Raw genomic sequence first — 123,739 nt, forward strand, 5'->3', positions numbered from 1 at the left:
CTAGTCAACCTTTGGTAGGCGGAAAGCTAGCTCAAAACTGGGAAGGGCCGTACATCATCAGCGCTATCATATGGCCGGGTACATACCGACTGGAGACGACAACCGGTCGGATAATCGAGGGGACTTGGAATTCTGAGCACCTCGTTATGTTTAGGCACTAGCCTATTTTTTGTAATCTTTGGGCGAAGTGGGGGCTCGACCTGCGAGTTGGTCCCGGTCGTCATTTGTAATTAAATTTATTATTGTAAATATTTATTAACCGCCTGCGAGCGGGAAGGTTTAATGTATATACGATCGGTGATTGCTCGACCGTTTGCATGCGGCGACCCGGTCGGTTATTTTCTATACCTTTAGTGCATGCAGATCAAGTTACATCGACCGAGCGAGTTTATCGACCGGTCAAATACGCTCCTTTTCGGCGGACATTCGGGTCACGCCATTTGATCGGGGAAGCCAGGAGCGCTCAGCATAATTCCCCGATCCACTCAACTTCTTTCCACTATCGCACTCACTCGTGCCTCGAGAGCACAATAGTGTGGGGGCTGGGATAAGGAAGTGTCTGTAGGCCTATCGCTCGGGAAAACCCGACCGTGGGGGCTTACCCATTTTTAAAATTTCATCAAGGCCAGGAGATCGGGTAAACCTGATCAGTTTGGCCAGTATGACGTCGACATAGGTCCGTCGTTCGGAGATATCCTGAACGTGGAGGCCTACCTATTCTCAAAATTTCGACAAGGTCTGAGGATCGGGTAAACTCGGTCGGGTAGGCCAATGTGACGTCGAAATCTTGGAAGCACGACTAGGCCATAAGGCCACAAGGTTGGATATTGAGTGAGCGAAGTAGTGCAAGACCGGGCTAAACGGCCGTGAGGTCGAGCATTTACGATCGGTATACGCGCGTTGAAAACAAAAATGTAAAGCAAAAAACGAAAGGCACAAGTTCAACACAAAAGAGATTGTCATTAATCAAAACGTGCCCGGTACAACTCGGGACCGGGCTCCCGACTAAGTGTTTACAAAAAAGGAGAAATTAAAACCGGCAGGCTTCATTTCTTCGCAGCTTCGGTATCGGCAAGGTCGGCCGGCTTCTCAACAGCAGCTCCGCTCGGGCCGACGATCTCAATCTCGGGATCGTAGGGGTCTAGCCAGGGGTCGGGGACCTCAATCGGGAGGGTGGTCAAGACCAGCTAGAGGTCTTCGCCCTCGAGTGCCTCCCTCATGTTGGCCTCCGTCCTTTCCCTCATATCCCTTTGGCCGCTGTTGTACGCCCAATGACCGAAGGACCAAAAGAGCTCGTCCGCAACGGCGTTCTTTCGCATCTGCCGAATGAAAGCCATTCCGGGCTCGACCTCCCGAAAGAAGTGCTCGATCGCAGCGGTCGGGTCTGTGCTTTTCTTGGCCGCTTCTTCCCGAGCCTCCTTCTCCTTTTGCAACGCCTTCGACAAGGCGCTCCGGTCGGTCCGAGCCTTCTTCAGCGCCTCCTCGGCCTTCTTCAGCTCCCCGGACATCTCCTCCAGCTCCTTAAATCGCCGGTCGGCGACCTTCTTAAGCCTTATGGCCTCAGTGGCCAGTAGCGCTTGGCCGTGGAGGGCCGCCCCGATCCGAGATGCCTGCAAAGTATAGCATGTTAGCTCGATTGAGGGTCCTTCGTACAAAAGTGAAAGAAGGAAGAATTCTTACCTCGGCCAGCTCACGACCGAGCCGTTCTGCCAGTTGGGTCGGGCTCAACTTGCTCAAATCTATCTCGATCGACGTCAGATTGCCGATCCGAGATAGTATGGAAGCATCAGCCATGGCAGACCCGACCGTCGGGGTCGGGCTCTTCTCCGTCCTCTGTCTCTTGCTCCCGGCCGCTTCCTCGACCGCTTTCTCCGCTGTTTGCCCTTTCGACCTGCTGGTCACTCGGGTGATCAAGGTCTCCGAGGCATCTAGGACCCCGCCCTCATCGGTTATGATCGGGATGGGGCCTAAGGGTCGGGCAACCGGGATGGAGTCCCCTCCCGAAGACCCAGCAGTTGTCTTCTTCTTCCCCAAAGTTATCTTCGTTCGGGGAGGAGACTTTGGAGCTCCGCTGTTGAAGCGTTTTGGCGCCATATCTGCAAAAGAAACAACTACGTTAGCTCGGGAGTAGTTTCGTTGTTCGGGGAGTTACGAGCGAGAAAGCTAGTTAAGGTTAAACCTGTTTTCTTCCTTTTACCCCGAGCAGGAGGACCTGCTACCACCACGCCCATCGGTATGGGCTTGTACTTCTCTTCCAGATCGTATACCGGGGCCGGTAACTGGGCGGCCTCGAGGCTCTCTGCCGACCGAAAGATCTTATATTCGTGGATCTCGCTTGAGATCCGAGTGACAGCCTCCCGAAGAGCCGGGGCCTCGACCGGCATGACTTGTTTCCTAAAATGGGTGCTCCAGACTCTGCTGGTCGGGAGGATCCATGGGTCGTATTTGACCGAGAATATCCTCTTCTTCCACCCTTTGTTATTCCCGGGCAGGCCTGCGATCGAGCATCTTCCCTCTCGGGATTGCACCATCAGGAATCCACCTCCGTAGTTACCCGAGAGGATCTTTACCTGATAGATGTAATTGAAGAGCTCCATCGTACAGGTCACTTGGTGCCGAGCACAAATTTGGGGAAAGCACGCTATGATGCGGTGCGAGTTCGGGCAGATTTGGGCTGGCATGACCTGGTAGTAGCCCAGGAAAGCGGTCAGGATGGCGGGGAACGGGAAGACGACCGGGGCTAGTAGGGAGTCATAATGCATCCCGATCCATTTGCCCCGGTGACGCTCGATAACATTCCCGAACCGCCGACTTGTGTTGAATTCCACTCGACCGCTTAGTCTTTCCGCGATCCGCGCAGCTTCCCCATGCGTCAATTCGCTCATTTGTTGGGCAACGCTCTCGCTGTTCAAATATTCGAACCCGTCGTTTTTATCGGCCGTTGGTTCAGTAAGCTCTTCCTCGACCGGCTCGGTTTCACCCTTTTGGGGAGTGGTTTCTGGGTGATCCCCTATCACCCGGGTGGGTGTTTCCCTAGCAACATCGGTTCGGAGAACTCGCCCGCTCGTGGAGGTCTCCTCGCGGCTACTTTCTGAGCTTCCCGACCCTGAGGAATCGCTGGAGCTCGAGGATATCTGCTGCACGGGGGCTCGCTCGGGAGCCTTCCCCGGTCGTTGAACGACCTCAGGAGAATAGGACATGATCTCTATCTCCTCATCGCTAATCTGCTCGAAACCATGGTCGTAATCTGCGACCGAGACGTTTTGGCTATCCGAGTCCGACATGTGGTTCTACCTAAAGGTCGGTCGGGGTTAGTACAGGGTTCGGGAAGTTAGTTCGAAGTTAGTTCTACCCTACTCCTACACAAAGTTAAGAACGAAGAAAAAGATAAGGGATTAAGGGCTTACCGGTTGATGATACTTGGAAGAAAACTTGAAGCTTGGTTTGCTCGATTGGTTCGCTGAACTGCTGCTCGGGACTCTCTGAGGGTACCGATTGCTTCAGTGGATTGAGGAAAGTTCAAATGAAGGCCTCAAGGGCCTATTTATAGGAGAGCATTTAGGCGGGAAAACGAGTCCACTTGCGTGACACGACCCGCACTGATTCCGAGGCGACCGTTGCAGTCGCCGAGGCCGGCAGTGGCCGACACGTGGCGAGGGAAGGAATGACAGCTGGCCGGTCGGTTTGATGGCCGACGTTTGGGCTTCTTCATCCCGTCCCGTTTTTTCCCGACGGTTAAAAAGGCCCGGGCTGGGGGGCTTTTGGTAGGGAATATCCCGACCGCCATAGCTCTACCACGACCGAAGTGCCTTTGTCTTTGTCTTTTTGTCTTTGCAGGTAGCAGGTCGGGCTTTTTATGAAGAACCCGGTCGGCCAGCGACCGGGAATTGCCCGAGCGGTAGTGTCGACCACCGAGCGGTAGCCCTTTGGCGAGGGAGCTGATAAAGGACACGTGGCGGCTCTATGTGGAGACAGATAGGGCACCCGGGAGGATGACACGTGGTGGCTACGTGGAGAGCATGCCGAATGACCGGATTTGTGTCTCCGGCGCAGCGGTTATAAATACCCACAGTAGCTACAGTGTAGAGGACTTTTGGACGATCGATAGGTTGTTATTAGAGAATCCCGACCGCAGTCAGTCGGCACTCAGAGCAACCAAGTAGATTGTACTTAGGGCCTCTACCGTGATCAATAAAGATATTTACTTGCTTTAGTTGGTCTCGGGTATTATTTAAATATTGCTTACGTAGAATTAGCAGTATCAAGTACCATTCGGTTTGAGGAAACCGATCGGTTCGGTTCGGTTCATTTTTTTTTAATAATAGATATATAATATATTAAATGTCCAAGGTGCAGTTTGAACCGTTACTCATTTGATTATAAAGCAAAAGTTTTACCCATTGAGCTATAGTCACATTTGTGTCAATATTCACATTTATATGCTAATATAATAAAGGTATACATTTTTCATTAAATGTTGTACACTTCAAATATAATGGACAAATTTGTCTGTACTACATTCTTGTTTGACTAAAATACCCTTAAACCGTTATTACATCGTTACTATTTAATTCTAAAACTTTCATAATTTTATCATTATTATCAATTTATCATTCACCTATATATATATATATATATATATATATATATATATATATATATATATATATATATATATATATCTTTTTCCTATTCTTTAATTATTATTTTATTAAAATCATTATATAATTACTTTAATTGTTGATTATATTTTAATTAAATTTCTATGAATAGTAAATTATATATGTGTGTATATATATAAAGGCACACACACGTACCAATATATGTGACCGGGTACTAGATTAGTATTATATATATATTATTTATTTATTGTAAACACAAAGTATAAATTATATCTAAATTATTTACATTATTAATAAAAAATATAAATTTTGTTCATCTCTATAGTTTTCAAATAGGATGATTAAAATTTACTACTTTAAGGAATTGCGAAATATAATTTGAACTATAATTTGTAATTATTTGCATTAATCAATTTTTTTATGTTGGGCATAAATTTTCGCGAATCACGCGTACAAAATGCTAGTATATTATATATAAACATTATAATAATTAATAATTTTAACTCCTCAAGTCCTCAGATCTCAACTCTAAGTTGTAAGTCCCAACATTTGGTGTTTTAATAATTCTTATTTTTCAAATATTAACTATACATGAAGATTCTTCATCTTGTTATCAACAAAACACTTCAAGTGGCACTCCAAGTGAGCCAACTGAACAATCGGTTAGGCAAAAAAGGAAACGTCCAAATAGTGAACTTTTACCAAAACCGAGCCGAATTGAAACCGAACTATTTTAAATCGAAAAACCGAAATCGAAACCGAAACTGAAAAAAACCAAACCGAAACGCGAAGTGCCCAGCCCTAGTAGCACCCACTCCAATCCTACAAAATTCTAACCATATAGCAGTCCATTTAAGGTTAAAGGTACTAATAACCTAGGAGGATGACTCCCTAGGAGGACTCGACATGTAGAAAATTTTCAAATTGAATAATATGAAATGTTGTAATTTTTTTGAAAGTTTGTAACTTTTCATTTAAATTTTATATGAATGGTTGTAACTCTTCATATATAATTTGGAATTTAGGGTCCGTTTGGAAAGCATGAAAATGACTTATGGAAAATGAGTCATTTTCCGGAAAACATTTTCCTTTTCAGTGTTTGGTTGCATTCTGGAAAACTGTTTTTGTGTGTTTGGTTCATTTTCTAGAAAATGAGTAGAATTGTATAATTAAACATTTTAATTATTTTATTTTGAATATTACAACAAGTATAATAATATAATAATAATTTTAAATATAATAATAATTTTAAATATAATAAAAAAATAACTAATAATATACCAAAAATATTATGGTGGTGTTGGTGGTTTAGTGGTAGTGGTGTTATTTGTTATATAATAATAATAATAATAATAATAATAATAATAATAATAATAATAATAATAATAATAATTGGTGGTGGTATGACGGTGGTAGCAGTGGTGGTGGCGGTGGTTGCAGTGGTGTGGTGGTGGTGACGGCTACGGTGGTTGCGGTGGTATGGTGATGGTGGTGGCGGCAGTGGTTGCGGTGGTATGGTGGTGGTGTGACGGTGGTGGTGTAGTGGTGGTGGCGGTGGTTGCGGTGGTATGGTGGTGGTGGCAGCGGTGGTGGTAGTGGCGGCGACGGTGGTTGCGGTGGTATGGTGGTGGTAGTGGCGGCGGCGGTGGTGGTAGTGGCGGTGGTGTGATAGTGGTGGTGGTGGCGGCGGCGGTATGTTGGTGGTAGTGGCGGCGGCGGTGGTGGTAGTGGCAGTGGTGTGATGGTGGTGGTGTAGTGGCGGTGGTATGGTGGTAGTGGCGGCGACGGTGGTGTGATGGTGGTGGTGGTGGCGGCGGCGGTGATGGTGGTAGTGGTGGTGGTGGTGGCAGCGACGGTGGTGGTGTGGTGGCGGCGACGATGGTTGTGGTGGTATGGTGGTGGTGGTGGTATGGTGTTGATGGTGTTGGTGGTGGTAGTGGTTGCGGTGGTATGATGTTGGTGGTGGTAGTGGTGGTGGTGTGGTGGCGGTGGTTGCGGTGGTATAGTAGTGGTGGCGTTTGCAGTAGTGGTGGTGATGGTGGTAGTGAGGTGGTGGTGATATGGTGTTGATGATGTTGGTGGTGGTGTGATGTTGGTGTAAAAGTTGGAAAATGACTTCCCAAAAAAAGGGGAAGTCATTTTCCTAAAAAACAAGTCTATTTTCCAAAGTCAACGGAAAATGATTTCCTTAGCTAAAGTGTGCAAATTGTTTTCGTTCAATGCCAAGGATGAGAATGCCGGTTCCGGTGGATCGAAATCCGGCAGAGAAGAGAAGTATCCGGGATTTTGCCGGAGGTTGTGACAAAAATCGGTCGCATCGCCACCGTCATGATCTCTGCAAGGTATGAGAATGAGTTCTGTGAGGCATATACGATTTCGCAGAGAAATGCGTTTTCTGAACAAATGAAGAAATTCAATTTTGAGAGGATTAACGTGGAGGATGTGCAGAAAATGGTAGAATGCATTGGGATACTCTGGAAATGGAGATCACGAGATGGATCGGAGTGGTGAAATACTGCTCGGAAACCTTGTTTCTGGGAGAACGGAGACTCGCCGAGTCTGTTTTCTTGGAACATCCGTCCTTCTCCCTCAGTGATTTCAGCAATTTCGTTCGTTCGGTGGCGATTCAGCTCATCGACTTCGGGAGGCGATTTTGATGACGAAACGCTCCGTCGAGAAGCTCTTCAAATTCATGGACATATAGTGATTCAGCTCTGCCGGAACCAGATAAAACACGAGATCGCAGCCGCGGGAGACAGAATCGGAGAAGTAGTTGTGAGCGTATTCTTCGATCTGGAGAGCTCAATACGTAACAACATCACGAAAATCCCGATCCTAGTCGGAGTAGTTCACCTCAGCAGTACTCAGGGCCGATCAGCGGACAACGCCATCAGTTTTGATTTATCTGTTCAATGTTTATAATTTGGTTTCTCTGTTGTGTTTATCTAAGCAGTGTTGAGTTATCTAACTGCATGTAGAATCATAGAACAGTACAGAAGCTGGTCAGTATACTGTAGTGGATGAATTTGTACAATGTTTAATTTTTTTTTTCAATGGATTAGGATTTATGTTTTAAGCTTTTGATCTCAAATCATATCAAACAGATTCTCTAATGGCTGATGCCTTATTAGTTAATTATTGCAAGATGCCTTGTTCAGTTGTTAATGCTATTGTTTGGCATGTGCTTACATTTTCAACCCAGATCGTCGCCGTCATGGACCCAGGACGCAAATCTACAAACAAAGTTAATGTTGTACCACTTTAGAGATGAGGGAGAGAGTCTACCTACATAACAAGGAAATGAACATTTTAGCCCCTACACTAACACCTAACAAACTGATGGTTAACGGAAGGACTAATGATGGAACAAATTTGATAGTCAATGGTCTTTTTCGTCCAAATTAAAATCGGGGACCAATTTTGAAAAAGCACAATAGTCGGAGGACCATTGCTGGAATTAACTCTTTTTAAAATTGATTTTTCATTTCGACCACCTACGGTGGTAGGAAATCGTCATTTTTTTTTTCATTTGGTTATATTTAAAGCTAAAGTTAGAGCGTGAGACTCTCAAACCTCATTCGCTGCTCAGCGCATCCCTCTGACTCCGCACCTCAAACGCCATCGACTATCTGTCTCTCACCTTGACTGCCAAACGCCACCATTGACCCATCGTCGGAGTCTTCTCCGTCTCCGCCTCTCCGGTTCTCACTCTTTGACCCTCTTAACCACTCCATCTCCCGCGGCGGCCGCCAATGTCGACCCGTGGCTCGTCACCAACATTGGAGATATTCATTCTCGTTCTCTCCTCATTGTAAGTGTTCTATGTTCCTATTCGTTCTCTCCCTCAATGTTTGACTTTTTATTCCTCAACTGTTGGTGAATCAATGATTCGTAACTTGATAGGGTTGCTTGGTCACAGGGGGTCGGTGATCTGTCTTAGGGCGCCATATCGATCAAGGTAATTTCAATTTTTTTTTTTTTTACAATATTCTTGAGTGATGTTTTTAATTAATCATCTAGTTGTACTTCACTACTTCCTACATAAGGATAGTGTAATGTGAAGTGAGTTGAAACTCTGCAATTTGAAAGGATGGTAAGAATTTTGTGTGATTTGTGCTTAATGTGAACAGAGAAGGAAATACAGTTGCGTATTGATCCAATGAAATACAACTGTTTTGATATTACACTATATATGAAGTGAAATGAATTTTGGTTGTATACTTAAATATGCTTAGATATGTAATGTATTGGAACTTGCATATTAGGATTTGGAGGTTTCCTTCTATATGCCAGATTAAATCAGATGATTAGAAGTTTGTTAGGGCTCATAACTGTTTTGCATTTATTTGATGTTGATTGTGGTTCACAACTGCTGAATAAAAGCTTAAAGTGTATCCTAGCTAGTTAATCACTTAATCCTTAATCAAGTCTTTTGCTATATCAGCTTGCCGATAGTTGAGAATAACATGTTATTCATCTTAGACTAAACATGTCTTAAATGATGTTTTGATTATAATGATAGTGAAGGGATTCACTTGTCATTATCTTTTTAGATGGTTTCTGTCTTTGTAGTGTTTTATTATTGTATTACTTTTTATATTCAACACAACTACAGTTTTATTTTGATATAACTACAATTTTATTCGATATTTATACACTCAAATATGTGAAAATGTTATTTAATTTTATTTTATATACATTATAGTTTCATTAAAACACAACTACATGATCATTTCGATATAACTACAGCTTCATTGCACAATATACACTCAAATATGTTAAATATTTTTCAGTTTCATTTTATATACACTGCAGTTTCATTTCACAACAACTACAATATCATTTTGATATAACTGCAGTTTCATTTGATAATATATAAAATAATACGTGAGGCAGTGTCGGTTTAGATATACTGTAGTGTCAGTTTAGATACACTATAGTTTCAGTTGGTAATTAACACACCAAAAAATGCGCGCTCGTTAACAGTAACGGCGCGCCGTTTTGACCACGGTCCACGATATAACAACTGCTTCCTTCACTTGCAGGCTACAGATAAAAAAAACTGAGAGTGAGTAAAACACACTTCAATAGATAGGGAATTTTTCCAAAGAATCCAAATCCCCCCCCCCCCCCCCCCCCCCCCCGCCGAAGCCCACGACTTCTAATATGACCCAATCGTCAAAATCAAGATTGTAAAATGTATATTAAGTGATCTATTATTTATGAGATAAAATTTCTCTATTTTAAGAATTTATATGCAAAAAATTCATTATCTAATCAATCTTATAGGAAAAAAAATAATATTTTAAAATATCAATGAGAGTTTATAAGATGAATAATTTGTTGATAGTCATTGCATATTCTAGCATCAACGTGAATTGTTTACGCTGGAACTTGCACAGCAATCTCGTATTAGAAGGGGTGAGAGAAATTCGTGGTATAAGAACTTTGGTTCCTTGCTGCATTCCATTAACTATTATTGCTTCGACAATATGATCCGCCAATCTTGTAACGGTGAGGCGCGCACCATTGCAAAAACCAAGAGAGTGGTCTATGTTCCGCAGTAACATAACAGGTGCACCAACCTTTACTGTCAATGAATGATTAGGAAGTCTAGACAATCTCAAGCTATTTAAAAATTCAGGAGTATGTACTTGTGAGAGATTATCACCATCTGGTTCTGCCTTACACAAAGAGTCACAACTTAAATACGTCCGACCTTCAGCAGCGTTCATGTCACACATATACTGATTAATTTGATCAACAACATCTAAAGTCGCTGAGAGGATCGCTCGTCCTTCTAGGTGCGGCTCTTCTAGCATTCCATACTTCGCGACTGGGAAGATGCTTTCAACTATAGTTGTAATTGGATCAGGTCCACACTTCAACATAAACCTTGGTGGAATATCGATCTCAAACAATCCATTGTTTACAAACCCTGTGATCCCATCTCCGATGTCTGCAATCCATCTTGAGAACCAATCAACCGTCTATCTATCTTCGTTTGAAGCTAAGCTCTGTAGTACCATGTTCTTCGTGAGCCTCAATACCTTGCAATTCCTCTAAAGGTATGAAGAATTAATAGTGGCTCCCATAACCATTGGTCTCGTTGCTTTTGGAATAACTGGAAGAATCTGTCTAAAATCACTGCCCAATACTATGTCTTTCCACCAAATGTTTTCTGATCATTACCAGGTGCGGTGAATCTCAATATATCCCTCATGGTTTTGTCTAAAGCCTAGAAACAGTATTTGTGTTTCATCGGTGCTTCATCCCATATTATCAATTTGCACCTGATTATAAGTTTGCAAAGGTCACTGCCTTGCGAGATATTGCAGGTGAAATCTTCATTCACTGAGAGTGGTATAGCAAATCGAGAATGCGTCATACTGCCACCCGGCAATAGCAAAGATGCTATTTCACTTGAAGCAACGTTTAGAACAATATCTCTGTGGCTCCTTATCTTTGAAGATAATGTTCTCCACACGAACGTCTTGCCTGTTTCTCCGTAACAATACACAAAAACAACCCCCCCCCCCCTCCATTAGAATCAATATCATTAATCACAGAGTGGTAAACAACCTTATGTTCGTCCGTCAATTGAGTTACCAATGTTTCATACTCTGCCTTCAATGATTCCTTGTCGTACGCTAACTCTTTGGATATCAACATGTTTTCCATCAATCCAATGCTATTTTCTTCTGGAATTGGCATTTCTGGATAGTCGCTTAGGCTCTTCCCCCACAAAGACAGTAACTTCTTCAACTAGACCAGAGCAAATTGTTGTTTATCGTATTCCGATAACAACAAATCTTCATAGTTTAGAAACGAAACAAAAACATAATCAAAGAATGGTTTTTTTTTTTTTTTGTATAAATCATGAAAATCAAATAATAATGTTCAATAAATAGATTGCATGTTTATTTACCTGGATTGTGCATGAGACATCGCCGATGAAACTGTGCATCCTCAACAAGAAATTGCCAAATGGCATTCCACACCACCTCGGGTCTAGTGATTGAACTTGAAGTGAGCAATGTAGCAAATAACCCTCGCAATGCAGACGTGGATGCCGAGTAACTGGATTCAATAATACCATCGATGTACTCCTTGTCATCATCTAATAATCCATATTCATAACACGCATCCCACACCACCTCCCCCCCCCCCCCCCCCAATAGTGTGAATATCCTCGTGGCTTGAAGGTCCACGTATGATATTTAAAAGGCATCTTAGATAGTATAATTCTCCACACCCCTGGAGGAATATAGAACAATCGTCCTATGGAAAATCCTTTCTTCCTTGGATGTCATTCACGCAAGTCTTGTCTCCAAACAAACTTACTGGGGAACTCTACATAAGTGAGCGACCGAGCATCTTCGTATTTTTTGTTTGCCTCAAACCAAGCTGTGAACTGGCTCTACTTAACTGTTTGGTTCTCGACAATCTCGTCGAAGCTTTGATCTTCCCCATAGACAACGTTCTATTGGTGCTTTAAGTGGAAATTTAACCTCTCCACTGATGGCGTGCGATAATGGATCACATACCCAAACAGTCGCCAAGTGGCTTCACATGCTGATATATAGCAACAATCGTAGTACATGTTAATCTCATCGACCACATCACCACTGACTGCATTCGTAGAATTACTCATGAACTCTGCCGTGACTCGATCATTTCCTTTATTGACGTATTTGAATAAATATTTGATCGATCTCGACTGGTTGCACCATTCAACGGTAATATGTGCGCGATATTTTAGAAGCATATGTTTATTATGCGGGACAATGTAACAATTATCAAGTTGGATTCCATTCCTACTGATTGTGCGTCCATTGTCACGCCTTCTGTAGATTGGGTAACCATCTTTATCTAGAATCGTCTGACTAACATATTTTTTGGGAAAATACTTTGAACATTTACCATTTGACCATGCATGGTGAGTTCTTCCGGAGTTGTCCGCACGGTCCGTGCAACATAAATTCGCTAACTGCGTCATTGTACTCATTGTCAACATCTGGGTCTGGAATCTCAGCAGAAATCAAGGCATCAATTTCCAGTGCAGAATGTGCCCGATTCATTCTTTTGGCAAATAGCAATATGTGCGCATGAGGGAGTCATCTTTTTTGAAATTCAATTGTGTAGATAACTATGCAGGAAATTAAAATAAAAAAATAATTTTATACATGGATTTTAGAATTAATTATGGCACATTAAAGTATATATGATAATCAAATACCTCCACATATGTTGCCAAACAGCTTTTCTGTCTTGATCTCTTCAATCATATCATTAAGTTTCATCTTAAACACGCAACAAACAATATCGGGTCTATCCTCTGCTTTAAGCCCACGTTGTGTAACATACCGCTCAATCTCAGGCCACTTCGGATTGCATGTGAATGTAATGAACAGATGAAGATAACCTATGTGCCTGCATATTGCCATTGCATCTTGATCATTTTGAATCATATACCTAGCCCCGCATGTGAATGATGATGGTAGTATAAATCTTTTACCCCGAGTTGTGGGATCTAATTCGCCCCTTGTTAATGCATCGCTCAACCCCTGATAAGCTTCACAACACAACGCCTTCTGATGAGTTCTAATGTAGATCAAACGTGCATGTTCGATCATTGTATATGCATCAACCAAGTATTGTTGAAATAACCTCCTAGAATATAACAATGTATGCTTCTCATTTATTTTCTCATGTATATAGAATGAGAAATAGTCTTTAGGGCTAATTCTTGTCCTATCACCACGATGTCCTTGGCGCCATGCATTAGAAAATGTAATATCTTCACGATAACCACCTTCGCCATATGGGAATAACAAAAGGTACTGTAGGGGCAAATATGCAGGGTTCAAATGGTTTATTCTCTCCAACTGTCCATTCTGGGTCTCGATCAATATGTCTAAATCACCCATCGATGGGTCAAGGTCCCCGACAATAAGTGTATCCACCTCATTAGTGGTAGGTAAATTGTATGTCCTTCCATCTTTATTATGCATGCTGATTAAATTCATTTTAACCTCAACAACTGGATTAGACTGATTTTCAGTTCTTGCCATTCTGAAACATTTTACCAAAACATTATTTCCGTCCAGCATGTTCTTTAATTCCTCAACAATATTTTCGTGAATATCCCCTGAGTTAAAATATCTTCTGCATAGGCAACAAACGAATGTAAATAAACAATAGATGTCATTGTTGGTGTAAGCGAGACGAAAGGTATAACGTATTTGGATACTTACGTAACAGAATTGATGCGATTATTAATCTCATTATCTGTGTTGTAAATATATAACTATGCAAACTTTGGCATGGAACCTTCTCCTGGAACTAAGCTTCCAATCCAATGATAATTTTGACCATTTATCCTAAAAATCGGAGGACCGTTACCGGTGTTGATTGACCTATCGAATCTACCTCCCAGAGACGTGAAGCAGAACATGTTGTTATATCTTCGAATATTGTTGAGGAAGTGTCTGTTCTGTTCAATATCGAAAAAAATAGGCTCTGAAGTACAGGAGGAGGATTCTTCATGCGAGGTAATTGTATCTTGCCCTCGTAGCAACACTTTGTGTATTTCAGCAATCCTCGCGTAACATTTTGATTTGAACGCTCATGTCGCTAGAATAAGGCGCCACAATAATTACAGGAATGAACAGCATCTCCAAAGTCTAAATAGGAATCTAATTACATAAGTAGTTAATAATTAACGAAGATGAACATAAAAGATTTGTGAATTCATAAAAATGAAAATTACTAAGATTTGTGAGCTCATAAAAAATTACCATATCTGTTGTTTTCACATACGAAATTTTTGAAATCCGTATTTAGATTCCTTGCATTTGGTTTTGACGATATTGTACTGGAAGTTTCACAATTGACCGCAAAGCACAATTAGATTAAGGATGCGCTGCTCTTTGCACTGGATAAAACATAATAAATTGTTATTTATGGTTTTAATAATGTTAAAAAGTTGTGCCAACAGAATAACACTAGCAAATTATCAAAGATGGAACAAATTGTGAACAATATAATAAAAATTATCGTTTGATACATCAACTAATGGTTGGCGTGATAAAGACGTTGAAGTTGACATATTTGACATATTAAAAGAACATAGAGTGGACGGTGGAGACATGTTGCGCATATGATCTGCATTTTTATATCAAAACATATTTAACATGAGATTAATAGTATATGTATATTATGTTTGAATTCAAACATATATAACCTAAAACTGAACATATATGACATACAAAGAAATAGACAGATATTTAATACAGGAAAATGTTACCATCTGTTGAGACAGTGAAGGGTGTGGCCGATCGAATATCACTGTTCAATGCGTATAATTTTGGGTTGGTAGCAACTACAAATAGAGTTAATGCGTAAAAATCAAACAATGATTAATTAAATAAAATGATATTAAAAAATTGCATAGTATTGGAGGATAAAATGATATTTTGAATATAACATATACCATTTGTGATTGTACTCAAAGGTGTTCCTCTAGTGGCGACATGATTATCTTCGACCAAACTTTGATGAACATTAACTATTGCAAAAAAAAAAAAAAAAAAACGGAGAAATATAAGTGATTAAATCATTCTCATAGAATAAATTCTACTAATACAAAAATATGAAATACGTCTCTGAATTGTAATAATTTTGGAAATAATAATAACAAATAAATACATGATAATTAATATGAACATATTAATTGTAAGTAATTAATAATTTGTAAGGAAAAAATAAGAATATGTATTTATTAAAATGTAAAAGTTATTACGAATAATGTGAACGTTAAAATTTAATACCATTGCTCGACATATTAATAGGTGTTCTTGGAGAGGAAATCTTAAATCCACCAGACAATAGTTCACTACCTGCCACTGCAATTATTTATATGAAGTTAGGAAATTTAAAAATGATCATTTTTCAAATAGTTACGAATGACTGTGATAAAAAATAATATTTACCAGTCATTGTTGGAGTAACTGGTCTAATTGTTGGTGCACCAATAGTTGATTGTAATGATGGTTGAGCATTATCGACCGATGTATTTGATCACAACAACGATGCTTGTGTATTATTCTGATTACACAATGACTCGTTTTCTAAGAAAAATAAATTGAAAAAGTTTAAATTATTGTGAATGAATGAGTAATGATGACAATAAAGACAAATAAGTTTGTTTGTTTGTTTGTTTTTTTTTTTTTTTTTTTTTTTTTGGAAAAACAAATAAGTTTGTTTAGTACCAAAAATTGAATAGTATAAATTGATAACTATACAGTTTAGAAAATATGAATCTAAAGTATAGAAATTATGAATCTACAGTACAGGTATTATGAATCGGCAATATAGAAATTATGAATCTATTAGACAGAAGTAAATGCATGTTCATAGAGTATCATGAATTTGGTTCATTCTTAGGCTTTTTTTGATGAACAATCCATATTTGTTCTCTTCAAAGACTGCTGCTCAGGAGTGCTTTCATCAAGGGAGATCACTTCTGGATTAGTCAAGCTTGCAATGGTTCAATCCCCTGGTTGGAAAACAATTAAAAACATTAGCATTAAAACATTTAAAACACTCTATAAAAACATGTTAAGATAGTACAAACTTGTTCAAAATTTTCAGTGAACTCTTTTTCATCTGCCACTTCCTAACCACACTTCATGTTCTCCTTTGTTGACTGAAGTACATACTCTCTCATTATTTTCCACGGAAAGAACAGTAAAAGCCATGTTTCCACTATAATTGAATTGTTCTTGTCGTGTGACTATCCTGAATTTCATGCTCTTTCCAATCAATTCTTTAATCTCATTGGGCATACAAGCTTCCTATGTCAACCAAATAAACGTTGAAGTAGATATTATAAAACTGATAAAATTATTAACATTGTAAAAAAAAAGTGGTGATTTCACTAACCTCAGAATATTTCACATTTAACTCGCTAGCAGTGACCCCTAGTAGAGGGGTACACACATTATCTCAAAGTATTAGTTGACCATCTTGATCATCATCAAGGATATCAATCACCAATTTATATTTTATGATTCCATCTGACCACTGTTTGTTACATGACTTGCAATACATTTTGTCCTCACTTTGTTGAAGTTTCTTCCACAATTCTTATTCGTACATGGAGTGAAATACCAATCGTTTTCAATATCACGAATTTCTCCAAACACCCAAAATTGTCCAACCTACAACTTTTTTTAAAAACACGTCAAATCATCAGTTGAATGTTAAAAGGAATGTAATATAAATTTAGTTTAAATGATTGTCACATTCTTTTCATTATGAATATTCTTTAAAGAACTGACTGTGATATTATGATTTGACATAGCTCCAACAAATCAACTTCCAATGAGTCTGGAAGTTGAGCTTATACTCCCCACAAGAGTAAAGAACCTAGGCAAACTACTCAAAACAAATATGTTGTAATCATTCAAGATGTTATCGATTGCATATTATATGGCGTTACCAAATTAAAATGCGTCAATACCTCTCCTTAAAACTGAAAAACTCAGGACATTCGTATTTGAGCAAAATCTTAGTTGCCGTATAGGAACTGGAAATCTTGACCTCACCATCTTATATAAAAAATAGTTTTAAATACGTATATTTGACAAAAATAAATTAAAATCTACCATTGTATTATTACTCACCTTCAGTCACCCTTGCCCTACACAGTTGAAGTATAACAATCAATGGATCTGTTAAAACAACATTATAGAACGGCAACAACGAATCCACTTGCTCGTCCCACAGGGTTATGCTCAATCGACTTTCCCTAAATTAACAGAAATTGATTTCGTAATGAAGGCTATATATTTATATTTATTTATACCAATAAAGAAGACATAACAATGTTACAAAAATACATACCTACAATCCTCAATGACGAAATCAATCAACCTTTGAGGTTTTTGATTAACATGAATAACTTTAGGCTCATAAAGCGAAACTACACGACTAATCAAATCTGTGGGAAAAAATAAAATCGAAAAATTGCAAAAAGAAATGACATACGCTAATATGAAAGAGTAATAAAAAGAACAATATATATATAAGTTGTTGCAATGATCTTACCAATTAATTCGTTACAATCAACACCCCTTTGAGCCTTCAAGGACCCAAAGTCCTTAAATTAAAACATGTTTTTTGGAAAAATTGAATCATCTTCCTCCGAGACTTTAATCATCGTGTCACTGTTTGCTTTCATAATGAATTTGTGCTAGCACGTCTTAAACCTCTCGTGAGATGTGTGCACAATGAAATTCTGAATGTCATACAGTTTTCCTTCGATCAAAACAGTAGCAAATTTGTCAACATATTCTTTTAGAATTTGTAGATGTATGCATATTCCCTACAGGAATCCATTAATTACAATTGATAAATAGATATTGAATAAAAGAGAAAAACCTATGTTGTAAATAATTTATAAATTAAATACATACCTTATAATCATGAAATAAGCATTTCAAAGTTTGGTGGTGCAATGGCGTGCGTTAATATTCTCTAGAAAAATAGCAGCGTATTAACCTAAGGCATATAAATATTTTTGTAGTTCTAAGAGAGAGATCGGATGCAGAAAGCTGATTAGACTCCATGGGAATTCAACCTAGACCGATGCAGTATTGTGTATGGGTTTTAATATGTAGGTAGATGAGGAAAACGTCCAGATCAGGTGAGGACCTAATCTTAGGTGAGGACGTGAGGACTAATCTAGACCATTAAATCAGAATGATGTATGATTGAGATTAAAAGAAACAAATCACACGGATTAAGAAAACAAATCCCTTTAAAATATTAAAATATATAAATTTAGGGTAAATCAGTCTTATTAAAAGATATGCATTCTTATACAAAATGTTGTGCATTCATATACTGAGTGTTGTGCATTCCTATACTGAGTGTTGTGCATTCCTATACTGAGTGTTGTGCATTCCTATACTGAGTGTTGTGCATCAATAACTTCATTGTTGTGCATTCAAACCCCGCCAAAAAATCATACAGTGAACATCCAATGTTCTACGATGCATTGAACTATGTGCTATAATGCACAACTCCCTAGCCTATAGTGCACAACTTACAACACTAGGTTGCACAATCAGCACACACGAATGCACAATCGTACTACCTAGGCATTTATACATATACACGACAATCCAAATATAGACAATATTAAACTCAAAAGAACAAGCGAAAAAAAATAAAAAATACTGATTAGTTTGCATGGGCGAACACTCAATCAATGATGAAGAAATCGCGGCTCCAAATTGCAACGGTGATGATCCAAGAAAATAGGAAACCAATTTGGCCAAGGATTATACATGCGTTCACACTTAAAAAAAATAGAAAAAGACACTATTATCCCACTTTAACAAAAAAGACCAATCTATGTCATCTCAAGAATTCAAATCTGGACCATCCAAATAAAAAAACAAACGCACAAGATTAGTCCTCACGTCCTCACCTAAGATTAGGTCCTCACCTGATCCGGATTCTATATATATATATATATATATATATATATATATATATATATATATATATATATATATATATATATATATATATATATATATATATAGTGAGGATCAAGTGAGGACCTAACCTTAGGTGGGGACGTGAGGACTAATCTAGACCATTAAATCAGAATAAAGCAGGGCTGAGATTAAAAGGAACAAATCACACGGATTAAGGAAACAGATCTCTTTAAAATATTAAAAATTATAAATTTATGGGTAAATTAGTCTTATTAGAATCTGTGCATTACTATACAAAATATTGTGCATTCCTATACAGAGGATTGTGCATCGATGAGTCTATAGTTGTGCATTCTTATACAGAGGGTTGTGCATCGATGAGTCTATAGTTGTGCACTGTTTGCAACATTTGCATTTGTCTTATACAGAGGGTTGTGCACCGTGTTGCATTGTCAACAAAGACATGTCGATGGGACCGGGATTGACCATTCTACGAGCCATAACTGCTAAGGTAAAATAAATATATGTTATGAAATAATTAATCAATCAACATATACAATTCTAATCTCGGCCACTGAATAGGTGAAAATCGAAATAAATTCTAATCTCGGCTACTGATTAGGCGAAAAAAATCAATTCTAATTTCTCCTATACATTAGGCGACATTAGAATTTGATTAGTTTAAATCGAATTCAATTCTAAGCTGATTAGATCAGTTTAATTTCGCCTAAATTAAAGACGATAGGCGAAAATCGAAATCAATTCTAATCTCGGCCACTGATTAGGCGAAAAAAAAATCAATTCTAATTTTGCCTATACATTAGGCGAGATTAGAATTTGATTAGTCTAAATCGAATTCAATTCTAAGCTGATTAGATCAGTTTAATTTCGCCTAAATTAAAGGCGATATACTCTTTTTTTTTTCCAATTTCGTCAGTGAGATATTCAAAGTGATAAACTGATAAAACGAGTAGGTAAATCACAAATCAGACAAAAATTTAATTCCAATAGTCAAATAGTAATTGGACCCTCCATCCAACAAATCCCCTTTCAAAATAAAGTCTATACAGTTTGTATACAGCAAATTATTCGATAATATTGTGTACAATAGTTATTTATACAAATTATTCGAAATTGCGAAAAACAGAAAAAAAAAAAATTTATAGAAAGTGAAAAATAGTTAGTACAACCGCACAATATTTCTAGTTTATTTTTTTTTTTTTTTTAACACAGTAACAAGACATATTTTTAATTTTTTTTAAGAAAAATTATTCCAGTTTGAACACAGTAAAAACTGCAAGATATATCCAGTTTTTTTTTTAACACAGTAAGAACACATATTTTATTTTTTTGAAAATAATATTTCCAGTTTGAACCAAATAACAACACATATTGTACACAGTTTGTTGTGGAGTGATTTATTTTTTATTTCCGTTTGTCACCTAAACTATAGGCGAAATTCTAAATCACAAAGCAAGAACAATATTTCCAGATTTTTCCCAAAAAAAAAAAAACTATATGCGAGTTCTAGACAGTGGAAAACAGTGAGTACAAATATATTTCACAGATCTAAATGACATGAATTTTAAAAAACAGATCAATATCACATACTCACATATTATTTTACTGCACATATAAATGACAAAAAGAACAAAGTCTAACACAAGCCAAGGTTTAAAAATCTTACCTGCAACGAAATGGAGGATAGTGCGTTGCTTGACTCCACTGGGAAGAAGGAAGCAGTTGGTGTGCTTGACTTGGTGGGAGGAAGAACAAGAACAAGAACAATATGTTTTTTTTTAGGAGAAGGAAGGAAGGGGACAGTGAAAATGGAGAGAAAAAATGGTGAGAGTTTGAATGATGAAAATGATAGATAATGGGAGGGGAATGGGTGAAAAAGGATGTTAGAAATAGGATAAGGAAATTGTGAAAATCTGAAGGGTAATTGGGGAGAGGAAACGATGGAAACGATAAGAGTGTTTCTCACCTAAGCTTTAGGCGAGAATCTTTTTTTTTTTTTTTAAATCATATATCTCGTAACCTAGAGGCGAGATATACATTGCATTTTTTTTCAAAATAGTGGATCAACTTCTTCAACCCAAATAGCCAAAAAACAAATATAAATTACAAATGAACTTCTTTTGTGAACTTTGCTGCTATAAATTACAATTTGGAAAAAAATAAAATTAAATCACAACATATTTGAAATAACGTAAAATCATGTCATTGAACTTCTTCGACATTGACACTCATGTTTCATTCATAATTATCATCAAACTCTACCGAATCTAAAATATAATTGTTGAAACAATTGTCGCTAGTTTCTTCAGTTCCACAGTCATCAAATATTATTATATAAATACATCCATGTTGACAATTGAAGAAGGCAAATTTTTTGTTGTATCGATACGGGAGGTCACCTATTAGCAACCCTTGAAGCTGTGTCATTGGTTCGGCGTACATTTGTAATTCATTATTGAACAACACATGCGTATTTCCATGCATAACTATCACAACTTCATTATCTGATTCAGTGTTCGAAATGAAGTTTATCAACGCATCTTGTTCCACAACCTCACTACCAGCGAGTAGTAATGCTCTGCATCCAAACAGTTCCTCTATGCCAATACGGCTAGGTATACTAGATTGCGTGCGTATTGTTATCTGATGTAGTATTATACATAAATGCTTGGTTAGGAAAAAAAGGATTAAATGTTACGAATATAAAACTAGAGGAGAAAATCGTAAATTGAACTTACTATCGTTAAGTGGCATTCTTTCTATAGCATCACCTTCTGCATTATCAGTGAGGAAAACCTGATAGCTTTCTCGGAACACAAAAAATTGAAATTTAAATAGACCCATGTGGCGAAACAAAATTATATCACGGTCGTGAATATCATACGCTTCACAGAATTCCCTGAATCTAGTTGTGAAACACAATCCCTCAACAAACACTTCCCATGGAGAGTTGTTACCCTGAAACAGTTGGACAAAGTAATAAATATGTTCAATCAAGTGCTCACGCATGCAAAACGGAATGCGGAGTTGCGGTCCGTTCACGGCCCTCGCATAAAACCAAGAAATTGTAGATTGTGATGGACAGTGGTAATGCACATATTTGAATGGGGGTTCTACCCCTTGAGCCCATTGCACTGAAAACATCGGTGGTCCCTCACGCCGGTAGCATCCTAATCAGAACGAAGAAAGTATTAGTAATGATTTCACAAAATGACATTGATAAAAACGTGTATGAAAATCAAAATTCATCCACGTACGCTCGTCCATATGTGGCCACGTCAAGTAACTTTCTTCAACAACCCAAAAATCATCCGGAGTGCGGATTAAGTGCTCGAGCGTTAGTATAGCTTCTCGGATTGTGGATATATCCGGTGGGGTAAACTTCAATGCTAATACGTTGCATAATAGCTCCCACCTCGGAGCAATTTTAAAAATGGAACCATGAGTATCATCCTCTGTAAAAAAAAAAAAAGCTTCATATTGGCAACCTCTTGCCATTCACAGTTCGGAGGTAAAATTCAAGAACGTTGCCAATATCTAGACTCCTATGTCTTAATATTGGATAGGATGAAAACATATTCATATTAGATGTAAGGTTTTATCAAGGGTTTATCAAGGACTTGGTAGAGATACAAATATGCACAAATCGGTAGAGAAACAAATATGCACAACTGAAAGGGCTTAACAAAGGTTTATATAGTAGTAATAATCTCGCCTATACCTTAGGCGAGTTTAAAGCTCTGAAACCGAGGAAAAACTCAGCTTTGAATAACTGAGCTTTATATTGATGAGATTAGTCACCACTTTCAATTCTCACATTGTGAACCCAACAAATACTCATACATCAAATAAATTTGATTATAGTTATAATATCATAATAAAGTGGAGATAATAATTTATTTATAATGATGGAATGATACAAATGCTGACAATATGGAATAACAAAACTCTTAACATTAAAAACGACCGACAAGAAGGCTTTCATTAGTTGGCATGAGACCCAACGGTTGAGTCAATTATTTATCTAACATTTGTTTAAATTCTTGTATTATCGCATCAACTTTCAATGTGTGTTCATAATTTTCTCTTGAAATTCCATCTTGCATACATGAAAATATTTGTTGTGTTCTTGAAAGTGTTGAATTAAATTGGCCGGCAGTAGAAGTTGAGGACGATGATGAACTTTGTTCCCATTGTGTGAATGCATTATAAGCCAAATGAATGGTTCAAATTGTTCAGGTTTTAATTTTTTTAAAAATTTTTCTAATTTATCCTTAATTATATGATTATCCATTTAACTTTTTCGTTAGATGCGAACGACTTGTATAAATTGTCACTAAATCCATGAACTTGTGCTTTTGCGTCTTACCAATTGTCATATATTCCGAGACAACGTCCAACGAACACAACATATGTCTTTTTTCCCTATAATCAAAGATTGATTTTATTTTTTTGCCATGGTTGATATTAAAAAAAAATTACTTAAATACAAAAATTATTTAAAAAAACATTACCATGACTGCAATCGTTGAGAGGAGCTCTGTGCATTCTCAATACAAAGGAGAGAGTTTTGTGGATACTAAACAAACAATATATGGAGTTGATATTTCATTTGCAATTTTGTGCGTGATAAATAGATGAAGAGGTCTCAATCACATAATCTCGCATATGCATTGGGCGACATATGTCACATTTCAGAATCTCGCCTTCGCGTTTGGCGAGATTAGTGACAATTACAATTAAAATCAGAACATAACTCACATAACAATTAAAATCACATCGCCATGAAATCAGAAAATGACTTACATTACAATTAAAAAAAAATATTACACAATCCATTGATAGGGACCTATGGGAGTTCCCAAGTAGTATAAACTGAACTTGCAGTATCATCAATTGGGTAATCCCACAAATGATCATACAAAACTTCCAATCCACATTTGTCGAATACGACGAGGTGTAGCATTCCGACTTCACAATTAAAGAAACAGAACGTGTGAGCGTCAAACTGATCAGTCAGTTCAATCAGCGCTTGATACCCACTTGCAAAGGTCATGGGATACTCATCGTATTTGGCGGAAAGAAACATTATGAGTCGTCGTCCATGTACAATAACCACGTGATCACCATCTGTAGGTGTCTGCTCAATGAAATGGCACAGTACTGACTGGTCGCACAGTACTGACTGGTCGTCCTACATCCTGATAGGGCAGTCAATGGAATAGTTGGTTAGATGCTTGATATCACTAGGACATATATAACGCCACCTCGATGGTCTTGATTTGCTGGATCTTCCCGGCCTTCGGCATCGCCATGGACCTCTCCAAGTTGAACCTGTTCGCTATTTCTTATAACAAAGAAATGAAACTTGAAATTACCCACGTGTCGAAAAATTAGTTTGTCGCCTATTCTAATCCCATGCGCGTCGGCAAACACTCGACACCCTGCGTGGAATATATGGTCGAAGTCCATGAATTTCCAGGCGCGTATCAGTATAGCCCATGGAGTTGAATGTCCGTGGAATAATAGTGCGGTATTGTTAACGTGTTGAATAAGGTGGCTATACATACATGGTGGAAAAGGGATTGACGACAAGTTATCAACATCCACGGAAAACCAACATATTGTTCCGGTTCTTGGATGGCGATGATGAGCAATGGTTTCTGTGTAAGTACACCGAGGACCATAATTACCTACAAAAGTAAAACTGTAATTAAAACAAAAAATAAACAGTTCAAAAATAAAACAAATGCAAATGTTTTGTCACCCTACCACGATAACCTACGAATCTAAAATGTGTTGAACCAGATAAAAACTCTCGTTTAAATATCTCGGCAGCGGCAGTACCCATAAGACGTGGGGTAATCATAGATATACCCATAATTTCCAAAAACCATTGCCACGTCCCTTAGATTGGAAAACACTTTTCTAACCCCGTTCTCTGGGTCATGATCTCGCCCGTAGGTGTACACGGAGTACCTACGTCCATGAATAGTGTGCACATAGTACGTATAATAATCTGTACCTTGACCTCGTTTAAACTCATTACTAAATTTGCTAAACATACCGAAGTCCATTTTGCAGCGATATACTGAATGTATGAGACTTTATTTACCTAACAATAATTTTCGAAATAAATAGAGGGGTAATTTCGCCTATGCGAATGGCGAAATTGTACAACTCACGGAATTCTGAAACTTTACTCCTGAATAGACATATCACTTACTAATAAAGACATAGAACTTTATCAAAATGTGTGACTGATTCTCTAATAAAGGCAAGAAGTGGAATTCAGAGATGGGTTGAAAATGTACTAAAATTTTAAAGGTTTGATAAGCCTCATCACTGGCCAAACAGAGATTCGAAATTATGATGGGTTGAAGAAGATACAAAATTTAGTCAGACATTCATGCTGATCCATATTTCCTTCAGTCTAGTTATAATTGACAGCTTTCAAATGAAGAGGTCAAATCCTTGTTGGAATCAGTTGTTTGAAATGAAGTAGGTCATCTAAGGCAACATGCACATTTCATTTCTGCAAGTGGTCTACTAAGCCGCAACTGTTCCAAGAAGTTCATCTGCCAAAAGAAAGATTTTTGATAGCCCACCCAACCTGGCTACATAAAATCTAAAAATATAGCCTATACAAATCCACAGTAAAAAATAAAAAAAATAATAATAAATAATAAATAACACTTTACATTCCCTTGTACTTATAGTTCTGGAGACCAAAAATATCACGTAAAATAATAATTTTCTATTTCCACGCATTTTTGCCAACAAGAATCCCCGTATAGACCATATGTAGCTTCTATAAAGGCCTGTTTTACATTTCGGCAAAATATGATATTCCACTTCTTCATCCATCCTTTCACATTTTAAATGCCTATATAAAAGCTGGATCATCTCACAAATTTACCATGACTTATGTGTTTTTAGTTTAAATTATACGGAGTACTAGGCAGAAGGAGATAATCTAACATAGGTTAGAGGAAAATCTCTTCACATGTGTTGAGGGAAATTAGTAAAAGCAAATTAAAGCTAATGATTAAGGAGAGCCAAAATTTCATACTAGATAGTAGTTTGCAATTAAACAATTTAGTAGTGAAACTTCAAGCCAATATGCCTAGATCAGGAAAATGGCTGGCAAGAGAAATCAAACAGTAAATGTAGTTTGCATCAAACACCACCCATTCTCTTTACACATGCAGCAGTCAGTGGATGGGTTAGAATAGTTAATAAAGTTGATAGAGTTGATAAGTCTAATCGCTGGTAAATACAGAGATTCGAATCTCGCCTATTCGATAGGCGAGATTGGTCAGATGATGAGACCTCTCATCTACTTCATCAGAGTTATATAAATATGAACTGACAAAGAAATACAAACTTTAAAAAGTAGATGAGTTGGAAATACAAAATTTAGAATAGTTGACAAAGTTGATAAAGTTGATAAGTCTAATCGCTGGTAAATACAGAGATTCGAATCTCGCCTATTCGATAGGCGAGATTAGTCAGATGATGAGACCTCTCATTTACTTCATCAGAGTTATATAAATATGAACTGAGTTGGAAATGTACTGAAATTGTAAGAGTTATAAATTATGATGGGTTGAAAATGTACTGAAATTGTATAAAGTTGATAAGCCTCGTCAATGGCCAAACAGAGATTAGAAATTGTGATGGGTTGAAGAAGTAACAAAATTTTAGAATAGTTGGAATGTGTACTGAAATTGTAAGAGTTATAAATTATGATGGGTTGAAAATGTACTAAAATTGTATAAAGTTGATAAGCATCATCAATGGCCAAACAGAGATTCGAAATTGTGATGGGTTGAAGAAGTAACAAAATTTTAAATAGTTGATATGTGTTCAGGTTGATAAAGTGTAGAGATTCGAATCTCGCCTAACATATAGGCGACATTCATTTTTCCCATACCATCTCGCCAACTCGTTAGGCAAGATAAGTCAGACCATTGATTATTTCTATTCCTCTCACAATTCATCGCATGTCAATATAAACGAAAAATCCAACCAATTGAAAGAGAAATCTATTCCAAACAATTCGAAGTTCCAACTACAAAATTGCATTCTTCTTCTATCTCAGAAATACTAACTCCCTTTCGAAAAATATTTACAACCTACACACAACAAATGGCTGGTTCATCACATGACGCTTGCCAATTGTCCATTTTTTGGGGTGGTCAAATTTGTCAATCTTCCACACCACCAGAAATATACTACACATTACCCCCACGGGCCATCATTGATGTGCGTGTTGTCGGATCATTACCTTTTGTTGTTGATTTCATACGCAACGAAATGGGAATTACTTCTGATGTACCATTAGAACTTACTGGAAGATTCTTATACGACAGTCCCATGGGTCTACTACAAATGGCATATCGTATATACACTTCAGATCAATGGGATTACTTTGTGTTGCAAACACATCGCCTAGGTGAGGTCCACGTGTATGCTGCAGCAGAAGTGAATAACCAAGGCGGTGCGTATCAGTCGCAACAGACATGCACGGATTTTTTGGCTGACATTGAACCACCATCCGCAGACTTGGCTTCTTACGACCAATATGTGGAATTCTCTCACCAGGACAATCCTTTTCATTCGCTGACGATTAATGCGGATGAAGCATTTGGTAGCCGCGTTTTATCGGAAAACGAGGAGACAGTCTGTTCACCCCAAACAAGCGAACCAAAAAGAATAGTATCCGCCCCATCGGAAGCCGAACGAGATCCAACCAACGACGAGGACGTGCTTAATTTCCCCCCTGAATTACTCCAACCACGAACCAGGCGTGGAAATAGGGTTGACGATTCTCAAATTCCATTCTACCACGCCCCAGTATCTTATGAGGAAGATGATGACGAACCAACTCCATCCTACGATCATGAAACGCTGATGATCCAAGAAGGAATGGTTTTTCCAAACTTTGAAGAGTTAAAAAATGCTGTCTCAATTTACCACATCCGACAGCGAAAAAATTTCTGCTCCAGCTACAAAAAAAGCAGTTCTTGGCGAGTTGTTTGTGCAACCACTGGACCACAATAGACCCCGTGTAATTAGTCACTGTCGGTTGCTAAATTGAAGGGTTCAACTGACCAATGGAAGATCAAAAAGGTGTCTACTACCCATACCTGCCAAAATGTTTTCACTGAAGGAGGAATAGACAGGGTGTGCGGAAGTGATTTAATTGCTGCTTTGGTTACACGTAAGATCCGTGATGACCCACATTACAAAGTGAAACACATCCAAACCGATGTAAAAAATGAGTACGGATTAGATGCGAGTTACAGGAAAGCGTGGTATACTCGGCAAAAATGCATTGAGACTGAGTACGGAAAATTTGCTGACTCGTACAATGAGCTACCCAGTTTCCTCGTGTCTTTGAAGGCAACAAACCCCGGCACCATAATTGAGTTTGAATTCACACCATCCCCTCCATCTCCGAGTGGCGACAGCTCGTACGTTCATTTCAAGTATGCATTTTGGGCTTTTAAGCCTGCGATAGACGGCTTCCAGTATTCCTTCCCAGTTATTGGTGTGGATGGTACACACCTCTATGGCAAATACAAGGGCAACCTCCTATTAGCGATCGGGATGAACGCTAATAATGAAATCTTTCCACTGGCCTATTCCATAGTTGACGCTGAAACTGCAGCCAGCTGGAGTTGGTTTTTGCAACTACTGGCATCACATATCTTTCCCCATCACGAGTCGATGTGCATCGTGTCGGATCGGCATGCTAGGATCGACGCGGCGTTTAGGGAATTGAGTGTCTTACAGCCTCCACGTATACAACGCCGATTTTGTCTTAGACACGTTCGGAGTAATGTGATGACCAAGTCGTCGAGGAACCCTAATTTGAGATCTTTAATATGGGAAGCTGGAACTGCAGCCACACATCGGGAGTTTCGGAGCACGATGGATAGAATCAAGGAGAATTGGCCAGCAGCATACAATTACCTAGAAGCAATCGACGTGGAGAAATGGACATTGTCGCACAATGGTGGGCATCGGTATGGTGTAATGACAACCAATGGATCAGAATCGTTCAACAATTCGTTGAAGGGTTGTCGTATGCTGCTAGTGACTGCACTAGCAAGGCTGACTTTTCACAAGATCATGGTAATGTTTGCGGACAGGCGAACAGCAGGTCAGCGGATGCAGGAGAAAGGGTTGCGTTGGCCGAACAAAATTAATAAGCAGTTGACGAAACTAGAGACAATCGCGTACAATGCCACCATAGAAAGATATAATGACTCCATGGGATTGTACGGGATCGCTCTAGAAAGCCGACACGCCACGCAACGTCAACCACAGTTTTTTAGAATATGTTTGGCAGAACCTTCCTGCGACTGGGGCCATTGGAACCGCAACAGCCTACCCTGTGCACATATCATTGCTGCCTGTCAATTTCAAAGGGTTACCTACGACTCATTCGTGCTAAATGTTTACTCATTACAGCACTACATAATGAGTTATGCAGGTAATTTTTATCCACCTACCTATGAAATTGAAAGGAGTAGTGATCACACTATACTTCCACCAGTATCTGCTAGGCGAGATTCGCGTCCTGGTCAAACACGAACTCGTCGCTACCCAATGGAAATGGACCATAGACATACAAGATCCACGGGACGATGTATGTATTGTCGCGCTCGAACACATTCTTCAAACCAATGCCCTAGGTTTATTTCGCGGTCGTAGTGACATTTACAAAATACACTCCTTGTACACAAACCTTAAGGGTCTGTTTGGAAACCCGAAAAATGATTTCTGGAAATCATTTTCCGGATTTTGGTGTTTGGGAAGGCTGAAAATGAAATGGTCAAAGGAAAATGCTAGCTAGTCAATGGAAAATGAGGGCTAAAATCCGAAAAATGACTTCCCTTTTTTTTTTTGGGGAAGTCATTTTCCATCTTCCAATCTAAACATCAACACACGCTCAAGCCTTCACTGCTTCTTCTCCCACTTCACCTCCTCCTTCAACATTCAACAGAGAACTACCAACACTTCTCCTCCAACAATCCACAACCACAAAAGCTTCACCAACACTAGAAAAGCTACAAGGTATATCATTTTTCCTTTTTGATTTTTTTTTTCTCCAAATGTTATGGTTTCTTCACTGGTTTCCCCAGTCGGAAACCAAACTGGTTTCCGGCTGGGGAAACTAGTGGCTCTGGTTTCCGCATCGGAAACCAGTGACTCTGGTTTTCCGCATCGGAAACCAGATCTGGTTTCGATGCGGAAAACCAGACTCACTGGTTTCCACGGAAACCAGTGAACTGGTTTCGCATCGGAAACTAGTTCTGGTTTCCAATGCGAAACCAGATGCAAATTTTTTTTGGATTTTTTATGCAAAACCAGTGAACTTGTTGCTGCTATTTTTTTTTTTATTACTGATTATATAATAAAATGCTTTGCTTAATTTGTGGTTATGTGTTAGTTTTAATTGTTGTTATTTGTTGTCATATTATTTTGATTGTATAGATGGATAGAAATCATGTGCGTGCAACTGTTATGGGTGCAGCAAGTGCTATACTAGCTATGGGAGTCCTTCTATTGTAACAACTTGGGAATAGAAACCAAATAGAACATGACATCCTCAATAGAGATGGATGAGCGAGAGAGTTACATAAATAGTATCTTGTGTGAGGGTGATAACAAATGCATTAGCGTTATTAGAATGCGACCTATTTCCTTCTATAAATTGTGTGACCTTTTTGCTACTAAGAACTTATTACGCACAACTAGAGCCGTAAGTATTAAGGAATAAGTGTTAATATTTTTACATATAATAGGTCACAATGTACGCTTTCGAGTAATTGGGTCAAGGTATTATAGGTCAATTGAGACAGTTCATCGTTACTTTAGAAGTGTTTTGAGAGCCATTTTATCTTTGTATGCGAACCTCATAGTATTACCAGATGGTGAAGTAACTCCTCATGAAATCATTAGCAATTCGAGATTTTATCCATATTTCAAAGATTGCTTAGGAGCAATAGATGGAACTCATATTCGTGTATCCGTGCCAATTAATATGCAAGGAAGCTTTCACTGACGTAAGGGTGGAACAACACAAAATGTATTTGCTGCTGTCACTTTTGATTTGCGATTTTGTTGTGTGCTAGCTGGGTGGGAAGGTAGTGCACATGATTCTCGAGTATTGAACGATGCACTCACACGTCCAAATAAATTTAAAATTCCAGAAGGTATAAAATAAAATTATGTAATCAATTTTTACATTGTGTTGTTCGTTATTGCATATAAGTAATCAAATTATGTAAACTTGTTGGGAAATATTATCTTGGTAATGCTGGATATGGCATACGGAATGGAATACTTACTCCATACCGTGGCGTTAGATATAATTTGAAAGAGTTTAGTGCTCATCGTCCTGAGAATAAGAAAGAACTTTTCAATCTTCGTCATTCGTCCTTACGTACATCTATTGAGAGAGTGTTTGGAATTTTGAAGAAACGGTTTCGTGTGTTAGATGCTGAATCTTTTTGGGATTACCAGACACAAGTGGATATAGTTTTAGCTTGTTGTATAATTCATAACCATATTATGGGAGTTGATCCTAATGATGAGTTGAATCAAGCAACAGTTGATGTTGATGATGATAACTTGTTGCCCTTAACTCATACCCAAACAGAAGAAAGACAAGAAGCTAGACAATGGAATACAAAAAGGGATGAGATGGCAGAACAAATGTGGAATGACTTTATTATTAGGAATTAGTGTCTAGTTTCTTATTGTTATGTATTTGAGTATGCTTTGTTAATGAATATTATTAGTTATTGAACATTTCTTATTGTTGTGTACTTGATTATACTTTGTTATTGGATATTATTAGTTGTACTTGAGTATGCTTTGGTGTTATTGGTTGACATTGGTTGTTATTGTTTTTATGTTATTATAGCAACATGAATAAGGGAAAGGGAATTACCACTTCTAAACAATTTCGGTGGACAAAGCCAATGGAGGGCGTATTTTTAAAGATATTAGCTGAAGAGGCTAGGAATCCCAATAATCCAACTAATAGTTTTAAAGCCTCTTCATTCAATCGTGTTGCAACAGCCATATCCGAACAATTTAATATTGCATGTGAACTAAAACATGTTGAGAATCACTTGAAAACAGTGAAGAACACATGGATGATGATTTCCAAGCTGAAGAACATGAGTGGTCTTGGATGGGATGATAACTTAAAAATGGTCACATGTGATGAAGCCCTGTATATGGAGCTTATCACGGTAATATTTTAGTATCATAATTTGACTATTGCATAAATATAATGTTTTTTTAATTAGAAAAGATCTCATGTTTTTTTTTTATTCATAGGCAACTCCCAAGTATGAAACATTGTTGAACAGGAAGATTGATTTCTATGATGAGATGTCCATTGTCGTTGGCAGAGATTGTGCCATAGGACGGTTTGCAAAGTCTTTTGCAGATGTTAATTTAGATGGTCCTCGTGATGAGATATTGCCTGATAACAATGATGAAACCCTGCCTGATAACATTGATGAAGAAAGTAAGGGAAAAACATCTGCATCAACTGCGTCGTCTCAAAGATCCGGTCGGAAGCGAAAGTCACTTGACTTGAAGGTGGATGAAATTGTTGAACAGTTCGGTAGCATTGCCACGGCAATTAAATCTTTGAATACCGGTATTGATGAAAATCAGTTGTTTGCGGATGTGATGACCATAGGTGATGGCTTTCATGGGGATGACCTATGTAAGGTATTTGAATACTTGATGACAAATGAGGTTCAGGCGCGAATTTTCAATGCGAAGAATGCAAGTTTGAAGAGGAAATGGATTGAGAAATTTATTTCTTCTACGGATTAAATTATGTATGTCTTTTTTGTTTGTTAACATGCATGTTAAGACTTGGATTGAAATCTTTAAGACTTATTTTTATGTATGTTTTATAGTTGGTTGGTTATGTTGGATCTTAGTACTTGTTATATTGGATCCTAACACTTTTGTGGACTTTAATTTTCAAGACTTGATTATTTATGCATTTATGTTATTTCTAACATGTAATTGTGATTTCAAATTGTCATATTGTGACAATAGTTTTAGTACTAGAAAGATAGATTGAGAGCAATGACATTAGAATTAAATACAATCAAAATTTATGTTGCATAGAATTTGTAATAAAAATTGTTATATTCTGCAAACAAAAATAAAAATATATTTTTCGGTATATAATAATTAAAATGTTTAAGTATGCCATTCTGTTCATTTTCTGGAAAATGAACCAAACACCAAAAGACATTTTTCCATCATTTTCTGGAAAATGAACCAAACACCAAAAAACATTTTTCCATTGTGCAGCCAAACACATGAAAGGAAAATGACTTCTGGAAAATGACTCATTTTCCAGAAGTCATTTTCCTGCTTTCCAAACAGACCCTAAATGAAAATGTGGATGGTTTCTACTTTCTATGTTAACATTTTTTTTACATAAAAATTTATGTTTACAAGTTTCACATTTCCGTGTAAGTACAACGAGGGCCAAATGTTCATAATTTTACAATGAAGTTCGTTCTTCCACGAATTTTACCTTGTAATATACGAGGTTTCAAAGAAAGAAAAACTCGAAAATTAAAAAAAAAAAAAAAAAAAAAAAAAAAAAAAACGGAATTCGAATTTTCCGCGTATAGCATACGCGTTATTCGAATTGCAATGCAATATTCGAATAATGCCTATGCCATACGCGTTATTCGAATATATGCGTTATTCGAATATTGCCTGACAAATTCGAATAACACCTATGCCATACGCGTTATACGAATAATATTTATATCTCCTCCGTCTATTTTATAGAAGCACAACTACTGAATGATTTTGCTCCCCACTCCAGCACAAATCATTTTGCTCCAAACTCGTAATCCATTTTCAAACTCCTAACCAATTTACAAGTTTCTCTTCCATCATCATGGATATTTTTGTAGAATTTTCAAAGGTTTCATGCGTCAACCAACAATGTTATAATATGAAACGTTATTTCACAACTACAATCAATGGAAGGAAATTATTGTATGCAATTATACAGCATACATCCGAAGATCAATATATATGTTTTACACCTCCTTCATGGGTCAAATATATGAAAATGCTAGGACTAAATGTGTCCGATCCAATTGCATTTCATAATTTTCAAGATGCAAAGCGTTTTACCTATGACGTCCTACAACATGGCCTACGAACACTAATCCTTCCCTCACGTAAGTCATTTAATATTTCAAATTTATAATATGTATTTATAAACTATTTTTTCCTTTGCTTTCTTGTAGCTTGCAATGATCAAAAACATTTGCCGGATATTACGAGATCTACTATTGTGTGGTTTTTTTATTACAATTAGGTCGCGTGTGACCATGGTAAATTAATCAATTTTAATTCGAAATTTTTTTCTTTTAATTTCTATTCCAATTTGTTTTTTTAAATGCGCCCTAATTTTGTTTTTTTTTTTAATTAGAAAATACCAAATTGCATGTATCGACATCAAATCCAGCACTTCACAACGACTGCGATCTTGAAATATGGTTCGTCGTTCGGAATCGAAGTGTCAGTTGAAAACATGCACTTCACTACAGGAATTTCTGATTTCATTAGTGCAAATTCGTTAAGAATAGGGGACAGGGTGCTATTTAGACATACTGGTTTCTTCACTTGTGAAACCTTTTGCTATACTTTTGAGGGAATGTTGAAGAGGTACCCTTATTTTCAACCAAATGCGTACCACATTCCTTCTCGGCCATATCGACCAGGTAACTCATTACTTCAATGAACCGCCAAAATTTATGTTACATATTCCAATAATTAATTACTCGTTTTTTAAACCTTAGACCGAATACGTGTAAAGGCCAAATCTACACTGTCCCCAACATATTCAATTAAGGTAGAACGACACCGTTCTTTGTATACGGATTTCTCCCAACTTGGAGCGGTAAGAAATAATTACATTAATAATATTCTAATTCATTTCTAACTATTATTTACTAATTCATTTCTTTGTTTCGTCACCATAGAAAGCTCGACTGTCTGCATTCCTCAGAGATTCCGACGAGTTCGTTGACACTACACTTCAAATAGTATGTGGATCTCGAAAGCTAGACCTATACTTTGACACAACTTTAACTTTTTTCACAAAACAGTGGGAGGAAATAACAACACATTTTAATATAAATACAACGGAGGACGATGTCGTTTTATTCAGTTTGGAGGACAACGTTGTACTACTCATGGTTATTGGTTCATGTCATGTTGAAAAAATTTATCCATGGTCGGTTAAATATTTCATTCATGACAATGTGTATGGTGAACTTAACACTTTAGACATATGATAATAATAGTGTTAACCGTTTTTGTATTTTATTACATTATAATTATGTTTCACTTTTACTAATCATTAGTTTTTTTAATATTATCTAATCATTATATCTTACTAATTATTATATTAATCAAAGAAAATTTAAAATAAAATTGTATCTCACGGTTTGTTTTTTTCCTTTGCCGTAATACTTTATTAATACTGTATTTCAATGTATATTCTTTATTTATTTTTCCGTAATACTGTATTAGAGTGTATTAGAATGTCGTCAAGGCTGAAGACGAAATTCCCTTTGATGAATGTCGCCTTTCTAAAAGACACTTTCCCTGGTTGGTATCCCACTTTAGGAATTTCCCTATTTCAAAACCCACGCCAAAGATTTTTCCCGAGGAGTTAATGATTCTCTATTGCGCAGCTCTCCGACTTCCGCGATCCTCTGGCTCTCGTTCGGCCTCGGCTCCTCCGGCTTTCATTCGGCCTAAGCTACTCCGGCTCTGGTTCGCCTGAGTTCACCCTCGGCTACTGCGGTTAGCCGCCCTAGTGGCTACTGCGGTTCGCCAACCCCTTTGCCTACTGCAGTTCGCCGCCCTCGGCTACTCCGGTTATTCGCCCTCGGATCCTCCGGTTCTACGCCCTCGACATCTCCAACTCTCGGCGTCAGGTCTTCTTACCAAGTATAAAATCTCCCTTTTCTATTAATATTTTTTCTTATATGTTTAAATTGTTTCTTGAAATCAACCACTTTGCAATAGGGTAATCTCCAGAATTATACATTTTTTCGGTGTATTCTTTTAATATACAAAATTTTAGAAAATATTTTCTTAAAAAAATTAATTCATCTATATACAGAATATGTATCATGTATGCATATACATGTATATTACAAAATCTGCATTTGTGTGTTGTTTGTTTAACTGTATATTACACTTTTGATTCTAAATCTGACCTTAACCATTTCAAAAAAAAAAAAAAAAAAAAAAAAAATCTGACCATTACCAACTTTTTGCTATGATAAAATCATACTTTACTCTTTGATGGTTTCAGGTCTCAATAGAGTTTTAAATCCTCTTCAAAAGTGTTGCTAACAGTACTGTTAATACGTATCTATGCCGCAGCTATGCTTTTGAAACCTTTAAAGAAGGGTTCCTATTAGTTTTGCCTCTCCCAGTCCGCTTATTTCCCCCTAACAAATTAGAAACACAAATAAAAAAGTTGTCAAAATATCATTTCCATAAATATAAAAATGATAATAAAGAGAAATAATGAGTTATCACCTCTTGTTTCCTGATCTTTTTCTTTCGTTGTGCTTTCAATGTAAATGTGGATTTCATCTCAAAAACATGCAGTATTTATAAGCAATTTCCCAACAGAGTTTAGATTCAAAAAATGTAATCATTATGTTTAGCATGCTTGCTTGTATTATAACTTGCAAAAGTAAACAACATTGGTAAATGATACTATTTAATTATGTTATGAATATAGCGGAATAATGCGGAAGCAAAGAATCGAAAATTGAGAATTATATAAGTTAAATAATAGGAAAAATATATAAATGACAATAGAATTAATAAAATGGGAAAATAATATAATATATATATATATATATATATATATATATATATATATATTAATGCATACGTGAGAAACTAAAAGAAGGAAATAGAATTGAATTCAATGAATGAATTGATGTTGATAAGAATTGTGTATACAAAGACAAAGCAAAGGCTATTTATACTAAATTAAAGAGACAAAAACGCATGAACATGGAGAATATGTTGCGGCAGTTGGCGTGAAGCTCCGAAACCGCTGAGGACGTGCAAGGGAGTGCATGCAACGTGATTGATGGTTGCATGGATTTTGAGCCACAAAATTTATTTTTTTAACAATCTCCACCTTGGATCAAATCCATCTGTGGAAATTAACAACTGGAACAGCCGACTAAACTCAAGCACTACTTGAACTTAGCAACAGGAAGAGCCTCGGAATAGCAGGATGGATCACCATCAACCTCCTGTGTGACTGAAAGAGCATAAGCAACCATATTGGTTTCATCGTCACTAGCGTACCTAGCAGGTTTTTTAATTGTCCTCCTAGGATAATCCATAACAATGGAATACTCTCGTTGTGGCTCGACAAGAGGTGTTGTGCTAGTAGATGCATCATCTTTAGTATTACAATCGGTGGTAGTAATACTATGAATAGGCCTGAACTCAAACTCCACCTGCGTCTCACCTGTACTGGGAACTTTTCCAGAAGAAAGTAGTGCATTTTTCGTCAAAAGTGATATCTCGACTCAAAATGATTTTATGAGAATCAAGAGACCATAGACGATACCCTTTTGACTCAGAAGCATAACCAAGGAAAATGCATTTGACAGCTCTCGGGTTTAATTTACCCGTACTGGAATGAGCATAAGCAGGACATGCAAAAACTCTTAAGATAGAGTAGTCAACAGGATTACCTAACCAAACTTCCTCTGGAATTTTGAAATCAAGGGATGAATGTGGAGATCTATTTACCAAATAGCAAGCAGTAGAAACGGCCTCGGCCCAAAAATCACGCTGTTTCCATAACCCAGCATTAGAGAGCATACAACGAGCTCTTTCCAATAGAGTCCTATTCAAACGTTCGGCAACACCATTCTGCTGGGGTTTACCAGGCAAGGTCTTGTGCCTGGCAATTCCATTTGCCGCACAGAAGTCATTGAAATCTGACTCACAGAACTCCAAGCCATTGTTTGTCCTGAGCTTCTTGACTTTTTTACCTGTCTGAGTCTAAACAAGTATTTTCCACTTCTTGAAAATAGAAAATGCCTGATTTTTATGTTTCAGGAAATAGACCCAGACCTTACGAGAAAAGTCATCAATAATAGACATAAAATATCTACAGCCTCCCATAGACTGGAATTTAGTTGGTCCCCATAAATCGGAATGTATATATTCCAATACATCTTTGGTACGGTGTGTAGCAGTAGAGAAACTAACCCTCTTTTGTTTCCCAAAAATACAATGCTCATAAAATTGTAATTTACCCGTACCTGAACCACCAAGGAGGTCTTTCTTGCTCAGGATATGCATGTCTTTCTCACTCATATGCCCCAGACGCATATGCCATAATTGAGTGAGATCCGCATCAGACATCGATGAGGATACCGCTACTAAACCTGTTACAGTACTGCCAAGCAAGACATACAAGCTTCCAGAACGAGAAGCTTTCATGAGAATAAGAGAGCCTTTGATGACTTTCAGAACTCCACCTTCAGCTATGTACTTGCACCCCAGAGATTCCAAGGTGCCCAATGGTATCAAATTGCATTTCAAATCAGGAATATACCGAACATTGGTAAGAGTCCTGATAACATTATCTTGAGTTTTAATCTGAACACTTCCAATTCCACTAACCTTGCATTGGGTATCATTACCCAGCAAGACAACTCCACCATCAACCGGTTCTAGAGAGACGAAACAGTCTTTGTGATGACACAAGTGGAATGTACAACCAGAGTCCAGAATCCACTCGGTTTCGCTCCGTTTGCAACCGGAGCTAACAGATAACATAACATCGCCTTCTGAATCACTTTCAACAACACTAGCTTCAGCGAACTTCTTTTCTCTCTCTTGCTTGTTTTTCAGCTTGAAGCATTCAGTCACATCGTGACCCTGCTTCTTGCAGTACTTACAGGATTTGTTGGACTTACGTCCTTTGGACTTGGACCAAGAATTTTTACTGCTGGTCTCTGTTTCAAGTGAACGACCCCTTACGGTCAAGCCTTCACCTTTGTCCTCAGACTTAATTTCAAAGTCAAACTTTTCTTTGGACAATAGGTTTGACTTAACATTGTCGAAAGTAAGGGTATCACTACTATTACCACAACATAATTTCTTTGAAATGCTTGTATGATTTAGGGAGAAAGACAAGCAATAAAACAGCGTGATCCTCATCTTCAATTATGACATCAATATTTACCAAGTCCAATAAAATAGAATTGAATTCATCCAAGTGAAATTTAATAGAAGTACCTTCCGTCATACGGATTGTGTACAGACGCTCCTTTAGGCGTAGCGTGTTCGCCAGAGATTTGGCCATGTAAAGCGTATCCAGCTTGGACCATAAATCTGACGCAGTCGTCTCACTTACTATCTCACGTAGAACCTCTTTAGACAGGCACAAAAGAATGATTGAACGTGCCTTGTCATCCAAATCTTCCCAATCTTCATATGTCATTGTAGCTGGTTTCTTCTTCTTCCCAGCTAGCGCTTTCTTCAAACCGTTCTGGGTTAGAACGGCTTCCATCTGAACCTTCCAGATAGAAAAGCTAATTTTTCCGTCAAACTTCTCGATATCGAACTTAGTGACAGTCGACATCTTTGAAAATAATTCTCAAATAAACCGCTCTGATACCACTTGTTAGGAATATAGCGGAATAATGCGGAAGCAAAGAATCGAAAATTGAGAATTATAGAAATTAAATAATAGGAAAAATATATAAATGACAATAGAATTAATAAAATGAGAATATATATATATATATATATATATATATATATATATATATATATATATATATATATGAACTCTCAAATGAGAATTAAAGGAATATATATATTAATGCATACATGAGAAACTAAAAGAAGGAAATAAAATTGAATTCAATGAATGAATTGATGTTGATAAGAGGTGTGTATACAAAGACAAAGCAAAGGCTATTTATACTAAATTAAAGAGACAAAAACGCATGAACATGGAGAATATGTTGCGGCAGTTGGTGTGAAGTTCCGAAACCGCCGAGGACGTGCAAGGGAGTGCATGCAACGTGATTGATAGTTGCATGAATTTTGAGCCACAAAATTTATTTTCTTAACAAATTACTTGTCAGTCTAGGTTTATCTTTATCAATTGTTATAAGCATTGGAATATTGGATAATGGAAAATATGTATATATTTATCAGTTGTTAAGCATTGGAAAATGGAAAACAACTGTACTAATTAATTACTTGTCAGTTAACAATATTGGAAAATGGAAATAACAGTTGTACTAAACTTGAATTACTATAGGCTGTCCTTATCCCAGCCAATCTCTCCCATTTGTTAAAATGGGTCCCACTTCCATATCATCAAATTTGTAAATTCTCTACTATTTGTTTTACATCCCTGCAAATTTATCTCTCTTTAAAAATGGGTCCCACTCACATATTATATTATAAATATATTCATAAAATAATAATAAAAAAAATTTAAAAAAGAAAAAGCAAGTTGCTGCGCAGCTTTTGGCAGAGAAGCAAGCTGCCTTGGTAGCTTTAAGCAGAAAAGCTGTGGCTTGCAAATTTGCATATTATGCAAATTTGCAAGCCACTTGGCAATACAAGAAAAGTGAAAATTATATTTGTATTTTCTATGTCACATTGCAAATCCTTTCTTGGCTGGGATAAGGACAGCCTAAATTAGATTCTGAAATGAAAGACATAATTCTCACAAATTTTATTGCCAAAACGACGTAGTTTTAGTTTGAGCGGGAATTTTTTGCCTGATTGTTGTTCCCTAGGTGTGTGGCTTTCCTCCGAAGTGCCGCCGTCAATTCTAATTCTACTGTCAGTCACCTCACCGGCAGAGCTGAATCGGCGACAGTAATGGAGAAGGAGAAGGAGAGTGTCTCACAGGACGATTCAAAGAAAGAGCAAGAAGCCGAAGAACAGGTAGTGAACCCATGGGAAGTATCAGCCAAGGACGGCGGCAAAATCGACTACGACAAGTTGATTGACAAGTTCGGCTGCCAGCGGCTGGACAAGTCCCTCGTTGACCGCGTGGAGCGACTCACCGGCCGCCAGCCCCACGTTTTCCTCCGCCGCGGCGTCTTCTTCGCTCATCGCGACTTCAGTGAGATTCTGGATGCTTATGAAAGAGGGGATAAGTTCTACTTGTATACTGGCCGTGGACCTTCTTCGGAAGCCTTGCATATGGGTCATCTCATTCCATTCATGTTCACCAAGTACATAATTTTTGTAAAATAAGATTATCTATCTTGTTTTGTATATAAATAAATGCAAATGGTTTTTCGTTTTCGTTTGCTTAAATTTGGGCTGCAAAGGTACTTGCAGGATGCGTTTAAGGTGCCACTTGTAATTCAGTTGACCGATGACGAGAAGTGTATGTGGAAGAATCTGACGGTAGAGGAGAGCCAAAGGCTGGCCCGGGAGAATGCCAAGGACATTATCGCCTGTGGTTTTGACATTTCTAGGACGTTTATCTTCTCTGATTTCGATTATGTCGGAGGGCAAGTAATATAATTGACATTATTTTCTCAACTTAGGCAGTGGTTATTAATATGCTGTTTTCTTTCGACTTCATTGGTATTCATATGCATGCTTTGTAAGTTTACATTTGATTTACTTTTGTCTTCTTCCGAAACTGCAATTTCCTTTCTTCATATTCAAAAAGTACATTGTTATGACCTACAAAAAGAACTATAATTTGGTGGTTTCCAATAGTGAAATGTGTGAATTTAGTTGTCTATGCTTAATGCATATAATTTGAGGCAATGTGCATACTATGAGTGGGAGTGGTAAAATACATTTGTTTTCTGATATGGTTAAATTTGCTTCTAACAAGAATTCTTGGTGGGTGCAGTGCTTTTTACAAGAACATGGTGAAGGTTGCTAAGTGTGTCACTTATAATAAGGTGAATAAACTAAATTTGCAAGGTGTTTGGCACCTTGCAAAGTTCTATGATCACATCACAAACATCTGCCGATTATTACTCCCAGTTTCCTATCTCGTTTGTGGAAATGTTAAACTTACTATGAGGTTTTATTGCTGTTGCAGGTTGTTGGCATTTTTGGTTTCAGTGGTGAAGACCATATTGGAAAAGTCAGTTTCCCACCAGTTCAGGTATATATCATCTCAAACTATTGTTATTCTGGAAATTATTTCATTGTTATTTTCCATTAGGGAAAGAACTTGACTTGTATTTTTTTTTTTTTTTCATTTTAATTTTATTTTCTATGCATATCTCTGCATTCACTCCTCACTCTGATCCCTCCTAAACCCATAAAAGGAAGAAGGGAAATGGAATTGTCTATTGCTTTCTAATCATTGTTGGAATCAATTGAAAAAGTATGCCCCAGGCCTGCTACAGTTTGTGCTTTCTGTTTTGCTCATCTAGAAAACTTTCATTGAAGAAAAGGCCTTAAGATAAGTTATCACCATCTGTCATACTTGGTGCATTTTCCCGCATTTTACTTGGTGCATAAAATGAGGGTAGAACACTTTAGCATGTGTTGAAGGCTTTTTTCCCAGTGTGTTTACTTGCCAATCAGCATCTGAAAAAGTTCTTTTCAGGTGCTTTTCTTTTCTTCCCCCCTTTCTTTGATACAACAGGGGAAGGGGGAAGGGGGAAGTGTAGTCACTGATCTGAGTTTTTTAACCATGCAGTATACCTTTCATTTGTTATGTCATTCTCTTTTTGTTGCAGATGAGTTCTGATAGCAGGTTTTTCAAAGCTTGATTCTGTTGAAAGTGATTAAATTTTTATATTTTTTTTTCCATTTCTCTTTTGTTGATATATATATATATATATATATATATATATATATATATATATATATATATATATATTCCTTTTGATAAATCATTCATATATAAGTGGAGTAGATATAAAATTTTGTCTGTAACATCAGTGTCTACCTTTCCTGGATTTTTTTAAATAGAATTCGTTTGCACCTAATTTAATGTGCAGAAAGACTCTAATTTTGCACAATTACAGGCTGTTCCATCATTTCCAAGTTCATTTCCACATCTGTTTTCAGGGAATGATAATCTTCGCTGTCTGATTCCATGTGCAATTGACCAGGTTCATTCCTGCTATTCTTGTTTCAATGCATTCAGCTCACGCTTCAGTTTCTTCATGCTGCAGATTTGTGAATAATCTGATGCTATATAATTTTATCAACCTGCATATGTGAAGAAATTAAACTTGTATTATTTGCATTCCCCATGGTTTGTCATTTTCTGGAAATATCCTCATGCTTTGACAATTTGATGATAGCTAATAACTATATAAGTATTCCACTCTCCCTTTGTGCAGCCAGTAACATTTGCCTTCTAGTACAAATACTTAAACTGCTTGATTAATTAGTAATTTAGAAAGATGGTAATGCAAATAGTGGTTTCTATATCATTGTTATCCTGAAATTCTATGCATAACTATTAACTACTTAACTGTCAATGAAATATGCTTTTTTCTTATCTAGCAAACAGTTATGATCTACTACTCATTGGGTCCCCTATAAGCTGAGGTTAAAACGTAATGTGAATTCAAGACTTGCTTGTTGGGGTTTAAAGCTGTTTCTCTTTATCACCCTGCCATGAGTGGGTATGGGTGTATGGCCTTGGGGTTTGGGGGTTTGTGGGTTTGTGGGTTTGTGGGTTTGTGGAGGCTTTTGGCAAGTTCTGTTTCCTGAAAAGTGGAAATTCAAACATATTAGGATTCAAATATTATACTTCATACAAAATGTGGTCACATTCATGGCCTCTTCAATTTGTGTAAAAAAAAAAGTGAAGTGTTTTTCATGGAAAAGCTTTGTGTAACCTTTTGTTCAGTTAGTATTACTAGACAAAATTTACCATGATTACCTAAGGAAAAATGGCTTAAAACAAATGCAAAATCAGTCAAATGATAAGAATACCACTAGATGAGTAAGGCCAATACAACTGCTAGAGACTAGGTGCAAGAGATGCAAACTGGTTTCGTTTGCATAACAATTAGCAAAATAGTGCAATAAACAATAGGAGTAGAGATATTCAAACATGAGCATAGATATATTCAAACATGAGCATAACAATTAGCAAAATAGTGCAATCAACAATAGGAGTAAAGATATTCAAACAAGTATGACAAATTGCAAGCTAGTTGACACACCCATGGATCCTGTTGAACAGTAGAAGGGAAAAGGAGAAATGATGTTTATTATTAATCCATATGAAGCTACAGATTACACACCAAATATAGCACTAAACCTCTTCGTGGACCTAGGATTGAATAATTTGTAGCAAGCTTGGAGCATTTGATTTATATGCTCCAGCTTGAGGGGGAGTGTTGGAAATAGGCTGCCATATTTACTCTACTCTAGGAAGTTGTATCCTTGAGAAGAGTAGTTTTTAGCATTTATTATGCCCTTTCAAAAGCTTTCTTTATGCCCTTATATATGGTTGTAATGTGGAGAACCAAATATATGAAACATGAAATAAAATATCATTTCTACCTCTTCCCCTTACTGTTTTTAACAATTATAACTCCTTTTATAGTTTTATTTCTTTGTTTTCATTCCTGTGTTTCATTTTCATTTTCTTTTATTGTGGTTGATCTTGTATCTTTCTGAAAAGCTAAAGCTGATTTATTAATTTTTCAGGATCCTTATTTCCGAATGACACGAGACGTTGCTCCTCGAATAGGCTATCATAAGCCTGCTTTAATTGAATCATCGTTCTTTCCTGCTCTACAGGTATTGCCTTCCTACTTGTTTAAAAAGTTGCTGACTATACTAGACAATCTTCCTTCTCTGCCCCTTTTCTGTTTTTGGATGGGTTGAAAGTGGGAGGACAGAAAATGGGAGAGAAAGTAGCAGGGAAAGTTGAATGGAGAAGAAAATTTGTGTTTGGCTGATGGGAAGAGAATGGGTGGAAAGGGAAAGAGAGAGTGAGAAACAAAGAGTGATGCATGCATTGAGAGTGAGATGAGCTTGATTCAATGTTTTTTTTTTTTTTTGGTGTTGAGATACAAATGGACAATTTTACCCTCCTTTTCTCCCCATTTTGGAAGGGAAAATAGTTGATAGGATAGAGGAAGTATTTTCTCCCCCATTTTCTCATTCAATGTTTAGTTACAGTTTTTTGTTTTTTCATTTGTCAAGTTCACTGATTTTCATTTTCCATTGGGAAGCTATTTTTCAATTACAAGTTAATTCTGTTATTCATTAAAGAATTGAATAATTGTCTTCCGGAATTTGATCTTGTAGGGTGAGACGGGAAAAATGTCTGCTAGTGATCCAAATTCTGCAATATACGTGACAGATTCTGCAAAAGACATTAAAAATAAGGTTAGTTTTAATTTAAGCTTTCCTGCCAGTTTATTTTACAGCTAATCAGCTATATATTCACAAATTTAAATCTATGAAAAAGAACTAATTCCACTTTTAGTCTTTCGAGTATTATAATGTTTCCATTGTTTTCCCAATTTCCCTCGACTTAAAAAATTGACTGGAAAAATCCCTTTACTTCTCTGCCTCCCTGAGTTGTAAAACATTAGTCCTGATTTAGATTCTCAGTTAAACATAGACAAAAATGCAAAAAATATGCAATTTCAGGGTCATTTTTTACATTTACTGCTGTTCATTGTCTTGTGATCAGCTCATCATCAGGAACATCCCTAACCACTCTATATATGTATATAAAGCTTGTCATAGAACGAATAAGAAACAAGAAATTCAGAGATAGAGACTATTCACAATTGCATACCTTCTGAGCTTGTATTTCTTAAGATTTCATAATGAAAATGGTTCTTGTTTCTTCTCCATAGTTCATAGAGAAAGTAGTACAGCTGGCATTCATAGTTTTATGTATAGCTTTAACAGCTTTTTTTTTTTTAATGGGGGAACTTGTCCATTTTGAGTAATATTGTTGTCCAATTTTAAGTCATCTATAAAATCTTCCAAGAAGCACTTAGCAAATGTATTTGTTGTGTATTTGTGTAAACTACTATTTTTTGTTTTGGATTAAGATGAATACTATTGAGATTACCAAAACAAAATATTTCTACTTCTGCTTCCTTTTCCATATAGATTACACACAATATCAGCTATAATATTAAGCCAACTCTTATTTTCTGGGGTTTATTTGTGACTAATGTATGTTGCAAACATTAAATAGCCCTGGGGTTTAAGTTTCTTAAATTATTTTCTTAAGTTATGTTCATGACCTTTAAATAACTATGCAATTTATTTAAGATATACTCTGTAGGTATAAGGTCAAGATGTCAAGTTAGAGGGTATATCCCGCATTCTTGCCTATGCAGCTAGAAGAGTGTACACTGTCAAAATTAATGAAACTCTTACTAAAGTAAAAACAAGATTTATGAATATACTCTCTTATAGAAAAGAGAATACAAAGCCCTATAAATACATGCTAGAAGACTATGAATAGGAAACAAGTTTCCATATGCCTACCTACCTAAATCCCTAAGACTGCCTAATCTATAGAGATTATGTGTATATATATATATATATATATATATGTATGTATATATATATATATCCCATAACATTCCCCCCTCATGTTGGAGCATAGATATTAGTCATGCCCAACTTGTTACACAAATAACTGATAACCCAATTACCCAAATAAACTAACCCGAAATAACGAAATAACTCAAATTCATTTAGGACACTCCCTTGAAATGAAAGCTTTTCTATAACAATCTTCGGATCCTGCTGTGGCAAGGATTGCACCAACAAGGCTTCCACTGAACACAAAGAAAACCTGGCCAAACACCACATAAAATCACTCATGACTTGTACCCGGGCCCAGTACACGCCACCAAAGTTGACACTACTAGTGTAGACCAAACAAGCTTAGGATTGGATCGTCCCTACAGACAGAAGCTTGAATGCCACTAACGTGGACTGAACAGCCACCAATACCATGGAGAAACACCGGGTGAACCCAGAGTGGACCAAACAAGCTTGTTGGGATTGGACACTCCCCCCGAATCGGAAGCTTGGATGCTACCAATGCCTACGGATACCTCCCATCACCAAAGCTGTCAACGTATTTCTAGTTGACCACAAAGCCTACCATTTGGCCAAAACTTTATGCTATTTCTTTTCTCCGATGAAGGAATGCTCATCTACACCCTCCCAAATTAAATGAGCCGAACCCACACCATACCCAGACAAAATCTGATCACAAGACCCACAAAAAAGGGAGCTTGAAGGGTCACGAAACAATCTGACTATAGAACAAAAATCAATGGTCCAAACTAAGTCTAGGACCGAGGAGAGGGGACTCACGCAACCCAGGAACTGCCGACCAAAAAACTTTCCGGTCGCCGGAAATGCCACACGCGCCGCCGGCGCGTGTGGCTCATGCAGTCGACGGACGGCGGCGCTTCTTCCTAGGTGGGTGGTGACGACAGCAGAAGCGAAAAAAATCCTTTATCGTAAAGGCTCTGATACCATGTTACGAAAGTAAAGAGAAGATTTCTGAATATACTGTCTTATAGAAAAGAGAATACAAAGCCTATAAATACATCATACATGCTAGAAGACTACGAATAGGAACCAAGTTTCCATATGCCTACCTACCTAAATCCCTAAAACTGCCTAATCTGTAGAGATTCCATATTATATATATATATATATATATATATATATATATATATATATATATATATATATATATATATATATATATATATTCCATAACAAATCCTGATCTATGAAAAAACAGAACCCTGTTTCCCTAAATAAATAAAAATGCCTGTGAGTCGTCTAACAGCATTCAAATGCCATCCACTATCCATTTCCTGCCATATATGGTCAACAATGTTACAATGGTAACTAAAAGAATTTCTGCACTTTCGTTTCCAAAACATTGCATCCCTTGACCATGGAGCTGCAGCGTTATTTACACATTTCTAGGAGTGTGTATCATATAAAGAAAGGGCAGTAAAGAACATGTGCTCCATTGTCTCCCATTACTTCCTGAGCAGACAACAAAGTGGATCATTCATGTGCTTTCACTTTTGAAATTGAGGGATTGATAGGTCTGGCGGGTGGAGAATAACCACCACCCGCCAGTTAGGCGGAAGCAAAATATGTGATAACCAAAGAACAAGAGAATATAGAGAATATATTATAATGAAAGAGTACAATAGATTGTCTCTCTTAAATTATCTATTCTATACTTCTATGGACCTCTATATATACTAAACTAGATACTAAATTAGTCCTAATAGGAATAGGAAACTACTAATAAGAATAGGAAACTAAGACAACTTTCCTATTATTCAACACTCCCCCTCAAGCTGGAACATCTGAAGTTCCAAGCTTGGATTAAAACAAGCACTCTACCTCACTCAAAATTACAAGTGAAAATTAAATGCAACTAGAGGATAACAATGCGAGATGGCTTCGGAGGGACAATGCAACCCTTGGGAATGAACACACCAGGGGCAAAGCTTGTCACGAACATCCTTGGGAATGGAGGCACCAAGGGAAAACACGAACACCATCACAACAATATAAGCACTCGAGGATGGATGACTTCAAAAGAGATTGCGCTATGTCTGACCCTTCCTTGGGAATGAAGACGAAGGCACCAAGAACGGAGCTGAACACAATCCTTGGGAATAAAGACGAAGACACCAAGGACGAAGCTAAACACGATCTTGGGAATGAACACACCGAGGACAGAATTGAACATGAACCTCGGGAATGAAGATGAACACACCAAGGATAGAGTTAAACATGAACAACCTCCCGATAACACAAGAGAGCGGTAGAGGCAGAAAGGGAGCAAAGAATAGCAAAGGGAGCCCATAGTACGGCCCATAGTAGATAAAATAGCAAATAATAGTAAATGATAGCACACCAATTGTAGATAGTCACACTCCCCCTTACTTGAAACATGAGAAATAATCAAAGGCCTTTATAGTAGTGCTGAAACTGACCATCCATGGGATAAGGCATACCGGAGATAAAAAAACAAACACGGTTATACCAAAACACAAACACCATGGGAAAATGTTCGGCAACAAACCCAAAGAAGCCTTCAAATTTCACCAAAAAGTCCAAAAATGGCAAGAGATTCTGCCTCAAGGGAGGTTTGACTAATGTTGACCATTGACCGGCGAAGTTGACCGGCGTTGACCGGCGACCGCTGAAGATTGGGAAACACGGGTAGATGCGTCTCCTCGGGACGAATCCAATGGTGGCAACGAAGTCTCGAACGGAGATCGGAGCAGAGATATCTGGCCGGAAAACGATAGCAGATCTCGGCGGCGGTGGTGGCGCGTGGAGGCGCGTGCGACGGCGAATGGCGACCGGATTTCTGCTGCAGGCTTGCGATGACGTTCCGGTGATGCCTGGGGTGTCGGTTGAGAGAAAAACCTCCAGGAAGACGTCGAAATCTAAGAATCAGTCGCGGCGGCAGTTTTGGCTCCGGTGGCGGCAGTGGCTGTGACGGCGGCGGGAAAGAAGAAAAGAATTATTTAGGGTTTAGGCTCTGATACCATGTTGAAATTGAGGGATTGATAGGTCTGGCCGGTGGAGAATAACCACCACCCGCCAGTTAGGCGGAAGCAAAATATGTGAGAACCAAAGAACAAGAGAATAAAGAGAATATATTATAATGAAAGATTACAATGGATTGTCTCTCTTAATGTATGTTCTATACTTCAATGGACCTCTATATATACTAAACTAGATACTAAATTAGTCCTAATAGGAATAGGAAACTACTAATAAGAATAGGAAACTAAGACAACTTTCCTATTATTCAACACACTTCAAGACTCTCCTTGGTGTATGGCCTCCTATGAAATATTGACATAACCACCATAATTACTAGGGATCTAGAATACCAAAGGTGAGGCAACTTGAAAGTAGATAAGAACATGAAAACTGTTTCCTTCTGACGATCAAATTTCTTGTAACAAATAGATTAATGCTACTGAGAATAACCAGTTTATCTGTTACTTTCTTTTAATTATGCACAGATAAACAGATATGCATTTTCTGGTGGGCAAGATTCTATAGAATTGCACAGGAAATACGGAGCTAACCTTGAGGTAAATTTTTTAGTCCAATATGACTAAATGTTTTGTAAAATAACATGTGACCATATTGGATTTTTTTACTGCAAAAGATGATTTCTTTTATATTGTATCATTATCTCATAATCATAGTTTTTTTTTTTTTTTTGAGTTAATTCCTTTTTTGTCCTACTTTTATTAGGGCATGTCCATTTTTCGTCCACCATAACAAATTTTGCCACACTGTGACCACTCTTTTTCTGACCATGCCACTTTTAGTCCTCTGTCATGTTTTCCGTCTGTTGACCGTTTAAACCAAGGACTTTTTTGTCTTTCCATGTTATGTTCTCCTTTAACCTTTTCGCAGAGTATACTTTCCCACCACCAAGAGCTTCTTAATTAATTTTAGCTTGAGTAAGTCTCAAGCTGCTGCTTCTTCTTCCTAGCAAGTTGAATTGTCCCTTTATTCTCCAAACCTTTTTGAACCAACCTCTCTCAGATTAACCTTATACTTTCCCACTCCTCGTTTGCATAGTTATCTCCCTCGGCTTCGTCTCCTGCATGCTCTGTGTTGCCGCCGAATTCGAGAAATCTAAGGTATATATATCTTCTGTATAGACATATGTGTGTTGTGCTTGTAGCTTGTGAGCTCAACAATGGGGGTTCAGTTAGAATTCATGTAAATTAATTAGTTGTTTGCAGGTGAAGGATCTTGTAATAACCCAATGAATAAAAGCAGGAAAATGGAGAGGCAAAACAGAATTGCAAGAGGAAGAAGAAGTAGTAAAGAGAGAATTGAGAGGAAGAGATAACAGAGAATTAGGAGTAGATTACAGCAGAGAAAACATCAGAGAAAGAAGGAAGAAAGTGAGATTGAGAAAGAGAGACGAGAAGAGAAGAGAGGTCTATCTCATTCAAAATCCAAGCATGAGTTTTTTCCAATACAATCCCAAATTTTATAGATCTATATCTGGATCATACTCCCCTCTTTTCCCCAACAAAATCTAGCAAAATACACAATCTGAACAGCTTTGAACAATAAACCGCTTCCTACTGCAAAACGACGTTGTCGACACTGGGATATGCTGCCACGCCATCTGCTTTCTTTTCCTCTTCTTTTCTCCAACTTCCCGGGCCATAACTGATCTCAGCGTAGATGGCAAGCTGTGTTCCTTGCCGGAGATTGCCGCTTTCCGGTTAGGATTGGTTGGCGTGTTCGTAGGTTGCTCAGGTCGTCAGGAACTTGTTTCTGTGCAAAAACTTAATGTCAATGGAGCGTGAATGCAGTTGCAAGACTGAAAGGATAAAAGAGAAGAATATAACATGAAAAGACAAAAAAGTCCATGGTTTAGACAGTCAACAAACGGTAAACATGACGGAGGACTAAAAGTGGCACGGTCAGAAAAAGAGTGGTCACAATGTGGCAAATTTTTTATGGTGGACGAAAAATGGACATGCCCTAATAAAAGTAGGACCAAAAAAGGAATTAACTCTTTAAAAAAAAATTATTTTGCCTGTTTAGCATTCATAAGTTCTGTGGAAACTTATGTATATTTGTTGGTTCTTGCAATGGCTTATGGGATTTTCATTTTTTTGTTTGTATTCTCTCATTTGTGCTCAAACTTTTACTTGAAGTGGCTGCACATATTTTGTTCTTGCCATGGCTTTTAAAAAATAATAATAATTAAATGCTTTGTGTTTTCTCTTACCTCATGCCTTCCTCTGGGTACTCTTTTATTTTTTTTCTTGAAACTGGGGACTTTGTTTAGGTTGATATACCAATCAAATACCTGGGATTTTTCCTGGAGGATGATGCAGAACTGGAGCACATTAGAAAGGTGCGATGCCTATATTTGTCTTTGGAAAAAAAATTGAAAATGCAATGGCAAAACTGAATGTATTTTCTTATCTTCCAGCTTTTTTTTTAGATGTGAGATAAGTCTGGTTGGTTTAATTTGTTTTCCTGATAAATATAATTCCCAAATTTCAGGAATATGGGGCTGGGCGTATGCTGACAGGTGAAGTCAAGAAGCGGCTTATTGAAGTTATAACAGAGGTTGTTGAAAGACATAGGCGAGCGAGGGCAGCAGTTACTGACGAGGTAACCGGTTGATTTTTTCATTTTTACCGGCTGGCTTATAATTGTTTCAACAGAAAATGTGTTCAAAGAAATAGTTGAGGGCTGGTGGGTGGTGGGTGTTGTAATTACGGATAAATTTAAATTTTAGAACTACTTCAACTGTTAGCTAGCTAGCTAGCTATAGCCTATTGATTGCTGCAAGTGTTTGGTTATTAATGATTATATTGTGGTTGTGTGCAGATGGTAGATGCGTTCATGGCTGTACGCCCACTTCCAAATATGTTTTGCTGAACTAACTTTCATGAGTTCTGGGTGGGGGCGAGGCAGAGATAGAATATGCTTTTACTAGAGAGAGAGAGAGTCATTTGGATTTGGAAATCAGCCACACCCATGCATGTTGTGCAAATTATATTCACTACTGAGACTCGAAATTTCTTTCCTTGGAGCTGCGGGGCCTGTGTTGGGGAATTTTGTGGTTTATACTTTATATTATAGACAACAAACAGTGCTCAAGGCTTGTGAATTACAGATGAGTATCTATCTAGACGACTACACTAAATCAGCTCATTGCTCCTCGTCTTTTCAAGTTAGTGTAGCACTCACACCAACTTTTCTTATGGGTGTTTGGTAAATAAGTGTTAGCTGATTGAGTTGGTGAGTTTGACTAGTTAATAGCATTGTTTGATTGTAGAAAGATGATTGAGTTAGTGAGTTTGACTAGTTAATAATATTAGTTGATAGTTATAAGCTGATAAGCTGTTTTGAGTAACTTTTGAATTTTAGCATTTTGGAGCAATAAGTTGTTACAAAAACTTAATTATTTAAACACTTATATTATTTGTTTAGCCAAGTCAAACAGCTAATAGTGATCAAATAAGTTTTAAATGTCATTATTAGTTCTAGCCAACTTTGGTATTCTAAACAATTAGCCGTCATCATGGGAAATAGTTTACAAGAGATATAATCTGAAAAGATTGTGTTTCCAAAATGTATTAATGGTAATGCAATAAATTATGCCGATTCGACTATTTGTTTAAGCTCCAGAATTGCAATATCCTTTAGATTGCGTCGTTTAATTGGTTCAAAGCGTCATTAGGTTTGTATATATATGAGCCATTTGTAGACTTGTAGTAACCTTTGCCCAAACAATTCTTCTCTCGTCAAACCACTGCCAGAGAACTCATCGTAAGTTTGTAACCTTTGAGGTATCTATGACCTCCGAGAATAGCGTTGTAGTTGAAGCACACGATTAAAACTAGCAATAGACAATAATAGAAAACAAGTAGGAATTGGATTGCTTAGTGTGAATAAAGATGCTTAAGGGATCATTTGACATAGGGAAAGAGGATTCCATTGCTAAGTTTAGAGAGTGGCTTACGTCCGTTCGTAACATAGACTACTAAGACTTTGTTTAGGATTCACTTAAACCTTTCCGCAAACACCTTGCCTTCAAATCTTTCCTAACCAAGCCCCGTAGGGTTCCTTGAGCTAAGAAATGCTAAGGATAGGAGCTTGGATTGATCTAGCATAGATCAATCCCTCAAACACCATAGGAGGTGATCAAGTTCCTAGGTTACAAACAAGTCAATCCTCAACAAGACATAGAAGCAATGGCATCAATCAATCCCTAATTCAAGAAATAAGTCATGGAAGCATCATCAACACACACTTACACAATCCAAACCCTAGCTAATCTAGCTTACCGTACTCAAATCAAACACAAATGCATTCATTAATCTAAGCATAGTAAAGCAAAATAGAAATGGAAAAGAGATAGAAATTATACAAAAAGTAGATAATCAAAATGAAAACTAGTCTTGCTAAATCCTTGAATTGGAGTTTGTCAAACTCTTCCATCAAGCAATCCCCTCTACAAAGTGTTCTTCTCCCCTATATCTAAATGCTAAGCTCTCTAACTCTTTCTAAAACCTTCTCTCTCTCTCTCTCTCTCTCTCTCTCTCAAATTCATCTCTTCCCTACAAATCTTATCTAAAATATTTTAAATATCCTCCCTTCAATTCCCTTCGCAGCTCCTCCAACGCGCTTCGCAACGCCCGGACAACGTTAGTTGTCTGAGAATTTTAATTCCCCAACGTTCGTCGCAGCGTACATTGCCCTAGCGTTGAGCTTTCTGGAAATCGGCCTTGTCTCACTTCTCCACAACGTGCACTTTACGCACGTTGTGGCTACGTTGTTTGGTCCCGACTTGTTTCCTTATTCCGCTTTGCTCCCAGTTGTACCACTTTGCCTTATTTAAGCCCGAAACTTACCTAAAAACTTGTAAAACACAAAGTGCGGTGGTAATTTCCAATATAATGCAAAACATAGCTAATTGGCACTTAATTGCTACACAAAGGATTACTTTAAGCCTAGAATTCACTCTAAAAGGACCTTAGAAGTGTGTGTCTTTGACATTTATCATTATGGTATTAATATTTTTTGTATATATTTCTATAATGGTACAATTGTATATTACTTTACAAATATTATACTACTCCCTCCGTCCCGAATTGATTGTCTCATTTGCTTTTTGCACGCTTTTTAAGGAATTAAAGTAAATATTATGTATTTTCCAATTATGCCCTTCACTTTTTCACTTTTGGAAATAAAAGCAAAAGTCATAAGGGTAATTTGAGAAAAAGTAGAATGATGGTGATGTTCAATTTTAGAAAGAGGACAACATTTTGGGACAAACTAAAAAGGAAAGTAAGACATGCAAAATGGGACAGAGGGAGTATTATTTTTTATCAGACAAAATTATTCTTACATCATTGTCAGACATGCGCGACCTAAGTATAAAGTTGTTGATCATAAATACAATTACACATGGACTCTAAAATGATATGATCATTTTCCAAAGAATTGACAATGTTGACATCCTACTGGCTCCAATTGAACAAGTCTACATATGAGAATTTTATCAAAGAATGAAAATTTCAAATTTGTAAGTTAATTTTTACTATATCATTATAACAATATCTATTGTAACTATATATTTTGAATTATTTATTACCATCCTCTATTGACAGTAATTGTAACAATTGTCATTGACAAACTCCTAAAAGAATATGTCTCAACAACAAATGTAAATTAAAAAAAAAAATAATGATTTCATTATTGTTGATGAAAAGTATGTACGCCAATTTATTACTCTTATTAAATTAAATAAATTAGTAGCTACAACAAAAAAATAATTCATATGCATTTAATTAATTTAGAATTAGATGTCTATAATGCTTTTATTTAAAAAACTATTCATTATAAAATTTTTTAAAAGAAATATAATTTCATTATTTATATTATCTTTATTTTCTATAATTCAAAGATTCATTACCTTCAAATTTATTATATTACTATATTGTCCATTGTCTTCTTTTTACATTATCTTGTAATTAAATATCAAATTTATAATACAAAATATGTTATATATAAATAGAGAAAATTTCAATTTTGGTCCACTGACTATTGGAGTTGTGTTAATTGCAACACTTGACTTTCAAAAATGCTAATTTAGTACCTTGACTATGCAATTTCTATCAATTTTGGTCACGCCGACCAAATTGCCGGCCAAATCCCACCGAAAAAAATTAATAGGTCAAATAATGAGGATATTTTAGTCATTTTATCCATTTTCTTTATTCTCCGATGGGAACCTCCATTTCCGGCGACCGGCGACGTTCTCCTCCGATTCAGACCAGCAGTAGCAGAGGAGATACGAAACGATCCGAAATCAAATCCGTTTTATTTATACCTATGGACACGCAGATCGTATTCATTTTTCGTGGATTCTTGCGTTTTCTCGTAGGTTTCACATTTTTTTTAATGTAATTGTTAGACCATTAATTTTCTTTCTAGCTGATGTTCGATGATGATTCATTTGCTTTAACCACACCGAAAGAGGGCCGGTGGAGATGGCGACTCTGGTTTGAGCTGGAGATTTGTTCTCGCTTCCATGGCGCTGTGGTGGCGAGCTTTATGAGTCTTTTAGATGAGAGCTATGTTGTTTCAATTTTGTGGAAGCTGGGGATTTGGAGAAGTCAGAGTGTTTTAGAGGGAGAAGTAATAGGGAATATTGGTTTATTTTCTCTTTTCCGGCCGTTTTAAGAGAATTGGAGAAGTCGTCGGTCGCCGGAAATGGAGGTTCTCATCCGATTGGGAGCCCTCTTTTACATCCAAGGTCACCTCAACACCTAAATGGAAGGATGTCCCCATCACCAATATCAAGTCCTCTTGCTGCATCAGGCTCATCCACACCACTCTCTGGAGGGAATGGTGCAAAATCCCATTTCATCACTTCAATCAATCAATTTACTTACAAGAGGGCATTGCCAATCTCTCACAGGGTCTGTATATTAATGCCCCCTCTTGGGAACCCGATCTAGATCTAAATCCTTGCCTAGATCTAAGTTGATTCCCCCACTAGATCTAAATCCTTGCCATCCCTTGGCAGGCCGAACAGGTGGAACATGACGCCATTTTTATTCAAACACAGCAGGCCGAACAGGTGGAGAAGAACGTCGCCGATCGCCGGAAATGGAGGTTCCCATCGGAAAAGAAAGAAAATGGGTAAAATGATTAAAATACCCTTATTATTTGACTTATTACATTTTCCGGTGAGATTTGGCCGGCAATTTGGCCGGCGTGACCAAAATTGATAGAAATTGCATAGTCATGGTACTAAATTAGCATTTTTGAAAGTCAAGTGTTGCAATTAACACAACTCCAATAGTCAATGGACCAAAATTGAAATTTTTTCTATATAAATATTAATATTTTATTAACTACTTTCACATGATAACCCACGACACACATCTCACAACGCGTGAAACATTAAAGGAAAAACTACAACTACCAAATATTAATGGGTGCTTGTAAAATAAAGAGTTAATAGTACAACTAAGATCTCATTATATACACAACAAGGCAAATCTAAAGTTTCCTACACCATAATCTCATTGCATGACGAATCCATCTACCAGTAACCCAATTGCACATGACACACTACCAATAAAAAAAAAAGAAAAAAAAAAGACATGTACTGAAGATGAAGACAATGACAATGCTACCCAAAAGAGAATTAAGAAGAATTAGAGAAATTTAAACCAAAAGTAGTATTTATTTAGACTATCGTTTTTAGACTAGCGTTATTACAAAGTTGCAAATATATATTTTAGTGACAATATAATCAATCTCTCATATATTATCTTGCATTTATATACTTTAAATTACCGGTTTAAATAAAAAAAATTTAACATTTAATTTATTTACCTATGCATGAACATCCCCAATATAATATTAAATTGATATATTTTAAAATACTTATTTAAAAATAATTATTAGGCATTATTCCATTCACGCAAAGCGCGTAAAAGAACTAGTTATATTATGCAACTAAAATATAAGTGGATAATCTTAACTATAATAAAGCTATATCGTTTGGGAAGTAATTAATGTTACAATTAATGCCACAACACCCTTTATTATATAAAAAAAAACACAACATTTGAAAAATAAAATAGCTATATATTATATAATCATATAAAAAATGCACTTTTGAAAAATAAAATAGCTATATATTATATAATCGAGTTAATACGAAAATGGTCCTCGGATTATTAGCTAATATTCGATTTTGTCCCAAAGTATTAAACGTACTCAATTTAGTCCTCTTACTTTTAAAATCACACCCAATGTGGTCCTCCATTACAATTTCCATCTATCCACCGTTATTTTGAAGGGCATAAGCATCATTTTAGTGGAGATTTCTTCATCATCTTCATCATCTTCATCAAAACGTGAAGACAGAACAAGTTTCCAGTGTCCAAAAGGTCTGACCACTGGATTTTTCAAGGATGTTGATGAATTTGATGACCAGATTTCTTCATTGCTACCATTTAGAAGTACTAGGATCCCATTGTGTTTGAGCATCAGCTTGCCAGAAGTGTATTTTAGCGGAGTTTCTCTATTAGCAACCCATACCACATCCTTAGTTGGTATCTTGCTGTACCAAATGCCTATGTAGTATCTGTTTTGACAAAAAAGATAAGCATTGTTTCATGAAAGAAGAGATTGATGCTTAATGAAACCTCTCTCTCCCATAGAAATGGATCTATCTTCTAATTTCGACAACCAAAAACAGACATGTAGGAGAAATCTCAATTGATATTAGACTTTGCTCTTTACGGACTTCAGCCAAACACATAGAATAGTAGAATTCACAATAATTTTTTTTTTTTGAATTTTCTAGAAGATGATATTTATCTATGTATAATTTGAGTTGAAATTTGGGCAAAATAATTAAGAAAACATTGACGGCGGCAACGCCAATCTCTAAGCAGTGGTGGAGGGCGGCCTCTCTAGGCTGGCGGCATTCTTGAGGGAGATCCTGGAGAATGTCACCGGCGCCACTGTGCAAAGCGATAGCCCAACCCAACTAGTTTCTGGAAACAGATGAGGGTGTCGCATCTTGCTGCTCGCCATTGCTAAGCCGCCGAACCACCACCTGGCTACGCCGGAACTCGTCGGAGGGAAGGTATGCTACGCTAGAAGGTCGCCGGAACACGCCCCTATCGCCGATCGTCGATCTGCTGCTGCCGCTGACTACGAAGAGGAAGGAGGGCGAGAAGGGAGAGACGAAGAGGAAAGAGGGCGAGAATGTTGAAGAAGATGAGGGGTTGTTCTTGTTTGTTTTTGGCGATGGAGTAGTTGCTGAGGGTTGTGTAGGAAGAAACAGGTTTGTCTCACTAAAAGGACGTTTATGCCCTCAAAATAACAGTGGTTTGACCGCAATTGTAACGGGAGACTATATTGGGTGTAATTTTAAAAGTAAGAGGCTAAATTGAGTACGTTTAATACTTTGGGACAAAATCGAGTATTAACTAATAGTCAGAGGACCATTTTGGGTATTAACTCTATATAATCATATAAAAATGTGTTCAATTAGAGTTTAAATTTACTCATACAAAATTTGAAATTTACCTTCCAAATGTAATTATCTTAGTTATTATTCGTATTGTGAAAATTATAATATAGATGAAATACAATTAAGAATAAATAAATGTAATTATGTAAATTCTCTCTATAAGTTTATTTGAATATGCACATAATTAGAGATTATATTAAGCATACAAAATTTTAATTTTAATTTTAATTGTAATTTTGTATTCTATAAAAATAATAAATACTTGACCAATGGAGGCTCAAAAATATTATTATATTAAACAATTTAAAATATTTTAGTTTTTCAATTTTTTATTTATATTTATAATAACATAATTTTTTGCCGTGCATAGCGCCGGTGAATTAGTAGTATCAAATATATCAAACATGAAACGACACCGTTTGAAACAATAGCCTCGCCACATGCCCACAGTCCAATCTCCTTCCATCTTCTCCAGTCGCCGGAATCTTTCACCATTCCCACAGCCTATTTGTTCGCTAGCTCTGCTTGGATCCTCAGGTACTTAATTTCTTGCCAGTAAGCAAACTGATATTAATTGTTTTTATTTTTCGGAATATTGTTTGTCTGACTCAGTTCATCGAGTAGCTTGGAAGTTTTTATCCCCATCTAATTTGTGTTTAGATAAATGCGCAAATGTTGTTTTCTGATTTTGATTTTCTATTTCAATTTATTACAGCATTTAGTTTTTGCTTTTACTATCGTATGTTGGTTTGTATATTTTTCATTTATATTTGCAAAAGCTGTTTGTTTCCTTTGCAAAAATGCCTCTTTTCCCATAAATTTCCTGCTATAAATATCTTGAGTTTGGAGGCCAATATTCATTAAGTGTTGAAATTGAGGGATTGAAAGGCCTGGCGGGTGAAGAATAACAAAGATTACAATAGATTGTGTCTCTGTGTACTCTATACTTCTATATGTAAGGATCCTGTATTTATAGGGACACGAGGACTAAACCAACCCTAATAAGAATAGGAAACTAAGACCACTCTTACTAGGAATGATACAAAGGTTTCCTCATATTCAACATTAAGGAAGCATAGAAGCAGCTCATTGAAGAGACGATGCAAGAGGGTACTTCGATTATTGGTGTATTTGAGCTTGAACCAAAGTAACTAACCTTGGAGCTCAGCTAGAGCTTGACTGATCCGAATTGATTAGCTAGAGCTTGAGTTCAATTCACCTTTTCTTTTCTTTATTTTATTTTATTTGAAAGAATTAGAGCCTATTTTTATAGTTCACACGCATAATAGTTTATGTATATTATGCTTTTAAAGGTTGTTTGTTGCTTTCCCGTCAATTAAATTCTTGAGAAAATATTTGCTGGGAATAATTTTGTTAGGAAAATTAATTAACATGTTTACCCTGGAATCATAACAAATAAATTACAGGAGAAGTTATTTCTAACACTTGATTTGTTTAAACTTTCCTAAGATTTTTTTTTAATCTCCAATATACTCTTACGGTCTTACTACATATAAAATAACATACTAACTCAAACCATTAACACAAAATAATGAAACAAACAAACTCATATACACACACTGCAATTAGAAGAGTACATTCTTTTTGTATAGTATGTATATATAATATATATGCATACTGCAATGGAAAAGAATATGTTCAGCAACGGAACATACACAGAAAAAATTTGCCAAAAAAGCAACACAATGGCATATGCATTTTTTGGTGAGTTGCAATCTTATATAGTGAATTGAAGTAATTGCACTCAAGAGGACTATGAATCCACGATTACATGTAAAGTTTAGGAGGAATGTGAAGATTGCTGCATATGATTGCATCTATTTTTCAGTGTAGTAAGGAAAAGAGATGAAAATAAAACAAAATAGGAAATAATAATAACAACAAACAAAAATAGTATTATTACTTAGTAGTAGTAGCAAATACTCCGTATTCCAAATAAATAAATTGCTTAACTCTGTAGGTTTGCAAGCTTGACTAGTTGTGAGCTTGGGGGATCAGCTTGAAAGAGTCTTGAGCCAATCTTGAATAGCAGACTTGGTTCATACAACCTAACGTGAATGTGTAGTTTTCATGATTTTTTTGGATGCAAATGAAGGAATCCTCCTTAAGAAGGGGAACGATTTTTAGTAAAAACAGTGTTGACAAGAATTATCTAATCCTTCTTATGGAGACATGTAAATTCACTATTGCAATTTGCAAACAAATGGAGGATGGACATGAGAGCATTTTATAGGTTAGTGGAAACTGGGACGGGGTAACTGATAGTAATTAGTGGGAGATGGAGGTGGATTAAAGTAATTCACAGCTTGTGCAGTTATCCCAAAATTAAGAAACCCCATCTTCCTTCTCATGGTTTATGGTTAAACCCTCCTTCCCTCAGCAGTCCCTCCACTGAAATTCTCTTTTGAATCATGCCCATTATTGTAGAAAAATAAAAATAAAATATAACTAAAGATATTCAAGCTATTACTTTGTAAAAGTTCATTTTTTTTTGGTACAGTCTGGATTTGGTTTATGGGTTCCATTTATGTCCATCTTACTAATGAAAGTAAACTTGCTTTTGTTTTGCATTATAATTTTCTCTGTAAGATGTTGGTTTGTGGATAGGTGGCATTCTGTGATTTGAAGTCTAGATTGGTATATGGGAAAGAGCTTCTAGTATATTTTAAGCATATTTTTTCTGATATGGTTCAGCATTTTAAAATGCTATCCAGAGATAATGGGTTGGAAAGCTGCTCAGAAACTCATACATCACTGGAAGGTTCTCAGAGGTGATAATGTAAGTAATTCTCATGAATAAAGTGATAGAATTGCTTTATCACCCTCTCTTGGTTTCCCATGCCTTTGACTGCAACTGAAAATAAATATGTACTGATTTCCAGGTTATGATAATTAGAGGCAAAGATAAAGGTGAGACGGGAATCATTAAGCATGTCGTTCGTTCACAGAATCGTGTTATTGTTGAGGGCAAAAACCTGGTTAGTAAAATTTCCTTCTCTATAAAAAGAATTAGCGACGTTAGTTATGCAGCCATTTACCCATAAGCATATGCTATTGTATCTATCTCTTTACTTCATAAGCATATAATTTTCCGGAATTGTAATTGCAGAAAGGAAGCTGATAAAGGAATTACTAGAGTAGTTTGATTCTTCCTACTTCCTAGTTTGTTGTTCCTATAAAACATGGATTTCATGAAGAAAGATAAGTTTAGACACTTTTTGCACTAACCCTAACATTACCATCTTCTTACCGGAATAATGCATGTTTGTATTTCTTTCTTCTATTATTATTATTATTATGTCTCTTATCACATGAACCATTTCCCCTTTTTTCAGGTAAAGAAGCATATTAAACAAGGGCAAGGTCATGAAGGTGGGATATTTACAGTTGAAGCCCCATTGCACGTCTCTAATGTGCAGGTTGTAGATCCAGTAACGGGGTATGGTACATTGGTTGTGCTGTTTAACAAATTTTTGTATCGAGTCCTGTTAGCTAATGTTTTCTTTTTCCAGGCAACCATGCAAAGTTGGAATCAGATACTTGGAAGATGGCACCAAAGTAAGAGTTTCTAGAGGAATTGGAGCATCTGCCTCTATTATTCCTCGTCCTGAGATCTTGAAGATAAGGACTACACCAAGACCATCAGTTGGTAAGGTTAAACTCCACGGGAAATGTAATCAAGATATTCTATATTTCTATCTGCTTTAGTTTTAACATCATTGCGTCTTAGATCCTGCCATTTAGAGGCTACAATTCAACTCATTCTCATACTTAACACCATAGTCGATCTATATGGAGCATTGGAAAATCCAGTATGTCCATAACTTTAAATCCAGGTCATTTGGCCCTGCTGAAATATAGTCCAGCCTTTGCTTTTTGTTAGGGTTGTGAGTGGGGATTTTTTATTGGATACTGCTTGGCTCAGTGAAAGAATTGTATCAACTAGCAAGGGTTAAGGGTTGACGGTCACAATGATTGTTAAATTCACAATTAGGTGGGTGAGATACATCATAGCACAGATGAGTTTTGTTTACATGATTGTTATTATAATCTAACATTGAGCTATAATAGTGAATCCAATCAATTAGCTAGTTAGGTTTTAATCTAAGATTGGAATTAGGGTCACTCAATTAAACTATAATGGACATGGGTCAAACCACACTAAAAGATTAACTAGTCTAACCCATAACCTTATAAACTCATATATTCTCTCTTATGTTATCAATGTGGGACTCTTAACAGGTCTAATGCAGTTATGTGTTTCTTTTGTGTAGCGGGTCCCAAGGACACTCCATTGGAAGATGTCATGGAAAGGACATATGATCCAAAAACTGGAAAAGGCATGCCAGATCTTTAAAACAATATAATGCTACTACATTTGTTTTCATGAATGCAAATTCATCTCTCTCATCTGCCTTTACACACTCTACATTTTTCTTTGGCTAATTCAGCTCTCTTGCCAAATTCAGAGCTTCCCCCTTCCTATCAAATACTCTTTAGCTTAGCTCATACTGCTGTATCATTTATGATCCAAACAGACCTCTATGTATGTTATTAAGGCCAGGTTTTTTTTTTTTTTTTTTTTTTTTAAGTAATTTTTTGGCAACTCTAAACATAAGATATGAAGGGAGTGATTTTTACTAAAAATAAATACAGTGCTATGCTAAATGATGCAAATTAATTACTAAAACCCATCTAAATAATGTACGAAACATAGCATTTGTTTAATCAGTTTCTTGATCTTGGTTTTGATGTACTAGAGTTGTTTATTTCCTTGCTGAAAATTTTGAGAAATATAGCATTGTGATTAAAGTTGCTTTATTCTTTATATGTTTTTTTAGAGGAAATTTCATTATGCTTGGTTGATCAATTACGGAGTATCATTTACATGAAAAAAGGGAACTGTATGCATATTGCTCATGCTAAGAAAAAAAATATTTTGGCCCTTGGTAAAAACTTGGCCTATAGGCCAATTTTGGCTTATTTGACCACTATTAATTGTTTGATTTAGTTAAAATATCAATATAAATATTTGGTTAATTAGCTTTTTGCAACTTCAAAAGGCTAAAATTCAAAAAGCTACTCCAAGTAAATTTTTCAATTAGCTTTTTGAAAAAAAAAATTTATACCAAACAGCTATCAGCTAACAGCTAATTTACCAAACACTTTTCTACAATCAACTAATGTTATCAACTATTTATACCCTCTAATTAACACAATCAGCTAACAGCCATTTTACCAAACAGGGCCTTTATTAGTATAGTTGTTCTCCCTGTTTCTTCATTCTTATCATGTTAAAGAGAAGAAAAACAAATGCTATTTTTCAAAGGGAAAGCACGCCTTCAAAATCAGTCAAGTTAAAAATCATTAAAAAATATTGAATTAATTATCAAAATGGTCCCTCGACTATAGCGAAAGTACCGACTTGGTCCTTGACTTTTTTTCTTGACCTATCAAGTCATCAACTATTCAATTTATGACCTATATGGTTCTCCGTATGTTTGGGGGTTAAGTCGCCGGTTCTTTTGAGGGCAAAATAGTCCTTTTACTCTTTTATCTCATTCTCATATTTAAGAGGAAGAAGTTCCACTCTCGTCTCTTCATCCAATCGGCGGCGGTGATCGGATTGCCCGCTCCACCGACCAGAAAGGCCGTCATAGCAAGGTCTGCACCGCCAGGAGAACTCGGGACTGTCGTGTGCAGCTAAACACCGCAATCCAGTTCAACAATGTTCTGGACCAGCAGGCAGACCTAAAAGAAGATTATCAAAGAAAGCATCTGGGATTCCATCGATCTCATCTCCCCTATCCCCCTAACCCTAATTTGCGATTTTAGCTTCCGCCACAGTGACGCGGCTGTGGCGGAGGATTGGATGATTGTGAGTTTTGGCTTTCGCCACAATTTCTCGCCGATGATGACCTCAAGAAGGGTGAGCCCGGTGTTCGGTTTCCGTACGGTGGCTTTCCAACGGGGAGCTTGGGATTTGCTTTTTGTTGCCGCCTCCGCCTACGAGCTTTTGAGAATTATCGAGGCGATTGTAGAGGCAAAATCCGAGAGCGGATAACATTGCCAAGGTGACAATCCCAACCGATAACGCAATTGTCACTTTCTTGACCGACCGCGCTGCGAGGCGATTGGGTTCGACACCGGTGACTCATTCTGCTGAGCTGGCGGCGACAGTTGTGGGTTATGATATGGACTCTGCTCGCTGAGAACTTCCAAGAAAAAGGGCTGCTCAGGGCTAGGCAATACAGGCTCAGCAGGCAGGCGGCGGAGGTGGCGGAGGGGCCGAGTCTGTTCCCGTTGGCAGCTCTGAACCCATCGGAAACAACGACTGATGTAGAATTGTTTGCTATTCTCTGCCCTGTACTGTATTTCGGCGTGAAAATTGTTGCGTTGACAACAAAAGACATAGAATCAACAAATGGTGAAGGGAAAGACTCTAATGCCCACAAATTGGAGACTAAAATGACTATTTTGCCCTCAAAAGAAATGGCGACTTAACCCCAAATAGACAGAGGACCATATCGGTCATAAAAATTTCATCCTTAACCAAATGTCAAGGGTTCGATTTGGCTTTGAAAATGGAGCAACTTTAAATCTCTAGACCAGCTGTCCCACCCAAAAGAGGTGCCTACAATTCAGCGAGGGGATTAGCCACTGTGTCCGATAGTGAAAACCCTGGGTATACCCAAAAAAAAAAAAATATCGATCATAAATTGAATAGTTGATGACTTGATCGGTCAAGAAAAAAAGTCGAGGACCAAGTCGGTACTTTCGCTATAGTCGAGGGACCATTTTGGTAATTAACCCAAAAAAATTTAAACACTAATTCAGGGACTTTTATATATATATATATATATATATATATATATATATATATATATATTTGCACGTATACTTATTTTTATAAATTTGGCTTAAAGGTTTTGCGATTACTTTATTACTTGATTTTTATTTTTATGTACCACATCTAGCATCCTTACGATGAGGAATAGTAACAAGAGTCCTAATACAATATAACTACCAACACATAATAGACTCCTAACACTTACTATTGTAGTATTGTGAGAGGGATGTGATATAAGTGAAAAACAAATATTACTATGTCTTGTCAATATATGTGTGTGTAATGAGAAATATTTCCTAGGACTATGACTATATATATATATATATATATATATATATATAGGTCCAAATGCGGACAGCGCCTCTCGTGCGGCCGGTGTGGATTCACCATTAGATATGTAAAAATACATCACATAGTGTTTAGAAATGCATTACAATGAAATGCACCACAAAAAAAAATGTACCGCACCTACTAGTGCATTTACGAATACTTTGTAGTACCTAATGGTGAGTGCCGCACCGCCGCATGGGAAGCACTGTGCGCACGGGAACCTGACCATATATATATATATATATATATATATATATATATATATATATATATATATATGATACCATTCTTTTCATTTTTAGAAAAAGACATTAAAGGCAAATGCAGCATAGAAAAATTCATTATTCTTATATTTTCAAATGAAAATAAATATCAAACATAATAATTTTGTAATAGTTATTGCTTGGAATCAGAACCATAACTGGCACAACAGAGTAATCAAACTCTGCAATACTTGCCTACTTGGTAATGAAACAATTAGCAAGGGATCTGATAGAGTTAGAAGTTGTGACCTGCAAGCCGGCTGCTGGTTTAGGATTAAGAATCACCGAGCAATGATAGCCATTGATAGGCGCAACATATGACATGCTAGCTTTGCCATGCCACTATTAATCACTGGCCTGCCCAGCAAGTAGAGATTTTTTTTTTTTTTTTTTTTTTTTTCTTTTGGGATCAAGGGGAGGGCAATGACGCCCAGTGTCTTATATCTAACACCCTTCCAGAACGGTCCTACAACGGGGCAAGCCAAAAGAGTCGTCCATCAACACATCCGAAAGAGAGGGAGGGGTTCCTCCCATTCAACCCACATAGTATTTGAGCGACAAACATCCGATCCCTTGCCAAAATGTCGGCCACCACATTCTGCTCGATCTGTCAACTCTTTTAGTTCTTCCTTTACATGGATCTTCTGGATGCTAGCTGTGAGTTCTGCACAATAGAATATATTCCTGGTCTTGGCGCACTTAGCTAGGAGCTGGAATGGGCAATTGATCTGTGAAGAACATCAATAATGACACGAGAATGCTGAATATATTCCTGCTCTGATCTTCATTAGAATTCCATTCTATGCATCGAGTTATTGACTTCGACGACACTATAACCCATCCCTTTCTTTCTCTTCTTTCCATCCATCAGTTGCCTCAACTTTTCTACCTCATCCCATCTGCCCTGATCCGCATATAAGTTTGATAGAATGACATAATAGCTCGCGTTTGTTGGGTCCAAAGAAATAAGCTGTTTGGCAACTAGTTCAGAAATTTCACTCGATCCATGAGTTTTTCTACATCCAGCAAGCAGAGCTCCCCATATCCGCTTATCTGGCTCAATGGGCATTTTATTCACAAACTCGAGAGCTTCTTCTACGTTCCCTTGACGGCTAAGCATGTCCACCATACAAGCATAGTGTGCAAGTTTCGGAGTAATATCATATTTCTCTTCCATTGCGTGGAACCAGTTCCAACCCTCGTATTCAAGGCCACAGTGACTACAAGCAGACAGGACAGATATGAAAACAACATCATTTGGCTGTATCCCATGAGACAACATGTCCAAGAAACACTCAAGAGCCTCATTTCCATGACCATTCATCCCATAACCATTGATCATCGAACTCCAACATATGAGATCTTTGTCAGGATTTTCATCAAAAATGGTTTTCCCCTGGTGTATTCTTCCAAATTTACAATACATATCAATTAGTCCAGATGCTAAAAATGCATTAGATGTATAACCAAGTTTCATAACTTGTGTATGTATAGTTTCTCCAACATCTTGTGCTGCCATTGAAGAACAAGCCTGTAGTAAACTATGAAAAGCAAATTCATTAGGCTTCCCATGCTCCAATTGCATCCGTCTAAATACAGCCAGAGCATTACTGGGTTGCTCGCTCTGGGCATAAGCTGAGATCATTGCACTCCAAGCAATGATATCTTTTTGGCTGAGAGAATCAAATAAAATCCTTGATGATTCAATATTACCAAAGTTAGCATACATTTGAAGAAGTGCAGTCACGACAGGAATACATTTCAAAAATCCCGACTTTAGTGCAAAGCAATGAATTCCCAGTCCAGCTTTTGTCTCATTCAATTTGGAGGACGCTCCAATCACTTCCGTTATGATAGTTTCATCTATGTCAAAGCAACAAAACTGCATCTCATGGAAAAATATCAAAGCTTTTCTATGGCAGTGATTTTTTACGCACCCAAGAATAATATTTTTCCAAGAAACAAGATCCTTCTGTTCTATGTGTCGAAAAACATAAATTGCCTCTTTCAAACTCCCACACTTGGTGTACATATCCACAAGCGAATTCTGAATATTGAGATGGGAAGTGAATGATCTTTTAATGGAAAAACCATGAAGTTCTCTCCCAATTCTCAAATTGCCAAGATTTGCACAAGCCTGCATAATAATCAAAATGGTAACATAATTTAGTAGAACACCACAGAATTGCATTTCTTTAAAAAGGTCAATGGCCAAAATATACTCTCCAATCTTCACAAAAGCTGAAATCATTGCACTCCACATAATTGCATCTTTCTCTGGTGCCTGTAGAAACAACTTCCACGCAGCTTCCATGTCCCAAACAGAATAAAAACCAAGAAGAGCTGTTATAATCGGCATTTCCAATTCAAATCCCATTTTTATAGCAAAACAGTGAATCCCCATTGTCAAATTGTCTGAGTCCATATATGAAGATGCTCGAATGGAGCTTAGAACTGTCACATAGTTGGGCTTTAGATTGCTTGTAAGCATTCTCTTGAAAAGCTCAATGGCCTTCTGGGGCTGGTTTCTCTTAACGAAATTTGAAATCATCAATGTCCATGACACTACGTTATCGTCTTCATTCCCACAAATACAATGGACTTGATCTTGCAAATGCGAGCTCCGAGTTACATTGTATGTTGAGGTTCTGGCTGAGAAATTTCGTTTGGGAAATCTTACAAACAGCTTGTGGGCATTTTGAAAAACTGGGCGCATGTCACAACCCGGAACCAATTAGGGTTTCTCTGCTCCGAAACGTTGTAGATAAACGCACACACTGCGGAGAAAGTGGGTGCGCGAATTTGAGTTCTGCAGCAATTGCAATATGAAAAGCTTGAATCTTGTTACGTTGACAGTAGGGTTTTTAACAGGAGAACTATTTATACTTTTTGAGAATTTGTTATACTTCCTTCCCATTACATATGGTGTTTTTTTTTAGAGCAAAAAAAAAAACACTTAAATTATTTACAATTATATTTTTATGATTTTAATTTAATGTTATATACAATTTCTTTTTATATTTAAAAGTTATATCAAAGGTACTAATAAATTTAAAAATATAAGAAAAATCTGAAAAGTTGAAAGGAAAAAAAAATAAAAAAGAATAATTGGCTTATTTCTAAAAGTAAATTTAAAATTTTATTCGATTATGCAATGTTTTCAAATGCTTTTTAAATGTTTAATTTAGTAAAAATAGTTTAGAAGTTTCTAAAAATATATTGTAAAGTTTTTAAGATAAAATTAAAATTTTAAAATACTATTTGTAATAATAATAATAATAATAATAATAATAATAATAATAATAATAATAATAATAATTATTATTATTATTATTATTATTATTATTATTATTATTATTATTGTGATTGTTGTTGTTGTTGTTGTTGTTGTTGTAAAATCGATCTTCTTTTATTCAATCTTTCAAGATGATTCTCAGCCATTGTATGCAAAGAACAGTAAAGGACATAGCAGAGAGAAGAGAGATGAAAGTAAAAGTAAAGAAGAGGACTGAAAATGTAGGAACTGGGGGTGTGCAGTCGGACGGGTCGGGCGGTTTGGATGGCGGAACTTGTCCTCCGATCGGATTTCGGATTTCAATGTTAACTACCCTATCCGTTTTATTTTGTTGACTTATCCGTTCGGTTATTTGTATGTTCGGGTAGGATCGGATCGGTCGGATATCCGGTTGGTATTTCGGTTTTATGACAATGTACAAATCAAATAATCAATTCATGGAACACTTAACTAATTAACTACTTAAGTACTATAAGCCCCTAACTAGTAATTAGTAACTACTTAACCGCAAAAATAACATAAGTAAACTTATAAAACTTTAAATATATAATCAAATTAACAAAATTACAAGTTAGAACTTAGAAGCTATAACTGAAACTTCAAAACATACAAATTTACATATTAGCTTATAACTTTAAAACTTTTAATGAGAAGTTCAATTCTTCATAGCAAAATATAACAATCAACAAGACAACAATTCAGCAATCAACATCACTCTCCAATCTCCAAGCAGGCAAGCATGCAGCAGCATCATTCTCCAATCAGCACATCAGCATTCAGCTTTCATGTTTCAGCCATTGAGCAAAAGAAAACCAGAAATCCAAAACTCCAAAAGTAATATATGAATATATGATTTATATAATATAGAGTACTCTATGTCTCTATTAGTCTATTCTTCTTCCTGATAAGTGAAGACATAAAAACAGAATAAGTTCAAAACATTTCATAACTTACTGCCATTCAATATGGAACAATGGATTGACACAAACTGTAAAAGACTAAAAGAGTGCTTAGATAGCTTTTTTTCAATATCAAGTTAGGATTGGGGGCACACTACTCAATGAGTATGGCATATACACCACACTTCATGGGCAACATACCAAACCCAATTCTATATATTCAGAGAAGGTGGAAGCATCATCATTACACAATAATACTTATACTGGAACAATTAATGGATTATATTTAAATAGCAAAGACTCAAAGAGTGCTCAGATAGCTTTTTTTCCATATCAAGTTAGGATTGGAGGAACACTACTCAATGAGTATGACATAAACACCACACTTCACAGGCAACATACCAAACCCAATTCTATATATTCAGAGAACATGGTGGAAGCATCATCATTGCACAATAATGAATATTTATACAGTTATAAGTATAGTGAGTCAGAAGTCAGAAGTCACAAGTCACATTTAGTCAATACTTATACTGATACCTAAGCTCAATGGCAGCAACATTTAAAATGTCACCTAGCCATGAGCACTTTCTAGTTCCAGTTCCCACTTCCCAGCCTCATGAGGGACATTGATTTGAATCATTGATAATTTGATACACATACATGATACACTGATACAGAGGCATAAATTTATTATGAAATCAAATAAGTAATCACAAATTCAGAATAAGAATTCATAAAAGAAAATAAATATGTAAACTGTAAACATACAAGAATTGTAGGCAATCCAACTCCAGTGCTGGATGTGCTGCACAACTCTGCAGTACAAATACAAAATGGAAATTAAAACTTAAACAGATAGTTAATAGTTAATATAGTTTATAAACAATTAAACAGATACAAAATGGAAGTTAGAAGTATATACATTTTTCAATCCTTTCCACATCATCAATATTTTCTTCAATAGAGATTGGTTGATTGGTTAACCTTAGCCAATCCTGTGCACACATCAATGCCTCAACAATTCTAGGAGTTAGGGAACTCCTAAAGGCATCAAGTACCCTTCCACTTGCACTGAATGCTGATTCTGAAGCAACAGTTGATATTGGAACAGCTAGAATATCCCTTGCCATTTTAGATAAGACAGGGAACCTTTCAGATTGCTGCTTCCACCATCTTAGAAGGTCAAAAGAATCATCCTCATCCACAATAACCTCAGAGAGATACACTTCCAACTCAGTTTTTTTCCTAGACAAATCCCCACTCACCAATTTTTGCTTCTTAATCTGAGATTTCAGTAATGATTGAGGTCTCCCAACAGAAACAGAATCAGATATTGTTATTGAGGGAGAAGATTTGTCAGAATGTTCAACATACTGGACAGGGAAGCATGCAACATAATCTTCAAACAACTCCTTAAGGCCAACAATAACCTTATCAAACATTGTTTTACCCTTGTCCTCACCATATAACTAGTTAAACTGAATGGGCATATATTCAATTTTGTCCCTGGGGTCTAAGATATTTGCATAGAATATCAAAAAATTCATTTTTTCAGGCTCACCCCAATACTTATCAAATTTTGCCCTCATATTTTTACCCATCAGTTTAACACTATCTTCTGTAGCTTCCTCTATATTTTTCAACAAGCAAGACAAATCAGAAATCTCAGAGAAGAAGGTATTAGAAGTCACATACAATGATCCAGAAATCCTAACAGTCATTTCATAAAAAGATTTCAGAATCATAACCAAAGATTGAATGGATTCCCAATCTAAGAAATCAGGTACACTTCCACCCAAATTATATTTAAATGAACTGTCATGATCATCATAGGCTTCAAATACCTTCTGAAACAATAATGCAGTATTCGGCATCATATATGTGGAATTCCACCTTGTATGGACATCTAGACACAGAGAATTCTTAGCTTCCACCCCAATTAGATCAGCTAGTGATTTAAACTTCTGCAACCTAGCAGGTGAGCTCCTCACATACCTAACAGCATCCCTGACTTTCTTAACAGAACTGTCACATTCTTTCAACCCATCCTGTACCACCAAGTTAAGAATGTGAGCAATGCACCTCATGTGCAAATACTTACACCTAACAACAGTACAACCCCAAGAGACCAACTTCTTCTTCAAGAATCCTAGGGCAGTGTCATTGCTGGAAGCATTATCTACTGTCACACTAAACACTGATTTTAGACCCAGTCCAAAAGACAACTCTCTAAAGCCTTTGCAATACTTTCCCCCTTGTGGGAATATATAGGAACAAATGAAATAATTTTCTTTTGCAACTTCCACTCACTATCAATGAAATGTGCAGTTATGCACATGTAGTTTATTCTCTGGACTGAGGTCCAAGTATCAGTTATGATACTTACCCTCTGACTGCTAGTCCTAAAAAACTTCTTCAAGTTCACCCTCTCATCAGAAAATATCTTGAAAATGTCCCTACTGATAGTCCATCTTGAAGGGATTTTAAACCTAGGACAGCAAACTAAAACAAACTTTCTAAAGTCCCTCAACAATCCTAAAAGGAAGTTCATCTAAAATAATCATCTCAGCTAAGGCTCTCCTTATCAAGTCTTGATCAAACACCCAAGTACCCAACACCCCTTCAGTTCCTTCACTACTTTGAGTTCCAACAGAAGAAGGTGCAGGTTGGAATGTAAGTAGGGACTGCCTTGTCTCCTTAGAGTGAGGATTTTTAAGGCAGTTTACAATGTGAGTCCTCAGAGAAGAAGTCCCATGTTTCTTGGTCTCGCAGCAATACACTTTTGCACAATATATACATTTTCCTTTGATGACAATGCCATCACTGTCTTTGATCTTTTCAAAGTGATCCCAACATGGAGACCTGGTTTCAACCTCTTTCCTTTTCTTTGGAACAGGTGGAGGCAAAGGTTGCTGAGACAGAGGAGTAACAATCTCTACAGTTGGTGCTTCCAACTCAGGTTGGGTTCCAGATACACCAGTAAGACCACTAACACTTTCCATCTAAAAAGGGGAAAGTATCAGTGAGTCAGTGACACAGAATGGGAAATCACTCATTGAAAATCATCAACAGAGAATGGGCTTTGTCACATGTATCAATTAATTAAAGTGTTAAACGAGCAGAATTCAGTTAATTGAACATTTCATCATGTATGCAGAATTGCACATAAATGATTTAAGGGTCACATATCCAAAAACTTACAATTTCACATTTTCACAGTTACAACTTACAACTTACAAATTACAATTTACAATGAAATCCATAATCAGGCATTCAAGCTAAGTAGATGTATGCTACTTTATATGCTCATCATTTATATGGATTTCAGTCACACATGAGTACATGACACACTCCCACATTTATATGGATTCCACAAGAATGCCAACATTTATATGGATTTCAGTATTTCACACACAGTTCCACACTTCCACAGTGGCAAGGGGCTAGGGCAGTATGGCTTCCACCACAGATTAGGTTACAAATTAGAAACCCTAATCACAGAATTCAGAAATTCACACTCAAAGGACTAGTGACATGCAATCTAGAACTTCTCAACAGATTTACAAGTATCATAGTCCAGTGAGTCCACATATTAGGTTACAAATTAGAAACCCTAATCACAGAATTCAGAATTCAGAAATACACACTCAAAAGAGTCAAAGGACTAGTGACATGCAATCCGGAACTTCTCAACAGATTTACAAGTATTACAGTCCACATAATCATAACAAATTAGAAACCCTAACCACAGAATTCAGAAATTCACACTTAAAGGACTAGTGACATGCAATCCGGAACTTCTCAACAGATTTACAAGTATCACAGTCCACATAATCATAACAAATTAGAAACCCTAATCAATAAGAAAAATACACAATAATCTATAACGAAAATGTAAATAGGGTTTAGTAATTACTTCGTTTCTCAAAATTAATCCCTCGAGAACAAAGGACTTCGAATCCACTATTCCACCATTCCACAGTTCCACCGGAGTCCGGTGACTGGACTAGGGTCTAGGGCTTCCACCACTCCGCCAAACTAGTCGCTAGTCGCTACACCGAGTCTCAGAATAGGGCTTCCACCAGACTACAACTGTGAGTATCTAACAAACTGAGAGAATTAGACTGAGAGAGTGAGAGAACTCAGAGAGTCAGAGTTTTAGAGAGTAAGACTCAAAGTCTCAAATACCAGAGCGAAAGAGAGAATGAGAGATGAGAGATGAGAGATTGAGAGAAGTCTAGAAGAGTGAAATGGGAGCTCGGCTGCGCAGAATGGAATGGGTAATATATATATATATATATATATATATATATATATATATATATATATATATATATATATATATATATATATATATATATATATAAACCAAACGACGTCGTATTACATAGGGTAAAAAAAATCCTAGGGTTTTAGCGGATGTTCGGACGGGTTCGGGTGGCGTTTACTGCCTCCCACCCGAACCCCTTGCATCCGTCTTGTAGCGTAGCATCCGATCGGGCGTGGTATTCGGATACAGTTCGCTCCACGGACTCGCCCGTCGGGTTTCGGGTCGGGCGGGTGGGTCGGATTTCTCGGTTTATGCACACTCCTAGTAGGAACTGCTCCCTTCATTCATAACTGACAAATGTATATATACATACAACCATGAGAATAACTGTATTGTACAAGGAAATAGGATAAGGGCCACAACAATGGTTATAATTAGTGTTGCAAAAATCTCGCCTAGCCACCGATTAATTGGTGCTTAGGCGTTAGGCGCTGGCCGGCCGCCTAGCGTATCACAGCCTAGACACGGATCGCCTAGGCACCAACTAAGTCGCCTAGTCGGCCGATTAGCTATTGTTCCCTTTTTTTTTTTTTAAATGGTTATTTCACTCAAAACGGCATCTTTTTGAGCAAAATAACCCTAAATTGTTCAAACTCTAGATTTTTTTAGGTTAATATTTAATATTTTAGTATTAACTATTAAAGTATTAAATAGTTTATAATTATCAAGTCTTAAAAAATTAAATAAAAAAAAAAGGGTGCTAGGCGCCCCTCAAGCGCCTAGCGATTTTTTCAATCATGGTTATAATTGCAACACTCCCTTTTGGCCATTATCTTACTATATCCATGCCTTATTAAAAACCTTGATAGGGAAACTCATGAGAAAAACCTAATCGAGGGAAAAGGAGTACATGACATGTGTTATATGGATTGCCTCATTAAAAAGTAAAAACCTTAGACTAAGAAAACCCAGTGAGAAAAACTTAGTTAAGGGAAAAGAGTACAACCAAAAATCAAGTATAAACCTTCAAGACATAATCTTCAAGATTTTTAGAGTTTGTCTATTTAAATATTTATTTGCAACTTTTCCCTTTTGACATTACTATTTCACACTTATGTCTCGTTAAAAACGAACCTAACTAGAAAAACTCAGTGGAAAAAACTTGGTAAGAAAAAGAATACATGATATGTGTGCTCATGTGTTGCACTAGCTGCTTCGTTAAAAACATTTAATTAAGAAAACCATATCAAAACTCAATCAAAGGAAAAAGAATACAATTGTTGGTCTTCAGGACCCAATCTGTGTTGGAAATAATGAACCAAAATCGATTTAATATCCCAAAATAGTATTTATATATACACACGAAAATATATAAAATACTATTCGATATATATCCGAAATATATATATACACACAAATATATATAAAACGGACCCAAAGGTTATATATAAATATATTTCTACGAAAAAGATATACCAATATATATCAACCAAAATTGGAACTTATAATCCTCAGATTATAATTCCAATCCAACGACTATATCAAATAAAGAGAGAGGATTTTTGCTTAGAAGCATAATCCAAACCGAAAGAAGAAGGAGATTGGCTCGTGTTTGGGTATAGGGATTTTAGCGCGAGTCAAGAGATCATTCTTTCCTTAAAACCTTATTTGCCACCTCCCAAAAGTGCTAGGAGCGTTGTGCCTAGGTTTCCCAGGATAAAACGTGCTACGGTTCGACGTTTGAGCACCCAAATGAACGAACTAGAGCAAAGCCTTAAACACAATTAAGCAAAGAAAGGAGAAGAAGCAGAGGTTTTGGAGCTGGAAAACGTGCAAGTGTGTATCTATTGTTCTTTTTCTTGTTCACAATTTTCTGCTGCTCAACTCCCTTCTTATATAGGGATGATGGAATGATAGCATCATTAAGGCATTCAATATACTCCCTTCTTATATAGAGATGATGGAATGATAGCATCATTAAGGCATTCAATATTGACATAAAGCCAATCTTTGTAACCTTATACTCCCTTCTTATATAGAGATGATGGAATGATAGCATCATTAAGGCATTCAATATTGACATAAAGCCAATCATTGTAACCTTTGAAACAGCAGCCCACTACTTGGAGATTAAACGCAGAATTTAAAATTGAAGTTTCTCGCAGGCTTGAATTGAGCCTTTTCGATCTCAGTTTGAGATTTGATTTACACCCCCCCCCCCCCCCGCGCACGCGAGAGAGAGAGCCTTTATGCTCTACATTCAATTAGTCTCTAAAAGACTCTTGTATAAATAGTGGGGCAAATCCTCTTCCCAAACCAATGTGGGACAAAAGCTCACTTTTTCCCTCTATTTTTCCAACTCAATGGGTCTACTTTGAGAATCAATATCTCATTCACCCATTATTCGTTTTGAGCGTACAATATATCAATCTCTTCGTCTCACTACGAAGAACCCGAATCCACTTTGACCCGACCTAAATCGGAAGTGGGTCCCACTGATAATCGTACCACAAAATAGCCACTTAAAATATCGTTTTAATGCTATTTTCCCAACAATCTTCAAATAATATGTGTCATTATGTGTTCAATAAAGAGTTGCTAAGTGAGTTATTTATTTGCTTATTTATTATCTCATCAGTCTATGCATAACTATTATTGAATTACATATAGAACTTGACGATATTAACTTGATCATACCCAAAGACGGAGTTTGAAATGAATAACTTGGAAAGACCAAGTATCGTCTTAACCTGAAGTTCGAGCATCTCCTTGAAGGAGAATTATATACTAGTTAGTCTATCTTGAAAAACGTCTTGAAAATATTTTGTATGGATAAGTATTATGTTCTTATCACACTAATGGTTGCCTAATAATATCTTGAAATAGATAAAGAATCATTTAAACTCAAAGAAGATAATGAGAATAACTTAAGACCAAAAGTCCATTACTTCATTGTCGTTGGAACACTACATTGGGACTAGAAGTTCCATAATCGTATCAGGCCTGATATTGTATTCCCAGCCCGATGAGATTGCTAGCAATATTTAGCGCTCCTCAGCTCCTGCGATGAAATATTTGAATAGTGTTTAACTCTTTCTCCAATATTTTTCGACTCACAGAGTTTGGCATTTATGCAAGAAACCAATATATGGTTCTAATGGGATATTCGGGTACTGGCTATTTTTAATTTATTGTTCCCATGATGCCAAGTCCCAAACTGGTTATACTATGAATTACCCCCAATGTCTTCATGTTTGACAAAGCATATATAATGTCAAAATTCAACACACGTAAGCTCTAGAAGAGTCATGTGATTATTATATAGAATGTTCACTTTAGTGTCAATCTTAAAGATTGTACTATATCTCTTTTCTACACTTATTTTGGAATAACGTTTTTATTATATTAGAAAATGTAGGCATTGAAGATTGTTATCCTCAAAGGGAGTGACATTTACTTAAATCAATCATGAAAATTGGGTCTTAAAGACCAGCAGCTGCACTCTTTTTCCTTTGATTGAGTTTTGATATTATTTTCTTAATTAAAGATTTTTAACAAGGTAGCTAGTGCAACACATGAGTACACTTTTCCTCAACTAGGTTTTTCCACTGGAATTTTCTAGTGAGGGTTTTAACGAGGAAGTATGATATAGTAATGTCCAATGGAGAGCGTTGTGAATAAATATATGTGGACATTACTAAAGGTATTATACTATGATAATACATCTTCATCATTTGTAATATTGATGATAGTTTCAAAAAAAAAAATGTTTGATGATTCTCTCTGTATTCTGTCTCTCTACTCTATTGTATTCCTGAGATGTAAACGATACAATGTTCACATGAGGATTTATCAAATTTCACAATAAAAACTGATTAATTGTTAATCTACTAATTAGATCAATAGCACACTTTTTTTTTTTTTACCAAAAAAAAAAATAATAATAAAAAATTCAAAAGCTCAATTACACCCGTAGAATTTAAAATTTTATTCAACCTTTATCCCTTGAAATAATTTGTATGCTGTTATAAATAATATTATTAAGTAGACATTATTATAGTGTTTTATAACACTTATAACAGTCACATTATTGTTATTAAATACAACAGTTACACTTCTACATTATATATATGTGTGCTCCATTTGTAAAGATGTTGGCTAGTGAAATAAAACATTGGCTCTTCTTCTTTGGTTCATTCTTGTTTATTATTCTCTGCATTATTCATATACCTTGTTAATTATACCTTGATATGCAAACTCACCGGTTAGGAGCTAACGCGCCAATGGGCACAATATTACAACAAATACAATATTTTTGATTAAAAATTAATTAGAATTACATTGCTGTTCTAAAATTGTGTAACTAATTTACATTTATCCCTCAAAATTTAAAAATTTTATGCGTAAACAAACCTTTTAAAAATAAAAGGATTTTTTTTTTTCATGCACCCAAATAAAAGAGAAAGGAAAAGAAAAGCAAAACTCCCATTTCCTCAATACGTGACATTTTACCACAATTACAAATTTTCTGCAAAGCCTTTTCAAAATCAATTACTCTCCTGTGAGCAATCGTTATACCCTGCACTTAGGCGTACATAGCACTGTGCGCTCCGCGCCTCCCAAAACGACATCATTTTGGTAAGTTATGTAAGGAGTTGACGTGATTATGTGTATTTGTTTATACAATTATGTGTATTTGTTTATACAATTATGTGTATCTTTTTATACAGTTATGTGTATTTGTTTATACAATTATGTGTATTTGTTTATACAATTATGTATATTCATGTATACAACTATGTGTATTCGAGTATAAAATTATGTACATTTTTGAACATGAGATTTTTTTTTAAGGAAAATTAACCGCCAACACTAGATAGCGAAATTTCAAAAAAAAAAAATCTGAAACGACGTCGTTTTGTATCAGGGAGCACAATGCAATGCGCGCCCTAGTGCACGATATAAATTGCCTCCTGTGAGACCCCTTATCTATCATACTAATAAGAGCACAAGAGAATTAGGCCTATAATGGGTAAAAAAAAATAACGGTCAAATTTTTTTAATCAAATGAATGGCTCAGATTGATCAGATTTTATTTTTTTCTTAAGATTTCATAATTTATCCTTAATGAATATGATTATCCGTTAACTTTTCCGTTAAATATTATCTTTTCCGTTAATTTCTGTTAGTTCACCATTAACTTATTGATTTCAATAAGAAAAGTCTTAGGTTCGAACCTATCCCAATCAAAGTTGGCATAATTAGTACTCTATTTTACTCTTATTAAATTAAATAATAATTTTCTACCATACTAATAAGAGCACAAGAGAGTTAGGCCTATAATGGGTAAAAAAAAATGACTGTCAAATTTTTTAATCAAATGAATGGCTCAGATTGATCAGATTTTAATTTTTCCTTAAGATTTCCTAATTTATCCTTAATGAATATGATTATCCCGTTAACTTTTCTGTTAAATATTATATTTTTCGTTAATGTCTGTTAGTTCACCGTTAACTTATTGAGTTCAATAAAAAAAAGTCTTAGGTTCGAACCTATCCCAATCAAAGTTGGCATAATTAGTACTCTATTTTACTCTTATTAAATTAAATAATAATTTAGTGCTACAAAAAAAAATACATATGCATTTCTTTAATTTAGAATTATGTGTCTACACTGTCTTTATTCAAAAAAATTATTCATTATCAATAAATTAAATAAGAGAAATAATTTCATTAGTTATATTTTGTTTATTTTTCTCCAATATAAAAATTCTTTACATTTAAATTCATCAATTGATTATATTCGCTACATTGTCCCTACGATGTCTTTATTAAAAAGAAATATTCATTATCAATAAATTAATTAAGATAAATAATTTTATTAGTTATATTGTCTTTATTTTTCTCCAATGTAAAAATTCTTTACATTCAAATTCATCAATTGATTATATTCACTCCTTTCAAAAAAATTGATTATATTCACTACATTGTCTATTATTTCTTTTGTGCACTATTTTTTAATTAAATATCAAAGTTATAATACAAAATAATGCTATATATTTAATTATTTATTTATCAAGTATTTTATTAATACCATGAAAAAATTAAAAAAATATAATTAATAAAGCCAATCATATTAACTACTTAGATGGATTTGTTGACAAAGAGAGTATTCAAATCACACAACAAATTAAAGTGAGAACTACCTCGCAATATCTTTGTTTGACAATCAGCAGTTAGCCTTAGCGGATTATATTTGCGTATTTGACCACCGAATTATATCAACGGTTGGTAAAAAGATATTTGAAAAAATTATCTATTTAGATTAACATGTAAAAAGACCTAAGGGTATACATATATTTAATAATAATAATAATAATTGTTTTTAAAAAAATAATAAAAATAAAAAAATATAATTAAGCCAATCATATTAACTATTCGTGAGATTTATTGACAAAAAGAGTATTCAAATCACACAACAAATTGAAGTGGGAAACTACCACGCAATGTCCTTGTTTGACAATCAACTGTTAGCTCTTCAATATTAGTATATATTTAATATTTTATGCCCTAATTTTTATATGCTCTCCCTTATGTCCCGTATTTGGTTTCAACCATACCTATACAATTATTTTATTGATAATTATAATCAATCTTGAATATATTATCTTGCATTTGTAAACTTAAAAATACCTATTTAAATACGCAAATTCAAATATGTTATAAAATGTGTTATAAAATAGATTAAAGATGAAATGTTTTAATATATTGCTTCATATTATCTATTTGTTTTAATCTTATCCATTCACTAGATATATAAATATAATATAGAAATGTTTTCCTTTTATATTAAATATAACAATGGGTTCTTTTTTTGTAAATTAATAAAGAAAAAATGCTAAAAGTTAAAACGCTACTTGAGAGAATGTTTCAAAATAAGTTATTATTTTAAGATCACAATAACATTTTGGAGTTACAAAATATTTCAAAATAAGTTATTATTTCAAAATTATGATAACATATGGAGTCACAATGTATGTGTCTCTATGATTGTGTCTGCTGCTACTTTCTGTTTCAATATCCATCAATTTTCCAGGGTTTCTTCTTTTGCTATTTTGTTTGGGATCCACCAAACCTAATATAAGTTCAGGAAAACAGTAAGCATGCATATCCAGGTTATATACAAAGTCATATATAAAGCCTATGTTATCTTCCACCAATATAAAAGGAAAAAAAAAATCTAACATTTTTCTTCCAAATACACTACTCAACTAGTAAGTTAAATTGGAGTAAACTTCTTTAAGTTGTTTAACTTATATTTACAAAAGAGTGTCTGAAAAAAGTACCTTAGTTGATATAGTGCCAATAAGAGGACACAAAAATCACTACATGAGATTATCTTATCAACACAGATAATCTCCGTTTTTGCCTCTTCTTTTCTTTCGTGCTTAATTGATAAGCTAATCAAGCAACCAACAATGAACTATCTAATAACATCACCTTTATAGAAGCTAAAAACCTTACATTTACAGAAGAGAACAAATCAAATTCGCCCCTTCCATTATCTTGGTACAACTAATGCAATAGTTGTTCTGAAAGCTGCTTATAAAAATAAGAACTGCCAAAAGCACCAAAAGTCACTGCAGATCAATTTCGCAATATTATTTTATTTATTTAAATTTTATACCTAAATTTGGGATTAACTGTAGTGGTTTTTTGAATGAATTTTACTACATAAACTCCCATGTCATACTCCTTAAAATAAAATTTGTCTTCAAAATTGTCATTTCTCAAATTTTTTCAATTTCTGTTTGTTTCTCAAAAGGTAATTTTTAAACTTATTATACTTTATTGACTTATCCAACGTAGGTTAATTCCTTAATAAAATAGAACATTTATCATTGTACTACCATAATTAAATTCATGTTGTTGTTTTTGTTGTTGTTTTTGTTGTTGTTATTATTATTATTATTATTATTATTATTATTATTATTATTATTATTATTATTATTATTATTATTATTATTATTATTATTATTATTATTTAAAAATCATACTTTTTGTCCCTAAGTTATTAAATCATTGTAATTTGTCTTTACTTATTAGTTGTGAAAAAGTTTAGGAACAAAAAGTGAGCATAACCAACAAATAAAAACAAACGAAATCTACAATTATCTTATAATTATTATAGTATTTAAATAAACTAATATAAATTTTGAAAATATTAACATATAATTTCTTTAATTTATATTTAAATAGGTTAAATATTAAGTTGAAGAGTAATGTTATATATTCCTTATTTTTTTCTTCAATTCATTCCCATGAAATTGACAACATTTAATTGGTAACTAAATGCTATTTTAATTAGTGGTGGGTTATGAATTATTTTGTAGTTTGTAGATTGTACTTCTAGACTTGTACTATATAATTTTTCGGACAAAAATACTCCTATTGTTATAACTTCCGTTATCTTTTTCATTTTGTTACCATGCACATGCATTCACAATATATTTTCTTATATTTTTTAATGATAATAATATTTGTAGACATTATATAATGGATTATTATAATAAATAAATTTGATTTCATATAGACTTTAATTAGTAAGGATTTATTAGTTATTTTAAAAGTATAAATAATTGGACATATAGTTTGCGCATCGTGCATAGAAAAGACTAGTAATATTAATAAGGAATAAATTGTTTTTTACTTTTAAGAGAAAATATAATACTTTTGAAGAAAAAAATATAATACTTTTAATCAAAGTGTAAATAAAAGTATTACATTTTTCATTCAAAAGTATTACACAAGTAACAAAAACTTTATTCCTAATTAGTATTACATTTTCATTCTGATTCGATCCATCGCATGAATGAGCCGGTTTCACACAAATTTTTTCCCTTCAAAATATGATTTTTGTTTTTCATGCACCCAAATAAAGAGAAAGGAAACTTAAACGAAAAAACTCACATTTCCTCGGTACGTAACATTTTACCACAATTACAAATTCTCTGCAAATCACACAATGGATTTTCTATCCCCTACCCTCTCCACACACACTAGCAACTAATATTTGGAAAGCTTATTGGAAGAGTAATGATGTTGTACAGTTGTGGACAAAAAAAGATTACATACAAACTTCGATGCTCAAAAGATCTTCTAGCTTAGGTGCGAGTATAGTATAATTTTCACAACTGATATTCCATGTTTGATTCCTGAGCCAAATGCGTCAAAACACAAAACATATCAGCTTCTTGCCTTGCCTGTATATACGTCTCCTTAGAACTGCGACTTTTAAACCACACTGGTGCTTGTCCGAGCAATTCTCTGGGATTCTTCGAGGTCCTTCAAAAATCTACATGTCCACCAAAAAAGAAAGCGAGGGAACAAATTAAGGGGATCTTGAAACACACAATACGAATTGACACTATAGAGATTTGTTGGCGTAGTCTCCTTAACTAAAAGATCACAGATTCACAGTGCACTGCCTATTCAACTACCGAGTTCCCATCAGTATGAACCAAATGTACACCAAAGTTCCCTCTATTTCAGTGTTCATTTCATACAACTGTGACGAACATTTACTTCATAGTTACTACTTACTAAGCACTCATTTATGAACACTTAAGTTCAAACGTTATTGCTTTCAACAAAAAAAAAAGTTCAAACGTTATTAATATAGAGTGAGCAGCCAAGTGATTAATACTCAAATGTTTTGACGAATGTTACTCAAAGAAAGCAAACTGTATTATGACATTGTTTTGTATTCATGTCATTTTCTTCATCAATATGTAATTGCTATTAAGACTCCTCTTTAGGGTTTAAGAAAACAGACCTCCTAGAATTAAGAATTGCAGAACCACCGAGTATGAAACGAATGCCCGAAATTGTAGAATTCTGTAAAGCAACAGAGCGTGACTCCTCATATGTGGTCCCACCAACAATGAAAATTACCACGTCATGTGGCCTGCAAGAGAAACACATGGTATGATACATTATTAAAATGCAACCTCAGAAGTTATTCAAGCAATGGATTTTGTGTCAAAATCCATTAAAAAAAAAAGAACTATCGATGATCTGGATTTCATTAGGCCCTCAGCATTTAGAACATATCAATTAACCACTAAAATGAACAAATCAAATTTCACAAGCATGTACCTAATGTGAATTTCTAGAAGATGGACATCAAACATGTGACTGTAAAAAGTTGTAAGAGTGTAAGACTCTGTTTGGTGCACAAGAATTAGATTGGTGTAAAAACAAAATTCTAATTTCAAATGGCTAAGAACCATTATTCCTTAGGAATCCATATTCCATCCTTACCACCCTTCTATCTTTAGCTACAGTAAAGTAATAGGGATTCACAAGAAAGAAAAAAATCAATTCTCTTCCTCATTCCTTGCCAAAGGTTCAATTCATTTCCTCATGTTGCAGCTATGTACCAAATGGCAACAGTTATATTTCAGTCAAAAGTAATCTGATACAAATAAAACATATTCTATTCCTTCTTCCGTAGGAATTATTCCTTCCAGTCTTTCCACATAAGGAAACACAGGAAAGGAATTGGAGATCTGAAACACAACTCCATTCTGATCCTAATCCTGCATACCAAAATCCAAATGGAGCCTAATAGTCACCTTCAGTTGTAGCTATAAGCAGTTTTAAGGTAGAAGTCAATCACACTGAGAATGTTGGGAAGCTAACATCTATAGAAACAGATTCATGACAAAGGATGAGTCGAAGCAAGGGAAAATGACTATGGCAAATAGGCATTTCCAGAGGGTCTAGAACAATAATTCAGGAAATAGCAACTATATAAAGATCAGAGCTTCATATAGAACGCAAAGAGGTACACTGAAAAAAACAAAAAAAAAAAAGGTGCAATTAACTAAGTGGACAAAAATATCAAATTGGGACACAAGTCTTATATTTATAAGACAAGTTGCAAGTCATGTAGTTAAAACTTCTATAGTATAACTAAAGTAAATATGATAGCCAGAAATCTATTTGATATACATTCTACGGCTGCAAAACCAAGAACATTTAGTAAATGTTTGACCATCAAGATTTTATACAATAACTAAATTTGTAGATTTGTCAACCATGACTCATCAAATTTTTAACCCTAAAAGACCTAGGAAAATTCACATCCAAAGAGTAATATTGGTCAAAATTAACTATTAAGATAATAACAAACTCAACCTCTGAAATAAAGTAAATGTGAGAAATCTGAATTTTGAATTAGTCCCAAAAAAAAATTGCCAAAAACCTTAGAGCTCTCGGAGTACAAGTTCAATCCCCTTTCCCCTCAAATGCACCCAAAAATAAAATTGAACACTAGTACACATGATTCCATAAATTACTCTGGAACTAATACTAATATATTTAGTTTAAAAAGGATCAGAAAAGGGTGTTACTCAACAAATTCTATGAGATAGGACTATGCCTTTTATAAATCAAGAAACCTACAAGATGGAAAAATAGGATATTCATGCATGGATATAAATCAACAAGAGCAAGTTGCACGGAATCAATTAGCAAGATTTGAATGGCAATCATAGAGCCTTCATAATTATGGAAAATATCTTGAAATGTCAGATAAAACTCTAGTGACCAACCTGCCTTGCTGATAGTGATTCCCAACAAAAGGGTAGTCAACATCTCTCAAACGCCCTTTAATAATACTCTCCATGGTTTGGAACAGAAGAGGCTGATGCTGGGTGTACACATTCTCAACTCCCTACAACAATCGTGAAAATAAACTGTGAGCATGTAAAGATTCATGCTTTAGAAGAAGTATAAAGGAGGAGAATAATAGAGGTTTCCATATAGACCTTAAGCCCACGAGCCATATTTCTTGCAATATTAAGGAGATCCCTATTTCCATAGAGATCCCCAGTTCGTTTATCAACTCCAGCCTGCTTTAATAGAAACTGCACGAGCTGTAAATCCAGAACAGAGAAGTCAATGATCCTTGTCTTGTTTTTTAAAGGTGTTTGAGACATCTTTGTGTTATTTTTTTAAAGCACATGGAATCATCAAGAAAATGAATTCAAGACAAAGGGGGAAGGAGGTCAATAAAGAGAAAAAAGGTTCATTCCTTCCCAAAAAGGATTGTCCTCCATACTTGCCAAAGCAACATCTAAATTTCAATTCCCAATTTCCCTTCACAAAGGATACGAATGGAGCAAACAGTATCAGGAAGCAAAATAAAGTCAAGATACAATTATGGGATAACTTCATTACCCCAGGTTTGTACTTTGGAGATCGAGAAGCCAATTTATTAAACAACTGCATGAGTTGAACAGGGCTCTCCTTCTCATAGCGCAAAGCATACAACATGACGAGCCGTAACCGGTCAACATCAGAAATGCTTTCATCGTTTAGCAGATTCGTTACAGCCTGTACATAAGAATGTGTAAGAATATACAATAGAAGCCATTTTCATATATCTGTGAAGTTAAATTGTTGTTTAATTTGAGTTTGAGAAACATTTCCAACACATGCAAGATGATCATTAGATGCCAATTCAATACTTAAAATAAGAAATAAAATGTGCCTATGGACTAGTAGAATTAGCATATTAATAATATCATCCTTCTATTCACTGATATTGTGGCAGACTTTGCAGCCAATATTCAGTGCCTATTAATATTTTCTCCACATTATCGTTTGTTCTTGTAATAATTAGCAGTTAATTTAGTCTATTAAGTGGTTATTCACCATAAAGTGGGCATGCGGGATGAAGAAGGGGCACATGAAAAGATCACAAGTCACAGGTGGAAGAATTAGATTTCTTGAATAAAAGAAGAGCTGAAGAAGCATGAGATGTATAATTTTCTTCCAAAATTAGATTAACTGAAATAGAAAACTTTTTCTCAATATCATAAAACACTTAAACCAATGTACAAATTCAACTGTCCTACCAGGTAATTTGTATCAATTTGGCATTTTCTGCTCTAGATGCTGTTTTCTTTGACAAATATCAATGTCAAAAACAAGCCTAGTTTCCTTTAGGATTCAATTCTTCTTAGATTTAAACCAGAATAAACTCATACTAACAAAACTAACACACTCTTTACTATATATCACATCTGTAGCACCGAGAACCAGTTTATGCAGGAAATATGAATTTAGGCAAGAAATTATGATCAAATATAGATAAAAAGGCTGACTACCTCAAATGCTGCTCCCTGTCCACCATTGCATGCCAATTCTTGTTCTGTTTGTGAAACTAACATTAGTTTTCTTTCTTCAACTAATTTGCTCATTTCAGTAACCAGGGTTACATGCTTTGAAACATTGCCATGCATTTTTTTGTACTCTGGATAGTTGTCTACAAATTTAACCATGTCCTCTGAAAAGTTGAAAGCAATATTTATGTAGGTCATAGCTGTTATAAAACCCGAACAGAAACAAAGATAAAGCTTAATAAATCTTCTGCATACGAACCTATTGTCTGGATGTTCTGATTACTTTTTGAAACTTGTTGGAAAACATCCACCATCTTTTTAATATTCATTCCTATGTCTCCAAAGTTTTCATGCATATTAGCTTTGAAAAATGAATCTTGCTCTGATGACAGTACAACCTCCTAAAACATGAGAATAGCCGAATGCATCAAAATTTGCAACAAAAAAAAAAAAAGTAGGAAGCAGAAAGGCACTACAAGAGTAAATTACATCAAACCTGCTGATCCTTAGGAAGCTTGCCGATGCTTCTAAGATCTACCTTATTGTCTTGGATACCTATTAATTCATGAACCATTGCCTAGGAAAGCAGAAGCAATGAACAAGGCATGAGGTCCATTTAACTTCCAACATATTTACAAGAAGATTAACATATGGGCCAGGAAAATGAAATACCTGATAGGTCCATTGATTAAGTAATGGAGTAACAGGGTCATCCCTCCTGTCAATTATTAGTAACAAAGGAGAAACTTCTGACCGTCTGAAATCAAAAAGACCACTTTCCTGCTGGTACATCAGTTTCTGCAAATCAAGGAGAGAGAAATTGGTCAACATTTTGCATCTCAAATATACATTCACTGAGCCTCTTCCTAGTGCAACTCAGTCACCAAACTCAACTATCTAAGACTTAATCCCAATCTATTTGGCATTAGCTCAGCTAAGTCATTGAAAGAAGAAGAAGAAAATATATGGAACTAAGAAAAAAAAAAGATTCTGCATAGATGAAGATAAGATTGTATCAAAAGTTAAAAACTTGAAAAGAAATATCCCAAAAATAGAGAAATGCTCACCGCTGCTTCTTGTGCTACCCTTTTTGCAATATCAGATGTCCGTGAATATCGAATAACAGGCCTTTGTTTTAAAGAAAGAAAAAGAGCAGAAAGTCCATCAACCACTCTATCACAAAAACGTTGCAAACCAGATGGATCAACAACTGCCGGAAGCATGTACATATGGTTTGATACCATATTAAGAGTGAAATGGTAGGGGTCAACTGCAACAAAGTCTGCATAAAATTCCTACAAATCAAATAAATCACTGTTGGGGCACAACCAATATCTATTTCTCAGACCAAAAGGAATTATTGCAATCACTGATCATGCTAAAATCCTTACATGATACTTTCTTTTTTACATATTTTCAGTATTCCATAACATTAATACTATTTTTGAGATATAATAACATGATGTATGCCATGAGACAGAGATGATAAAACAATTTCATCTAAAATAGTTCTTTACAGTGAATCTTAAGGTACCTGCAGTTGCTGCACCACTTCATGTTCATCTGAATCTGCTAAAATATGAATCTGAGTATCTCTCAATATGTTTGAGAAAACTGCATAAAGTGGCAAAGGAAAAGAAGAAATAACTTCAATTAAACATTATTTTACAGGTGATGCCTTGATGGATATTATAATAACTGAAGAGTGCTGTGTCGTGTTTTCAAGAGCACATATCATAGAAGTCCGTGCAGTTTCAGATTAAAAATTTAGTACATTCTCAGCATCTACTTAAATTAAAGACTTCTTTCACATGATACTTACAAAGGTGATATTCTCCAAACCTAGGCTTAGCCAATTGACGCCTCATGTGCTGAATATTCTCCGATGTTGGCCTCAGAAAATAGACTGCTTTAAGATGCGACATCGATTCCTTGGACATAGAAGTAGAATCCAGCAGCTCCACAAGAAACACTTCCTTCTTAAGAAGGTCTGATTGACTATACACCACACTCACAATACTCACCTACAATAACTTAAGAAATACTGCTTAAACTGATATTTCCACTAAATAATCAACACTCATGTTTCAGTTATATCCTAAAATGTCAGCTCAGTTTTCTCAACATCCAGTTAATAATTTAGTAATTACTAATTAGTAGTGTTTTTCTTTTTACCCAACAAGATGAAGATCAAAGCTCTCCATATACTAAGCTTCCTAAATATATCAATGACAATGTTTTCCTCTAGTAATCTATATTTATTCCAAGCCCGGTACCTTACTAGCTTACGAAGAAATTTTCAATTCAAGAAAACCTAAATTTCCAAAGTGTAATCCAGGGGAAGGGGGAGGGAAAAAAAAAATCATTGGTAGAGTTTCAACAATTCAAAAGGAAGAAATCAATTAAAGTTCCGATTAAAGCAGGTAAATTTTCACACATATTGTTTCTATTACTAAATCCAACAGAAAAATGAAAAATAAAGCACAATTAACTGACGAGAGCACTGTTTAATGAAATGAATTACTGGTAGGGGAAAGTGACGAACCGTATCGGAGTCGAGAATGAGGACCTTCATTCCAGAAATGTCCTGTAGCATGCGATTGATGTAGTCTCGAACCGCCGTAACAACCGCCATTATGTTGTTGTAGTTGAAAAGGGGGAGAGATCAGAGATCGGAGATTCGGAGAAGATGATGAATCTAAGGTGTGCATCAGTTGGTTACAATTAATAACAAGAAAACATTGTATGGATGATCATAACAAACCAAAATAAATAAATAAATAAATAAATTCGGAGGTCACATAGGAAGAAGACCAAGCTGCCATGGCAGCAAACTTCCAAAAACTTCTAATAAATTAGGATGTGAAGTACGCTTCAATGCCTCTAGATAAGATACTCTATACATACCCTATGTGTAATTGATGTAAAAATGCGCCGGCCGATCTCCTTGAAAAGTCGTAGTTTCTGAAATCAGATTTTCCGGCAGACCTGACAGTCGACAATATGTGCTCTCGAACTTTAGCTGCTTCAAATTTGGATGCGAATTTCTCACATCTATGTTTCTCTCAATCTGTTAAACGCTCCCTCTTTTGAAGCCTCCATGCTTCTGCGTTTCAATTTTTCCTCAGAACTTCGGAATAAAATCTAAATGAGTTAATACCCAAAATCGTCCTCGACTATAGTGGTTTTTCTCAATTTCGTCCTAAACGACTTTGGTGACCTAATATCGTCCTAGACTTTTGTGTTTCGCTCAATTTAGTCCCAGACTTTTGTGTTTTTGCTCAATTTAGTCCTTCATTTGTTATTCTGTCCATTTGGTGTTAAATAAATGGACAATTCAGTAATTTTAATATTGACATCTCTTTACTCATAGACATGTGAACTACGAAATCCTTTTTTTTTTTTACGAATTACTCCCAGAATTACTCCTAAAACTGCGAATATAAAATTTGATTTGTAGGTCCGGGAGTAATTGTGGGTGTAATTCGTACAAGAAAGAGGAATTTCGCACTTCACAAGTTGAAAGTAAAGAGAGATCAATATTGACATTACTGAATTGTCTCTTTATTTAACACCAATTTGACGGAATAACAAATGGAGGACAAAATTGAGCGAAACACAAAAGTCTGGGACGATATTAGGTCACCAAAGTCGTTTAGGACGAAATTGAGAAAAATCACTATAGTCGAGGACGATTTTGGGTATTAACTCAAATCTAAATCTAAAATCTAAAAATGTCTATAAGTCTATTATTATTATTATTCCTAGTATGTCACCTTTGGGATGCACCCACTAAAAATTTGTAAAATTTTAAGAGTTAATACCTTCAATGGTCTTCCGAGTATTAGTCATATACCAGCTGTGGACATATACTTTTAAACGATCACGAGACGTCTTCCATCTTTTCAAAAATAACTAGTCGTGATCCTCCCGTTATGTTTGCTGTCAAATGGACGTTAAGTGTGAGGGCAAACCTGTCATTTCTCTCATATCTCCTCCGTCACCTTTAGAGCTGTCAAAATGGGCTTAGCCTGCCGGGCTTTCCCGCCCCGTCCAGCCAAAAGGACGGGTCGGGCTCGTGGTTTAGAATCCCGTATTAAAAACGGGCTTTTTTACCCGCCCCGCCTAGCCCGCTTGCATTTTTTTTTTTTAATATTCTAATTTCTAAATATGTTTAAATTCTAAAAGTCTAAAAAGTAAAAAGTAAAAAAAAAAAAAAAAACCCTAATCCCTATTCCGCTATTCGTTTATGCGAGAGGGAGTGCAACTGTGCGAGACGAGACGCTCAGTCTGATTGCGAGACACCGGCGCACTTCACTGTCCGAGAGCGAGAGTGCGTTCGTCCATCGCGAGTCGCCGGCGACCCACCGCGCATCCACCGCTCGTCCACCACTCGTCCACCGCACTTCACTGTCCAGCCTCCAGGTAATTTGTTTTTTTTTTTCATTCCCTTTACACTGTAAATATATAATCACTGAACTGCCTGAAGTATGAATAAAGGGAATGATTCCTTGCCCTACCAGTTCTTTGCAGTAGACTCGGAAGATAAACAGGAAAAAGGGTAGAGAAGAGATAGAATTGGAGGTTGAGAGGAAGAGAGAAGGGAGAAGAAGAAGAATAATAATCTTATTGATCAGCATGAGGAAAACCTTACAGCCAATACACTGTTTAATATAACTAACAGCCAACAGATTCCCCAAACTCTAGCTGGAAAATAACAACCGAAGCTACTGGAGTCTAACTGCTAAGTGTAGAAACGACGTCGTCTGATTAGGGCTTAACTGCTTCAATGTTCTTCTCCAACGACGCCGTTTGGCTTAAGTTCATAACGACTTCAACTGTCGCCTGATCCTACGACACCGTTTTGGCCTTCCTTTTCCTGCCTTATTTACTGCCACTTTCCAAGGTCATAACACCACCCCCACCTTCAGAGGATCCTTGTCCCCAAGGATCAAAAGAAGGGAATTGGCTCTTGAGGTGGTGATATTCTTCCCAAGTTGCTTTATCTGGAGGTAAGTTGGCCCATTGAACTAGCAGCTCAGTGACTGCTCTATTGTTTTGCTTCACCAGACGTTTTCCCTGTACTGCAATGGGAGCTGTTAGTATCTGCCCCTCTTTTCCCACAGATGGAGGATCAAATTGGACTACCACTCCCTCTCCCACCTTCTTTTTGAGCTGGGATACATGGAAGACAGGGTGTAGTAATGTGCCTGAGGGTAAGGACAACTTATAAGCAACTTCCCCAATCCTCTCAATCACCTCATAGGGCCCATAATATTTAGCTGATAGTTTCAGGTTCCTTCTGACAGCCACAGAAACCTGCCTGTAGGGTTGGATCTTAAGATATACCCAATCCCCTACATTCAGTACTCTCTCACTCCTGCTTTTATCCTTTTGTACCTTCATTCGATTTTGAGCCTGCCTGAGGTTTTCTTTGAGTGTTGTCAACATAGCTTCCCTTGATGCTACCCAATCCAGATTGTCCCCACCAGTATTTCCTGACAGTGCCAACTAAGGAGGAGAATACCCATACAAAGCTTGGAAAGGGGTGCCTTTCAAGGCTGTATGAAAGTTGGTGTTGTACCACCACTCAGCTAAGTGGAGCCATTTTCCCAACTGTGAGGTTTCTGAAATGCCATACACCTCAAATACCTCTCAACACACTGATTGACTTTCTCAGTTTGTCCATCTGTCTGCGGGTGGTATGCAGTAGATAGATTCAATTTCACCTGCATTTTTCTGAATAAAGCTTGTCAAAACTTGCTTGTGAAGACCTTGTCTCTGTCAGAGATTATACTTTTTGGAAGACCATGCAGCTTGTAGACATTCTCCATAAACAAATCTGCAATCTTTTCAGCAGTGTATGGATGGCTTAGACTGATGAAATGTGCATATTTGGTCAGCCTATCTACTACCACCATTATAACTTCCTTGTTTCCTGACTTGGGCAGCCCCTCTATGAAGTCCATGGACACACTTTGCCAAGCTCCATCAGGGATAGGTAGGGGTTGCAATAAGCCAGGGTTAACCACATTTTCCCCCTTGCATTTTTGACAAATGTCACACCTTTGGACCATCTCTATCACATCTCTTTTAAGGCCCTTCCAGTAAAACAAAGCTTTCAACATTTGGTAAGTGCCATTTTGTCCAGCATGCCCCCCAACAGCTGACTCATGCAGTTGTAACATCAACTCCTTCCTCAAGTTGCCTGTACTGCCCACATATAGTCTATTCTTGTATCTTATGAGGCCCCCTATCACAGAAACATTAGGATCAACAGAAGGGTTAACCAGGGCAGAGGTCAAGGTGTCAGCAGCCCAGCTATCATTAGTGTAACTCTTAGCAACATCCTCCATCCACTGGGGCTGAGTTGCTAAAATAGCAAAGGTGGCAGCCCTATCTCCATCTTCCCTTCTAGACAAAGCATCAGCAGCCCTATTGTCAATCCCCTTCTTGTAGTGGATTGAATAATCCAATCCTAGCAATTTAGAGAGTCCCTTTTGTTGTAAGGCAGTAGTTATCTTCTGTTCTAACAGGAATTGTAAACTGTGGTGATCAGTTTTGATGGTGAAGTGTCTTCCCATGAGGTATGGCTTCCACTTATCCACAACATTAATTATAGACAAGTACTCTTTCTCATATATGGATATCCCTAAGTGTTTCCCTCCAAAAGCTTTACTGAAAAAAAGCCACTGGTCTGCCCTCCTGCATAAGGACAGCTCCCATTCCCCTATGGCTTGCATCTGCTTCAATAACAAACTCTTTACCAAAATCAGGCAAGGCTAGAACTGGGGAGTGGCAAAACACATTCTTCAATTGTTCAAATGCTTGTTCAGATTCAGCAGTCCAACAGAAGGCATCCTTTTTAAGCATGTCTGATAGAGGCTTACTGATGATCCCATAGGCCTTAATAAACCTCCTGTAATAACCAGCTAACCCCAAGAATCCTCTCAAAGCTTTTACAGTTGCAGGTTTAGGCCAGGCTGCCACTGCCTCAAGCTTTGCTGGATCAGTTTGAAGCCCCTCCTGGGAGATTAAATGCCCTAAGTATTCTACTTTTGGCTGAGCAAAGAAACACTTACTTAACTTAGCATATAATTGATGCAGCCTCATGATGGTTAGGACCTCTTTAAGGTGCTGCCAGTGATCTTCCAACCCTCTGCTATATACCAGGATGTCATCAAAAAACACCAGAACTGACTTCCTTAACAAATGCTTGAAGACTGAATTCATTAGGGCCTGAAAGGTGGCTGGGGCATTGGTCAGCCCAAACGGCATAACCCTAAACTCATATAACCCATGGTGAGTTTTGAAAGCCGTTTTGTACTCCTCTCCTTCCTTCATTCTTACTTGATGGTATCCAGACCTTAGGTCTAGTTTAGAAAAACAGGTTGCCCCAGCTAGTTCTGAGAATAGATCTTCAACAAGAGGTATGGGAAATTTGTTTTTTGATGGTAATGTTGTTGAGTGCTCTGTAATCTATGCAAAATCTCCAGGTGTTGTCTTTCTTTGGTACTAGTAACACAGGGGAAGCAAAACTGGAAGTGCTGGTAGTGATGGTCCCAGCAGTAAGCATTTCCTCTACCATTCTTTCAATAATGTTTTTCTGGTTATAGGAGTATCTATAAGGCCCAATGTTGACTGGTTTGGCTCCAGGGATTAAAGGGATGGAGTGATCAAGGGTTCTTTGGGGGGGGGGGGGGGTAGACAGGAGGGCTCTTGAAACAGATCCTGAAACTCTTGTAATAACTGTGCCAGCTCAGGAAATGCTGGCTGGGTGATAGTGTGGTAGTAAGTGGATGGTTCAGTAATTTGTAGAGGTGGTGAATCACTTCCTTGGACCAAGAATCCCTGCACACCTGTCTTATGCCATCTCCTCAGCTGTTTGTCACAAGCTACTTTCAACATAACTCTCCTTGTTAGTCCCTTCAGGAAAACCTTTCTACCATCTTTGTGGAAAGAAATTCCAGGAGGCCTGGTGTGGAGCTGAATTGGGGCGAATTGATCCACCCAATCCATTCCCAACACCATGTCACAACCCCCCAACTTCAACAGTCTAAAATCCTTCCTGAATTGTTCCTGCTGGATTTGCCAACAAAGCCCTGGGCAAATTGAGTCACTCATGACTTTATCCCCATTGGCAACAGTTACTATCAGTGGGGTTGTCTTCTCAGGCTCTTTTCTTAGTTGGCTCAACAACTTGGGGTCTAAGAAACTATGGGTACTGCCACTATCAATCAGAATAACCACTGACTGTTTCTGCACACTGCCCAACAATTTGATGGTATTCAAACCTTCCCCTCCTACCACAACACAAAGTGTGATCTCAGCTTCTTCCATCACCTGCTCATTTTCCTCCTGTTCCTCCAGGGAAGAGGACTCAAAGGATTCCTGTCCCTCAATGATGTTGAAGGTAGGTCCCTTACACCTGTGCCCAGGCTGCCAAGGGTCAAAACACTTGAAACACCTTCTTTACTCTCTGAGTTGGTTTTTGAACTGGGTGATGTCAGGGCCTTTTGAAGCAGTAGTTTGAGTAGAGTGTGAGGGTTTAGATGGATTGTTTAGAGTAGGGTGATTGGAGTGGGAGAGGCTATTGGTTGTGGTCTGTTGTGGGTTGGGAGTGATGTTTCTAGTAGAGTGGAGGGGTCTAGGGTTCCAGGGTGTGGTTTTGGTTCCTTCAGATGGTTTAAATCCTTTTTCATATTGTCTTGCCAGCCATATGGCATCATCCAACTTAACAGGTTTAGCAGTCCTTACCAGACACCTCAATTGTTGTTTCAGTCTAGCAACATAATTATCCACAAAATAAGATTCAGTCAGATAAGGATGGACTTGAAGCAGCAAGCTCCTGAATCCCTCAAATTCATCAGTAAAGTCATCTATACTTCCCCATTGTTTCAGAGCAGCAAAATCCTCCATCAAGGAGACTCCAGTTTCCCCAAATGTCTTACAAACATCCCTAGCAAAATCTGGCCAATGGAACCCTTCCCTAAGGTTGTGTATATAGCTGTCAAACCAGGTTCCCACCTTCCCAGTTAGGTGCACATAAAGGAGGGTTGGGATTTCTTGTCTGGGAATGTGTGACAGGATGAAGAATTTCTCACATCTAAGTACCCATTGCCTAGGGTTACTATGATCAAAAGAAGGGAACTCGTTTTTATACCTCATGAGAAACTCTTGTTGTTGCCTTCCTAGCACTGGCCTTCTCTCCATCTGTCCACAGCCTCTGGGGGTCTCCAATCTAGGGTCAACTTCATCCTCATCCTCTGGTACCATTGGGGTTTTGTTCGGCCTTCCCTATGGTATGGATCTGGGGTCCTCAGCCAACGCCCCTTGTACAGAAGACTGCCCTGGGGAGTTTCCCATCACTGGTAGTGAGGGACGATTCAACCTTAGTACTTGCATCAGTTCTTCCCTGAGATTCCCAATTTGCTCAGTGACAGTGTCTTGTGTGGCTTGAAATCGGGAGTCAATTTTACTGTTGAGCTCTATGATGGAAGCCTCTAGGTGCCTGATTCGATCATCCATGGGCTCTGATACCATTTACAGTAGACTTGGAAGATAAACAGGAAAAAGAGTAGAGAAGAGATAGAATTGGGGGTTGAGAGGAAGAGAGAAGGGAGAAGAAGAAGAATAATAATCTTATTGATCAGCATGAGGAAAACCTTACAGCCAATACACTGTTTAATATAACTAACAGCCAACAGATTCCCCAAACTCTAGCTGGAAAATAACAACCGAAGCTACTGGAGTCTAACTGCTAAGTGTAGAAACGACGTCGTCTGATTAGGGCTTAACTGCTTCAATGTTCTTCTCCAACGACGCCGTTTGGCTTAAGTTCATAACGACTTCAACTGCCGCCTGATCCTACGACACCGTTTTGGCCTTCCTTTTCCTGCCTTATTTACTGCCACTTTCCAAGGTCATAACATTCTTGCAATTCTATCTCAATTATATTTTCTTACAGTGTATCTCAATTATTTTTCCTTGCATTACCAGTTTTTGCAGTTCTATCTGTTTACAGTGTATCTCAGTCAATAAGCTACTGCATGCAAGTAAATATTATGACAATCAAATAGCTTACTAGGTAGCAATCTGTAAATATATAATCACTGATTAAATGAGATAATCATTCCCTTTATTCAGAAATCAGAATTGAGATACACTATGAGAAAATATAATGAATTAATGATACACTGTAAATATATAATCATTCCCTTTATTGAGAATTTAGACATTTAGTGTATATAATTTTTTTGTACTGTCGTATTGGAATGATGTAATGGACTTATGATTTATGAACTTATGTAGTTAAGTAGTTTGAATTTATGAACTTGTGTAGTTAAGTAGTTATGAACTTTTGTAATTTTTAACTCTCTATTATGTTGAATTTTTATGTTTTGGACTCTACGGACTACGGTGTCATCGACTCATTGAGTCATTGTTGTCATGAATCATGATGAACTAATTCGTGTTATTTACTTATGAATAATTGTTTTAAGTAGATAATATTTAAGTTATTAACATAGTCATGTACTCATGTTAGAGTTTAGATTTTAGGGACACATGAATACATGATACCAAAAAAAAAAAAAAAAAAAAAAAATATTGGCGGGCTAGGCGGGGGCCTGCGGGCTTAAGGCGGGGCTGGGCGGGCTGCCCCTATCTATGCCCGTTTTCTTGGCGGGCTTTTTAGCCCGCCCCGCCAAAAGGCGGGCTTTGGCGGGCCCCGCCGCGCCAGCCCGTATTGACAGCTCTAGTCACCTTCCTCACGCCCTTAGCTTTTCCCTCCATCTTAGCCGATAGTGAAGACAAGAAGTAGCAGTGGCGGTGGTGGTTTGGTTTTGCGGCATAGCAGCTTTGTGACTCTTGGACCTCTATTTCTCTCCAGCTCTCTTCCAACGTCGCACAGCAGGCCTAAGCAGTCTCCGGCGACGTTTCCTGTTTCGGTGAAGCAATGTAAGCCGGCGAGCTCCTTCGGTGTGGGTTTCCTCTTCCGACGAAGGGTACTAGCGTGAAGTGGTGGTGCATGGTGCTAGAAGGCTTCGGCGACGATGGGACGTATAGCGGTCTTCGGGCAGCGAGAGGCAGCACCGACGACCCTGTTTCTTTGCTCCTCCGGTCGAATTTCTTGTTAGGTGCAAAGAAGAACAAGAGCAGCGACGGAGGAAAATGACATGAACAACGCAAAGACGACCAGTAGCGTCGGCGACGTCTTCTTCTCCTCTAACGAGCAGAACACTAGTTGGGCAGTGTGTCGGTATCAGGACAAGCTCCGGCAAGGTCCCCTCTCTCTCTTCCCTGTTTCCAACGAAACAGAGCAGCAGCTCCTCTCTCCAACGTGCTCCTAGCAGTGGCGAAGCTTGGCATGACGAATCGACCTAGCAGCATCGACATCCCTCCTCGGTGGGCATGAGGTGCCCTGTTATGAATAAATTGTAATAAATTTTGATTTGCCAAATTGTAAATCGTAGAACCCCAAATTTATTTTGGTTAGACTAGTCGAGTCATAGACCAAGAAAGGGAAAATTAATCCATTAGATGAGGAAAATGGAAGAAGAAGATATCAAGCCTAAAATCAAGAATTTGCCTAGTAAAAATGGCAAATAGAAGAGGAAGATGTATGCATGTGATATGAATTCTATGAAGACTTTTATCCAAGAAGAAATCCCTCAAGAAATCCCTCAATAATTCCCGAAGAAGAAGAACGTGACTTGGATTTTGCATGAAGCTATCTTGGAGATCAAGCATCTATGGAAAGAAAGAAGTACATCAAGTGAAACGAGATGATAACTAAAAGGTTGTACGGACTAATGGTAGAAGCTTGAAATATTAAACCCAAGGTCATAGGTTAAAAGGAAACCCACCCAAGTTGGGCAGAGATGAAGCAAAAAGATAGAAATTCCAAATGGCGTGATCTACACCAGAAGAAGTTTGGGAGTCCATTTTTGCGTGGACTTGAAGCTCAACTTGCAGAGAATCTCTGAAAATTTTTGCATGGACTTGAAGCTCAACTTGCAGAGAATCTCTGACATATCTGCAATACTATCTTATCCTCTGAAAAGGCTACAACAGCAAGAAGAAATTCAAAAATGAGAATGTCTTTTTCCAACGAGCAGATTCTCATTACCAGCTATATAAGGATGAAGATTGAAGTAGTTGAAAGTAGAAGCAAGAACCACAAGAGCAAAGAACAGAGCTAAACAGAGCATACGAAAATCAAAAGAGCTTTCCATCTCAAGAGCTATACTTGATATATTCAAAGTGAGAAAAACACTCAGAGTGATACAGAGCTTACAAAAGAAATATCCCGGAGTGTTAAAATCTTCATCAACTACAAGAGACTTAGCGCACCATTGAAGATCAACTACAGAGTCTCAAGTTGGAAGCAAGCAAACTTGTTTTGGCGCAAAACAAGTAGAAGTCTCTACCGGAGCGTAGAAGTCGGGGAGAAAGTAGCACGGAGTTGTGAAATCCTGGAAAGTAACGCGGAGTCGTGAAATCCGAAGTTGTAGTTCTACCGGAGCGTAAAAAGGGGAGGAATGTAACGCGGTGACGTGAAATCCTGTAATGTAACGTGAAGTCGTGAAATCCGAAGCAGCAGTGTTGGTGGCACTGGGCATGATTAGTGGGCTTGGTGATCAAAGCACTAGATCACGGAATTCATTGTATCTAGGAACCAAGTAGTGGTGGATATAGTGAATTGCTCTTGAATATAAGAGCAAGTGGAGTAGGAGGATTACACCACCTCCGAACCACTATAATTGCCTTGTGTTCTTTACCGCTTTATTTACTTACTGCTCTTGCATGCTTCTCACGAGGATAAACTTGACACAAATACACACACATTGTATCATTTATTATTTCCGCTGTGCACAAGACTCTAACAATCTAGTTAAGAGTTTTGGTTTCTCTATTGCCTTAGCAATTGTTGTATTTGCGAAACGGTTTAAAAGTAAATTCACCCCCCCCCCCCCCTCCTCTAGACTTTTACCTTACCTCTTTTGGGACCAACATGCCCGCTGCCTAGTGCCGTAAGGCATGCGACGGGAGACCTCGGCGGAGTCAGCAACACTGTGTACCAGTGCGAAGGCAGCGCCCTCTTCTGCCTCTGTTTCCTGCGAGTAGAGCATGCGGTGGTGTTGTTCTTCTCAGCGTCATCTTCCCCTCCGGCGAAGCATTGTTCCTCCTTCTTCGTCAATGAGAACCGGCAGCGGAAACATCTTGGTTTTCCCCCAACAAGCTTTGTAGCGGCGTAGGTCGGCAAGCAATTTGGCAGCTCTACGATGGAGTTTGTGGTGGGGTGTAGAGTCAGGCTGTGACAGCTAAGCATAAGTAGAAGCACTGAAGATGGATTATAGGTGGATATGGACTAATTACTAAGGTTTGTAAGGTAATTAAAGGTTAATTAGATTATTTAATAATGATTAAAGATAAGATTAATGCTTAACGATGTGATAATGTTAATGATCATCGAAAAACAAGAGGAATCTGGCGGCCATTCCAGTTCCACCTTCAGTGATCATCGGGAAACAAATTTAACGGAGGCGAAAAGACAGAATTGTCATCACATTTAACACCCATTTAACACTAAACTTAACGGATGATCACATATGATTATTTTTGAAAAGATGGAGGACGTGTCGTGATTATTTAAAAGTCGGACGACCACAGCCGGTATATGGCTAATACTTAGGGATGACAACGGGGTGGGGTGGGGGCGAGGAGTATACTCCCCGTCTCTGTCCCTCGACCTCGTCCCCATCCCCATCCCCAGTGGGGAATTAAAAATATTCCTTATCCCCGTCCCCGCGGGGAATTAGGCGGGTACGGGGATTCCCCATTCCCCGTCAACTCCTAGACAAAATATTAAATAATTGTAATTTTTAATAATAATAAAAAATTTAATTCTACCTCTAAATTTAATTCAAATATTAGCATACTAAGTCTACAAATATTATATATATATATATATATATATATATATATATATATATATATATATATATATATATATATATATATTCAGGGGCAGGGCAGGGCTGGGCGGGGCCCCGTCTTCGTCCCCGTCCCGACGGAGAATCACAAACATTCCTCGTTTCCGTCCTCATTCTTTGAAAAATTTTTCCATTCCTGTCTTCTTCGAGGTGAGGATCGGGGATCCCCATCGAGAACGGAGCAAATTGTCATCCCTACTAATACTCAGAGGACCAGGTATTAACTCCTTATTTTTATGTATACTTTAACAGTCATTGAATCTCAAAGTCTCACACTTAACCCAGAAGGGTAAAACATGTTATTAAATCTCTTAACAACAAAGAAAACAATCTTACATCCACTAAATTAATGCTTTAAAAGACTGAGAATTTTGAATTTTTATTCATAAAACAACTAACTGAAATAATGTTTTGACCACATATATATATAGGCGTATGTAGTGTGTACATTAATGTTAGAGAACACAAAGCTACCAACTAATTACATTAAGTCACCGTAGGTGCTGAATAAGTCAATACACAAAATGAAATTTAATTTAGAAAATTAATTTTAACTACAATTTTGGTACGAACACAAAATAATAAGGGATTTAATTTATATATATATAAAAAAAAAATAATCCCACCAAACTTGGTATGAAACCATGAAATATTTATAAAAAAAATACATATAAATACTAAGAAATGGTTTTCTAACCTGAGGAAAGATCCAAGTTGTGTGTAACACATTTTCCTTAAAACTGATTCACTACATCCGACGGTGCTAGGAGCGCTGATGAGAATTGAATAAATTGTATTGAATAAACTGTGTCTACAATTGAACAGAGAAGACGAATATATATAAGAGGAATCATAGGGAGACTAGTATAGGGAGTCATATAATGACTCAGATACAAAGAGTCATAATACTAGTCCTAATACTCTCCCTCAAGCACATAGTATACTTGTAACCTGTAATTTATCTCTAAGGAAATAAAATCTAGGACCAGGCAATGCTTTGGTAAATATGTCTGCAAGCTGATCTTTAGTTGAGATGAAATTGACTTGAAATTCTCCAGCAGCAACTTTATCTCTCACAAAATGATAGTCTATTTCTACTTGTTTGGTGCGCGCATGAAAGATGGGATTGGCACACATATATGTAGCTCCAAGATTGTCACACCACAATTTTGGAACAGAAATATCTGGGATATGAAGTTCACGTAAAAGAGACATAATCCAAGTTACCTCAGCACAAACATCTACTAGAGCTTTGTATTCGAGCTCCGTAGAAGATCTAGCAACAGTCCTTTGTTTCTTGCAGACCCATGACACAAGATTAGAACCAAGAAATACAGCAAAGCCACTTGTAGATTTTCTAGCTTCCGGACAGCCAGCCCAGTCAGAATCAGAAAAGGCATGAATTTCCATTGAAGATGACTGCTTGACTCGTAGACCAAAATTAACAGTTCCTTTGACATACCTTAGAACTCTTTTTAGTTGCTCCCAGTGAGCAACCGTAGGAGCATGCATATGTTGACATAACTGATTGACTGCAAAGGAAAGATCAGGACGAGTGATGGTTAAGTACTGTAGTGCATCTGCTAAACTCATGTACTGTGTAGGATCATCATGTAACACTGTAGTTGTGGGCACGGCTTTGGACGTGAGAATGGGGGTAGACAAAGGTTTGCACTCTGCCATTCCAGCACGTTTTAGAATGTCATGCATGTATCTCTGTTGTGAAAGTAAAATTCCATCACTGCATTTAACTACTTCAATTCCAAGCAAAAAACTTGGTTCACCAAGATCTTTGATTTTAAAAGCAGTAGAAAGTTTCGAAACTAGCCGAGTGACTACATCAGTATTGCTTCCAATCATAAGTATATCATCCACATAAACTAACAGATATACACAATCAGATCCCTGTGAGTAGTAAAATAAGGACACATCCATTTTTTATGCCTGAAAACCAATAGATAATAGAAAGGTGTGCAAACGATTAAACCAAGCTCTAGGAGCCTGTTTTAATCCATAAAGTGACGCTTTCAATAAGTAAACATGGTTTGGATAGTAGGCATCAATATATCCAGGTGGTTGCTTCATATACACAGTTTCAGATAGATTTCCATTTAAAAAGGCATTATGAACATCCAATTGCTTAATAGACCATCCTGATAATAAAGTCAGAGAGAGAAGTAACCTGACTGTGGTCGGTTTGACCACTGGACTGAACGTATCAAAGAAATCCTGGCCGGGTACCTGATTAAACCCTTTTGCAACAAGTCTTGCTTTCACTACAAGAAAAATCGCGGTTCGCGACGAAAGAATTCTGTCGCGAAAATGCGAAATTCCGTCGCAAATCGCGTTTTGCGACGGAATTTTACATTTTCGCAACGGAATCCATTCCGTAGTGTCAAGGCTTGTCGTATTTCTTTTCGCGACGGAAATAATCCGTCGCAAGCGGTGGCGACGGAAAATGGTGACGGAATTGTCCGTCGCGAAGTAGGCGACGGAAGTCATCCCGTCGCGAGTCCGTCGCGATTTTGGCAACGGAAATGTTTCTTTCTGTCGCCTTCGCTTGAAAAATAGTCCGTTGTAAAACTCATATATTCCGTTGCATATTTCTGTCGTGAAATATAACGACGGAAATAATTATTGTCGTGATTCCGTCGCTAACCTTTCCGTTGCATATTTTTTCTTCCGTTGCAAAATTTCGTCGTAAGAAAACGACGGAACAAATTTCCGTAGTGATTCCATCGCTAGATATTTGGTCGCAAAGTTTGATTTCCGTCACAAAATTTCGTCGTACAAAAATAACGGAACTAATCACTGTCGTGATTCTGTCGCATTTTGGGCAACAAAAATCTTTCTGTCACCAATTTCGTCGCTATAATGACAATGAATATTCCATCGCTAAAATCATATTTATCGCGAAGCTGGTAAATTATTATTATTTTACTATTTTTTTAATTTTGATTATTTTGTGAAAACTTTAATATTTGTATTTAAAATGTTAATATGCAAACTAAAATACAATATAATTTGTAATATAAAAGCGATACTACTTTGTAGTTCAAAAATTTAAATGTTGTACTTAATACCAAGTTCATATCTAAACATCAATACAGTAATCCATAAAATTAAAAAAAAAAAAATCAACATCAAGTTGAATTCGGTTGTGATGAGGGTGATGATGATACACCAGCTTTCTCACTCTCAAGAGCACCTAATCTTTGTTGTATAAGAACCATGGAAGCCTTCAAATTTTCAATCTCATCTTGCATCTTTGTAGAATTAGCATTGTCTGAAGGCACGAGGTTGATGTTATATTGTCTGATGTGTTAGCATTTATTGAACCACGAATAAAGGTACTATATGAACTAAACCCATAAACTCTTCTTTTTTTATTATGTCCGCCAATTGCACCATAATACAATCAACTCTCATCTACTTCATCTCCATTTTGTGTTAATACATCCAGTTGCAATGCAACTTATTCTAACAAAAAAAAAAACACAATAACACATAATTCAAACAATCCAAACATAATCACTTATAATTTAAACATTAAGTTATAAGTTATAGCTGCTCTTTATTGATATGCACTTATAGTTGCTCTAGTTACAGGCTTTTATTGGACTAAAAGATTCCAACTATCCTTGCAATCTCTTTTGAACTTTACATGAATATGACTGTAAAAGAATTAGTCCCCATCTTATTTCTGATTCACTGTATTCATGAATTAGACCTGCCTCAATTGTGTAATAAATTAACAGACATTATCAACACTTATAGCAACACTACAACAACACAGGTATGTAATTAAACATCTCTTCTCTTTATCATTGTAGAGAAGATAGCCATATCAAATTACCAATAAGATAGAATGATACTCGTTTTTTAAAGAAATGTGGTTTTTAATTGAAGATAAAATCAAATTTCATGGTTGTGTTTGAAAAAGTTGTACACCAATGACTAACTATTATTTTGATTCACATTTCTAGTGTGTAAACCCATGAACCAAACACATCCATAGTATTTTCCTAAATCTACTAACAAATGGATTTAGATTGCTGATTTAGAATCAGGCAAGTAGGAAATCGGCCACCTGAAGAAAGGGCAAAACATAAAAACAAACTTGACAATACTTCATTTGGCAAAAAAAAAAAAAAAACAAAACATAATTAAGATTTAGTAAACACAAATGTTGCAAAAAGAAATTCCCACATTTTTACTGAAATTAATTCTCAACAGGAAAATCACATCTGCATAAAATTAATCCATCAAAACTCACATTCACAAGAAGAATTACACAGTGCAGGTACATACGCGTTCCCTCAAAATATGCCAATATCATCTATATCATTCTCAGATGATTAATTATAAAGTTAATTTTACCATTTTATTTCTTTTGTGTATATTTAGCAAACACATTCAATTTCTTCCAACCTACGAATTAAAAAAAAAAATCCTCTAATTTAAATCACAAATGTGAAAATTAGAAGAACAGAACAGACTCCTTAATACAACTAAACCATTGTCCATTACTAAACTAGAAGACAATCAAGACATACCTGCCGGTTGGTCACCGCCTTGCCGGAAGTTGATGTCGCTACTGGCTTGATGCACGTAGCCACTCGCCAGTCGAAGTCTCAACTCTCAAATGAGTGTTGCAGAGTCGCAGCCGCAAAAAGCCAAAAAATACTTTTTTTTTTGTATATCCCAACAAAAAGTGGAGAATTGCAAAGGGTTCATCACCAAAAAGATACATTTACACCTAAATTAAAAGAATCACAAATCTGAATTACGAATGGTATCATCATTTGATTTTGATGTCATTTTTCTTTACTACCTACAAATAAGAATAATAATTTCACAAATTTACAAGACAGCCTTAAAATTTACCCCAAAAAAAAACCCGGCATTGAATTCGCGAATTCCATATCAAACCCGAGCCGCAGTGGCCGGAGTGGCGGCAGCATTTGTGGCAACACCAGTCAACAAGGAGATGATACCCATGGCGTCGGAGCCTGAGCCTGTTGCTCGTCGAAGTAGAAATATTTGGGGACGCAGAAAGCTTAATGGGCGCAAACAATGGCGACGCTCACGAGCAATGAGTTTACCAGAAGGGATCCCAGGTTGGTAAGGAAAAGGACGAAGACGGTGGAGAGAATGAGGGCGGCGACAAGGGGAGTTACTCTGAGAAGGAGGCGGTGAAGATTGGGCGGCATCTGTGGAAATTTAGAATTTAGAATTTAGAATTTGGAGGGAATCGGTATCACAGCTGTGGAAATTTAGAATTTGGAAGAGCGGCTATGGAAATTTAGAATTTGGAGGAGCAGTTTGGTTCACAGAATCTTGGATTATCCACTTAGATGTTTGATTTGGATTTTGAAATATAATAGGGATAAAGTATAAATAAGCCACTGAACTATTTAGGAAACATCAATTAAGCCATCGAACTCAAATAACCATCAAATAAGCCATTGAACCCTGAAAAAAAAGAGCAAATAAGCCATTGAACCCTGAAAAAAAAAAAAGAGCAATTAACATTTTTTATAGGTTAACTCCAAGTTTTTGCTGATTGAATTGCCAAATGTTTATTTTATTTACGTTTATTTTATTTTTTATTAATATTATCCACTTGGATAGTATTATATTTTAAAATAATTATAATCAAAATAGTTTTATCTTGTTGTGATTTGTTTATTTATTATTATTTTTTCACTAGATCTTTTGTTTAAAAAAATAATAATAAATAAATAAATTAGATATAGACAAGACAAAACTACTTTGATTAATTACTTTAAAATATATTACTATGTAGATGAATTATAATAATAAAAAAAACGTAAATAAAATAAATATTTGGCAACCCAGTCAGTAAAAATCTGGAGTTAACTTGTTAAAAATATTAATTGCTCTTTTTTTTCCGGGTTCAATGGCTTATTTGGAGGTTATTTGAGTTCGATGTCTTAATTGCTTTTTTCTAAATAGTTCAGTGGCTTATTTGTACTTTATCCCAATATAATATTACCTTGTTTAATTAAGTTTTTTATTTTAAGTTATATGTTATTATTATTATTTTGTTTTGGTAAATTAATAAATATTTCAATTCGGTCAATGATTAAAGATTTTTTAAAATTTTAATTATCGATAGTTTGATTATAAAATATTGGTTAACTAAATTAACATCTCAATTAAGTGTATAGTTAGTGTGTGTGTGTATATATATATATATATATATATATATATATATATATATATATATATATATATATATATATATATACACACACACACACACACACACACACTAAGTGTAGTGAGTGAAGGTTGGTGCCCTACACTCAATATTTCTATCAATTCATATAGGTGTGATTGAAGGTTTGTAGTCTCTGCATTTCTATACTTATTGAGTTGTATATCTACACTAAAAATATTATATCATCATTTTTAACGGACAAAATTATCTTACACTATTAAACTTTTGTTAATATACATTAAATTATACCATAATTATATTTAATCATTTATCATATACTCCGTATAAATTTATACGTTAACAATTATTAATCATACCGTAATTATTAACCAAATTATCAACTATACTTTTTAATATGTAATATGAATTCTACAACTATAAATTTTATGATATTATATATATATATATATATATATATATATATATATATATATATATATATATATATATATATATATATATATATATAATTATAACTATGATTTTAGCATTGAATACTAATGTTGGACATTTACTTTTGCGCATCGCGCATAGAAAAGATGTAGAAATAATAGTTATAATTAGTAATGTCCAACATTTGTATTCAATGTTAAAATCATAGTTATAATTATTATATATATATATATATATATATATATATATATATATATATATATATATCAGACACGAAGTTAAAATAGGCAAATGTTTAGTAAAGTTTTAAATATAAAATAAAAATAATTATTTTTTTTATATAATCAAAATGAGTATTTGAGTATTTTAAACTTCTAGTAAAAGTAATACTAAAGATGAATATTATTTTTAATAGTTATAATTGATAATAAAAATGATGTCTTAACAATTTTTATATTAAATTAAATTTATAATTCAATATTGATTAAACAATAAAACTTAACTTAATTTTTGTTAAAAGTGAAATTTATTGTATTATAATATATTTATTGATATTGTGGAATACTACATATGTCCCTAATTCCTTGTCACATTTGTTTTTTGCACAATTTTTATTGCAACGAAACTAGTGTTTCTACCTTTCCAATTATGCCCCTTAGAAGTAGGTGTCATTTGTACAAAGTATAATTGTACTTACCTCATTAATTGCCTATAAATTTGAACAAGTCAGTATGTAAATTGAGAAATTTAAAATTATAGTTAAGTTCAATTTTAGAAAGAAAACACTATTTCAGGACTAACGAAAAATGAAAATAAGATAAGTAAAATAGGATGGATGATGAAGTGATTAAAAAAGTTATGCAATTTAGTTATAGCATATGAATTCATATGCAATTTTAATTTTACATTAGATTTTGAAAATTTTCTACTTATAATACCAAACCTAGTGCAAAATTTGATCATTAAAAACTTTTAAATTTTACTTAAAAGAATTATATATTCTTGCGACGGAAAGAGCGATCGTCGCACGTTCCGTCGCCATACTCAAATGTGAAATCTATCTTTGCACCAAACATATTCGTGACGGAATTGATTCCATTGTCTCATTCTGTTGTCAAAATAAACTTTACTAAAAAAATTAAATATTTTAGTGACAAAAATAACGATCATCGCAAGTTCCATCGCAGACCTCAAACATCAAATCTATCTTTGCACCAAACATCGCAACAAAATTAGTTTTCGTTGCTAATTTCATCGCCGTAGCGCGATGGATATGTGGGGCATTGCATTTTTTGTCGCCAATGTGCTAACATATTGGCGACGGAATCGATTATGTCGTCTCATTTTGTAGCGAAAATAAATTTTACTTAAAAAATTAAATATTTTAGTGATGGAAAGAACGATCGTCGCAAGTTCCGTCACCAACCTCAAACGTCAAATTTATCTTTGCGCCAAACATCGCAACATAATTAATTTTTGTTGTTGATTTCATCGCCGTAGCGTGACGGAAATGTTGGGCGTCGCATTTTCTATCGCCAATGTGTTACCATATTGGCGACAGAATCGAGTCTGTTGTCTCATTATGTAGCGAAAATAAACTTTAATTCAAATTTTAAATATTTCCGCGACGGAAAAAATACCGGTCGCAATTTTCGTCGTCAGCCTCCGTCTTCAATTTCTTGGTGCAAAGATTAATGGGAATATTTTCCACTTTGCGACAAAATATCACAACGGAATTTATTCTCGTCGCCGATTCTGTCGCAAAACCGCGACAGAACCATCGGTCGTTGCCTTTTCCATCGCCATTGTGGTGACAGAACTTAGTTCCGTTGCAAAATTCGTCGCTAAAATGTGGGCGCCAAAATTTTCTATTTTTTTTTTCTCATTTTGCGCCAAAAATCACTATTGGATTGAATTCCGTTACCATTTCCGACGCAAAATCATGACGAAACACGTTCCGTTGCAAAAACCGTCGCATAGCGACAACGGATTACATTCCGTCGCGATGTTTCCATCGCAATTCATGATTTTTCTTGTAGTGTATTTGTGCCTCTCAATGGAGCCATCTGCTTTTGGTTTCGTACGAAAAACACACTTACACCCAATAATGTTCATACTTGGCTGAGATGGCACAAGTTGCCATATCTGATTTTGTAAAAGAGCATTAAATTCTTGATCCATAGCCTCACGCAGTCACGCCATTCTGAAAATTTAACTGCCTGAGTGTAACAAGTAGGATTCGAAGGACACACCTGAACCGTTAGAGCTGATGGAGGAAAGCCTGAGAGCGACTTCGAGTGTTCATCTCGTGAGTCTGAACTGTGGATTTAACGGTTTTACCTCGAGGTCGGCCGCGAGGCCTCTTGGCAGGATGGTCCGTGGGCTCATACAGCTCGTACTCTGGCTCATCTGGTGGGTTGACGGCAGAGTGCGGCGATGAAGACTGTGGATCGTTTCTACTGGGCGAGGCAGTTTTTGCTGCGGGTGGTTGTGACGGGCATGTGGCAGGTGGTTCCGTGCGGTGGGAGGAAGCAGCGGGAGGCGTAGGGCGAAAAACAGATTCGGCCCACGGGTAATTTTGCACAGGTTGGGGAGACTGCACAGTAGTGTTAGTAGCAAAGGGATAAACTGTCTCATCAAACCTCACATGCCTGCACACATAAATCTTGTTAGTCTGTAAGTCCATGCACCTATACCTCCGGAATGACTCAAGATATCTTAAGAAGACACATGAAGAGGAACGGTATGACATTTTGTGACGGTTGTATGGTCTAAGATACGGATAACATAGACACCCAAAGACACGAAATAAAGAGTAGGAAGGATGGGAGTTATGCAATTTTAAATGAGGACTAGAGTTATTTAATACAACGAATGACATTTTGTTGATTAAATAAACTGCAGTTTCAAAAGCAAAATCCCAAAATTTATATGGAACAGAGGCACGGGCTAGGAGAGCTAAACCCGTTTCAACTATGTGTCTATGTTTTCGTTCGACACGATCATTCTGTTCATGAGCGTAAGCACAAGACTGTCTATGAACAATTCCTAATTGAACAAAGGAATGATGTAACTTTTTGTATTCAGCTCCTAGGTCAGACTGAATAGATTTTATTTTTCTATTGAATGAGCATTCAACCATTATATGAAACTTATCAAAGATGACATACAAATCTGATTTTAATTTCATGAGAAAATACCAAGTGTAGCGGGTATAATCATCCACGAAAATAACAAAGTAATGATAAACATCAGTAGACAATAAAGGAGCTAGACCCCAAATATCTGTATATATTAAATCAAGAACACTAGTGCTGGATTACTCAATATGTAACAGTGGAAATCAAGCAGATTTACCCAATTGACACGCTGAACATAAACTAGAATTACAACGAATAATATGACTAGAGCCACTAACCGAACAAGACTGAAGAATTTGAGTAAGGACACGTTGACGAGGATGACCCAAACGATCATGCCAAATCGAAGCGGTAGCACGAGCGGAGAGAAACACGAAAGGAGTCGAATTTGGAACATGTAAAGTGTATAGGCTACCCGAACTACTGCCCCGTAGGAGGATTTCCTTGGTGGTGAAATCTTTCACAAGAAAAAAAGAAGGATGAAACTCAAAGAACACATTATTATCTGTAGCAAAATGTTGAACAGATAATGAAGAGGCAGACAGACCTGGAACATGCAATATATCAGACATCGTAAAAGACTTAGAAGGGGTATCAAAAGTAGCATGACAAGCATGACTAATAGATAGGCCCATACCATTACCGACACGTAAAGTGTCATTACCAGTGTACTTGTCCGAAATAGAAAGGGCATCTATGTTTGGAGTTGCATGATTTGTGGCTCCAGTGTTCGGACCCAAGTATGAGAATTTGATGAGGTTTTAGTTCCCAAACCATCCTGAAACACCAAATTAGCCTGAGAACCTGGAGTCCCTGAATAACGCCGAAAACAATTGACTCCTGTGTGACCGAAACATTTACAAATTTGACACGGATCATCATAGCGCAAAAAATAATTGGCTCCCGTGTGACCGAAACCTTTACAAATTTAACATGGTTCATCATAGCACTACAAACAATTAGCTCTCATGTGACCGAAACTTTTACAAATTTGACACGGTTCAATAAAGTCATGCGTACCCTGGTTCGCAGACGATTACCCTGGTTCGATGCCATCGTCTGCTGCTGTGAAGCGGATGTCGTTCACTGCTTCCGCTTCTAAACGTTGAAACACTCCATCAGACAAAGAATGCAAAACTTAAGCATCACATGCAACTCTCACTTCATTATTGTTGGCGAACAACAATATGTAACAATGTAATACTTATGACATCAATATGCGTGAACAACAATACTCATGCAATAGTAATTATGGCAATAATAATTATGGAGACGGCGATCCTTGTGGAATTTTAGACAAAAAACCCTAGCTAACTGATACCAGATGAGAACTGAATAAATTGTATTAAATAAACTGTGTCTACAACTGAATAGAGAAGGTGAATATATATAAGAGGAATCATAGGGAGACTAGGATAGGGAGTCATATAATGACTTAGATACAAAGAGTCTTAATACTAGTCCTAATAGCGTTGTAGTGTCAATCTCCCAGGATAAAATGGATCACAACATTAAGTTTGAGCACTCAAACAAAAGGTTTGACGAACAAGAACAACAGGTTGAGCACTTCGTACTTTTACGGAAGTGTTGGCAGAAAATTTAGAAGAAAACGATTTGGAGAGAGGAAGAGAGAAAACACAGATTTTGAAAGTTCAAAATCAACCGTAAACCATTTGCCGAACACAAATCTTTTATAGGAGATGGAGAAATAAATAACATTAATCCATGACATTAATATCTGAAATAAATCATATATGTAACCTCCATAACGTGCAACTTTAATTTGGAGTTTAATTCTCAAAAATAAATTGGAATTAACTCATAATTAATTCCTAACGGATCAGAATTAACACTGACAGACACTACTACAAAAATGATCATATAAGTGTGCATTTCCACTGCACCTATGTCTAAAAGGTGTAGTGTAAAGTTATAAAAAAAACAGTACAATGGCAAAACTGTAAATAAATAACTAAGAAACCACTACACCTATATCTAAAAAGTGTAGTAGAAAGTTAATAATAAAATAATATAAAACTTCCCACAACACCCGCCACTTGATGGTGTCGCGAAAAGTTTAATAATAAAATAATATAGAACTTTCCGCGACACCCCTCACCTGGAGGTATCACAGAAAATATTAATAATAAAATAATATAAAACATTCCGCGGCATCGACTCTTACGGTGTTGCGGAAAGCCCTTAGAAATAAATAAAATTAAATAAAATAACACATAGGGTGTCTCCACGCGCAGCTTAGCTTCTTCTTAAATTAAAATAACTTATTATCTTCTCTCTCACATTTGAAAGCCTCTCCTCTCCAACTTAGCTTTAATTTTGACACGCAGTTTTATTTGTTCTTCTCTCTCCACAGAGCTCCAACACTCTTTGTTATGTGTTCTTCTCTCTCCACAGAGTTCCAACACTCTTCGTTCTTTGTTCTTCTCTCTCCACGCTCTTCCCTCTTCTTTTTCTCTTCAGATCTGAGGGTGGCGGTGAGACAGATGGCTTCAGCGAGGTTTGCTTTATTCGTTTTTCTCTTTTTTTTTAAAAGGTTTTCGATCTATCTCTCAGGCCTAGCTTCTCCAGATCCGGTGGCAAAGAGCTCCAGATCCGGTGACAGAGGATCGTTGGGTTCTGGCGGCGGCGTTGGTTAGCAGCGCAAGATGGACACGGAGGATGGTCGCCGTGAGAAAGGTAAAAAACGTGAAATGGATGAATTAATGTAGAGGGGTTTCTACTTCAAATTCATTCCTCCTCTCTCCCTATAGGAAAAAGGGGCAAAACTGTGGAAAAAAGAAGTGATTTACAAATAAGGGGTGATTTTTCCGATGAGGAAAATATTAATACAGGGATCCCTGATGAGGAAATGTGACAGATGGGATACGCGGAAGGGAATAACGTCCTTCGCATAGGCGTTATTGTCAATAATATTACTTTTCCATTTATTTTGGAAAAGAAGTGGAGTAAAAATGGTAACCTACCGTATTTACTCCACTTCTTTTCCCACTTACCGTATTTATTAAGTATATCCCAAGTTTCTAGGCGCACGAATTCCCGTACCAGAGAATCTCTGAAGACGCACGCTTCTCGAATCAAATTTGATTCATCATTAAAAATTATATGCAATTAGTTTTACATGTTTAATTTTTGCCTTAAATTTTACTTTCATGTATTAATCCCTGCTTTACTCAACATTTTGGATTACTACTCCATATTTTGGAGTATATTATTCATTTATGCATAACATATATTTTAATGCCATCAATAATTGTATATGTTTTTTGTTGTAGTTTTGGCTGATCATCGAACATTGAACCCTGGTCCGATCAACCCATCCACGTTGACTTTTTAGAACATCCATCGTAGTCGAGCAATATGGACTGATATCAATTTTGCTAACAATGGCGAATTAAAGGCTTGTTGGTATGACGGCCATTTACAACGACATCCGCCGCGCGATCTTAGAATGATCCACAACTTGCGTATTTCTGGCTTTTACGGTGTTTCACATGTGCGTGGAATTAAGCTGGACCATTCATTGATCTGTGTGCTAATTGAGCGGTGGCTTCCAAAGGTCTACGCGTTTCACCTACCCTTCGGTGAGGTAGGTATAACACTTCAAGATGTTGAAGTGTTATTTGGCCTCAAGGTTGAAGGCCCTGCTGTTACGGGAGGTGTGCACTGTAGTAAAGAGCAATGGAAGACATTGTGCAACGATTTATTACGATTTACTCCCAACGATGCAACGTTTAAAGGACATAAAATAATTTTGACGTCACTCCCGGAGGTTCCCAGATTAACAGCGTAGAACACAAATGAAGATGTTGCAATTGCGACGCGAATATATTTGATGTATTTGTTAGGAGGATTTCTTTTTCTAGAGACGTCCAACTCCAATATTAAGTTATATGTGCTATCGTTTTTGGCGAATTTTGAGGATTGTGGTCATTACAACTAGGGATCAGATGTTTTGGCTTATCTGTATAGATCTTTGTGCAATGCAGTCGAGAACAAGGTTACTCATGCCGGCGGATGTATGCTCATTTTGCAAATTTAGGCATGGGAGAGGCTTCCTATGGTTAGACCACAGGGTGTTCTACCGACCCAAAACCAAGGAAATCTGCCATTTGCATCACAGTTAGTTGTAATATTAATTTATTACAAGCAAGTTTGTTTTGACATTGCATCACGGTTAGTTGTAATATTAATTTATTACAAGCAAGTTTGTTTTGACATAGTATACGGTTCGTGTAATTGTAATTATTAAGTTTCGTTGCAAATGTAGGTGGGTTGGTCCGCACAGTTGGAATACAGTGACGAACCACATGGTTCGGGCATATCGTGACCAATTGGATCGTGTTAACGACGATTCCGTAAGAGTTTTTTTTTTCATATTTAAAATTTATTTAATTGAATGTACTAAATTATAGAATTATATGGCATGTACTAATGAATTTATTTATTAATGTGTTGTGCAGTTTGTTTTCCAACCGTACCTTTCGTTTTGAGAGTATTTGCCTGATTACTGCAAAGACGGGAAAATGTTTTGAACTGCAAAAGTCCCTTTGATATTTGGCTTTGTAGTCGAGTATTATTATCCAACACGTTGTTGTAGGTAATTCGGTAGCATTCAGGATGTCCCCGTGGCCATGCAATACAATGAACAGTTGCACACGGTTTTTTGACGAACGGCTAATTATGCACAACATGTGGCCGCGCATAATGATAAGTGGAACCGTCGCGATGAATATGTTATTCCAATGCATCTGGTCGAAAACCCAGTTGCAACTCGCGATTATTAGAGATGGTTCAACATTTATGGTCGTCGCCTCATTGGTAACCCTGAGCACCACCAAGATGAGGGCTATGTCCAATGTGGTGCCGCATTAAATGACGCGGTTAGTTTGTTTGTTAATTAATTTGATTATATTTGTTAATTGTCTTGGTGATTACCGTTGTCGTGTTTTATAATATGGTTTATATTTGTTAATTGTCTTGGTGATTACCGTTGTCGTGTTTTATAATATGGTTTATATTTGATGCAGATGTATTTCATGCGTCAACTGCACTTGAGTTTTCAGTCTACTGGTACGGATCCACAGCGGCAGTCTGAATTGTGCAGGGAATACAGTGTTGCCGTGCCTGCGTATATGGAGGATGCCGGGTACGGTTTCCTAGTTGACGCCCCCGATGATATGTTTAATGCTCAACATATGGATGCACCTTTTGAGGCTGGCCGCAGAGATAGACAACGTGAGCGAGAGCATTTGCGTGGTCAACCGCAACAGGGAGGGAAGCGTAGGTGTGCAAGAGATGTGTCAACAACAACGTTATAATATGAAACGTTATTTCGCAAATACAATAAACGGGAGGAAATTATTGTATGCAATTATAGAGCATACATCACAAGATCAATATATATGTTTTGCACCTCCTTCATGGGTAAAATATATGAAAATGATAGGACTAAATGTGTCCGATCCAATTGCATTTCAGGATTTTTAAGATGTAGAGCGTTATACCTATGACATCCTACAACATGACCTACGAACACTTCTCCTTCCATCACGTAAGTCATTTCATATTTAAAATTTATAATGTCTATTTATAACTATTTTTTCCTTTGCTTTCTTGTAGCTTGCAATGATCAAAAACATTTGCCGGATATTACAAGATCTACTATTGTATGGTTTTTTAGTACAATTAGATCGCGTGTGACCATGGTAAATTTATCAATTTTTACTTCGATATTTCGTTCTTTTATATTTTAATCCAATTAGTTTTTGACCTGCGCCCTAATTTTTTTTTTTTTTTTAGAAAATTCCAAAATGCATGTATCGACATCTAATGCAGCACTTCACAACGACGACGATCTTGAAACATGGTTTGTCGTTTGCAATCGAAGTGTCAGTTGAAAACATGCACTTTACTACAGGAATTTCTGAATTCATTAGTGCGAATTCGTTAAGAACGGGAGACAGGGTGCTATTTAGACATATTGATTTCTTCACTTTTGAGACCTTTTGCTATACTTTCGACGGCATGTTGAAAATGTACCCTTATTTTCACCCAAATGCGTACCACATTCCTTCTCGACCATATTAACCAGGTAACTATACACTTTAATGCATTGCCAAAATTTATGTTACATATTACAACAACCATTAATTACTCGTGTTTTAAATATTAGACCGAATACGTGTAAAGGCAAAATCTGCTCTGCCCCAAGCATATTCAATTGATGTACAACGATGTTGTTCTTTGTATACTGATTTCTCCCAACCTGGAGCGGTAACAAATAATATACATTCATAATATTCTAATTCAACTTGTATCCTCTAACAATTATTTACTCATTCATTTTTTTCTTACGTGTCTATATAAAGCTAGATTGTCTGCATTCTTCAGAGATTCTGACGAGTTCGTTAATGCTACGCTGAAAATAGTATTTTGGATCTCAAAAGCTAGAGCTCTACTTTGACACAACTTTAACTTCTTTCACAGAACAGTGGGAGGAAATAACAACTCATTTTAATATTAATACAACGGAGGATGATGTGGTTTTATTCAGTTTGGAGGACAACGTTGTACTAATCATGGTTATTGGTCAATGTCATGTTGAAAAAATTTATCCTTTGTTGATTAAATATTTCATTCATGACAGTGTGTATGGTGAACTTAACGCTTTAAATATATGAAATAATAATAATGTTAATAGCTTTTGTATTTTTATCTTATTATAATTATGTTTCATTTTTACTAATCATTACTAATTATTTACTTATTCAGTCAAATATCATTAATCATTAGTAGCGATTAATGAACTGTCTAGATCCACTGGTGCAACTTTTTTTTTCTGCATAGTAGCGATTCGTTTCTGCATCTTTTTTTTTTTTCTAGAATTTTTTTGGTTTATAATTTGTGGAAAATTTGAATCGTGATGCGGAGAATATGTAATTTTATTAAACATTATTTTGGTTTAACTGTTTTGGTTTTTATTTGATTTTTTAGCTCATTTCCTATTTTGGTTTATTAGCTCATTTCTAGATGTGCGTGTGTATTTATTTATTTATTTATTTATTTATTTATTTATTTATTTATATATTTTTAAAATGGTAAGTTTTCGAGACACCCTCTGAGGGTGTCGCGGAAAGAAACTATAGAAAAAAATAAAATAGTTTTCCGCGACACCCACTTATGAGTGGGTGTCGCAGAAATAAATTAATAAAAAATAAAAGACTTTTCGAGACACTTGCAGCGGAGCAGGTGTCTCGGAAAGTCTATATAAAAAAAATAAAAAAACATTCATCCGCTTTCCGTGACACTCTGTACGGGTGTCTCGGAAAGCGAAGCACTTTCACAGTCACCGGGATCCGAGTCACCTATATAGGTAACTCGGAAAGTCTTTTATAGGTGACTCGGATCAGAAAGTCTTTTTTGTACTAGTGAGAACGGTACTTTGAGCAGTACCCACAAATGATAGTTCGAGCAATACCCACGAATAGTTTCCTGAAGGTTACATTATGAGTGGTCAACCATTCGGTCAAACCTAATGGTCAACACCACCAAGTAGTTAATAGTTCGAACGGTAACTACTAACTACATGGCCAAATGGTAAACAAAGTTTTACTTCTCGGACAGTGATTCTGAGTTGGAAAAATTATTCAAAAAATTTGGCATAACTTAGCCTGCAAGGCCAACCAATTTTCTAGACGATATTCGTGCTCGCAAGTGTCGGCGTACATGAGAACCCCCCTGCGCACGAGAGAAAGCTTCTATGCTATACAATTCAACATGCCTTTAAAAGGCTCTTGTATATAATATATATAGTGGTGCAAACCCACTTCCCAAACCAATGTGGAAAAGTGTTTTTACAAAGCTTATCCACCTTCATTTCCAACTCAAATGAGTCTAATTTAAGAATCAATTTCTCATTCAACCATTATCTGTTTTGAGCGTACAATATATCAATCTTTTCGTCTTATTATAAAGAACCCGAATCAACTTTGACCCGACCCAAATCGGAAGTAGACCCCGCATATATTTGTACCACAGAATCACCACTTTCTCTACCATTTTATGCTAAAAATTCTAGCAATCCCAACATGAATGAAATTTGATTTTTGGGACGTTAAAAAATGACACGAATGTGCTCAACAGTCAATCCCTGCATAGCATAGGTAGGTGTTACCATTTGAACCTTATGTTGTGAAGATATGTTTACTCTACTGGCTGTTCGATAGAACTTGATGTCTTTGAACCGACTGTCGTTTGTGTAGACGATGACATATCCCACTTATTTTATTCCCACACAGGAACCTTCCAACTTTTGTTCTGTTCTCATGGGTGTGCCCGTTTTGGTCATGGGTCACCGTTCTTGGTTTTGCGAGAGTTTCTAAAGAATTGAGCCTAATCAATTATCTTTTGAAGCGACCCCACGTACTTCTCTCTCACATAGGTGATTCTTTTCTAAATATTACGCATACTCACACATGTGCTAGCCTCGTGCGGGAGTCACTATTCTAACGAGGAATGGTAGGAAGTCTGGGACCACAATAGTGACATGCTTTGTTCCATAATTTAGTTGTCCTATTGAACCTAGGTGCTAGCTAGGTTGGGTGTCCACTATAGAACTTTTAATTCCAAGTGCTTTAACCTCATTCCTCGTGCTAACTTCTAACGACATTTTTGCTCAATCCTTTGGTTAACAGATCTGCTATATTATCCTTTGACCTTACGTAGTCAACAGAGATAACACCTGTTGTGAGAAGCTATTTAATGGTATTATGTCTATCAGGTATATGTCTAGAGTCTAGACTTACCAATATACACATTACTATGTAACCTTCTAACTGCGACTTGACTATCGCAATGCACACAAATTGGAGGTACAGGATTATCCCGACAAGGAATATCCTCAACAAAATGGCATAGCCATTCAGCCTCTTCGCAACATTTGCCTAAGGCTATCAACTCATATTCCATCGTAGATCTGACTATCACGGTTTGTTTTAAGAATTTCCAAGAAATGGCTACACCCACTAACGTAAACACGTAGCCACTCGTGGACTTAGAGTCCTTTATATCCAATATCCAGTTAGTGTCGCTATACCCTTCAAGTACACCAAGATATCTCGTATAGTGCAATCCCTAGTCATGAGCTCAAGTATCTCACAACTCCCACTATTGTCTTCCAATTCGCATCACTAGGGTTACTCATATATCTACTAAGTTTGCTAATCGCAAAGGCAATATCTGACCTGGTACAACTCATTAGATACATCAAACTCTCAATAATCCTACCGTATTCTACTCGAGAGATGCACTTTCTGTGATTTTTGGACAAATGTACATTAGTATCTAACGGTGTCCTAGCCACTTGATAATCATCATTGTTAAACTTTGCAAGGATGTTATCAATATAATGAGATTGAATTAACACGAGACCATATGATCTTCTCATGATTTTAATCTCGAAGATTAAATCCGCCAAACTCATATCGTTAATATCAAATCTCAAATTTAACATGTCATTTGTAGATTTGATCATTCGATCGTTACTAGACATAAGACCTTCAATTCCTTACCTCAAATATGGCATTTCATGCAATGGTGCATCTCATAGGCAATTAAGACATTATGGGCAATGACTATTGGGTACAAAGGCCATTTGAGATTTAGAGACACAAGTAAAATTTAAAAAATAAAAAAAAGTGTCGTCATTATACTTATCATTTAACTTATCATATTTGTGAAATTGAGCCGTTAAACTTAAAATATATGTAACTAATTAAATCAGTAATCAATATAAATATAAATATAAATATAAATAAATAAATAAATAAATATATATATATATATATATATATATATATATATATATATATATATATATATATATATATATATATCTTTTCTATTGGTAGAATTTTAATTAGTTATATTTCTTACATGATATACTAACAGCACGTTTGGTTCACGGAATGAATTTTGAGGTAATAGGAATGCTATTTCATAAGGAATGGAATAGGCAAGGAATAAAATAGGAATTGTATTCTATTGTTTGGTTCGTGGAAGGAATAAACTTTAGAAATTATATTACAGTGTTTGGTTGATTTAAGGAATAGAAATGAAATTAAAAATATGTGATGGTGGCGATGGTGGTGGTGGTTGTGGTGGTGGTGGTGGTGGTGGTGATGGTGGTGGCGGCGGTGGTGGTGGTGGCGGTGGTGGGGTGGTAGTGGTGGTGGTGGCGGTGGCAGTGGTGGGCGGCGACGGTGGTGGTGGTGACGGTGACGGTTGTGGCGATGGTGGTGGTGGTGGTAGTGGCGGTGGTGGTGGTGGCGGCAGCGGCGACGACGGCGGTGGTGGTGGTGGTGCTGGGGTGGTAGTGGTGGTGGTGGCAGTGGCAGTGGTAGGGGCGGCGGTGGCGGTGGTGGCGGCGACGATTGTAGCGATGGTGGTGGTGGTGGCAGCGACGGCGGTGATGGTGGTGTGGTGATGACGACGGTGGTGAAATAGGATAAATTTATATATAGGATAAAAAAATTAAGTTAAAGAAAGGGTTAAAAAAGAAAATAGATTCTAAAATCTATTCCTGAGCGTTCAGTAATAGGTTAATACCGGGGGCCCCCTAGTAATAGCTATTACCAGGAATATTATTCCAGGTAATAGAAATGGTTACCAAACAAAGGAATATGCCTATTACTGGGAATGATATGTCATTCCCGGCCTATTCCGTGAACCAAACAGGCCATAAAAGTTTTCCTTTCATCATTTATGTTAATTGGAAAAAAAGATTCAAATGTTTTGAACTCAAATTAAACATGAAAAAACAAAAAATATCTTCTAATTATACATATTTTACTTGTTTAATGACTAAATTCACACGTTTTAAATTCAGTAATTTAATTAGACAAAAATTATGAATTCAACGACATACAGTATTTGACATTTTTTTAAAAAAATATTTTAAAAACAATTACTTTAGAAGCTATTTCGTAGATCATATTTTTTGGATAGAGAGAGGGTGTATATTATAGGGTAATTTATATCCTGCACTACGGCACATGTTGCATTGTGCGCTCAGATGCAAAACGACGTCGTTTTAATTTTTTATTTTTATTTTTTTGAAATTTCGCTACCTAGTGTTTGGCAATTAATTTTCCTTTAAAAAAAAATCTCATGTTCAAAAATGTACATAATGTTATACTAGAATACACATAATTGTATACATGAATGTACATAATTATATAACAAAATACATATACTCTTTCTTAAAAGATAATACACATAATCCAACATAATACATAATAAACATAAACTTTTAACATAATACACATCAACTCTTAACATAATACATAAAAATTTTCTGATTCGGATGTATATAATTGTATAAAAAAATGTACATAATTGTATAAAAAATATACATAATTGTATAAACAAATATACATAATCATGTCAACTTCCTACCGCGCCTCTCAAAATGATGTCGTTTTGGGATGCG

General features: G+C 36.4%; 5 protein-coding genes across 9 annotated transcripts; 2 read left to right on the top strand and 3 right to left on the bottom strand.

The window, feature by feature from the left end:
* Positions 1 to 41,078: 41,078 nt before the first annotated feature.
* Positions 41,079 to 52,927, top strand: LOC109171643 (tryptophan--tRNA ligase, cytoplasmic). The gene is made up of 11 exons (XM_019320716.1): positions 41,079 to 41,511; positions 41,611 to 41,796; positions 42,150 to 42,201; positions 42,345 to 42,410; positions 43,285 to 43,371; positions 44,930 to 45,022; positions 45,536 to 45,616; positions 50,293 to 50,364; positions 52,098 to 52,166; positions 52,319 to 52,429; positions 52,649 to 52,927. The coding sequence occupies exons 1-11, from the start codon at positions 41,153 to 41,155 to the stop codon at positions 52,697 to 52,699; spliced, it is 1,227 nt and encodes a 408-aa protein (XP_019176261.1). The 5' UTR covers positions 41,079 to 41,152; the 3' UTR covers positions 52,700 to 52,927.
* A 6,828-nt stretch (positions 52,928 to 59,755) lies between these two features.
* Positions 59,756 to 63,927, top strand: LOC109171641 (50S ribosomal protein L24-like). 4 transcript variants are annotated; one of them, XM_019320711.1, is made up of 7 exons: positions 59,756 to 59,867; positions 62,066 to 62,130; positions 62,234 to 62,329; positions 62,687 to 62,790; positions 62,864 to 63,000; positions 63,626 to 63,746; positions 63,796 to 63,927. In XM_019320711.1, the coding sequence occupies exons 1-6, from the start codon at positions 59,771 to 59,773 to the stop codon at positions 63,706 to 63,708; spliced, it is 582 nt and encodes a 193-aa protein (XP_019176256.1). In that variant the 5' UTR covers positions 59,756 to 59,770; the 3' UTR covers positions 63,709 to 63,746; positions 63,796 to 63,927. The 4 variants fall into 4 exon arrangements, with proteins under 4 accessions (XP_019176256.1, XP_019176255.1, XP_019176258.1 ...); XM_019320710.1 differs by having other exon boundaries at positions 63,626 to 63,927; XM_019320713.1 differs by having other exon boundaries at positions 59,781 to 59,885; positions 63,626 to 63,927.
* Positions 63,928 to 67,459: 3,532 nt separating this feature from the next.
* Positions 67,460 to 69,685, bottom strand: LOC109171640 (pentatricopeptide repeat-containing protein At4g33990-like). The gene has a single exon (XM_019320709.1). It carries the CDS (start codon positions 69,508 to 69,510, stop codon positions 67,582 to 67,584), a length of 1,929 nt encoding a protein of 642 aa, XP_019176254.1. The 5' UTR covers positions 69,511 to 69,685; the 3' UTR covers positions 67,460 to 67,581.
* Positions 69,686 to 84,206: 14,521 nt separating this feature from the next.
* On the bottom strand, positions 84,207 to 91,592 carry LOC109171632 (vacuolar protein sorting-associated protein 45 homolog). 2 transcript variants are annotated; one of them, XM_019320688.1, is made up of 14 exons: positions 91,361 to 91,592; positions 90,999 to 91,097; positions 90,276 to 90,477; positions 89,988 to 90,067; positions 89,521 to 89,748; positions 89,126 to 89,251; positions 88,950 to 89,030; positions 88,713 to 88,854; positions 88,439 to 88,617; positions 87,507 to 87,662; positions 87,095 to 87,202; positions 86,879 to 87,000; positions 85,096 to 85,227; positions 84,207 to 84,615 (listed from the first exon to the last, which is right to left on the bottom strand). In XM_019320688.1, the coding sequence occupies exons 2-14, from the start codon at positions 91,086 to 91,088 to the stop codon at positions 84,555 to 84,557; spliced, it is 1,707 nt and encodes a 568-aa protein (XP_019176233.1). In that variant the 5' UTR covers positions 91,089 to 91,097; positions 91,361 to 91,592; the 3' UTR covers positions 84,207 to 84,554. The 2 variants fall into 2 exon arrangements, with proteins under 2 accessions (XP_019176233.1, XP_019176232.1); XM_019320687.1 differs by having other exon boundaries at positions 90,999 to 91,151.
* A 1,745-nt stretch (positions 91,593 to 93,337) lies between these two features.
* On the bottom strand, positions 93,338 to 94,188 carry LOC109171585. The gene is made up of 2 exons (XM_019320637.1): positions 94,071 to 94,188; positions 93,338 to 93,951 (listed from the first exon to the last, which is right to left on the bottom strand). Exons 1-2 carry the CDS (start codon positions 94,186 to 94,188, stop codon positions 93,338 to 93,340), a joined length of 732 nt encoding a protein of 243 aa, XP_019176182.1.
* Positions 94,189 to 123,739: the final 29,551 nt, after the last annotated feature.

This window comes from Ipomoea nil, unplaced genomic scaffold (assembly GCF_001879475.1).
Source record: "Ipomoea nil cultivar Tokyo-kokei standard unplaced genomic scaffold, Asagao_1.1 scaffold0322, whole genome shotgun sequence".
Classification (NCBI taxonomy): Eukaryota; Viridiplantae; Streptophyta; class Magnoliopsida; order Solanales; family Convolvulaceae; genus Ipomoea; species Ipomoea nil.

Excerpts from the sequence above, each read along its gene's own strand:
- LOC109171643 (XM_019320716.1), top strand. The coding sequence starts at position 41,153 with ATGGAGAAGGAGAAGGAGAGTGTCTCACAGGACGATTCAAAGAAAGAG. Across the intron at positions 52,167-52,318 it reads AACTGGAGCACATTAGAAAG|GAATATGGGGCTGGGCGTAT; the intron begins GTGCGATGCCTA and ends CCCAAATTTCAG. Across the intron at positions 52,430-52,648 it reads GGGCAGCAGTTACTGACGAG|ATGGTAGATGCGTTCATGGC; the intron begins GTAACCGGTTGA and ends GGTTGTGTGCAG.
- LOC109171641 (XM_019320710.1), top strand. The coding sequence starts at position 59,771 with ATGCCCACAGTCCAATCTCCTTCCATCTTCTCCAGTCGCCGGAATCTT. Across the intron at positions 62,131-62,233 it reads AGGTTCTCAGAGGTGATAAT|GTTATGATAATTAGAGGCAA; the intron begins GTAAGTAATTCT and ends ACTGATTTCCAG. Across the intron at positions 62,330-62,686 it reads TTGTTGAGGGCAAAAACCTG|GTAAAGAAGCATATTAAACA; the intron begins GTTAGTAAAATT and ends CCCTTTTTTCAG.
- LOC109171640 (XM_019320709.1), bottom strand. The coding sequence starts at position 69,510 with ATGCGCCCAGTTTTTCAAAATGCCCACAAGCTGTTTGTAAGATTTCCC.
- LOC109171632 (XM_019320688.1), bottom strand. The coding sequence starts at position 91,088 with ATGGCGGTTGTTACGGCGGTTCGAGACTACATCAATCGCATGCTACAG. Across the intron at positions 90,068-90,275 it reads GTTTGGAGAATATCACCTTT|TTTTCTCAAACATATTGAGA; the intron begins GTAAGTATCATG and ends CACTTTATGCAG. Across the intron at positions 89,252-89,520 it reads GGGTAGCACAAGAAGCAGCG|AAACTGATGTACCAGCAGGA; the intron begins GTGAGCATTTCT and ends CTTGATTTGCAG.
- LOC109171585 (XM_019320637.1), bottom strand. The coding sequence starts at position 94,188 with ATGCAGGTGAAATTGAATCTATCTACTGCATACCACCCGCAGACAGAT. Across the intron at positions 93,952-94,070 it reads GGCATTTCAGAAACCTCACA|GAAATACTGGTGGGGACAAT; the intron begins GTTGGGAAAATG and ends TGGCACTGTCAG.